Genomic DNA, 144179 nt, shown 5'->3' with positions numbered 1-144179 from the left:
GATGGATTTGACGCTGGAAGCACTCACTCCTCTATGCCAAGAAATTTAAAAGACAGCTACCTGGCCAATGGACTAGAAGAGGTCCATATAACCATGTGCCTATTCCAAAGAAAGATGACCTAACAGAATGTGGAAATTATTGAACAGTATCATTAGTATCACATGCAAGTAAAATGAGGCTGAAGATAATTCAAAAACAGTTGCAACAGTACATTGACAGGGAACTGCCAGAAATTCAAGCCAGAACAAAAAAGAGGATGTGGAACAAGGGATATTATTGCTGATGTCTGATGGGTCTTGGCTGAAAGCAGAAAATACTAGAAAGATGTTTACCTGTGTTTTATTGACTATGCAAAGGCATTTGACTGTGTGGATCATAAGAAATTACGGGTAAAACATTGCAAAGAATGGAAATTCCAGAACACTTAATTGTGCTCATGCAAAACCTGTACACAGATCAAGAGGCAGTTGTTTGAAAATGTAAGGGGATGCTACATGGTTTAAAATCAGGAAAGGTGTGGGTCAGGGTTGTATCCTTTCACCATACTTATTCAATCTGCATGCTGAGCAACTAAACCGAGAAGCTGGACTACATGAAGAAGAACAGGGCATCAGGATTGGAGGAAGATTCATCAACAACTTGTGATATGCAAATGGCACAACCTTGCTTGCTGAAAGTGAAGAGGACTTGAAGCACTTACTAATGAAGATCAAAGACCACAGCCTTCAGTATGCATTTCACCTCAACAAAAAGGAAACCAGAATTCTCATAACTGGGCCAATAAACAACATCATGATAAATGGAGAAAAGATTGAAGTTGTTAAGGATTTCATTTTACTTGAGTCCATGATCAATGCCCATGAAAGCAGCAGTCAAGAAATCAAACGATGCGTTGCATTGGGCAAATCTGCTGCAAAAGACCTCTTTAAAGTGTTAAAAAGGGAAGCTGTCACCTTGAGGACTAAGGTGTACCTGACCCAAGCCATGGTGTTTTCAATTGCCTCATATGCATGTGAAAGCTGGACAATGAATAAGGAAGATGGAAGAAGAATTAATTTGTTTGAATTATACTGTTGGAGAAGAATATTGAATATACCATGGACTTGCAAAAGAATGAACAAATCTGTCTTGGAAGAAGTACAGCCAGAATGCTCCTTAGAAGTGAGAATGGTAAGACTTCATCTCACGTGATTTAGACATGTTATCAGGAAGGACCAGTCCCTGGAGAAGGACATCATGCTTAGTCATGGTCACAAAGGGTCAGGAAAAAAGAGAGACCCTCAACAAGATAGATAAAGGGTCAGGAAAAAAGAGAAAGACCCTCAACAAGTAGGATTAACACAGTGGCTGCAAAAATGGACTCAAACATAGCAAGGATTGTGAGGATGGCACGGGACCAGGCAGTGTCTTGTTCTATTGTACATAGGGTTGCTATGAGTCGAAACCGACTTGACCGCAGCTAACAGTAACAACAACAACAGAACAGGCAAATGTATTATTAGTTGTTACCAGGGGTGGGTATGCAGGGAAAAAGGGAGTTATTGTTTAGAGGGCCCTAAGTTTCTGTTAGGGGTATTGAAAACATTTGGAAATGGATAGTGGTGATGGTGGGATAACATGGTGAACATAATTAATGCCATGAACTGGTACGTGTGAAAAGGTTGAAGTGGCAAATGTTTTGTTGTATATATATTTACCACAATAAGAAACGTTATCACTCTGAGAATAATTAAACATAATTTGTTCAGACGGAAATCATTTTGATAACCAAAAAAAGGCAAAAGGTACAAAGAATATTATAACAGACATTCATGCACTCACCATCCTGAATTGCCGTGTTAACATTTTCTTATTTGCTTCGAATATTTTTGACATAAATGAAGTTTAAAATTACAAATGAAGTAGAAGTCCTCTTTCCCCTTCTGTCTCAGTCTACTGCCTCTGCTCTTCCTCTCCCCGCTACACTCATCCCATCCTCCAGTGACACTGATACATCACACATTCACAGTGCATCCTTCCCATCTGTCTTTTACACTTGGCACTGCTGTTTTAAACACTAAACAAAAATATAAATGGTGAAAACAAAATAACTTTTTAAAATTGTACTTTAATGAAGTTGTACGGAACAAACTAGCTTCTTGTTAAACAGTACACATATTGTTTTATGACCTTGTTTAACAGCCTTACGACGTGTCAGCACTCTCCCTTTTCTACCTTGGGTTTCCTATTACCAGCTTTCCTGTGCCCTCTTGCCTTCTAATCCTTGCGCCTGGGCTGGTGTGCCTCTTTAATTTAAAGGGTGAACCTCAGGAGCTAAAAGGGTGTCCGGGGGGCCATACTCATGGGGTTTCTCCAGTCTCTGTCAGGCCAGTAAGTCTGGTCTTTTTCTGTGAGTTAGAATTTCGTTCTACATTTTTTTTCAGCTCTGTCCAGGACCCTCTATCGTGATCCCTGCCAGAGCAGTCAACGGGTGTAGCTGGGCACCATCCAGTTGTACTGGACTCAGTCTGGTGGCGGCTGTGGTAGTTGTGGTCCGTTAGTCCTCTGGACTAATCTTTCCCTTGTCTTTAATTTTCTTCATTCTCCCTTGCTCCCAAAGGGGTGAGACCAGTGGAGTATGTTAGATGGCTGCTCATAGGCCTTTAAGACCCCAGAGGCTGCTCACCAAAGTAGAATGTAGAATATTTTCTTTATGAACTATGTTGTGCCAGTTGCGCTAGATGTTCCCTGAGACCATAGTGGGAGCCCTCAGCCCAGTAATTTGGTCTGTCAGAGAGTTTGGATGTGTCTCTGGAGCTTCCATGACCTTGCCTTGGACAAGTTGTGCTGGCTTCCTGGAAAACAAAATAATTTTATACCCAATTTCTGTTCTGGTAGATGCCAGGATGAGAAGACTAGAAATCTCAGTTTTAGGGACTATTAGGCATTGGTAGGAAGAGGGAGTCTAGCTTGATTCCTAGTGTTTAAGTCCTGGGGGCAGAGGGAGATTTGCCTCAGGGCAAGGTCCTATGTCAGTGGGATTACTTGAGTTGAGTACAACCAGAGAATTGTCAATATATTCAAAGTCTACAACATGATGGGTATTTTAAATACATTGCTGTTGTTAGTTGCCATCAGGTCCATTCTGACTCATGCTGACCCCTTGTATGTGGAGTAGGACTGCTCTGTGGGGTTTTCAAGTCTGTAATCTTTCTGAAGCAGATTGCCAGGCCTGTCTTCCAAATTACATCTGGGTGGGTTTAAACCACCAACTTTTGGCTAGTAGTTGAGGGATTAATTATCTGCACTACCCGAATACTCTTTTTTAAAATGCATAATCCCATTTAATCTTTCAAACTGCCTGTGAGAGAGGTGTTTCATCCCCATTTTACAGATGAGGAAACTGAGGCTTAGAGAGGTGCAATGACATTCCAGCCCACTCAGCTAATAACAAACAGAGCTGGATTTGAACCCAGGTCTGCCTGACCCCAGTGTTCATGCAGATAGATGCAAGAACTCTGAGGGACAGAGGTTGTGGTCAGACCATGCCTGCGGACCAAAGCTCTTGTTCTCAGTCAATAGGGCTTCTATTTGGTGCTCTGTTTTCTTTCACTCTCTCATAATTTTTCTGAAATTTTTTCTCTTCAGGGTAACATTTTCCATCATAAGAGGTGATTTGTTTTGGAAAAGTTTGAGTAAAAACATCTCTATATTTCTTGCTTTCCAGAGAATGGAAAAACACATGCTATTCTGTTGTGTTTTTAAAAGCTACTTTAAGGAACAATAATACACAGACATGCATATAAATTATTTCATCTTTGTTAGTCACCCCAAATGCCATCCTTAGTGTTCCCAAAGAATGGCTAGGGATGTGAGTTAAGAAATGGACTAATTTCTTACCATGTTCAGTCTCATTGTGAAATCTGTATCCTTGGGTTTGAAAAAATGTCTTTGCTATTTCTCAACTTGGAATTATTCACCGTTTTCTAAGGACCAGCAGACTTCCTAGTGCCTTTAGGGGCATATAAGTTGACATGGCCCCTATCTGTAGAATTTTCAGGTTAAAAATCTCATAGATGGGCAAAGACATACAAAGATATATGAATTAATAATGGCTAGTATTTTTTTTTCTAGTATTTTTTAGTATTTGTACAGGGCTTTTCAGTTTAAAAAACCTTCCCAAATAGGAATTCATTGGCTAACATTGTAAGGGAGGGGTGGTGTTGCGGATTGAGCTGTTTTCCCCCCAAATCTGTATTGAAGTCTTGGCTTTACCTGTGAATATGCTCTTGTTTTGAATTAAGGGTTTTCTTTTATGTTACTGAGTCCTAATCAGGTAGTTGTTGTTGTTAGGTGTCATCGAATTGATTTTGACTCATAGTGACCCAAGTGACAGCATAGAGCTGTCCCATGGGTTTTCTAGGCTGTGATCTTTCTGGGAACAGATCACCAGGTCTTTCTGCCATAGAGCAGCTGGGTGGATTTGAACCAGGAAGACCAACATTTTGGTTAGCAGCCAAGCGCTTAATTATTGTGCCACCAGGGCTCCTTTACTGAGGTAGGGTGGATCCTAAACTTGACCATTTATTCTCATAGTTGCCAACCCTGTACTGTCAGCCCTCACTGAGAATTGCTTTCAGCCCAAGACAGTCTTTTCCAAGGTCATAACTTTTCTTGGGGGCAGCCAGCATCCAACAACTAGCTCTTTGTGTAAAGACCTGACCCTCTCATCTCAGTTGGATGGCCATCACAGCTTCAGAGCTCCCCAAGGGGTTGGCTGAAGCCTTGGTTGTGACCACATCACCTCCCAATGCCTCGCCCTGTCCCATCCTGCTTTTTACCTTTTACAACAGGTGTTGATACTGAGAACTCTTGTCAGTAAACTTCCTGCATGCTAATTTCCAACTCTGAGTCTGTTTCCTGGGGAGGCTGAACTGCAATATACCCTGTTATGGGTTGAATGTGTGTCCCCCAAAAGTGTGTATCGACTTGGCTAGGCCATGATTCCCAGTATTGTGTGATTGTCCACGGCTTTGTCATCTGATGTGATTTCCCTATGTGTTGTAAATCCTGCCTCTGTGATGTTAATGAGGCAGGACTCAATCTACAAAATTAGGTTGTATCTTGAGTCAATCTCTTTTGAAATATAAAAAAGAGAAGTGAGCAGAAAGACCGGGGGACCTTGTTACTACGAAGAAAGGAGAGCCAGGAGTGCGCTTCCTTTGGACCCGAGATAGCTGTGCTGAGAGGCTTTTAGACCAGGGGAAGGTTGAAGACAAGGACCTTCCCCCAGAACTGACAGAGAGAAAAAGCCTTCCCTTGGAGCTGGCACCCTGAATTCAGACTTGTAGCCTCCTAAACTGTGAGAGAATGAATTTCTCTTTGTTAAAGCCACCCACTTGTGGTATTTCTATCATAGCAGCATTAGAAAACTAAGACATACCCTAAAGAAGGTGGATCAGAAGCAGAGAAGAGTCCTGTGTTCCCAACACCATGGAGTTGCCATATCAGCCTGTTCTATGAGGTGAGGAAGAAATCAACTTCGTTTAAGCTATTGTGATTTTTGGCCTCTATCACTGTTTTTTTTTTTTTTTTTTTTTATCACTGTACCGGAACTGATATCCTAAGTACTTTCAAAGGCTTCAGAGTGGGGTTTCCATGGAGCGGGACGTTGTGCTTGGTGGGCTCTGATGGTCCGTCTAGCCTGGAGTTTCCAGGATTCCCAGATTCTATGACCACAGCAGAGTGGGCCATGCTCCCCAAATCTGTCTGTGCATCACCAGGGAAACTGAAAAAATACTGGTTTGGGGGTTTTATCCAAGACTTCTAAAATCTGTGTGGATAGGGTCCAGACGGTTCTGAGGCTGCCATTTGCAGATGGCGTTTGGGATCCACTGGTGTGGGGGAACACATTGAACTTTGATTACAGGGACTTAGGTCCAGCTCGGAATGCAGCTCTTCCCCTCTGCCATTTTTTCTGGACTTCAATTTCCTCATCTCTAAAACGGGACCAAGTTATTTGAAAGTCTCTTGCTCTGCCTGCTTATAACAGTTGCACGAGGCCAAAATGAGCCCAGATGAAGGGCTTTGAAAGGTCAATAGCGCTGTCTAAATACGCAAGTTGCTATTATCATTATTAGCATTGCCATTAAAAGGCTGTTTTGGTCACAGGTTGTGCCAACTGATGCTTAACAGATGGTGCTCCTGTAACAGTCCCAGGGGCATTGTTGCTGGGGGATTTTCCACTGAATGCAGTCCTCTTTCAAAGTTTTGTTTTGAAATCAGAGAGCCAGTAAGGAGTCTTGGCTAATCCTGGATGTAGGCTGAGCAACACAGCTATCTGAGCATGGGGCAGGCCTTTTATCTAGGCCTGAACTTTCTTTTGACCCTGGAAAAGAAGCTCTTTCAGTCCCTAAGACAGCCGGCCATGCTTGACCAAATGTGAGTGGCAAGCTTATCGCAGCTCCCAGAAGTCTCTGGATTCAAATGAGCCAAATTCTCTGCCTCTGTCTTAATATACTTTCTTTAGGGCAGGTGTGTGTGTGTGTGTGTGAGTATGCGTGAGAGAGGGAGAGAGCTATTACAACACACTGGAATGGAGAAGACCTTAGAGCCATCTAGTCCAAATTCCTCATATTGCCAGTTGTGACACAAGGTTTCAGAGAGGTTTAGTATCTTGCCTAAAGTCACACAGCAGATTAGGAGACAGCTAGGAACAGAATTTAGAACTTCTAACTTCCAGGCCTGGAGCTGTTTACCACTCCACAGAACTGTTGGCTGCAACCACCTCAGAGACTCAAGGGAGCTGGGGAGTGAGGTGAAAATGTCAGACTCTTTTTCTTGAGCCCAATTTCACATCCCAATAACTTGTTCCTCTCTCTGGTATTGCTAGATCCTTGTTAGATTAGCTTCTCCTCAGAAGCAGTCACGGGCAGTGACCTGACTGACCCTGGATGACCCTACTTTGAAATGGAGTAGCAAGTTGATTATGTGGTCTGAGGCAAAGGGCAGTGGGACACCCTTGGATTCTCAACAGACTGTCCCAGCCATTGCCTGAAATTCCCCCCTTAAGCCACTTTGGGACTGCCTCTTTAGGATTTCTCTACTTAACATGTAAATACCCCTGGGAGCAGCAACGCTGTTCCGTCTGACCAGTTATTGTTGCTGGGAGTGTCTCATGATCTCAGAGCAGGTTCTGAGAGAGACCCTAACTGAGTGCCTTTGGGGGTGGGGGTGGGGGTGGGGGTGGGAGCGGGGTGGTTGGGGAGAGTATAGAATGAAGATCTGGGTCGTGGGAAAAAAACCTTTCTCATTTACAACTCCGATGCAGGCTGGCTGCCTCTGTGGGCCTGGCCTCTGCCTGGGTAAGGAGGCATTTGCCCTTCTTACCTGATGATCATTTAGGCGGCCTGGGAAGTCCAGGGCCTCCTCAGATTGTGGCTCCCCTCTGACTCCTCTAGAGGATGAGGGGTGAGGGGAGAGTAGGCACCTGAAAGCAGAGGTTGTTGAGGAACCAGAGCTCAGGCAGAGGCCCAGCTGCCATCTCCTTCCACTCTGGGGAATGGAAGGGCTCTTGAGGGCACTTTCTATGCTGGAGGTCTCAAGGTGGCCCTGGTTGAGAACAGAAGCAGGGCTCAGAGAGGCCATGAAGGCCAAGGGAGGAATTTGGGAGCAGCCTTTGCAAAGGCAGGGGGATTATGTGATTTCAGGGTGAAGGAGAAGTACCTCCTGACCCTGAAGTATCTCCCTCTGGCCCCACTGGCTCTGCCTTTTTACTGATGGATCAGCATTTCTTCAAAAAAAAAAAAAGAAAATTATTAAAAATTTAAATTCATGAATATTTATCACCAAAAATGTGGAAAACACAAAAATGCATAAATGAAAAATGAAAATAATCACCTATAATCCTTTTGCTATGCTCTAGGGAAACCATTTTGGCTTGTGTTCTCCCAGTATTTGGTGTGCGTATCTGTATGTGTAACTATCTATCTCTCTATCTGTCTATGTGTTCATACATGTTATTGTTGTTGTTGGTGCCGTTCAGTCAATTTCAACTCATGTGAACCTATGTGATGGAGTAGAACTTCCCCCTAGGGTTTTCTAGGCTGTAAACTTTATGGGAGCACATCGCCAGGTCTTTTTCCTGCAGAGTTGCTGGGTGGGTTTGAACTGCCAACCTTTCAGTTAGCAGCTGAGCACTTAACCATTGCACTATCAGTCTCTTATATACATACATACTTGTGTATACACACACACACACAAAAATTGGTTGTCATCAAGTCGACTCCAATTGACAGCAACCCCATATGTGTCAGAGAAGACTGTGCTCCATAGGATTTTCAATGGCTGATGTTTTGGAAGTAGACCTCCAGGGTTTTTTTCTGAGGCACTTCTATGTGGACTTGAACCTCAAACCTTTTTGTTAGCAGTCGAGAGCATTAACTGTTGATGCCACCCAGAGACTCCATATATATGTACACAGACACACACACACACACACACCTTTCTTCCCAGTCTGATGTGCAGAGCTCTTGAGAGAGTCCAAAGAGTTGGCAGGTAAGAGCCAAATGAAGAGGAAAAGCATTACAGAGGTGTGGGCACAGTTAAGGAGTGAGCAAGGAGTGGGGAGGCACTCTGGAACTAGCAATAACAGGACATACTGTGTGAGTCTGAGTCATTGATTTCACCTCTCTGAGCCTCACTTCCTTCTAGGGCTTCAAACTGGTTCAACTCCCTGCTGAGAATTTGCATTTCCACTCGATATACTGAGTCAGAATCTATATTTTTACAAATCCCCAGGTGATTCTTATGTATAATAAATTTTGAGAACCACTGTTCTACTAGTGGTCCTCAGAATTGGTCCTTAACCAGCGTGGGGTTAGCCTCGCCTGGGAACTTGTTAGAAATGCAAATTCTTGGCAGGGGTTCCAAGCCCTGGTTTCTTCATCTCTCAGTAAGACCAGTGGTTGACAGGAGTAGATGAAGGAATACTTGTAAAATGCTTAGAATAGGACTTGCCCCATAGTAGGTGCACAATTTGTAGCTGCGTCAGCAGTCCATTATATTAATAAGAACTGGTGAATAGTTGGGTATCACTTCCTGTGCCAAAAAAAAGAGTCAGTCTTGGGGTCATGAAGGTGGGGCCTGTCTTAGTTATCTAGTACTCCTGTAACAGAAATACCACAAATGCATGGCTTTAACAAAGAAAAATTTATTCTCTCATAGTCTAGGAGGCTAGAAGTCTGAATTCAAGGTGCCAGCTCCAGGGGAAGGATTTTTCTCTCTGTTGGCTCTGGAGAAAGGTTCTTGTCATCAATCTTCTCCGTCAAAGAGCTTCTCATCGCAGAGACTCCAGGTCCAAAAGATGTGCTATTCTCCTGCCTCTTGTTTCTTGATGATACGAGGTTCCCATGTCTCTCTGCTCACTTCTCTGTTTTATATCTCAAAAGAGATCGATTTAAGACACAACCTAATCTTGTAGATTGAGTCCTTCCTCATTAACATAACTGCCTTTAATTCCACCTCATTAACATCCTAGAGGTAGGATTTATAACACATAAGAAAATCATATCAGATGACAAAATGGTGGACAATTACATGATACTGGGAATCAGGGACTAGCCAAGTTGACACATATTTTTGGGGGGACACAATTCAATCCATAACAGGGCCCCACCTCCATCTCAGGTCTGCTGGCTCCGGATTACCAGTTGCTGCTGGGTTAACTTTGACTCATGGTGACCCCATATGTCAGAACAGAACTGTGCTCCGTAGAGTTTTCAAGGCTGATTTTTCAGAAACAGACCACCAGGCCTTTTTTCTCATACACCTCTGGGTGGACTCCACCCTCCAACCTTTTGGTTAGCAACTAAGCCAGTTAACCATTTGTACCACCCAGGGACTTGAGGTATGACCCTCCAAACTCTTCTAGTTTACCGGCTTTGAAAATGAAAATTCTCCTGCTGAGGGAGTGATTCTCATGGAGGTGGTAAGGACTTATCAGATCTTGGCAAGAAGGGAGGAGGAAGTTACTAGCTCAGATCCTGAAAAGAGAGAAAGGGGAGGAGAAGGGAGAAAGAGAAGGAGGAGGAAAGTGCAGCAAAGGGCACCAAAGGGAATGTGTGAGTTACAAACACAAAGACCAGCTACCCTGGGCCAGGTCTACACCGGTCTTCAATCCTGGCTCCCTTTCTACCTTCCCAAGCCTCTGCTGTCTGAATTGCTTAATGGAATCAGCCAGGCCTGTCTCAAATCCCTGTCTGCCCCATCCTAGCTGTCTGACCTGGGCAGGTCACAAAATGAGCATCAGTTTCCTCACCTATAAAATGGGAATAATAGCTCCTCATTAGTTTGTAGTGAGCTTAAATGAAATAATGCATCTGTGGGGTTTGTCAGAGTGACTGACACAAAAAAGGAGTCTAGACATAGCTGTGAAAATAAAGCCAAAGAAGTTATAACGATTACTATTATCTTTTTGGAAGTAGATCCTGTGGGGCTCCCCCTTTTTTTTTTTTAACAGTCTTTCTTCCCCTAGCCCAGCACAGCGCCAAGTTTATAGTAGGCTCTCAATACACAAAAACGGAACAAAACAAAACAAAGAACACAACACAACAGCAATGAACCAGACAAAAAGCTTGGTAGGTGTCTTAGTTAGCTAGTGCTGCTGTAACAAAATAGACCACAAGTGGGTATCTTTAAAGAACAGAAGTTTATTTTCTCACAGTTCAGAAGGCTAGAAGTCTGAATTCAGGGCGTGGGTCTAAGGGGATGTCCTTCCTTATCTACTCCTTGGAGTTCCTGAGCTTGTAGATGCAGCTGCCACGAGGGTCTGTCTTCACACGGTGTCTTCCCCCTGGGTGTGAGACTGTGTCTAGTCCGCTTTTTTTTTTTTTTTATGAGAGATGACTCAGAAGTGATTAGGCTTAGAACCCACTCTACTCTGGTATGACCTCAGTAACATAACAAAAGAAAACCCTTATTTCCGAACAGGTACAGGTACAGGGATTAGAACGTCCACATTTCTTTTTAGGGGACAGAATCAATTAAATCCGTAGCAATGGGTGTAAGGATCTCTTCATTCTGCTCTGCTTCCTTCATCTTCTGGAAAGCAGGTCCTCTGTCTAGTTCACCATTGTATTTCCAGGGTCTAGCATGGTACCAACTTATTAAAAAACAAAACAAAACAAGACCACTGCCGTCAAGTCGATTTCAACTCGTAGCAACCCTGTGGGGCAGAGTAGAACTGCCCCGCAGTGTTTCCAAGGAGTGGATGGTAGATGTGAACTGTCAACCTTTTGGTTAGTAGCTGAGCGCTTAACCACTACATCACCAGGGCTTCAATTTACTAGAGATGTTTTAAATGAACAAATGACAATGGGCTATTCTTATGGAAGGCTTGCCTCTATTCCCCTACTTATACTCCAAGAAATGCATCTTGAGGCCAAAGCGCTCGGTCATAGAAATGGCAAAAAACAGAAGAAGCTAATAAAAAAAAGGCAGCTACTGTTTCCTGGAGGAATGAGGAGGTACTTTCCATTGACCAAGACAGAGCCCATCAGGTGAAAACCAAGAGCTTTGGGGCAAAGGAACCCAAGCTTGGTGAGGGAGCAGCAAGGTTCTCACCCCTTTCTAGAAACACTGTGTTTGTAATCACTTACCAAAAAAAGGGGTCCTCTCCAAGATCCATGTCACTTCCAAAGGGACTGGCTTCATTCTCCTTGAATTACATAAGAGGTTTTCCTGCCACTTTGTTTTATTCATTGAACATTCCTTTAAAAAAAAAAAAAAAACATTCCTTTACAGTGTTCTAAATCTGGGATACACAGTAGTTACTTCTTGGTAGAGCAAAATGTATCTCAGGGTATTGAGGGCTGGCGTGTTAAAACCCCTTGGAGACTGAGAGAGGCACCTGTTTGCCTGTTTGGCTCTTTTTTAGAGTGTTTAGAAACATCTGTGGTCCTTTCTCATCTTGGAGACTATGTGATGAATCTTTGGAGTGAGACAGAAAAGGAGGAAGGAAGCAGAGCTGGGATCTCTAGCCTGATTGACAAGGGCAGCCCACGGGCTGGTTAGCTGCCTTTTCCTCCTTAAGAGGGTCTGTGCAGGATCCCCACAACTCTCACCACCATTTTTGCATCAGCCAGGCTGCCAGTTGTATTAGTGAGCTTTTGCTGTATAACAAACAACCCTGTCTTAGTTTGGGTTGTCCAGAAGAAAAAAACCAAGAGACACGTGTATATATATGTAAATTTACTTCAGGGAAATGGCTCACACGATCGTAGGGGCTGGCAAATCCCAAATCTATGGGTCAGATGACAGGCTGAAGACCTCGGCTGGCTCACAAGTTTGCGGGAGCAGATGGACCCAAAATCTGAAGGTCAGGCAGCAGGCTAGAGACTTCTGCTGGCTTATGTCTCAAGAACTGGAGGCCAGCTGATGAAAAGGGTGCAGGGTAGAGAAAAGAGAGAGAGCTTTGCTAGAAAATCCATTTATATACTGGAAGCAGGCACACCCTTTCCCCCCAAGGAAAATCCCTTTCATCTGATTGGCTGCTCATGTCAGATCTGCAAAGTGGAAGGCGACTACATTGTGTCTGTCAAACCAAACCACTGAGGATTATAGCCTACTTAGGGTGATACTCAACATTAACTATCACAGAATCCAAAACTTAGAGGCTTAAAACAACAACGATTTATTTAGCTCATGAGACTGTATATTGGCTGGCTGGCTGTCTTATCTGGGCAGGCATGGCTTACCTCTGCTAGTCTCATGCATCTGTGTTTAGCTGCTGGGTAACCTGGGGGTTTGTTGGTCTAGGGTAGCCTCGGTTGGGGTGGTTCCTCTGCTTTACGTGGTCTCCCATCCTCCAGCAAGTTGGCCCTGGCTTGTTTCCATGGCAGTTGCGTAGAACCTCAAGAGAGTAAATGGAAATGAGAAAAGCCTCTTCAGATCCAGGCTTAGAACTGGCCAGACCTCACTTCTGCTGCATTCTATTGGCCAAAGCAAATCACAAAGCTAGCCCAGACTCAAGCAACCCCCTGCTGTCGAGTCGACTCTAACTCGTAGCAACCCTATAGGACACAGTAGAATTGCCCCATAGGGTTTCCAAGGAGCCTCTGGTGGATTTGAACTGCCAACTCAAGCAGGGGGGCATCTATCAAAGAGAGGGGTGATTGGAGGCCATTTTTGCAAATAATCTACTCCCCTAACTGGCATATCACACTGACTGGAGAAATGATGAAATAGCACTTAGCACAGTGCTTGCCATTTGTCTTAGTTACCTAGTGCTACTGTGTCAGTAATATAACAAGTAGGTGGCTCTAAAGAACAGAAATTTATCGTCTCAGAGTTTTGGAGGCTTAAAGTCCAAATCAGGGTCATTGGCCATGCCGGTTCCTTCCTTGTAGGGAGTCCCTGGATTTCCTTGGTTCCTTGGCTTGTAGATGATCCTCACATGGTATCTATCTCTCCCCCTGCCTCCATGTGTGCCCGTATCTGTGTCTAATCTCTTCTTTTTATAACCCAGAAGTGATTAGATTTAGAACCCGCCCTACTCCAGCATGATCTAATTAATCTAAGAAAGAAAACCCTACTTCCAAACAGGATTACATCTGCATGTATAGGGGTTAGGATTTTAATACATATTTTGGGGGACAAAATTTAATACATAGTTTTTTTTTAGTCCTGCTGAGGAAATGTCAAATAAATGAATAAAAGTATTTTCCAAGGCAGTGGAGATAAAAATAAGTTGCCGGTCTTGCTTTTGAGAATCTCAGAGCCGAGAGGTGAAGACAAACCCATCAACAGATAATTCTAGTGCCATGTGGTCAGTGTGGTGATAGCAGTCTGAGTGGGTATTGCAGAGGCCAATAACAGAAGGGTTCCCTGCATCCAGCCTGGAGTGGGGCAGGGGTAGGGGAGGATGTCTTGGAGGAGGTGATTCCTGAGCTAGAAACAGTAGAGTGTAGTGGTTAAGGGCATAGTTCCCAGCCACACAGGCCATGTTGAAATCCCAGCTCTGATGCTTACTAGCTGTGTGATCTTGGGCAAGTCATTTGTGCTCTTGTGCCTCAGCTCCTGCATCCTTCACATGTGGATGTTAAAACAGTTCTACCTCATAGTGTTTCCATGAGATTTAAATGAATTAGTATTTTGAAACTATTTATAATGGTGACTATCACATAATAATAAGCATCATGTAAGTGTTAGCTATTATTATTATGAGATCCTTGGATGGGGCCAAATGCCTTGCACTCAGCTACTTACTGAAAGGCAGAAGACAAGAATCCATCCAGCAGCTCCATGAAAGAAAGGCCTAGCGGTCTACTTCTGTAAGATCGCAGCCATTGAAAACCCTGTGGAGTGCAGTTCTACCCCGACACACATGGGGTTACTATGAGTCAGAACCAACCTGACGGCAATGGGGTTTTTTTTTTTATTATTCTTATCAATTATTATCATTACTACCATTAATGGATGAGTATTCGTCAGCCAGATGGGGGCCTGGGAGAGGTCTGGGCATTCTAGGTGTTGGGAGTTTGGTAAGACTTTGCCCAGCTCTCCTCCTTTCATATTGTGAGAAAAAAAAAAAAAAAAACCCCATATTGTGAGCCAGCTGAGAAATGGACAGAGGGATCAGATGGAGGAGAAAGTACCAGTTTTATACTGGTAAAGCTGGACTGGAGATCTCAGATTGGGTCTGAGGTCAGAATGGTTTTCCTGCTCCTTTGCCCCCTTAATAGATGACTTACCCTGTTGCAAGGGGTCTAAGACCTGCCCTGGTGAGCTAACCACAGGGCGGAGGGAGAGGAGAGAAATAACACGGGCAGTGGGTGGGCAGGCAGTTTCCCAGAGAGAGAGCACAGATGGGACAGTGCCCTTACCTCCATCTCCCCACTCGGACAACTAGGGACAGTAGAGAGAGGAAATGACCTCTAAATACTGTTTTCTCCTGAAGAAGGAGGAAGCCCCCTTTGCACATGGAAACGTGAGAAGTGGTGGTGGGGTAGATTGTATTGTCCTTCGCTAGGCATTCGCTGTCCTTCCCACTTCTTGGTGAGAGAAGTATACTCTCTGCCCATTGACATTGGCTCCCCATTGTGACTGTGGCCAGTGGAAGGGACTGCAGTTGACACATGCCACATCCAATCAGAGGCTTGAAATGGGCCCACTTGGTTGGTTGACCTCTTGAACTTCTGCCTCTATCATGAGATCAACATGCTCCCCTAGTGCCCACTCTTTCAGCTTGGGTTCTGGAATGAGAAGACACAGGATGAAGCTTGAACCTGGCCTGTGGCCTGGAGCCAGGTCCACTGTGCCCACCAGAGCCACAGTAGAATGCCAAACTCATACACAGTTGGCTCTAACCAAAAGGTTGGAGGTTCAAGTCCACCTACAAGTGCCTCAGAAGAAAGGCCTGATGATCTACTTCTGAAAGATCACAACCGTTGAAGACCCCATGGAACACAATTGCACTCTGACATACATACTTTAATATAATCCTCCCCAAACTATATGAATTAGGTATTGTTCCCATTTTGTAGATGCAGAAACTGAGGACCTGAGAAGTTAAGCTATTTGGCAAAGGACACATAGCTAGCAATGGAGGTGGCCGGGATTTGCCCCAGAGCTGGTTCCAGAGCTTTCATTCTCCATGTTATATGGCCTTTCCTTCACTGGGCCTTCTCTATGCTTTATTCCCTTCAGCTTTGGCTGGGTTTGTCTTATGCAGATGCAGTTGGGTGCTAAAGGCTGCACCATTAAATGGAGGTCGGGAGTAGTGGGTTGGCCAATGATATAAGTGTTTTGGTGACAGCTGTTGGGGTATTTTAGGTAAAGGTCCTGGGGGCCAGAATTCTCTGGATCATTGTTGAGCTGTGCTGTGGCTGATTTGTGGATGACATGGACTGGCCACTGTCCCCAACCTCTGCAGCAGAATCTTGCCTCTCTTCAGGAATAAACTGGATGACAGTCCGCTCCTCTGTCAGTGTAGGTGCCAAAGTCACTCATCACTAGTCCATCTGCCTGATTTGAGTGACTGGTGCTGTCTCTGAAGAGAAAGCGCTAGCAACCTGAGAAAGCCACGGGAGAGAAGCTAGCAGGAGGGGAGTACTGGGTGGAGATATCCCAAAGGCATGTTAACTTCCCTAAATGCCCTTCCAGCATAATGAAGGTGCCCAGAATCCAATCGGTTGCCTTTTAAAAGTACAATGAGCCAGCTGGTCCTTTTGAAAGAGGGGGAGGCCTAGCTGGAGCCAGGCTTGGTTTCTTTGTCCTATCCTTTTCTCTGGCTCTTCTTCTTGGCTCATGATATTCTACCCTAGAGGCTTAAAACTCATTGCACTCCATTTGATTATAAAAAGGAGAGCAAGGCCCTGAAACTAAACATATGCCAAGTGTTTTACAAAAGGCCTTCACAAGCCTGCTCATTTTTTGTTTTGACAATGTCATTACGATGGAGGTTATTATCTCCATTTTAAAGGTGGAGAAGCTGAAGCTCAGAAACGCTGCATGATGTGATGGGTTTTGTGTAGGGCTAGGAGTTGGGAGATTGGGTCCCTAACCTAACCCTAATCTAGCAAATAACAATGGGCACTGAGTGGCACTTTATAGCTAACAAAGAGAGTTTGCATCCAGTTTCGCAACCCTTCCAACCAACAAGCCGGTTGTTGCTGTTAGCTGTTGTCCAGTCGGCTCCGATTCAGGGGACACAATGTACATCAAAGTGAACTGCACCATCCTCATGTCATTGGTATGTTTGAGTTTATTTGTGGCCTTCCAACCTAAGGTGCTCATCTTCTAGCACTATAAAAACAAAAGTCCGTTGCCTTCGAGTCATTTCTGAGTCATAGTGACCCTATAGGACACAGTAGAACTGTCCCATAGGCTTTCCAAGGAGCAGCTGGTGGATTTAAACTGCTGACTTTTTGGTAAGCAGCCGATCTCTCAACCATTGCATTACCAGGGCTCCTTCGAGCGCTGTATTGGACAATATTCTTTGATTCGGAGGGATTTCATTGGCTAATTTTTTGAAGTAGGTCACCAGGTCTTTCTTCCTAGTCTGTCTTAGTCTGGAAGCTCCTCTGAAACCTGCCCACCATGGGTGACCCTACTGGTATTTGAAATATTAGTGGCATAGCTTCCAGCTTCATAGCAACATGTAAGTCACCGTAGTACAACAGACTGACGGGTGGTGGAGCAAACGGGTAGAGGGTTTATTGTTATTCCGTCTGATAGATTACGTGGTTAATGACAGATGTGTCCTCTAACTTCATATTCTCTTTCTCTTATATCACTTCCTCCTGGATTCCTCAAGTTCTTTGAGCCTCTGTCCCAGGGGTTGGCAAACTTGTTCTGTAAAGGGCTGGAAATACTTCAGGTTTTGCAAACCGTACTCTCTCTGTTGCAACTAATCAATTCTGTAGTGCCAATTCACACACAGACAATAATAAGTGAATGGGCGTAATTGTGTTCCAATAAAACTTTATTTGTGGCACTGAAATCTGAATGTTACATAATTTTCAGATGTCAAGAAATATTTTCATTTTTTTTTTCCCATTTAAAAATGTAAAAATCACTCTTAGCTCACAGGCAGCATAAAAATAGGCAGTAGGCCTAGTGTGCTGGACCCTGCCCTACCCTTATCTATAAAAATGAGGCTTGTTGTGGGAGTCTCTGAGTGGTGCAAATAGTTAGCATGCTCACCTGCTAACTGAAAGGTTAGAGGTTCCTTGGGAGAGTCCTGGTGATCCACCCCCCAAAAGTCAGTCATTGAACACCCTGTGGAACACAGTTCTGTTCTGACACATAGGAGGTCACCATGAATTGTGGTTAATTTGCCAGCAACTGGACTTTAGGTTTGTTGTATGGGTTAAAACAGATTGTACAGGTGATGCGCTTTGCACAGAGTACATCATCAGCCTTATATCACACTGTGAGAACGTGAACTTCCCTGGGTCCCAGTTTTCTCATCTGTAAAAGGGTTGGCCACTTCTAGTCCCAACAAACCAATCAGGTGCCATCTGCTTGATATCAACTCATGAAAAGCCCATGTGTGTCAGAGTAGAACTGTGCTCCATAGGATTTTTAAAGCTATGAACTTTTGGAAGCAGATTGCCGGGCCTTTCTTCTGAGGTGCCTCTGGGTGGGCTTAAACCGCTAACCTCTCAGTTAGGAGCTGAACTCTTAACCATTTCTGCCACCCAGGCAGCCTTCCAATAGCCTATGAATTTCTGCCAAATTGCTTTCTCATAAAATAGCTTTGACTGCTTGGCTTCTCTCTGCCTGAGCACATTCCTGCCTCCTGGAGCTCCCTGGATTTTCTCTACCTATCCCCATTTTTCCAGATTCTTCTTTTCAGTCCTGGTCTTTAGGTATCCTGTGCCTTGGTGGCACTGCAATGAGACAGATTTCTTGGAGCATTTTTAGTGGGCAGAGACTCAGCCACTTGGTGGTGCTGTGGGAAGATATTCTCCCTCATAAAGCCACTTGGATGTTTTTCCCCTGAGATTTCAGATTTAAAGATGGAGACGGGAGCCCTGGCGCTGCAATGGTTAAGTGCTAAGCTGCTGCTAATCAAAAGGTTGACTGTTGAACCCACCCAGCAGCTCCACTGGAGCAAGACCTGGCAATCTGCTCCCACAAAGATTGTTGTTGTTAGGTGCTATCAAGTTGGTTCCAATTTATAGTGACCCTAGGTGCAACAGAATGAAACACTCCTAGGCTGAAACCTCCTCACCATCGTTGCTATTTTTGAGCCCGTTGTGCAATGGATCGCTTTTATATGGCCTTTCTCACCAGGGTCTTATAACTCCCACTGACTGGGTGGGGCAGTGCAAATAAGCCCCTACATGTCTGTCAGTTTGTCGTACTGTGGGGGCTTGAGTGTTGCTGTGATGCTGGAAGCTATGCCACCAGTATTCAGACACCAGCAGGGTCACCCATGGAGGACAGGTTTCAGCTGAGCTTCCACACTAAGACAGGCTAGGAAGAAGGACCCAGCAGTCTACTTCTGAAAAGCATTAGCCAGTGAAAACCTTATGAATAGCAGTGGGACATTGTCTAATACAGTGCCAGAAGATGAGCCCCCACAGGTTGGAAGGCACTCAAAAATGACTGGGGAAGAGCTGTCCCCTTAAAGGAGAGTTGACCTTAATGACATGGATGGAGTAAAGCTTTTGGGACCTTCATTTGCTGATGTGGCACTACTCAAAATGAGAAGAAACAGCTGCAAAATATCCATTAATTATCAGAATGTGGAATGTATGAAGTATGAATCTAGGAAAATTTGAAATCATCAAAAATGAAATGGAGCCCACAAACATCGACATCCTAGGCATTATTGAGCTGAACTGGACTAGTATTGGCCATTTTGAATCAGACAATCATATAGTCTACGATGCCAGGAATGACAACTTGAACAGAAACGGTGTTGCATTCATCATCAAAAAAAACATTTCAAGGTCTATTCTGAAGTACAACACTGTCAGTGATAGGATAATATCCATACACCTATGAGGAAGACCAATTAATACGACTATTATTCAAATTTACACACTAACCACTAAGGCCAAAGGTGAAGAAATAGAAGATTTCTATCAGCTGCTGCAGTCTGAAATTGATCAAACATGCAATCAGGATGCATTCATAATCACTGGTGACTGGAATGTGAAAGCTGGAAACAAAGAAGGATTGGTAGCTGGAAAATATCGCTTTGATGACAGAAACAATGCCAGAGATTGAATGATAGAATTTTGCAAGACCAGTGATTTCTTCATTGCAAACACCTTTCATCACCATAAATGGTGACTATACACATGGACCTCGTCAGATGGAACATGCAGGAATCATATTGACTACATCTGTGGAAAAAGACAATGGAAAAGCTCAATATCATCAGTGAGAACAAGGCCGGGGCCAACTGTGGAACAGACCACCAATTGCTCATATGCAAGTTCAAGCTGAAACTGAAGAAAATCAGAGCAAGTCCACAAGAGCCAAAACATGACCTTCAGTAAATCCCACCTGAATTTAGAGACCATCTGAAGAATAGATTTGACGCGTTGAACACTAGTGACCGAAGACCAGACGAGTTGTAGAATGACAGCAAGGACATCATCCATGAAGAAAGCAAGAGGTCATTGAAAAGACAGGAAAGAAAGAAAAGACTAAGATGGATGTCAGAGGAGACTCTGAAACTTGCTCACGAATGTTGAGCAGCTAAAGCAAAAGGGAGAAATGATGAAGTAAATGAACTGAACAGAAGATTTCAAACGGCCTCTCGAGAAGACAAAGTATTATAATGACATGAGCAAAGAGCTGGAGACAGAAAACCAAAAGGGAAGAACATGCTAGGCTTTTCTCAAGCTGAAAGAACTGAAGAAAAAATTCAAGCCTTGAGTTGCAACAGTGAAGGATTCTATGGGGAAAATATTAAATGACGTGGGAAGGGTCAAAAGAAGATGGAAGGAATACCCAGAGGCATTATACCAAAAAGAATTAGTCAATGTTCAACCATTTCAAGAGGTAGCATACCATCAGGAACCGATGGTACTGAAGGAAGAAGTCCAAGCTGCTCTGAAGGCACTGGTGAAAAACAAGGCTTTAGGAATTGACAGATTATCAGTTGCGATGTTTCACCAAATGGATGCAGCGCTGGAGGTGCTCACTCGTCTATGCCAAGAAATATGGAAGACAGCTTCCTCTCCAACTGACTGGAAGAGATCCATATTTATGCCTATTCCCAAGAAAGTGATCCAACTGAATGTAATGTCACACACAAGTAAAAACAGCTGCAGCCGCATATCGACAGAGAACTGCCAGAAGTTCAGGCTCGTTTCAGAAGAGAACGTGGAACCAGGGATATCACTGCTGATGGCAGATGAATCCTGGCTGAAAACAGAGAATACCAGAAGGATGTTTTATTGACTGCAAAGGCATTTGACTGTGTGGATCATAACAAATTATGAATAACATTGGGAAGAATGGGAATTCCAGAAGACTTAATTGTGCTCATGAGGAACCTTTACATAGATCAAGAGGCAGTTGTTCAGACAGAACAAGGGGATACTGATTGGTTTAAAGTTAGGAAAAGTGTGCATCATGGTTGTATTCTCTCACCATACCTATTCAATCTGTACGCTGAGCGAATAATCCAAGAAGCTGGACTATATGAAGAAGAACTGGGCATCAGGATTGGAGGAAGACTCACTAACAACCTGCATTATGCAGATGATACAACCTTGCTTGAGGACTTGAAGCACTTACTAATGAAGATCAAAGACCACAGCCTTCAGTATGGCTTATACCTCAACAGAAAGAAAACAAAAATCCTCACAACTGGACCAATGAGCAACATCATGATAAACGGAGAAAAGATTGAAGTTGTCAAGGATTTCATTTTCCTTGGATCCACAATCAACAGCTATGGAAGCAGCAGTCAAGAAATCAAATGACACATTTCACTGGGTAAATCTGCTGCAAAGGACCTCTTTAAAGTGTTGAAAAGCAGGGATGTCATCTTGAAGACTAAGGTGTGCCTGACCCAAGCTATGGTATTTTCAATCACATCATATGCATGTGAAAGCTGGACAAGGAATAAAGAAGACTGAAGAAGAATTGATGCCTTTGAATTGTGGTGCTGGTGAAGAATATTGAATATACCATGGACTGCCAAAAGAACGAACAAATCTGTCTTGGAAGAAGTACAACCAGAATGCTCCTTAGAAGCAAGGATGTGTCTTACATAATTTGGACACGTTGTCAGGAGGGATTAGTCCCTGGAGAAGGACATCATGCTTGGCAAAGTACAGGGCCAGTGGAAAAGACGAAGACCCTCAACAAGGTGGATTGACACAGTGGCTGCAACAATGAGCTCAAGCATAACAACGATTGTAAGGATGGTGCAGGACCGGGCAGTGTTTTGTTCTGTTGTGTATAGGGTCGCTATGAGTCAGAACTGACTCAACGGCACCTAACAACAACAATAACATGCAAATAAGGTGCTTGCGGCCCACCAAGGTGATGGGACAGTTTGGTAATTATGCAAATGGACCTTGTGGCGATGGGACCACGCAAATAAGGTGTATGGATCCCTAACGAGGGGATTGATTCATTTTACCATCCTGCTAGGTTTAAAAGGAGTCATCTCAGAGGTGGAAAAGTGGGATCTCACTACCACCATGAAAAGAGATGGGAGTGGAGCACATCCTTTGGACCTGGCGTCCATGGACTGAGAACCTCCTACACCCAGGAGACAGGGTGAGAGAGCTGTAACACCAGAGGCAGCACAAGAGGGTGAGAAGTGGCAGCAGAGAAATGGCAGCAGGAGAACAAGGATACCAGTGCAAGATGACACAGTGGGCTTCCTGCCCCATGGAGCAAGACAGTTACAGTGGGTGTGCTGACCCACAGAACTGGTAAAAAGTTTGGGGGGTGGAGGTATGTCTGACCTCCACCTCATAGCAACCAATGTTGGGCTGTTCATGCTGATAATGATTCTCTTTCTCCCTTGTGAAGTTAGAGAAGGTCAAATGTCCCCACCACGTCATTGGTACACAGCCAGAATGTCAATCCATCAAGTTGAAGGTCTTTCTCTTTTGCACTGACCCTCTACTTTACCAAGCATGATGTCCTTTTCCCTCCTGATAACATGCCCAAAGTGATGGAGACAAAATCTTGCCATCCTTTCTTCTAAGGAGCATTCAGGCTGCACTATTTCCAAGACAGATTCATTCATTCTTCTGGCAGTCCATGGTATATTCAATATTTTTCACCAACACTGCAATTCAAATGTTTCAGTTCTTCTTTGATCTTCCTCATTCATTGTCCAGCTTTCACATGCCTCTGAGGCGATTAAAAATATCATGGGTTGGGTCAGGCACATGTTAGTCCTCAACGTGACATCTCTGCTTTTCAACACTTTAAAAAGGCCTTCTGCAGCACATTTGCCCAGTGCAATACATCGTTTGATTTCTTGACATTGCTTCCATGGGTGTTGATTGTGGATCCAAGTAAAATGAAATCCTCAACAACTTCAATCTTTTCTCATTTATCATGACGTTATTTATTGGTCCAGTTGTGAGGATTTTGTTTTCTTTATGTTAATGTGTAATCCATACTGAAGGTTGCAGTCTTTGATCTTTATCAGTATGTGCCTCAGGTCGGTTCCGCTCTGTCACGTAGGTCACCATGAATCGAGGTTGGCTTGAGTTCGTGCCTGTGTATGTGTGTTTCCAGCACACCTTGGCAGTTGGGGCTCTGTGTTCAGCTACATCAGGGTCCTGAATGAGGTGCTTGTGTTGTAGGGGCCAGGGAAAGGCAGTTGTGACAAGGCTCTCAGTTGATCAAATTCCTGGAAATTTGCCAGATCCCCCCTTCTGTAGTTCTGAGAAGGGAGTCAGTCACTCTCCCCACCATGTACAACATGTTATTTCTTTTAGATATTAGATATACACTCAAGTAGCCTTTACCTTTCAGCGACCTTATTTTCATGACTTTTATAGAATTACTGTTCATAAGATATAGTTCCTGGGTGGTACAAATGCCCTGGGCTGCTAACTGAAAGGCTGGAGGTTCGAGTCAACACAGAGGCACCTCAGAAGAAAGGCAGCTGGTTACTGGTGAGATGTGATATTCCTTAAATAGTCACTATGGTGTAGTCAAAATACCTGAGTTTGAGCCCTGGTTCCCCATTTGTAAACTGCAAGATCTCAGGGGATTGACTCAGTCTCTTAACACCTCATGTGGAAAATGGGGAAAATATCTAATCTCAAGTAAAATATCATTATGAGGATTTGGAGAGACCACTTGTGCACAAGTCTTTCGTAAACTGTAAAGCATGGTAGCAGCAGGAGGTGCTAAAGCTCCTTCAGGGTGGGGACCAACTTATATTACTTTTTATCCCCGGCCCAGGCATAGTAACTGCATCATCCTAGATGCTCAATATGCGATTGTTGAGTGAACGAATGAACAGGTGGCTATAAGCATCATAATGGGGATTACAAATGTGCCTGTTAAACGAAGGGTTTCACAGGATGAGGCTAGAAGAGGGAGCAGGAGATTAAGCCCTTGAGAGGAATTTGGGGCACGTGCCTCATCTGCCAGGAAGGCGGCTAAGCACCGTTCACCAGCTGGCCGCCTGGGCAGTCTGGCTCCATGTGGGCCCAGCTGCCGGGTGCCTGCCCATCTAAAGCCCATGGGACTGTCCCAGAGCAGGTGGGCCAAGCGCTTCTGCCATCATGGGCGGGCTGGAATGCACTCCCTCTCGTGCTGGCTTTTAGATTCCAAGTCCACTGGTGACCGCAAACACAACGGAAGCAGAGCTGATGCCGAACCGCCCTGTGTCTGGGCAGGGAGAGGCCGAGGGAACAGTGTCCCATGACTAAAAAAATACAAAATAAAAATACAAATAAAAAGAGGACAAGGGAATACTGCTGGCAATTATCTAGGAAATCCGGGTCCCAGGCCTATTTTTTCCTCACCTAGTTTTCTGCTTGGGACAGAATTACCTGGGAAATTGTAATGGTTTTCTTTGTTGTTGTTGTTAGTTGCCATCCAGTTGATTCTGACTAATAGCAACCCCAAGTACGCAGAATAGAACTGCTCCACAGGATTTCCAGGGCTGTGACTTTTCGGAAGATTGCCAGGCCTTTCTTCCAAGGTGCCTGTGGGTGGGTTTGAACTGCCAGCCTTTTGGCTAGTAGTCTAGCGCTTAACTGTTTGCACCACCTAGGGGCTCCTTTACATGGTTTGTTGTTGTTGTTAGGTGATGTCGAGCCAATTTCAACTCAGAGCGACCCCACGTGACAGAGTAATACTGCCCCATGGGGTTTTCTAGGCTGTGATTTTTATAGGAGCAGCTCACCTGGTCTTTCTTCCGTAGAGCAGCTGGGTGGGTTTGAACTGCCAATCTTTTAGTCAGTAGTGTAACACTTAACTGTTGTGCCACCAGGGCTCCTTACACACTTGCTGTAGACCTGATAAGGGTTTCTTGTGATGCCAATGCGTTGCTCTTGGCTATTAACCTAAAATGGTCCCTGGGTAGCACAACCTGTTGTGTTCGACTACTAGGTGAAAGGTTGGAGATTTGAACCTACCCAGAGGTGTCTCTGAAGACAGGCCTGGCAATGTGCTTCCAAAAGGTCGCAGCCTTAAAAACCCTATGGAGCAGCTCTATTCTGCACCCATGGGGTAGCCATGAGTTGGAATTGACTCAGTGGCAACGGGTCTTTTTTTTTTTTTCTTAATAGACCTGATAAGATAAATCTATTATCATCATCATTTGAGCAGTAATAACAGCAGCTACCATTTCGTCGGAAACCCTGTTGGCATAGTGGTTAAGTGCTACGGCTGCTAACCAAGAGGTCAGCAGTTCGAATCCGCCAGGCGCTCCTTGGAAACTCTATTGGGCAGTTCTACTCTGTTCTATGGGGTCAGTGTTTACCAGGCGCCTAGATAGGTACTATGCTAAGCACTGCATATACATTATATTAATTAATCCTAAAAGGAAAGTATTATGGCTAAGACAGGGGTCCCTGGACGGCTATTGAACCCTTGAAATGTGGCTGTGTGACTGGAAAACAAAATTTTTGGTTTTATGTAATAGTAGTGAATAAAAATTTGAATAAAAAAACTCTTAAACACAACTTTATTGTTTTGGTAGGGTTACATTTTACTTTAACTATTGAAAATTTAGTGTCTGCATTGAGATTCACTGTACGTGTAAAATACACAGCAGATTTTAAAGACTGAGTACAAAAAAGAGTAGGAAATAGCTCATGTTGAGATGATAGTATTTTGGACATATTGGGTTAAATAAAACACATTATTGAAATTGATTTTTTTAACATGGCTTTTATAAACTTTAAGATGGCATATGTGGTTCCCATTATATTTCTAGCACTGGTCTGAACCCTCCACTCACCACAGCTCCCGGCAGCTGGGAGAAGAAGCTGGGCACACAATTGGGTAATTGTAATGCCATGAGGTAAGCGCTAAAACAGTCCCAGGAACTGGGTGCTCTGGGGACAGGGAACTGAGGCTTCAGCTCTGCCCAGCGCAGGATCAGAGGAGAGGTGACGTTTTTAGCTAGGTCTCCAAGGTGATCATGAGCTTGTCATCTGGAGGACAGGAAAGGGGACATTGCAGGCAGTGGCACAGCATGTGCAAAGGCTCAGAGGCATGATGCAGTGAGAAGCACCCCTGGAACACAGGTTCCAGGAAAAGGGCAAGCATTACTAAGCAAAAGAAAGGAGCATTTGCGGGGCACTTTTTTTTGTGTGCCACCCATGATCTCAGATGCTTTCTCCTACATCAGCTCATTCATTTATTCTTCACCTATTTGTTTAGAAGTCACCAGCGGCTCCGCTGGAGAAAAGACTTGGTGATCTGCTCCCATAAAAAGATTAATCAAAAATCAAAACCCATTGCCGTTGAGTTGATTCCAATTTATAGCGGCCCCATAGGACAGAGTAGAACTGCCCCACTGGGTTTCTAAGGAGCAGCTGGTGGATTTGAACTGCCAACCTTTTGGTTAGTGGGCAAACACTTAGCCACTGCACCACCAGGGCTCCCCATAAAAATTATAGTCTAGGAAACCCTATGGGGGCAGTTTTACTCTGTTCTATGGGGCCGCTATGAGTTGGAATCAACTAGCAGCACACAACAACATGTGCCAGGCATGGCTCTAGTAGGCACTGAAGATATAGCCTTGAACAAAACAGATAAAGCCCCTGCTCTCCTAGAGCTGACATGTGGCTCACAATATCCAGGACAAGTAGGAAACAGAAAAAACCTGGGTCAGAGAGGTTGAGTGACTATTCTAACCAGGGTCTCTGGGATGCCAACTCCAGTGTTCTTTTCACTCTGCCAAGCTGCCCTGTGCACCATGCTAAGGAGTTTGGACTTTGTCCTGAAGGCCACAGAGGATCAGCCGACTTCTGAAGGAGGGGACATAGGGCCAGTTCTGTGTTTTAGGAATGAACAATTGTGGCCACATGAAGGAGGGATGGCATTGGAAAACCAAATCTGAGGGGGCCATGTAGGTAGAGTGCAGTGAGATAGGAGAAGATAGGAGAAGTTGAGGTCAGAGAGTTAACAGAGAACCAAATCCTGTAGGGCTTTGTGAATCATTGTAAGAACTTTGGATTTTATTCTGAGTCAGGCAAGAAGCCATTGGCCAATTCCGATTAGGCCAGTGACATAATCAGACTTAAGTTTTAAAGGTCTCCCTCCAGCCCTGTATTGAAAATAGACTTGAGAAGGGAGGCGGGTGGCCTGGGGGGCAGAGGGAGAGGGTGGCTATGGCAAATGCTGAGGAGAGGCACATATGAGAGCTACATACAATATTTCAGATTTGGTTTTCCTAAAACACAGAACTGGCCCTATGTCCCCTCCTTCAGGACTCAGCTGATCTTCTGTGGCCTTCAGAACTAGGAGGTAGAACATTGGTATATAAGTCTCTTTTTGAGTCTCTGCTGTCAAGTCTTTTGGGTATATATCTAGGAGTAGGATTGCTGGGTCATCCCATAGGGTTTTCCAGGCTATAGGGAACAAAATGCCAGGTCTTTCTCCCTCAGAGTTGCTGGGTGGGTTTGAACCGCCAACCTTTTTGGTTAGCAGTCATGTGCTTAAACATTGTGCCACCAGGGCTCTTTTAGGTATGAATGTTCCCATTTTAAAGACAGGAAGCAGAAACAAAGAGGAAGCTACGCGAGATCACACAGCAATAAAGTGGTGGAGCCAGGATTTGAACTCAGCGGATTTTGATTTTGAAGTCTATGCTCTTAACCACCGATCTTGCTAGCTCTCTCGCCACTTAGCAGGGGAAGAACCATAGCTTTCTGTTTTGATTTGTGAGCAAATTTTAGTTTCTATTTTAGTTATTAATTCCACATCCAAGTAGCCTGAGTTCCCAAAGACGTTTGGTGGCTGGAGGCCCACTGAATGCTGTAAATCACACTTAATATTCCCAGACTGGAAGCCTCACAAAGATGGGGTCATGCCTATCTTGTCCCATCTGCATCCTCAGCCCCAGAGGCCTAGCGTATAGTCGCTGAATGAGTATATTTGTTTCCTACTCTTTTATGACTGCTGAGTTCTCCTCTTATTTGATCTCTTATACCTGTAACAGAGGAGGGATTAAAGGAAAACTCCAAGAAACAAACAAGTTGATTCCAACTCAGGGCAACCCCATGTGTTATAGAGCAAAACTGCTCCATAGGATTTTCTTGGCTGTAATCTTTATGCAAGCAGACTGCCAGGCCTTTCTTCTGTGGTGCTCTTGGGTGGGTCTGAACCACCAACCTTTAGGTTATTAGTCATGTGCAAATTATTTGCACCACTCAGGCCCCATATAAAAAGCTTTCTCCTTGAACAAGCAAGTAGGTAGAGAATATAAAACTGGTATTTTGGTTCCAGCTACTCAGATGATTGTTATAATTGCCCATTTTGCTTTTTATAAGTAAATAGAGACTTAGTAAACTGTATGTATTAATCTGGACAACAGTAGTTGCAGTAACAAATAAATCTTCTAATTTCAGGGCCTTTACACAATGGAGGAGTCCCAAAACCAAAAAACTAAACCCGTTGCCATCAAGTTGATTCTGACTCACAGTGACCCTATAGCAACCTTACAGCGTCCCCAGGTGGGGTGTAAATGGCTAACATACCTGGCTGCTAACAGTTCAAGTTTACTCAGAGGCACTTCGGAAGAAAGGCTTGATGATCTAAAGCAGCCATTCAAAACTCCAAGCTTGTGAGCAGCCGTCTAAGATGCACCAATTGGTCCCATCCCACTTGGAGTAAAGGACAATGAAGAAAAGCAAAGATGCAAGGGAAATATTAGCCCAAGGACAAAAGGACCACGTAAACCAGAGACTCCACCAGCCTGAGACCAGAAGAACTAGATGGTGCCCAGCCACCACTGATGACCGCCCTGACAGGGAACATAACAGAGAGTCCCAGATGGAGCAGGAGTGTGAACCAGAACTCAAATTCACAGAAAAAGACCAGCCTTAATGATATGACAGAGACTGAAGGAACCCCTGAAACTATGGCCCCCTGATGCTCTGTTAACTTAGAACTGAAACCATTTCTGAAGCCACTCTTTATACAAAGATTAGACGGAACTATAAAACAAAAAATAATACATGTGAGGAGTGTGCTTCTTAGTTCAATCAGATATGAGTCCAAATGGGCGGTGCCTGTCCAGAGGCAGGATGGGAAGGCAGGAAGGGACAGGAACTGGTTGAATGGATACAGGGAACCCAGGGTGGAAAGGGGGAGTGTGCTGTCACATTGTGGGGATTGCAACTAATGTCACAAAAAAGTAAGTATAAATTTTTGTATGAGAAATTAACTTGAGCTGTAAGCTTTCTGCTGAAGCACAATAAAAAAAAAAAACCAAAAAAAACTATGGATTACAGTTCTACTCTGACACACATGGGGTTGCCATGAGTCAGAATTGACTTGATGGCAACTTTTTTTTTAAACACCACAGATGTTTTATTTCTCACTCATGACCAGAATTGTGGGTATACCTGTTCAGAGGATAGCTTTATTCCTCAAGGTGATGGAGGGAAGTAGGCTTTTTTTATCCCATGGCTCCACCATCCTTTGGGTCCTCAGATTCTACTTTCTTCTAGGCAAGGTAGTGGAGGCACACCCACTTTTTAAACACCCTGGTCTGGAACTAACACACATTCTTTTGCTCACACTTCATTAGTGAAAACTAGTCATATGGCCACATTTGGGTGCAATGGAGGCTGGGAAATATATCCCTGGCTGAGCAGCAGCCCGTCAGCTTCTCAATGGAAGGAGTGTGAATTTTTGGTGGGTAGCTAGCCATCTTCTGTCACAATGAAGAGTAAGTGTTTAATGAAGATGTTCTTAGGTTGTCGTTTATGCTCATGTCCACCAGATAACATAGTAGTTAGACAATTCACAATCTTAGGTAACTTCTCAGTACCTCATCTAGAAAAATGGAAGATAGGATCAACCAGGGCACGTGCTGTCTTAGTCTGGGTGCTCTAGAAAAGCAAAACCACTAAAACTTATATATAAGTACATGTAGAGAGATTTACTTCAAGGAAATGGCTCATGCAATTGTGGAGGCTGGTGAGGGAGAGCTTTGCCAGATTATCTGTTTATGTGCTGGAGGCAGGCCACACCCCCAAGGAAACTCCCCTTTCAACTGGTTGGCTGCTCACATCAGATCACATCATGGAAGATGATTGCATTATATTACATTATGGAACAGCAACCAGTCCAGGATCTGCCAAACCCCTGAGAATCATAGCCTAGCCAAGTTGACATATAACGTTAACCATCAAACATAAATTAATTGACGTGAACTGTGATGTCAGGAAGTGGTGTCAGAGCAAAGGCTTAGAGTCAGAGACTTGGGTTCGAATTCTGACACAGGCAGTTACTAGCTGCCTGATCACAAGCAATTTACTCAACCTCTTTGAAACTCAGTTTTTTCAACTGTGAAATGGGCATCATGACAGTTTTATGATGGTTAAAGATAATATGGGTAAATGTCCGGGCTGGCAGTAGACAGTAGATAAATAATAACCGGTATTACCATGCTTTCTGCACAAAGATTTCTTGAGAAGGTAAACATACCTTTTTTTAAAATTGCTTTGAAAATAGAAAGCATAATTGACTCGATGGCAACGGGTTTTTTGTTGTTGTTGTTTCAATGAGCCTTAGGAGGTCCCGGGTGAGCAAATGATTAAGGGCTTGGCTACTAACTGAAAGATTGGCAGTTGGAACCAAGAGGCACCTCAGAAGAAAGCCCTGACAATCTGCTTCTGAGAGGTCACAGCCATTGAAAATGCTATGGAGCACAGTTCTACTCTGACACACATGGGTTCACCATGAGTCAAAGTCGACTTGATGGCATCTAATTACTGGTTAATAAGCCTTATGTAAAGAAAAGTTATATGACAGTGTGAATGTCATATTTCCAAGTGCAGATGTAAAAACATCTGTCCTGTATCCAGCATGAAGCTGGAAATCATCGTCTAATCAAGCAGGATGATTAAACTGCTTGTAATTACTCAAAATTCTAGTAGGAATCGTTGTTAGCTGCTCTTGAGTTGATTCCAACTCATGGTGACCCCACGTGTGTGAGTAGAACTGTGCTCCATAGGGTTTTCAAGGCTGTGACCTTCCGGAAGCAGATCACCAGGCCTGCCTTTGGAGGTGCCTTTCGGTGGGTTTTAACTGCCAACCTCTTGGCTAGTAGTAGTTTGTGCCACTCAAATAGGCAATGAAAAGTAAGTCTAATATTAATAGCTATGACTTATTGAGAATATATATTATATCCCTTAATCCTCATACTAGCCCCCTGGGACATATGGTTACCATGCTGTTTTGCAGATGAGAGAACTGAGGAGTGGAGAGAGAAAAGAATTGTCCAAGGTGGTCACAGTAAGTGGTGGAACATGGATTTAGCCCAGGCAGTCTGATCCCAGAACTCGAGTTCTTAATCAAGAAGCCTAGGATCTTATCGGAGGAAATGCTTTATATATGTGAAAACATTCACACACAATGCATGGAAACATTAAGCTCAAGTGTGGTTCAAATTATAAATGCTATAGGAATTCCGTTTGAAGAGGAACTCCCAGTATTTGGGCGTGACCCTGCGCCAGGCATTGTACTGGGTGTTTCCATTCTTCCCATTTAAGGAGAGGTTGTCCAGCATATGGGAGAGGGGAAGAGCACGGGCTTTGGACTGGACAGGTTGGGTTTAAATCTTAGCTCTGCTATTTACAAGCTGTATAATCTCAGGTAAATCATTTAACCTTTCTGATATAGTTTCCTCAATTAAAATAGTAATTATAGCAACTAGCTTATAGAGTTGTTGTTGCTGTTAGTTGCCCTCAAGTTGATTCTGGTTCATGGCGACCCTATGTGTACAGAGCAGACCTACTCCATAGGGTTTTCAAGCCTGTGACCTTTTGGAAGCAGATTCCCAGGCCTGTCTTCCAAGGTACCTCTGGGTGGGTTTGAACTGCCAACCTTCCAGCTAGTAGTCAAGTACTTCATGTCTGCACCACCCAGGGACTTCTTCTTACAGAGTCCAAAAAAAAAAAACCCAACCAAACCCATTGCCATTGAGTCCATTACAACTCATAGTGACCCTATAGGGCAGAGTATAGCTGCCCTATAGTGTTTCCAAGGAATGGCTGGTGGATTCAAACTGTTGACCTTTTAGTTAGCGGCTGAGCTCTTAACCAATGTACCACCAGGGCTCCTCTTAAGGAGTGGGTGGGGGGGTGATTTTAGATAACATATGGAGAGTGCCTAACACAGCAAATTCATTGTCTATTCACTCAACTCACCACCTGTCTGTCAGTTTGTGGTACTGTGGTGGCTTGCATGTTGCCGTGATGATGGAAGCTATGCCACTGGTATTTCAGATAGCAGCAGGATCACCCATGGGTTGGCACGTTTCAGCAAACTTCCAGACTAAGACAGACTAGGAAGAAAGGCCTGCCAATCCACTTCTGAAAATCAGCCCATGAAAACCTTGTGGATCATGACAGAAAAGTGTCTGACTCGCTTGCTTTGGACATGTCATCAGGAAGGATCAAGCACTAGAGGACACCATGTGTGGTGAAGTAGAATGCCAGCAAGGGAAAGGGAGACCCTTAGTGAGGTGGGTAGGCACAACGGCCACAACGATGGAGTTGCCCTGACCGCAGCTATCTATCTATTCATTCAATGAATATCAATTCAACAAATATTAAGGCCTAGGCATTTGCAAACCACATTATCAGCCAAAATAAGCTAGGTTATGCTTCTGTAACAAACAATACCAAAATACCTGGTGGCACAGTGGTTAAGAGCTTGGCTGCTAACCAAAACGTCTGCAGTTCGACTCCACCAGTCATTCCTTGGAAACCCTACGGAGCAGTTCTGCTCTGCCCGCTAGGGTCGCTATTTGTCGGAATCGACTCGAAGGCAATGGGTCTGCTTTTTGTTTTTGGTAACACTACAAAAGTTTAATATTCATTCACACTCCTTTTGCAATTCAGGTTGGCTAGGGTTGTTCTGTCATCCTTACGTATGGACTCAGGCGTGGGAAGGCTCCATCTCTGTACCTCCAGGAAAGTCAAGACAGGAAAAAAAAAAAAGACGACATGGTGATATACTCACTGGCTCTTAAAAGCTTCCACCTGGTAGCAATACGTATCATTTCTGTTCTCATTCCATTGGCCTAAGCAAGTCATATGGTGAGCTCTAACTTCAGAAGGATGGGGTAGTGAAAATATTTGGTGCACAGCTTTCATTACCATGGTTTACCTGTAATATAGATCTTCTAATTCATATTTTAAGGAGCCCTTGTGGCACAATGTTTAAGTGCTCAGCTGCTAACTGAAACGCTGGAGGTTCCAGCTCACCCAGCAGCTCCTCAGGAAAAAGGACTGGGCTACCTGCTCCTGTAAAGATTGTTGTTGTTGTTGTTGTTAGGTGCCGTTGAGTCGGTTCCGACTCACAGCAACCCTATGCACAACAGAACGAAACACTGCCCGGTCCTGAGCCATTCTTACAATTGTTGTTATGCTTGAGCTCATTGTTGCAGCCACTGTGTCAATCCACCTCATTGTTGAGGGTCTTCCTCTTTTCCACTGACCCTGTACTCTGCCAAGCATGATGTCCTTCTCCAGGGACTGATCCCTTCGGACAACGTGTCCAAAGAATGCAAGACACAGTCTCACCATCCTTGCTTCTAAGGAGCATTCTGGTTGTACTTTCTACAGCCTAGGAAACCCTATGGGACAGTTCTACTCTGTCCTATAGAGTTGCTATGCGTCGAAGTCCATTTGATGGCACTTAACAACAATCCATATTTTAAGATGAGGAACTGAAGTTCTGAGAGGTTAATTCATTTGACCAAGGTCACACAGCTAATCCACTGGGACCCAGGACTCAACCTATATGCCACTCACTCTGACACTTCAATATATACGTATGATGTCTACACACTTTGTATAAATGCAGACTACGGTTTGAGAATCGGGCAGCAAGGCCCTGTAAGAGTGGTGGACAGAACAGGAATTGAATAAACATGGCCTTTTGATTGTGCTATGCAATAGCCAGTATGTGCCTGGGGAAGGTGGAAAGGGGCAGAGGGGTTGATGCCAGGCATCAGCTGAAGAACAACCTGGACAGACAGCTGGACGGAGGCCAGTGTGGAGAGGAAGTGATGAAGGCAGTGTTTCAGGGCCTTGCTCTGGCAGCTGGATGAGGGTGCAGGGCGAGGCCAGGCTGTTGCAGAAGTCCAGGGTAAGGTGATAAGGGGTAGACTGGAGTGAAGACAGCAGGAATGCAGAGGAAGGCCAGAACCTGAGAGGCTGCGCGGAGCAGGAAGCATGGCTGGTTCATTGGTTAAAAAGTAAAGGCAGTTTACAGACCACATTCTTCCTATCCCAGTCGGGTATATTGCATCATTTATTTAAAAAAAAAAAATCTCCAAAGGCCTCTTTTTCTCTTTCTTCGTTAATTTTCCTTGTCTTTTCTTAGGCAACAGGGCAGTCTTGCCATGGTTGGGGAGTTTCCTGACTGACTCTCACTCAGCTTGTGGGGTCCAGTTGCTGTGACCAGCTCAGGCCTGGAAGCCCAGGACCTGGCCCTTCCAGGGAGAAGAAAAGCTCGGAAGGGCCAAGAGGCCTTCAAGTTGCCTCTTGCTCCTCTGAGGGATTGCTCAGCAGGACTTGGGCCCGGATCCATGCAAGGTCCCTGGATGGCCCACCTTCAATGGCGGCCTTCGCGGGGAGGTTTGGGGGGTGGGGGGGTCTCTGCGAATCCAGTTCTGTTCCGGCGCCCCCGTCTTTTCCACGCCCCCAAATTTCCCCCTCTGCTAGGCGGCAGTCCCGCCTGAATCCAGGACGGTGTGCAAGGGCAGGCAGTCGGCGGCGGGCCGCTGGTCCAGCCCCAGGGCCTCCCCTGCTCCCCAACTCCGCCCTTCTGCGGGGAGGGCGCGGGGCCCAGGGCCCACGCGCTCTTCTTGGGGTTCTCGGGGGCGCAACGGCCCCCGGCGGGCGCAGCCCTCCCCCAGCCGGCGGTAGGGGCCTGCGAGGCGAGGGTGCCAGCTTTAGCGGGGCGGGCGGGGTGCACGCTGCGGCGGCTGCGGGGGCCGTGACTCACCGCCTGTAACCCAACACCGTTCTGTCTCCCCTCCCCCAACCCCCCCTCCCGCCTGGCGGCCGCGGCGACACCTCAGAAAAATGAAGGGCCGCCCGGGTCCGTGGCGCCCCCGGCGGCTTCGCAAGCGGGGCCTGGCGGCCCCCGGCTCCGTGCCTTCTCGCCTTTCCGGCCCCGGGACTCAGCGAGCCGCCGCCGCCGCCCCGGAGCGAGCAGGAATGGAGGCCGAGCGGCCGGAGCGGCAGGCAGCGGCGGCGGAGGGCCCGCGGTAGCCGCGGCAGGCGAGGCTGGGGAGGGGGCGCCCGGGCTGGGACCCCCCTGCCCCCCATCGCGGCCGAGCGAGGACAAAGCCCCCTGGCAGCCGCCGCCGCGGCCTAAGCCGCGTGCACAAAGGGCGAGTCCCGACACGCACCCATCCCCCTCCCAGCTCGGGGTGGCCCGGGCCCGGGGGAGCAGCGGGAGGTGGGGAAGCCCCGGCCACGCCGCCCGCGCTCCCCGCCCCGGGCCGACTGCGCGCCGCCCCCGCCCAGTCTGCCCGTCCTCTCGGGGAGGGGTTGGGGGGCGCGGCGCCCACATAACACTCCCCCTTCAGCGCTCGGAGCCACCCCTCTCCCCTCCCTCCTGCAAACACCACCGCCTCCCCAGCCACCGCCGCCACCTCGCCCGACGTTCCGCAGCTCGCCGCGGCCGGGGGGCGGTGCGCGGCCGGTGCGCGCCGGGGGCGCCAGATGTGCAGTCCCCGACACCACCAGTGACCAAGTCGCAGCCCGAGCGCGATCCGGGCCGCCTCCTCAATGCTGCGGGGGCGACCTTGAGCGCACCCGCATTGCCTCGGCTGGGACCCCGACACTTCGAGCGCTGTGCCCCGGTCCTGCCCTCTCCAACCCGGTCCGCCTGCGTTTGGACATGGAGGGGGCCGCCGCGCCCGCGGCAGGGGACGGCCCCGACTTGGGGTCGGGGGCGCCGGGCTCTCCCCTGGAGGCGGCGACGGGGGCGACCGCAGCCCCCGCGGCGGCTGCGGCGCTAGCCCCGGAGCCCAGGAAGCCACACGGGGTGAAGCGACATCACCACAAGCACAACTTGAAGCACCGCTATGAGCTGCAGGAGACCCTGGGCAAAGGCACCTACGGCAAAGTCAAGCGGGCCACGGAGAGGTTCTCTGGCCGAGTGGTGAGTGAGGAAGTCCCGGGAAGGGGGCGGGGGGGCGCCGGCTTAGACACGGCTAGGGACCGATGGCGCTTGGTGCAGGAGGTCTGTGCACGCTGGGGCGCTTTTGTGAGAGAGGGGGTCTAAGGGAACCCCCAGACAGACTCCTCACTCTCCCCCTCGGCACCCTGTGACTCAGGCGTGTCTCTCCTGAAACACTTGTTACATCCTGTCTGCACATATTTTGGGGGTTTTTTTATCACAGTAGCAAAGTAGTGTTTATGATTTGCAGACACTTTGCAACGTTGGGAGTGTCGGGGTCTCCCTCCCGGGCACGCATGCGGACTGTGCCCAGGAATGCCTCATTTCTCCACCTCCATCCAGACCCACATCCTCAGCTCAAAGCCTGTCCCCCAAGTCCCGTGTCCTGTAGGTGAATGTGGTCCCCTGCACCCACCCACCCGCCTACCCACAAACTCCCTGTCAGCATCTTCCCACTCGGGCTCGCTGATGCTGCTGAGACTGCAAGGGAGGGCGGACTCCCGCCTGTTTTTTTTTTTTTTTTTTTTTTAAGAGAGAGGGTTTAAGGAGCAAAAATAAAGGCTGTGGCCAGCCAGAGGGTTGTGACAGTTTGTGTAGTGGCTTCTGGGAGAACTGAATTGCCCGTGGACAAGTGCAACATAAAGATACACAGAGTTATGCTGGACTCTGCATTTCAAGTCCAGGCTGTACGGCTACTGAATTGTTTAAGGGTCTAGCCCAGCCAGCCCATCCCGTGTGACAGCTGAAACCCTGCCGGGGTCCCAGCACCATTTGCACAACCCCAACAAGGGCTTTGAGTGCCTTGGGGTCTCTGCACCGTCCGAGCCTAGGTTTGTTGTCATTTTCCTTTCTGCACAACAGGCCCTTGAAATCCACACTGGTTGTGGCAAGAGGGTTGGGTTCAAAGTGTCTGACTGTTGCAGAAAGATTTTGTGTGGTGGGTGTCAGAAAATGAACGTGGCTCTGATTTGAAGCAGATCAGATGTATTTTAATTGATTTAGGGCCAAAGTAAGGAACTGATTATGGGACTCCTTGTGTGTACTTTTTGGGGGATGTTTTGAGGCCCAGAGTTGTTTATAAACTGAACAGATGACCGCAAGGAGAAAGCGAAATGAATTGTCGAATGAAATTGTAGGCTGATGTTGACATTTTTCTTCTTCATTTGCACGGGGACAGTTATGTGGAAAAAATGAGGTATGATCAGCAAAGTTCGGCCCCCGAATTCTCAAATATCTGGATATATCAGGGTGCTTGAATAATCTGGATAACCCAATCATTTCTCAGCTTCACTGTTTGGGTTGACATCACTTTATCCTATAGTTAAAAAAAAAAATCTATTGCCAGTTAATTGGAAATCTGAGACATTTTGTACATATATTTTTAAGCTGCCCCAGTAATAAATTCTATAGTAAGCGAGTAGCTGAGAGTTCACTCTAAGCAGGTGCCATTTTTGTAGGTTGACAATATTAAAGAGATAGGCTGTGGAGATGCCCTCTGGTGAACACATTTGCAGGTTTGTGGAAGAAGAGGTTGAGAAAAATGCACTTCATTCATGCTTTTCCTCTGAGGTGACATTCCCCAGACTGAATAAGCAAAAACTAAGCTTATCTCTTTGCTAATGTTAATAGCTGTTGAAGAATCGGGCAAAGAAGTTGGAAAGAGGAATAATGAAAAGCAGATCTAGGCGTTTCAAGCTGCAGGTTGAGGTTGTGAGAATGTGAGGGGTTGAGTGGTAAGGGTGTGGCTGGTATCTGTGAGGGGACAAAAAAATGCCCAAATACTGGGAGCTGCTGCAAACCCTTTGAAAGAATGAAACCTTTTCTTATGGCAAACGCCTTTCCGAGCTTCACTGAGGCTTCCTGTCAGGCTTTTTTTCCTAGCCGTCTGAGCCACAGACTGGTTTAGAGTGAAAGGGACTTGCATCAGTAGGCAGGAGTCTGCCTTTCTCTTTTCCTAGGCATCTTTCTCTTTTATTTGCAGAAACCCCGAACCTTCCGTCAGGATTTAGCCAAATGGCCACGAGGGGGCGCCGTGAGAACAGAAGAGGCTCATTTCTTAGTGTCAAGACTTAAATGCTCTGTTATTGTCCAGCCCTAGTTCAGCTTCCCATTGTGCTATTCATTTCACTTAAGTCTCTTGTTTTACTCAAAAATTATGTAAAATTTTGAATCTGGCAGCAGATCCAGGCCCAGAAACTGGCAGTCTCCAAATGGCTTCATTTATTCATGCGACTGCTCCCAGTTGACAGATAAAGCTCAGAATGCTAGCAAGATCATGTAGGGGGAAGCTTGCAAGTGAAGGAAAAGTCTCCTTGGTCCTGAGTCCTCCCCCTGCTGAGAGCCCTGGTCACAGATGGTGTAAAAACCTAAGTGAGAAACAGGAATTGTCAGGTGGAAAATTCCCTTTGCCTCGCTGGACAGAAAATAAAACAACAACGATAAAAGATCGGTCAGCAAGTTGTTCTTGCCCATACGGTGCTGCTAGTGACTCAGAATCTGTCAAGAACAGCGTGAGATTTTCATATAAAGTATGAACTCGGGTTTTTTTTTTTTTGGCTCCAATGATGCACTAAGCAGCCACAGCTTGCTTTTGAGGTACGGTTAAGGAGAATCAAGAGAGCACAGTCTGCCTGCTTTATGGGCCTTTGAGTAGCATTCCGAAGCCGTATTTTCTTTTTATTTGTACCAATACTTCTGATAGCACCCCTCAGGAGGAACAGGGGCTTTAACTTGCTTTTGTGGATGCAAGTGGCTGTAGTCGCGTGCCGGGTAGCAGGCTGCTTGAGATGTCGTGAAACTGACATTCACGTCAAAAGCGGGTGCCCCTCTCAGAGACGACAGACGTTTTCAAATATGAGAATGTTGTGGCTTTTAATTACACATCTGGCAGGACCGTCTGCATAGAGCGGCAAAACACTACATCATCTCCTCAGTTCTGTGAAAGGCAATTCGGAAGAGAGTTGCTGAATCGGGAGCTTGGAGCCAGCGGTCCAGCCCTCTGCATGATCCAAGCATCCTCCCCTCTTCATTCCCAAATGTCTTGTAGCTGCTGCTTGAGCGTGTCCAAAAGACAAGGACTCAAAGTGGCTGGTTGCAGACATTAACAAGCCTAACAACGAGGCTCTCAAATACTTTAAATACTTGACCAGTCACTTACTAGCTTTGTGACCTTGGGCGAACTGTGTAACTTTTTGATACCTCGGCTTCCTCATCTGTAAAATGGGGCTATTAATAGTACCAATTTCATGGACTTGAGAGCATCAAAGAAATAATCTATATAAAGCCTCAAGAGGAGAAATGAGCCAATTTAGACCCCCCTTTATTTATTTTTTTTAGCAGATTTCTTTCTCATCCCATTTAGGCTTTCTCTTAGATTGTAAGACCATCAGAGAGGCATGATGCATTGGATAATTAGCCTGGAATCACACAGAGAGAGTAGGGGAAATGGTCAGCTTTTCAGGGTAATTAAATACGGGCTAGGTTAATTAGCGAGGTGCGCCCACAGGAAGCCAAGGCAATCAGCTAGATTCAGATAGGGTCTGAGTGCATTTCTCGAGTCTGGAAGTCAGGCCTTGTTTATTACACAACATTTGTTTTGATACAGTTCTGGGCAGGACTGTAGGGTGAGCCCCTGTGTCATAATACAGGCCAGTGTTTTGTTTGAACTAAACTCCCTGGACCTTCAGGCCATACCAAGCATCGCCAAAAAACAAAAACAACTTTTTGGGGGAGAAGTGCTGTGTGATCACCTCACTGCCAAGGGCCAAGTTCAACTCGGTCCCAGGTCATCGCTTGTAAGCAGCGTGTGGTGTGGTGTGAGCAGGAGGTGGGTGTCTGGGAGGGGCCTGGGATGGGAGTGCAGGACAGGTGGGCAGAGTGTAACCCCAGCCAGCGGTGTTCTCCCCCACAGCCCTCCTCTCTCGCCACCCCAGAGTGCTGGCTTGAGTGATGGGAAGTGATTTGACCAAAAATGGATGTTTTAAGCACTGCCCAAAGGTTATTCACAGCCTCGTGCTGAAAAACTGTGGATCAGGGAGGCAAATTAGTAAACTGGCCTGCTAAGCTAGGAGGTGCGTGGATGTCATATGTATAACAGCTGAAGTGCTTGCCAGATACAGCTATGGCCCAAACCCAGGTTTAGAGTATAAGGGACCTCAGCAAACATGTGGCCCAACCTTCTCCTAGAGGTGGGAAAAATAAGGCATAGAAGAGTTCAGTGACTTTTCTGGGGTTGCACAGCTGTTAAGTGACTGAGCTGGGTCTAGAAACCTGATTCCTGCTTTGGTATCTGTCCATGACTCATTTACTAAACCTTTACCTAAAGCAATAGTTAAGCACTAGACCGTTAGCTGACAGATTGGCCCTTCGAACCTAACCAGAGGTGCCTTGGAAGACAGGCCTGGTGATGTCCTTCTGAAAGGTCAGAGCCTTGAAAACCCTGTGGAGCTCAGTTCTGTTCTGCACGTATGGGGTCACCATGATTTGGAATTGACTCGATGGCAACTAACAACAACAATAGAACAAGACACCATTCTTACTCTGAAAAAAATACAAAACCAAACCCAGTGCCGTCGCATCAATTCCGACTCATAGCGACCCTGTAGGACAGAGTAGAACTGCCCCGTAGAGTTTCCAAGGAGTGCCTGGCGGATTCGAACTGCCGACCCTTTGGTTAGCAGCTGTAGCACTTAGCCACTATGCCACTAGCGTTTCCACTTATTCTGAAAAAAAAAAAAAAAAATTTTTTTTTTTTTTCCGCACGTATAATTTAGTGGCAAAGACCAAATGTACTGACAAATAGTGAGCTAATTCAGTTCAGTTCAATTCGACAAAGATTTATTATCATCTACCGTATGCTTTGCGGGAGAAAGACGTGGCAGTCACTCTGGTAAAGAACACAGCCTTGGAAACCATATGGGGGCAGTTCTGTTCTGTCCTGTAGGCTTGCTATGAGTCAGAATCGACTTGACAGCACCCAGCAACCACAACAAACTGTATGACCCTGGACAAGTTACTTAGCCTCCCTAAGTGTCAATTTCCCTACCTTTAAAATGGACCTAACTAGAGTGTGCATATCATAGGGTCGTGAGGATGAGATGAGAAAAAAATGTCTGTAAAGCACTTAGCATGGTGCGACAGGCCTCCAAGCTCTTAAAAATGTTAGCTGGCAGTAATAACAGTAGCAGTGGTAATGAGGAAAGGGGTGGCCCTGTCCAAGACCAAACTCAGCTTGATGAACTAAGCATCCGTGAGCTGCGTTCCAACTTGCAGACCACCTGAAATAATCCAGACCTCATCTAATAACAACAACAACAAAAGTAGAGGTGCCTCTGGTCTAGTCAGTGCTTACTCTGTCTCTTCCACCAGACTATAAACTCCCTGGATTTTATTCATCTCTATATCCCAGCATTTAACATGGCGAATAGCATATGGTCAAAAAAACCCATTGCCCTTGAGTCGATTCTGACTCATAGCAACCCCTTGTGACAGTAGAACTCCCCCATAGGATTTTCTTCCTGTCATCTTTATCAGATCTTCTTGCGGAGCCACTGAGTGGGTTAAAACTACCAACCCTTAGGTTAGCAGCTGAGTGCTGAATGGTTGCACCACCAGGGCTCCTACTCATCATACAGCTGGACAGTGTCAAACAAGACTACCTGTCTCTAAACAAGAGTTGCTAGAGAAATCGAGTGCCTTCCTGATGCTGCACAGCCAGTGACCTCTGGGTTTGAGCATGGTGCCTTAGCTAGTGGACCAAAAGACCAGCCATTGGGTGATTCTTTTCCTGGGTGGTTTCTTGCTACTCTTTAGGAAGAGCATGGAGGAAAACCCCCCCAAAACAAACCCGTTGTTGTTGAGTCAATTTTGACGCATAGCGGCCCTATAGGACAGAGTGGAACTGCCCTATAGGGTTTCTGAGGAGCAACTGGTGGATTTGAACTGCTGACCTTTTGATTAGCAGCCGAGCTCTTCACCACTGCACCACCTGGGCTCTGTAGAGGAAAAGGGCCAGGTAAATACTGCAGGATTAGGAGGGTGTGTCCTTCTCCAGTTATCGGGATGATAAGTGCTGTTGAAGATGACCCTTGATTTGGATTTCACAAGGCTGAAATGGGAGACATTTCAGGCAGAGTGCAGATTCCAGAGCAGTCATCATGGGTGTCTGGGGAAAGGTGAACAGGCCAGGGTTTGTGCTGGATGCAGTGGGAGACAAGATTGATAAGGCAGGAAGGCGGTAATAAGAATATATTTAATAATAATAATGGTCAGGGGGCTAATACTTAATCAGTTTTCGTTGTCGGCCCCAACTCATGGTGACCCCATGTGTGTCAAAGTAGAGCTGTGCTCCATATGGTTTTGGTGGCTGATTTTTTGCAAGTAGATCTCCAGGACTTTGTTCTGCGTGGACTCAAACCTCCAATCATCTTTTGGTTAGCAGCCAAGCATGTTAACCATTTGCACCACCCAGAGACTCCAGGTAATATTCATGCGTATAACATACCAGCCACATATTAACGGATTGAATCGTCATAAGCATTCTGCTATTATGCCATTCTTCAGATGAAAACACCGATTCACAGAGAGGTAAAGCAGCCTTCCCAAGGTCACGGACAGCAACAGAGCATTGGTTTGGACCCAGGCGGTGTGAATGCAGAGACTTTGACCTTCAGCCTTCCGCTTGGTGCCCCTGGGCACTTCTGAGCTGGGTTCCGAGCCCATTTGTCTGGCATGCTGGCTTGGAGCAGGGAGGCCAGCTTGAAGGTTTTCACAAGAATTGAGCTATGAGAAGATAAGAATCAGAACCCGAATTGGGGGAGAGAGACAAGTCTGCTTCTGGCGAACTGTCTGCTGATTGGACCCTGAGTGGGTTTTAATGAGTCAGGTCAGGAAGCTCTCTGCCTGGACACACACGGAGCCCTTTGTTGCCCTGAGCAGCCTCAGACTCTGGAATCCCTTTGGGGCCTCAGGAGGGGTCAGCTGGTTCACTCCCCTGCCTGCAGACAGAGTGCACCCACGCCACTCCAGGATGTCTTGATCTTGCTTCCTCCTGGGAAGCAGCAGGAGATAAGGTGTTGAGCCAGGGTATCCTGTCTGTTACTTGGCCCTGTCTAACCATCTTGAATCCATCCTGCGTTGCTGCCTCCTGTCAACGCCTAGCATAGTGCCAAGCACATAGTAGGACCTCAGCAAAGGCTTGTAGGCTGGAACTGAATGAATATATTGAGCCTGGAGGTTATCACCCCTGACCTCAAGGAACTTTCAGATTTGTTAGGAAGAGAAGGCAATGCCTGGAAATGAATTGGAGGAGGTATGCAATGAACTCTGCAAAGACAGGCAGACCCTTTCGTCCACAAATTCCCTTTCTGTTCCATTTGGTCCTCCGTTCGTCAGGGAGAGACATACATCCAGGGCTCGTCGGGTTCCTGGCCATGGCTTCCTGTCCTTAGTGGCTCTGAAGTCAGACAGCCCGAGTCTCATCTGTCTTACCCACATGAAAGTCCTGGAGCATCTGTAAGTTATGATTTGTGAAGTATCTGCTTTAAAGCCGAATGCATTTATCATGGTGTTGGCCCAGACAACACTGTGCAGTGCAGGAGTGAGAGGATCCCAGGCCCGGAATAGGAGGGGCTGGGCCAGATGATCCACTTGTGCGTGAAGTCTGGCTGTATTGATAACATTCCCTGGAAATGGCCCAAGAGCAGCCAGATGTTGAATTCTGAGTGAGACTCTTCGGTAAACTTTAAACTGCATGTAAAGACTGGGGCTGGGCACTTCCACACCCTGAGGTATATACTCTAGAGAAATGCAAATACATGTCCACTTAAAAACGTGTGCACGAATGTTTGTAGTAGCATTAGTCATTATTGCCAAAAAGTGGAATTTATCCCGAATGAATGGAGAATAAAATGTGCTGTATCCATTTTATTTATGGAAAATTATTTATGGAAAATTATTTATGGAATATTTTATCTCTTTCCTAATTTTATTTATGGAATATTTATGCGCTATTATTCCACAATAAAAAGGAATGAAGTACAGATACATGCCACAGCATGAATGAACCTGAAAACATTATGCTAAGGAAGGAAGCCAGTCACAAAGACCCCACATGACACGGTTCCGTTTACATGAGATTCCCAGTGTACGTAAATCCATAGAGACAGAAAGTAGATTAGTGGTTGCCAGGGGCTTTGGGGAGGGACATTTGAGGGAAGGGAAGATGGGGAATGACTGCTAACGAGTATGGGGTTTCTTTTGGGAGTGATGAACATGTTCTAGAATTGATTGTGGAGGTGACTGGATAAGTTTTTGAAGCCCTGGTGGCGTAATGGTACAGTGCTCCGCTGCTAACTGAAAGGTCATCAGTTTGAACTCACCTAGCAGGTCTGTGGAAGAAAGACCTGGTGATCTGCTTCCATGAAAATTAAAGCCTAGAAAACCCTATGGGGCAGTTCTACTCTGTCACATGGAGTCACTACGAATCAGAATCAAGTTAATGGCACCCAACAATGACAACAACAGATGGGTGAATTGTGTGGCATGTGAATTACATCCCAATAAAGCTTTTATAAAAAAAATTCTGGGGGTGGTGGCTGGGATTGGGATGGGAGCGCATACCTATCAGGCCTCCAGGACCCCAGCCTGTAGGATCACCTACCTCTACACATCCTGTAGAAGAAAAGGAAGCATTGTTATACACTCGTCAAGACAGAGAGCCCTGGAGCCAGTCCGCCAGAGTCCACATTCCATCCCATCCCTTGGCAGTTGTGTGACCTTGAGCTAATTACCAATCTCCTTTGAACCTTCATTTTCTCATCTGTAGAAAATGGGGCCCATAACAGTTCTTATTTAGGAGATTTGCTGAGAGGATTCAATGCAATGATCGTAGCTAAGCCTTTAGCCCGGTGCCTGGACATTGTGAAAAAACAAAAAACAAATCAGTTGCTGTCAAGTCGATTCTGACTAATGATGACCCCATGTGTGTCGCAGCAGAACTGTGCTTCATAGGGTTTTCAGTAGCTGATTTTTCAGAAGCAGCTCACCAGGCCTTCCTTCCGAGGCACCTCTGGGTAGTTTCGAACCACCAACCTTTGGTTAGTAGTTGAAAACTTAACTGTTTATACCACCCTGGGACTCCCTGGACATAGTAGGTGCTCAGTAAATGCACCCAGAGTCATTGCTAGTCTAAAAGGTGGCTTTATGTGAATTAGGAAAAGGCCTCTAGGTGGACACATTTGAAAAAGGCTCCCGTCCTGACCCGAAGCAGCACCCCGAGATGCAGCGAGGGTGGTGTGGGCTGAGTGGCAGGCACTTGTTCGCTCAGCTGGGTGCTGTGTGTGTGCGACCTGCATATTTGGCAGCCCTGGTGGCAGTGTCCATTATTCTTCTTATTAACTGCCACTCATCACTACTGTCTGGCCAGAGATTGACCATAACGAAGACACAGCATACATTGGTGGTTGGCATACCACTTCTCCCTTCTAATCTAACAATAAACCAAATGTATTTCATGAGTGCTTACTAATGTGTCCAGAACTGTGGGACATTTCAGAGGAGAATATGACAAGTTCTGCCATTGAGATACTTAGAATTCAGTTGGGCACTTGACTGATACATCCGGAATAACCTAAGAGAAATGTAAAGTATTGTATAAATAAGGGATAAAAACCAAAAAGCAAATTTGTTGCTGTCGAGTCGATTCCGACTCATAGTGCCCCTATAGGACAGAGTAGAACTACCCCATAGAGTTTCCCAGGAGCACCTGGTGGATTTGAACTGCTGACCTTTTGGCTGACAGCCGTAGCTCATAAGCAGTTCGCCACCAGGGTTTCCAAATAAGGGGCAGGGAAACAATTATGATGTTGAATCAGATGGACTTGCATTGGCACATCAGTTTTACAAATGAGATGTTTTAGCCAAGAATCTATACAAAGAATTTTCTAGACCATCTTGCTTTTAGTCATTTAATGTTGATGTTGTTCAAACAGGTCGGTATGCAGAAAAAAGTTTAGAATAAATGTGGAAATTTTGGATTTCACTAGAAGAATCTGACTTGTAGAACCAATGGATGATATTTCCTGGTCGGAATTGGCTAGCCATCCTCTTTCCTCCTAAATGTTGCCTGTGTTTCAAGATTTTTTTTTTTTTTTTAATTGGGCTTTAAGTGAAAGTTTGCAGTTCAATTTAGTTTCTCATACAAAAATTTATATACACATTGTTATATGACCCTAGTTGTTCTCCCTATAATGTGACGGCATATTCCTCCTTTCCACCCTGGATTTCCCGTGTCCATTCAACCAGCTCCTGTCCCCCTCTGCCTTCTCATCTCGCCTCCAGGCAGGAGCTGCCTATTTAGTCTCATGTATCTACTTGAGCTGAGAAGCACAGTCCTCACCAGCGTCATTTTATGTCTTATAGTCCAGCCTAATCTTTGTCTGAAGAGTTGGCTTCGGGAATGGGTTTAGTTTTGAGCTAACAGAGAGTTCAGAGGCCATGTCCTCTGGAGTCCCTCCAGTCTCAGTCAGACCGTTAACTCTGGTCTTTTTACTAGAATTTGAGGTCTGTGCCCCACTTTTCTCCTGCTTCATCAGGAACTCTCTGTTGTGTTCCCTTCCAGGATGGTCATTGGTGGTAGCCAGGCACCATCTAGCTCTTCTGGTCTCAATTAAAACTGGACACATAGCATAAGAAGAAAAAAATGCAGCTCAAATCCAGTCCTACTACGCAATAGCTAGATGCTCCCGGGCAAGCTGCAGGTTTCCTCTGACCTTTTGTTTTTCCCTCTAGACAGTGGGGTTACCAACATCCTACCAAGTGGGATTTGGAAGCTCCCAATGCAGAGCCTGGTGTATAGGACCCAATTGCTGTCAAGTCGGCTCTGACCCATGGTGACCCTGTGATGTCAGAGTAGAAGTGTGCTCCATGGGGTTTTCAGTGGCTTATTTTTCACAGGTAGATTGCCAGGCCTTTCTTCCATGGAACCTCTGGGTGGACTTGAACCTCCAACCTTTCAGTTAGTAGCCAAATGTGTTAACCATTGGAACCACCCAGGGACTTGTCCCTTAAAAATGAGAGCTGTTATTATTATTTTGGTGAGAAGCACAGATATGGTCACTAGTGGCCTTCTTGTCTTAGACTGTGTTTCTCCCTGCTTAAAACCCTCCATGGGCTGAGTGGAGACTAAACTCTGAATTTACTGTGCCCTTCAAGGCCTTCCTGGGTCTCCAAACTCCCACTTTCTTATTCCTCTCTGAGCCTCGTGTCCATTTCCTTTGTGAACAGTGTGGTTTTGTTTATTTGCCTGTACACTCCCTCCCCTTCCTCCCACATTACAAGGGAAACAAAACGAAAAAAACCCAACCCAGTTGCCGTTGAGTCAGCTCTGACTCAGGGTGACCCCATGTGGTTCAAAGTAAAACTGCACTCCATGTGGTTTTCAATGGCTATGCTTTTTTTTCTGGGGGTAGAGGGAGTGGAACCCTGGTGACATAGTGGTTAAGAGCTACGGCTGCTAACCAAAAGGTTGGCAGTTTGAATCCACCAGGTACTCCTTGGAAGCCCTATGGGGCAGTTCTACTTTGTCCTATAGGGTCGCTATGAGTAGGAATCGACTCGATGGCAACGGGTCTTTTTTTTGGTGCATTTTTGAAAGTTAAGGCTCCTTTGCGTGGGTTGGGGCCACCAACCTTGTAGTTGGTAGCCCAGCTGAGTGCTTAATTAACCATTGGGGCCGCCTACAGAAGGGAAGCAGGAGTGACGTATGTCTTACACTCCATCTTACTTTCCAGCGCATCCTGGGCTGGAGCCCAGTGCCAGGCATATAGTAGGTGCTCAGTAAGTATGTATGAATGACTGAATGAATGAACGAACAACTGCGTGAAGAGTGCACCAGGAATCCTGACAAGGTATAGTTCTGTGAAGGCTGAGGGCAGCAGGGAAGGTCTCTTGGGATTCTGTCATCCTCTTTCCTTGGTCACCCTCTCTCACCACTCTGTGGACAGCTGTTGTGAGCCCAGCATTGTCAGGCGCCTCTTAACTGCAGCGTTGCAGCAAGGCTGGGGAGAAGGAGGAGGCTCGTGTCCACCCCAAACATGTTTCCCACCCTTGGCGGCTGCTCCTGGCAGTTCTTTGTAGCTCCACAGCCTCCTTGGGCTGTGCCCACACTTTTCCGTCTTCCTCTGAAGATTCCAGCCCCGCCTCTGAGAGAAACCCTGGTGATCATCTCTGCTGAGTGTGGAAGCCTCAGATGCAAAATGCATTTGCAAAGGCTTCAGAACATTTCTCCCTGGGCTGTAAATCAAGTACTTTAAGAATTATAAACCTGCTGGAGTGTGGAGCTAATGTATGTCTGGAAAACCCACCATCATGCATTCGTTGCCTTTTAAACTCAAGAAAAGAATTCCACTTCATTTACTTGCATTAGAGATACTGCGAGCCAGGATGAGATTTCCAGGGGGAAGGTGCTAAGAGGAAGCTGTGGTAGGTTAGCTCCTTCCCTGTAAGGGGAGGGAAATGGTGGTGTTCAGGTGGCCCAGAGCTCAACTTTATAATCTATTTGGCTGAAGGGCAATTTCCCAGTAAAAAAGTAGCAGCTTCTTTCTCTTGTTGTTAATTGTTGTAAAGTTGGCTCTGACTCAAGGTGACCTTATAAACAAGAGAACAGAACCTTGCCCTGTCCTGTGCCATCTTCATGATCAGTGGTTATGTTTGAGCCCATCTTTACAGCTGTTGTGTCGGCCCATCTCATCGAGGTCTTCCTCATTTTCGCTGACCCTCTACTTGGCCAACCATGATGTCCTTTTCTAGCAATTGGTCTTTCCTGATGACCAAAGTAAGTGAGCTGAAGTCTTGCCATTTTCACTTCTAAGGAACATTCTGGTTGTATTTCCTCTAAGACTGATTTGTTCTTTTGGCAGTCAGTGCATATTCAATATTCTTTGCTAACGCCGTACTCTGAATGCATGGATTCTTCTCCCGTCTTCCTTTTTCGTTATCTAGCTTTTGCATGCATAGGCATCTTTCTGGCAGTATCTCCTAGTGTACCCGTCCCCTTCTGCTTGGGTCAAGCTCCTAATACTGAGGTGGCATAAAGGCAGCTGGTTGCACCGGGTTAGAATGAATCCTTGCTGACTCTTGTCATTTCACGGTGAATTGGGCTCAGCTCATGTGTGATTCATCCCCAGCTGCTGAAGGACACTCACATTCCAGCCTTTACAGAATGCTGGAAGGGAGTTGGATGGACCACTCTACTGGCCTAAGCAGCAGCACGTGTGGTGGTGAGGGCGTGGCCTCTGAAGCCAGACTGCCTGGGTTTGAGACCCCAACCTCCTATGTAACCTTGAGAAAGTCACCTGTGCCTCGGTCTCTTCGTCTGTGAAATGGGCTGGCTGGGAAGGTAAATGAGTTGTTTGTCAAGTTCTTAGAAAAGTGTGTGGTCCACAATGGGTGTTCTATATGTGCTGTTTTTAGAAGGAGCCCTTTTGGGAAAGGGAGGATGGGGCCTCAGTTGTCTTTGTGCCTCCGTGGTGGGTGCCCAGTATTGGACCCCCTTTCTTCACCTGTAAATTGGAGGGCTAATGCTAAATGAGGAAGAGAATCCTAGGATTTTCTGAATAGAATTGGTGAGATGCAGACTTCATTTCCTGTTGCCTGGCTTTTGGCAGAAGGGCTCCTTGTTTGGGGCAAGGGGAAGTATCTTTGATTCTCAGAACCCTTTTCAGATTGTTGGTGCAGGCTTTGTCACACACACTAGTGTGAGGAGAGTCATCCTGCATGGAGTGTCAGCCTGTGCTGGGGAGGCCTCCTCACTCTCCCTGCCCTCGGGTTCCACCCTTCAGCTTAGTGCAGGCCATGTTTTCTTAAGTACTTCTATGAGGCGGGTTCTGCTCTAGACTTTGTGCGAGACAGAAAATGCTCAGCCTCAAGGAACCTACCAATTTTCTCATCTGTGAAATGGGATGATACTAGGAGAACCTGCCTCCTAGGTTGTCAGAAGGACTAAATGAGTAATTCTTGAACAGTGCCTGGCATGTGGCCCACTCTCAGTACATGTTAACCAGTTGCCATCAACTGGGTTCCGACTCCTGGCACCCCCATGTGTGTCAGAGTAGAACTGTGCTCTGTAGGGTTTTTAATGGCTGAGTTTTTGGAAGTAGACCTTTATCCTGAGGTGCCTCTGGGTGAACTTGAACCTCTAACCTTTTGGTTAGCAGCCAAGCATGTTAACTATTTCCACCACCCAGGGACTCCCACTATACTTTAAAAAAACTAACAAATTCATTGCCGTTGAATTGATTCTGACTCATAGCAACCCTATAGGACAGAGTAGAACTGCTCCGTGGGGTTTCTAAGGAGTGGCTGGTGGATTCGAACAGCCGACCTTTTGGTTAGCAGCTGAATTCTTTACCACTGCTGCACGAGGGCTCTCTGATACACGTTAGCTGTTATGATTTGGGATTTAGAGGAGGGCAAGGCCATATTCCATTGGGTTGCTTGGAGGAACCGTCCCTCGTTCCTTAGGTACTTAGAGTCAAAGGAGCTTTACTTTTGGTCCCAATGAGGCCAAGCCCTGTGGCTGCCTCTCCCCTTGGCTGTGCAGTTGGGTCTCCCTCTAGATGCCATTGGTTCTTCCCATGCTTCAGCAATGGTTTGGGGCAGGTTTCAGGTCCTAGGTTTCAAGGGAACTCTATGCAAGGCTCCAGGGATGAGGAAAAGATGGAGGAGAGAACCTCTGCCCAGGGGCGGGGTGTTTTTGGCAGCCTTACTTAAAAGGAAGACTTGACTAATGTGTTTACTACTATTTTGTCTTTAAAGATGAAAAAAATTAAACCAATATTTACTGAGCACTTTATGTTTGCTGGAGTCCCTGAGTGGTACAAATGGTTAACATGCTTGGCTGCTAAACGAAAGGATGGCAGTTTGAGTCCACCCAGAGGCACCTTGGAAGAAAGGCCTGGCAATCTATTTCTAAAAAATCAGCCAATGAAAACCCTATGGAGTACAGTTCTACTCTGACACACATGGAGTCACCACGAGTCTGAGGCAACTCGACAGCAAATGCTTACTGGTGCTAATCGTGTTCCCTGCATTATCTTATTGAACCCTTAGAGCCATCTTGTGACATAGATGCTATCCTATCCCCACTTTACAGCACAGGGAACTGAGGCCCAGGCCACACTACTTGTAATCTAGGAAAGGCAGAAAGGGAGCCCATGTCTGCCTTAGCTCTTAACTACAGCCTAGACAGCATCCCAAGAAGGAGTAGATAGATCTCTGTCATTTTTTCTGATGGCATGTGTTCCTTTTACCTCTCCAAAGAAAAAAAAAAACAAGCTCGTTGCCACTGAGTTGATTCCAACTCATAGAGACCCTATAGGACAGAGTAGAACTGCCCCATAGGGTTTCCAAGGAGCGCCTGGTGGATTTGAGCTGTCAAACCTCTTGGTTAGTAGCCATGGCTCTTAACCACTACTCCACCAGGGTTTCCAGGTAGCAGACTTAAAAACTACTTGTTCCAATATGTGTTGAGCTCCTCCCCTGTGCCAGGCAGTGTGCTAGGCACCAAGGAGACAACAGAAAATAAACGTACCCATCTCTTGATTCTAGAACATGTCTGTTGTAGTTGTTTTGTGCCATCGGGTCGATACTGACTTCTAGCAGCCCTATTGGACAGAGTGGAACCCCCCCCGCCATAGAGTTTCCAAGGCTGTAATCTTTGCCAGGTCTTTTCTCCCTCGGAGTCACTGGTGGGTTCAACCTGCCGACCTTTCAGCTTAGCCACTGCTCCACCGGGCTCCTTAGAACCCTTGTCATTTCTGATCCTCAGTCCTGTGGTCCACACTAACCCCTCCCTGCTGGTCTATTTAAGGAGACTGATCTGTTGTATCTTTTTCATCTTTTTGCAGCAGACACATCCATTATTCAGCCTTGACATTCTCAGTATAAGTGAAAAGAGATCCTTGATGCAACATAATTGCTTTACGTGGTGCTTAGTAGATTTGAAAGTGAGCTCTTTCTTCAAATAGCAGAAGCAGTGGGAGGAAAGGGGCTGATACTCTAGAGGTATGACGCTGAGCTTCAGTGGAGCTTCCAGACAAAGACATTAGGATGAAAGGCCTGGCAGGGTGCTTCCAAAAATCAGCCATTGGAAACCCTTTGGTTCTCCACGGTTTGATCCTCAACCAATCACGGGGATGACATAGGACCAGGCAGCTTTTGTTCCCTTGTGCGTGGGGTCATCACGAATCGGGGTCTGACTTAATGGCAGCTAAGAACAACAACATCGTCATATCTGGTGAGCTCAGAGCCCAGCCACGAATGTGTCAGATGGAAAGACAAGGAAGTGAGAACTCCACCTCACATCTTCCTCGTGGTTAATTGATACCTGTTTCCCAGGCAAAATTGAGTGGAATGCTTGAGGAGGGAGCAAGTGTGTGAGTGGGTGTGCAAGCAGCTGGTAGCCGAAATTCTGGAGAGGAGAGGAATTAAGTGGAAATCTCCACTGAGCTATATCCACCTTTGTGAACATGTAGGAAGGCCCTGAGCAGAAGGAGGCCCCTTTCCCTAACAATTATAATAGCAGGAAACATTTATTGAGTGATGAGTGCGTGCCAGGCACTGTTCTCACCACTTTACATACTTTCTCTCCCTTGAGCCAGTATTATGATTGCATTCGTTTTACAGACAAGGAAACAGAGGCTTTGAGAGGTTAAATGACTTGCCCAAAGTCATGGAACCAGGATTTAGGGCTGGGCTGTCTGACTTCAGGGCTCATGGATGTAACCATGGGCCTCGTGGTCTCTCATGGGTACAGAACCTTGGAAGCTCTGTAACTCTCTGCTTTGGTTCTTCACCCACACAGCAGGATGGTAGGCATCCATTGAACCCAGACTTAATGCTCAGAACAGTTGTCTTCCAAAGTTGTGGAAATGGCAATTTAAGTAACTTAGTTCCATGCTTGCAGGGTTGGTGGTTCAGCGGTGGAATTCTCACGTCCCATGCAAGAGACCCGGGTTTGCTTCCCAGCCAATTATCTCATGTTTAGCCACCTCCCTTCTGTCAGTGGTGGCTTGAATGTTGCTCTGATGCTGAACAGGTTTCAGTAGAGCTTCCAGACTAAGACGAACTAGGAAGAAAGGCCTGGTGATCAGCTTCAGAAATCAGCCAATCGAAATCCTGTGGATTACAACGAACCTTGTCCAGTCTGTCATGCATGTGGTTGGCATGAGTCAGAGCTACTTTGAGAGCAGTTAACAACTGAGTTCCATAATCCCAATTTCTCTGTCTTACTCATTTATATACTTCCGGTGTCTGCTACAGTGTCTGGCACATAAAAAGGATCCGGTAAGTATTTATGGAATGGTTGTATGAGAACTTTGTCAGGAGACTTGGGTGCTAGTCCTAGCATCACCACAATTGAAGCTGCGTGACCTTGGACTAGATATATTCCTTGTATGGCTGCAGCTAACTTCTCTGGAAGATGAGAGTTCTGGGCAAGCCTTATTTATTTGTTTTTGATTCATCGTTCATTCAACAAATATTTCTTGAGTGCCTGTTGTGTGTCAGACCCTGCTCTGGGCGATAGGGGTAGAGTGGTCATCAGACAGATGAGAGACGAGGGCCCTGCCCTCTTGGGGCTTACATTCCAGCCACTTCTAGATTCTGTGTTTTGGGAGTCTTCCTGACACGTCCCCAGATGGCTGTGAAGTGGCAGTTGCTGAATCTCCTTTGTTTGGATCTTCCTCCATGCATTAGTGTCTCAGGGCTGCCGTAACACAGTACCATGAACTGGGTGGCTTAAAACAACAGAAATTTACTCTCCCGCAGTTCTGGAGGCTAGAAGTCTGAAATCAAGGTATCGGTGGGGCCAAGCTCTTTCTCAAGGCTCTGGGGAGGATCCTCCCTTGCTTCTTCTAGCTTCTGGCACTCCTTGGCGTACCTTGGTTTGTAGATGCATCACTGCAGTCTCTGCCTTTGTCTTCACATGGCCGTTGCACTGCTATTATAGAAACACCACAAATGGGTGGCTTTAACAAACGAATTTATTTTCTCATAGTTTAAGAGGCTAGAAGTCCAAATTCATGGTGCCACCTCTAGGGGAAGGCTTTCTCTTCTGTCAGCCCTGGAGGAAGTTCTTTCTTTGAGCTTCTGTTCCTGGGTGATCTGCATGTGGTTTGGCACCTCTCTTCCCCCATCTCTCTTCTGCTTGCTTGTTTAATCTCTTTTTATCTCAAAAAAGATTGACTCAAGATACACTGTACACTAATCCTGCCTCATGAACATAAAGACAACTCATTCCCAAATAGGATTATTAACCATAGGCATAGATGTTAGGATTTACAAGACGTATTTTGGGGACATAATTCAGTCCATAACAGCCATCTTCCTTCTGTGTCTTTGTCTCTCAGTGTCTCTTCTCCTCTTTATATAAGGACATCAGTCATATTTAATTACAGCCTGCCCTTCTCCTCTATGACTTGTTAACCGATAACATCTTCAAAGACTCTGTTTCCAAGCAAGGTCACATGGGGCTGTAGTGGTGCAGTGGTTAAGAGCCATGGCTGCTAACCAAAAGGTCAGCAGTTTGAATCCACCAGCTGCTTCTTGGAAATTCTATGGGGCTACCCTGTCCTATATGGTCACTGTGAGTCAGAATCGACTCTATGGGAATGGGTTTGGTTTTTGTTTTTTTGGTTTGGGAGTTAGGACATTAACATATCTTTCTGGGACACACAATTCAACCCAGAAGGAGTGTTCTAGAAGCTCCAACGGGACAGGGGTTTTCATTGGCTTTGTTTATTGATGTATTCTAAGTGCCTAGAACAGTGTCTGGCAAATGCATGCATAAATTAAACAGGAGCAATAGCTCTATTGCTAACAAAATCTCAGGATGTAAAAATTCTGGGGCTAAAGACTGAGAAGGAAATTAAAGAACAAAAATTCCATTTTCTGGGGAAGGGGAGGCAGGGAACAACAACAATACTGTCTTGTAAAGGCAAGGTACAGCCCAGATTGGAAAGGGTTATTATCTCTGCTCGCTGAGGGATTAGGGAGTCAGACGGGATTCCTTGCTTTTTAATCTAGTGATGCTTTTTGCAAACCACGAAGAAAACAAAGCAAAAACAAAAAAAAGCTCCCATTATTTTTCCTTTGCTTCAAGCAGAGAAAGCACTTGCTTCTTAAATCAGCTCACGAAGGAAAAACTTAGGACAAATATTTTGCATTTCTCTGGTGGCGGCGCAGTCTGAATTCCTTTCGGCCCCACAAGTTCTAATTTTACGAAATGTTTGGATTAGCCACCAATTTTCCGGTGGAATTTAGGAGGCTTGTATTCATACTTATGCTTGAAGCAAAGAGATCTCATCAAATCCGTTCATGGTCTCGGGCCCAGGGGGACGTTCTAATCAAGGACAAAATGACCATCAGTGGAATGACGGGGGAGAAAAAGATCCCTTTGGCAGCTGTGGGGAGGCTTAGCCCATGGTGGTGGCATGTTCTTGAACTGCAGTCTCTGGGGTTTCGCAGGGCAGCATACCACTTTCAACTCATCATGGGCTATAAAAATTCCAGCTCAAGCCCAGTGCCTTGTCCCTGACCTTGTTCTTTCAGTTCCCCAAGCCAGAGAACATTAGGGCATCTGGTAATTGGGTGAGAGGCACTTGATAGCACATGGAGCTCTAACAGTGGCCCCCCCTCCCCCCCGCATAGCACATACTGCCTTGTGTTATAATTTCCAGTTTACATAGCTTCTCTCCATCTAGATCGGCCCTGTCCAATACAGGCACACATGGCTACTTACATTAAAATAGAAATTAACTACAGTGAAATAAAATAAAATAAATTCAAGGGCAACTTATAATTTGAAGTGCCCCGTAGCCTTGTGTGGCTAGTGGCTATCATTGGATGTACAGAAAAGAAAGATCCTTTACATATTATAGAAAGTTCTAGTGGACAGCGCTGCACTGTACTCTGAGTTTAGTGAGGGCAGGACCTGCATGTCTTATACCTTGCTTTTTTAGCTCTGTAGCACTTACCACTCTCTGTAATTATTTCTAAGCAACCTCATCTGTCATGTTTAAGGATACAGCTCCACTGTCTAGAGAAAAACAAACAAACAAAAAACCCAAACTCGTTGCTGTCTAGTTGATTCTGACTTATAGCCACCCTATAGGACAGAGTAGAACTGCCCCAGAGTTTCCAGGGAGTGCCCGGTGGATTTGAACTGCTGGCCTTTTGGTTAGCAGCTGAGCTCTTCACCACTGTGCCTCATTCATCGTGTTTAATGATACATCTCCGGCGCTTAGAATAGTGCCTGGCATTATAGTCAGCACTCAATATGTGTTTTCTAAAGGAATGAATGAGGTTATCTGTCAGACTCAGCATTGCTTTGCGTGTGCCTGGCACATAATGGACCCTCAAAAAAAAAAAAAAATTAAATGAGTACTTACAGAGTTGTTACCGTTGAATGGGGGCATTGGTGGTTCGGTGGTGGAATTCCAACCGATGTACCTCCTGTGTGGCCATCATCCGTCTGTAAGAGGACGTTTGCATATTGCTGTGATGTAGAACAGGTTTCAGCGGAGCTTCCAGACGGACTAAGATGGACTAAGAAGGAAGGCCCTGAGATCTACTTCCGAAAACCAGCCAGTGAAAACCCTATGGAGCACAGTGGTTCGATCCATTGTGCATGGGGTCTCCGTGAGTCAGACGCAGCGTTCCCTTGGGCCTACTCTGCTTCAGCCCAGTTAGGGGAACTAAGGCTGAGAGACTTGCATGTGATCTAATGGGGAAAATAGAGGCATGGGCAGGTAACTGCAAAACTTCCTGAGAAATGTCAGGAAGAAGACAAGTTTTCTTTTAGCTAGGAAAAGCAAAGCAAATCTTAAAAGCTAGCTTTTCCCTTGTGCTGCCCTGGACTCTCAGTTTGTACATAGTTTGGCTGTAGAGCCTGTCTGTTTCAACCAATGTGTTTGTGTGGGGGGGCGGGGGGGTGGCGGGTGGGGTCCAATACCCTGTCCTGTCAGCAGTGCTGTTTATATCTGCTTTCAAGGTATGAACCACTTAGACAGCAAGCCCCTCAGAGTGGGAGGCTGCCCAGATCTCCTGAGGATCTTGAAAAATATAAATAAAATAGTTTATAGGATCCCCGGATGGTGCAAACGATTTATTCTTGGCTGCTAACTTGGTTGCACCCAGTGGTGCAGAAGAAAGACTTGGCAATCTGCTTCCATAAAGATTACAGCCAAGAAAACCATATGAGATGTTTCTACTCTGTAACACATGGGGTTGTTATTAGTCAGAATTAACTCGACAATACCCAATACAATAATGCACAAGTAGATCGCCAGGCCTTTCTTACATGGTGCTGCTGGGTGGATTCGAACCACCAACGTTTCAGTTAGTAGCTGAGCACAAACTGTTTGCAGTGCTATGTTGTTGTTATTGGTGCTGTTGAGTCAGTTCCGACTCATAGCGACCCTATATACAACACAATGAAATGGTGCTGAGTCTTGTGCCATCCTCACAGTTGTGCTTGAGTGAATTGTTGCAGCCACTGTATCAATCCATCTCGTTGAGGGTCTTCCTCTCTTTTGCTGACCTTCTGCTTTACCAAGCATGATGTCCTTCTCTAGGGACTGGTTCCCCCTGATAACATGTCCAAAGTGTATGAGACCAGGTCTCGTTATCCTCACTTCTAAGGAGCACTCTGGCAGTACTTCTTCCAAGACAGACTTGTTCTTTCTTCTGGCGGTCCACGGTGTATAACACCACTATAGATCATGTTAATTGACTATATAAATAATGTTTATCAACTACTGTGTGACTTATGAGGTAGTTTATATGCGTCATTTCATATAATCTTCACTACAACTCTGTAGCAGTTATTCTTCCCACGTTACAGTTAAAGAAGTTGATGCGGAAGTAATCAAGGTAGCTTAAGTAACTTGAGTTAAAAATTCCGGTCCATCTGACTCCACTGAGGGCTTTTCCTGTTGAACCAGTGGTTCCCAGCCCTGGCTGAGCATTACAGTAACCTGGAGAGCTTTTCAAAAACACTGATGGCTGGGCCCCATCCCAGGCTTGCTAAATGAGGCTCTCTGGGGATAGGACCCAGGCATCTGTATTTTTAAAAAAGATCCCTAGGTTATTCTAATGCACTGCTAAGGTTGAGAGCTGCTGGCTAGAGCGTGCTGACTGCAGACGTCCATGGGGGTCCCCTGAAGTTGCCCCACCAATGCCTGGTCAAACTGGGACCTTCTTCACAGGAAGGTGAGTCTTCCCCCGACCCAGTCCCCACCTCTGGTACCTCTTTTCCATCCCATGGGGATTGCATGCTTTCTCCCTGGTGGACTGTCTGAAGCCATCCCTGGGACCTTGGCCGGGACCTTTTGCTCTGTTGCATAATAAGCTGCCCGTAAATCGGCAGCCAGCTTGTTTTCCCTTCAGGTCCCAGTTGTAGTGACCTTTCTCTGTCTGTTTATTTCAGGGAAATAATTCCATCCTGCAAAATCAATTCCTTGGGGGCTAAAGAAGTACATGTGGAGGGGCTTTTTTTAATGGGGATGACCTGAAATGGCCTCTCGAAGAGACTCCAGATGCTCCGTTTACCTGACCCCCGACGTCATTCTCTCAAGCTTGTGTTTTGAAGCTCTTACACCCATCTCTCCATAAGCTTGTCTATTAATAATAATAATAGGGTAAGAGCAGCTAGCGTTTTTGGAGCATAAACCGTATGCTGGCCATACTGCTGTGCATTTTGTATGTGCTATCTCATTGCATTTTGCCTTTTGAGAGAAAATAGGAGTCTGAAACCTGGGGCTTTGTATCCTTAAAACGGGAGCATTTACAGTTGTGCCCCAATTTTCTGGCGTTGTTGGGAGATGAGGTGTTGTATCGACCAGAGAAACCACCATATTGGATGCAGTTGACCAGTTTTGGGGGAGGTTATGGTGAGAGTTGGCTAATTGAATAGCCCCTAGTGTTCAGCCTGCCATGGGTTTCAGTCAAGGGAATAGAAAATACTGCTTAATCTGATGAGTTGGTTCAGTGGAAATGCTAGTAAACTATGAAAAACCAGGCTCTCAACCTTAGCAGTGGATTAAAATAACCTAGGGATCTTGTCACTATTATGCTGATTCTGACTCAAGGCAACTCCATGAGTGTCAGACAAGAACTGTGCTCCATAAGGTTTTCAGTGGCTTATTTTTTGGAAGAAGATCCCCAGGCCTTCCTTCAGAGGCAGCTTTTGGTTAGCAGCCGAGTGTATTAAGTGTTTGCATCACCCAGGTCTTTCTCCCTCGGAGCCGCCGGGTGATTTCAAACCACCAGCCTTTTGGTTAGCAGCCAAGTACGCAATCATTGTGCCACCAGGGCTCCTTATAATAGAGAACTTTAAATATATTTCCCACGTAATTGAAGATAACCGATTTAACAGTCCTTTAAAAATTTTTAGCCATTTCTTACGGAAATCTTTCTCAAGCAAATTGTGCACTTTTCTGTCTTCTGAACCCAAAGTACTTTGAAGGTAGTTAAGCTTTTTCGTGATGTCTGTGGGGACCTCTCCTAAAGGCTACTTAGTACTGTTTTGGAGTTCTTATGCCTGCTCCTTATGGTTTGTCTGTCTTCTTCCTCATCAACTTTCTTTTCTTTTTTTTTTTTGTGTGTGTCCTTTTTAAAAGATAAAATTCTTCTTTCCCCTACAGCCAAAATAATACACGCCCCAAACTGAAAACTCACAAGACATAGAAAGATGAAAGATTCAAGGTAAAGTTAGTTGTCCTGTCTCAATTTTGTCACTGAGATTGTGGCTTTCCAGAAACGTTTGTCTAACTTTCCTGCGGATTTGCTGGGACCAAGCTTGTTAGAACTGTGTTTGTAGGAAAACTCTGGGTACCCAACCATGGCGGTTCAATGTATAGATTCAGGCATTTCTTTGGGTGACTTTTCTAAGGTCTTATTTCAATGTATCCTTCCTCATATGGTCTTCATAGCTGAATAGGCTCTGACAGTGAATCTAGCCAAGTTCTTTTTTCTCATGTAACAGAATGAGCCACCATGGGGAGAACTGGACTGACCAAGGTCTAGTCAGTATGTGGCAGGGCTGGGTCTCTTGACTCAAGGTCAAGTGCATTTCCCATTTCACCTGTGTTCTGGGTTGTGGGGTTAAGGGATAAGTGGCTTTGGAGAAAAGGAGACGTTGCTATATTTGGATAATTAAAGCCAGGAAAAACCCACCTTTACCTTAACCATCTAGGTTGTTCAAGTGACAGACTGTTTAAAAAAATTTTTTTTTGAGGGAGTAAGAAACAGAGTTTAGTGTTCTTTTTAGCATGCCCGACTCAATCTCTGAACATCGGTCTTCGATTAATACTGAGATGGACTCAGAAACACACTTGAAAGCAATTTGCGTTATTATCCCGTACATAGCTTACATTTTATGACCTGCTTAAAGATGCGGGGAGCATAAATCTTGGGGGAGGACTGTCTCATTTACTTGTTCATCTTTTCTGCAGATGGGATGGTTGCATCAGAGCGGTGCTGGCTTCAGATGTCTGCTCCAGGATATTTTAGCCGAACTGTAAGAGTCCATTAAACAAATGGAAGAGTTTTGGGGAAAGAATAGTTGTGTCTCAAACCAAATGTTTTACACGGAGAACATCTGGGGAATATTGGTATTTGTGTGTATGGTACATCAGAAAGCAGCGTGGCGGGGTTCAGCTGGGATGTTTCTGGCCCGTGGTTGCTGGATTTGACAGTTTTGTTGTAAGGGAATGGCTCTTATGAAGTAGTGCCATAAAGACAAATGCTTGATCCAAGACGAGTGTTCTTATTTAGCTGTGTGCTAAATTGTTCTGATTAGCAACCCGCGACATTTGGATAGTCTGATATCTGAGTTGACTTTCCCCAAGGCTGAACTCCAGAGAAAGCAAGCATCCCAATGCTAGTGCTCAGAGTGTTTCCTCTCTACCCTGTGGTTCCATAGATTTGAAGAAATGTGAAAATAGGTATGGCCCAGTGGAGGAAGCACTGGCCAGAGACTCCAAATACCTGCATTGAATTTGAGGGAATTATAACTTTTTTCAGTCTTTTTCTCCCTCCTGCAAAATAAGTAGTCCAGGTCATGGAGAGTGAAATAAAATGGGGGCAACGTTATAGAAATAGGAGGAGGGTCATCGATACAATATGACTGTGCGTGCATGGGTTTGTGGGCTCATCCACAAGTATTAAAAGCCATGTGAGACCAGAGCGGAATCTAGGATGTCATCTGGGTAGATTATCTGACTTCAGTACCTTGTGGATACTGGGCCAGGATGGTGGTAGTGACTGGATGGGTGGGAGAGGAATAATTTTTATAAACGTTAAGACTTACGATATTCATCATGTTTGATTCAATTCAACTTAATAAATATTTATTGAGTGCCTACTCTGGTGCCAGACTCTCTCTTGATATTGGGGACATAAGGGTGAACACGAAAATTATAGTTCCTGTCCTCAAAGATCTTGCAGCTTTGGCTTGTTACGTTTGATATCGATCATGAACAGCCTTCCCTTTTGTTGGATTGTATATTGACTACCATTGTGGTAGCATGGACAATGAGAGGTAAATATTTTGTATGTGTGAACACTGTTTGGCAGAGAATATGGCTAGACTTCCTGTACTTTTCTGTAAGGGAGGTCAAAATGATCCTTACTGAATCCCATTCAGCCAAAAAATAAACATAAAAATAAAAAAAGGGGGGTGGGCAAAATGCCACAGTTATTTAATATGGCATTGTTGTGGTGAGAGGAAGTTATTGTAAAAGTTTTGTCTGGATGGGTCTTGGAGATAGCATCTTAACTAGACTGGACAAGTGAAGTAGTCATAGACCCATTTTGCTGAGGAGATGACGGAGCTTAAGGCACCATCACCGTGAGTGAAGGGACAGTGGAGATATTTCCTTGGCTCTTTGGAGGATGGGTAAATGAGTAACTCTGAGCAAAGCGAGGCTCAATTCTGGATTGAATGGGTTCCTGTTTAGGAGTGTGAGTAAGACCTAGGGGAGGAAGTAGGGGAGTAATGCCTGGAAGGACTTCTCAGGAGACCTCCCCCCCCACCCGCCAGCGTATGCACATCAGTTTGCCAGTGATCTCACAAAGGAACGCTTTGAGGGAAGTATTTTGGAGTCGCCTGTGCCAAAGCCTGTGTGTCTTCCCATCCTGTCTTAAGTCCCACCTCCTTCTTGAAGCCCTCCCTGACTTCTCCATCCCACACCGCAGCTGAGTGCCTGCCTGCCTAGGAACTTCGTTCTGTCTTCCCACACCTCATCGTCGACATCTCCTGCTAGCAGTTAGGACTCTTGGTTCCAAGTGACAGAAAGGGACTCTGACTCATCTAAGCAGAAAGTGAATTTATTCTTAGGGTGTGGGGTATCTCACATGAAAAGTCTTGGAAAAGCAAAAGAACTAAATAGTGCTCTGAGGAACTAGGTATGAGGAATTACTAACAGTCTCCTCAGGATATTGCTGTTGGAATGAATGCCCCAGCCATTTTCAGACTAATCAAAATACTCAGTTCTGGGGAGGGAGCTTCTCTTGCTAAATTCTAGGGTCTTGTGTCTACCCACTGGCATGGGGAGGGTGAGGTACCTTGACAAATAGGCTCTTTAAAACTGCGTCCAGTGGAGTAGGATACTCCCAAGAGCAAAGGTAGGGCATTCCTTCCGGTGGAGGTTGCCTTCTTCTACTCTGTGGGTGCAGGGCAGGCAGGGGTCTCAGTATCCACTGCCCTTTCCAGTTGGGTTGTAAGCAACTCCAAGGTCAGGTCTGGGTCATGCTCTGGAGGACCTGCATTGATGCCTCACTTAGGGCTGATTTTCCAGAATTGCTTGCTGGGGGACTGACTTATCACTGCAGGGTTCTAGAGACATTATTTTCAGACCCTCATGTCCAATCTTTCTTTTGCTTAACTGCCTCGACTGTCCCCACAGGGAGCAGCAAGGAACGCTGATAGATGTGCTTTTGAAGATGAATGTGGTTTAGATATTAGTTTCTAAAAAGAGACATAAGAAAGTGCAATCTGGCCTTGGCGAGGTCTTCATATTCAGAGATTCTAATTCAGCTGACATTTACCAAACAGTCGCTGTGTGCCAGGCGCTGTGCTAACTGGTTTGTCAGTGTGGGATAGAGGCGAAGAGTATGGTCTTTGGGTGCAGTGAGAGCCAACTCTCCTATTTATAGTAGCGTGCCCCGGGCAAGTTACTTAACCTCTCTCAGACTCAGTTGGCATTCATTAAGAAAAGCAGAAATAGTAATGCTTTTGTGAGAATGTAATGAGTGAGTGGCTGAGAAGTTCAAACAGGATGGTGCCGGTGCCTGGCCCATAGTCAGAACTTGGTAACTGGTAAATATTATTACAGTCAGCTGTTATTGGGAATCATCCCCCAAGGCCTCTGCAGTAGGCCCTGTCGTTATCTCCATTTTGAAGATGAGGAAGTTCAGGCAGGCTCGGTGGTTTTGGTGCAAGGAAGGGAGGCAATGCTTGAGAGATAAGCAGGTAAAAAGAAAGCAGTGGCAGGTGGCTGGGGTTGTAGGTCAGGTGGGATGATAAGATGTCCCAGCTATGGTTTTATGTTTTTAAGGGACCCTTCTGGTGGCATAGTGGTTAAGAGCTACTGCTGCTAACCAAAAGGTCGGAAGTACGAATCCTTGGAAACCCTATGGGACAGTTCAACTTTTTCCTTTAGAGTTGCTGTGCGTTGGAATTGACTCGATGGCAGTGGGTTTGGTTTTTTGGTTTTCTTGATACTAGGTCCATTGCAGTAACAGCTTTTCATTTATTTATTTACTTTTTTGGTATATGCTATGCACCAGATAGAGTCCCTGGCTGGTGCAAATGGTTAACGTGCTTGGCTGCTAACTGAAAGTGGAGGGTCGAATCTACCCGGAGGTGCCTGATAAGAAAGGCCTGGCAATTCGCTTCCAAAAGATCAGCCACTGAAAACCCTGTGGAGCACAGTTCTACTCTGACACAGATGGGGTCACCATGAGTCGGAGTCCAGTTGATGGTGGCCGGTTCGGCTTGGTTTTATGTACCAGGCACCTACTGGATGCCAAAGATGCTGTAGTGAACAAAACAGAAATGGTCTCTGCCAATGAACCTTACAAGTAATGGCGATCAAGATAGTGAAGGGGGACCTGTATGTGCGTGGATGCTTATTGCAGGGGTTGGGGGGCATTTGTGGGATGGGTGAGGAGGACTTGGTCAGCTGAAGAAGCTAGTTGCGGATGATAGAGGGTGCAGAGGGATCCTGGCAGAGAAAATGCCATGAGTTCGCGCCTCCACCCAGGCCAACCCTGGGTCGCTGTCATGACCGCAGACCCCTGCCTCAGTCTCCCCATGGATGGGAACTGAGTGGTGGGAGCTGGATGAGGCTCACCATGGCAGCTTGCCTAGTAGGGTGGCAGCAAATGTCCGCCGGGGCCTGAGCACGTTCTTGGGGGTCAGGCCATCATCATTTGGGGCTGTGTGCTCGTAGCCGGAGGTGCTGCTGTCAAGGCGTTCCTGGCAGCTTTGCGGAGCGGTGATTAGCAGGCTGATGGAATTTGCAGTGGGGCTGTGGAGCAGGGACCAGCCCATTAACTCTCTGGATAATGGACAATGAGTACTTCCCTTGAAGAAAAGAAAGCTGCTGCTTGTGGGAAGATGATGAGGGAGGCTCGGAGGCTCGTGGGCGCTCTCCAGGAGCCTTGGGGGACAGGCTTGCAGCCTGTGCTATGCCTCACTCCCGTCCAACATGTCTTTGCACACCCTAGTTGCTGTCCATCAGCTTTCCCAAGTAAAGAGACTATGTTAGGATAAAAATATCTTTGGAAGACTCTTCCCTTTCGCTTATCTATAAATTCATCCATGGTTAAACTATAAAATGTAAAAATATGCCCTTTTTTAGTGATATTTTACCACCTTAAATTAAGAATTTTTGTTAATGTTTGAGTTCTGCCCACCTAGATGAGCCAAATTCAGGGGACTGATTTCCTTTCCCCTTGGAAAACGATTTCATCTTTCAGGTCTTTTGTGTTTTCTCACTCATTGTTCCCAAGGTCAGCGATTCGGTAGCAGTCTGAGGTTAATACTGAAAAGCCGTGTTTTTGATGAATTAAGAAATAATGGGATTAAAAACCTCCCCAGTATGCCTATTCATGTGCAATATGAAGTCAGGCTTTAGAAATCAGAACAAGGTTTGGTGGAAAGCAGTGCCCCCGGCATGGCTGTGTGAGGACAGCCCCCTGGCATTAGGTGGAGGTGGAACAATGCCCCATGCTGTGCAGTGACTTGTAATTTGCCAGCATGCTTGGAAATATCTGCCACTCTCTGTCTCGGCTTATTAATAATGCAGCCGTTCTGTGGATTTTGCTGCAAATGGGGCTTGCCTCTCCTGTGAATGTCAAGCCTTTTTGTGGTGGTTTTGGTCTTGCTTCTTGCTGGTTAGGACTTCTCACCCTGAGCATTAATCCCTCCTGAATAGGACTCTGTTGTAATTCTAGTTGCTGCCTTTAACTTTTTGAACTTGGGCCTGCACCTTAACCTTCCTGGGACTCAGTTTCCTCGTCTGTAGGATGAAGGGGCTGGCAGAGAACATTCTACGATCCTTCCAGTTCTAACATCTGATGATGATAATGGTGCTCATTTTGACTCCTTCCATAGTTGCCATTTTCCCTCTGCACCCTACGTCATATACACAATCTACATTGATTGGTCCTGGGGCATTGGTGTTTCAGTGGTAGAATTCTTGCCATCCGTGCAGGAGGCCCCTGGGTTTGATTCCTGGGCAGTGCACCTCAAGCACAGCCACCACCCGTTGGTCAGTGGAGGCTTGCATGTTACTATGATGCTGAGCAGGTTTCAGTGGAGTTTCTAGACTAAGACAGGCTAGGAAGAAAGGCCTGGAGATCTGCTTCCAAAAATCAGCACATGAGAACCTTGTGGATCACAATGGTCCTATTTACAACCTATGACGGGAATGGCATAGGGTCACCTTGAGTCAGGGGCTGGCTTGACCGCAGCTAACAATAACGACGACAATTTGATCCCCACATCAACCTTGTGAGGTTGGTACTTTTACCATCCCCACTTGCAGATGAAGAACCTGAGCCTATGAAATGATGACCTGAGCACTCCTCGTTGCAGGAGGCACCTGGACCAGATTGCTGTCACTGGTACCAAGGCCAAGATGCTGGTGCTGGGTTTCTCAGCAGTGCTGGCTGGGGCTCGGCTCGGCTCGGCTGGGACATTGATAAATAATTTACACAACCCTAAGCTTACCCAAACTACGTTATAAACAGAGTGATCATACACTCCAAGTTGAGGCCGTCCTGCTTAAAAGCAACCCTAGCCCACCCCACCCCAGGACAGTTGTAAACTGGAAGAAAAGCAGTGATACTCTAGAATTCTGATTTGGTGTTGCATTTGGCTTTGAGAAATATGTAAGTCCAAAAATAAGTAGTTGCTTGGCAACTCGAGTCTCATCTAAACAGCCTTGCACAGAGTCTTTCTGTGACTCTGATGTTGCCTGTGTTAACATCTTTTGTACTACCAGAGGCCATTTCATGCAGGGGTCCTGGAACCCAGGGGACTCTGGGGCTAGAGGGACTTCCAGAGGATGCTGGGTAAGGGAAGGCTACTCACATTCCCTGGCCAGACCCTTTCTCCGCAGAGCAGGCAGCACCCGAGGCTCAAGAGCTCACTTCCTGTCGCCTCCTTCAGACACATTCACTTTTACCAGGCTGGGAGGCCCAGGTTACATGCCAACCGTGAAGTCACCCATCAGCAGCCAGCTCCTGTGGGCTTTCATCATCCACAGGCCTGGCCTTGGGCTAGGGTGAATGAAGTATTTGCTGGGAGCAAAGCTTCCCCTTGCCAGGGGTGAATGAATTCCGTTCACCAAGTCCCCTCAAGGAAGCAGCTTGGTTTTAATTTCCCTCTATCTAGATGGCCAGCTCATTAGTTTTCTTTTCATTAATCAGCTGATGTGTGATGTGACTAGGTAATAGTTAAGGCGTGGAGGTACAGATGCCGTCCCAGCTGTATTTACTCTACATTTAGGTGGTAGCTGGAGTCCCTGGGTGGTGCAAATAGCTAACGCGCTCAGCTGCTGACTGCAAGATGCGAGGTTTGAGTCCACCCAGAGGTGGCTCAGTAGAAAGGCAGGGCAGTCAGCACCCATAAAATCAGCCACTGAAAAGCCCAGTTCTATTCTGACATTCCTGGTGTTGCCATGAGTGGGAATTGACTTGACGGCAACTGATATTTTGGTTTTAAGATGGTAGCTCTCGAACTTTGGAGTGCAGTGGGATCACCTGGGCAGCTTAGAAAAAGTGCTGACACTAGTACACACAATGGAATATATTAAAAAAAAAAAGAAGTACTCAACCATAAAGAGACATGAAGTCCTGATATATGCTACGACATGCATGAACCTTGAACACATTATGCTCAGTGAAATAAGTCGGTCACAAAAAGACAAATGTTATATGATTCCACTTATACGAAATATCTAGAATAGGCAAATATAGAGAGACCAGAGGAAACAGACGATGGAGTTGAACACCGTGATGAAAAAAGTCTCTGAATATAAAAAATGTTGACTTGGCAAATGTTTTGTTATATAAATTTTTTACCACAATTAAAAAGAAAATGCTGATACCAGGCCCCTCGCCCACCTGAATTCACTAGGTTTGGGGTGGGCCTGGGAAATCGCATCAAAAAAATTACTTTAGGATTCCTTTTCTTTTTTTTTAAGGTTTTATTTTTGTTCGGGAATATACACAGCAAAACATAACACCAGTTCAATAGCTGCTGCGTGCACCCTTCAGTGATATTGAGTATGTTCTTAAAGTTGTGCAGCCGTTCTCACCTTCCTTTCCTGAGTTGTTTTTCCCCCGTCAACATAAATTCACTGCCCCCTTAAGGCTCCTTTCTGATCTTTTGAGTTGCTGTTGTCTCTTTGATCCCATATAGTTTTTAAAAGAGCATGCTAGGCAGACATTTTTTTACTAAAGTTAAACTGTTGTTCGGTTTTAAGAATACTTCGGGGAATATTTTTGGTTTAAGGTTTAAAGACAGTCTCAGGGTAATAGTTTCAGGGGTTCATCCAGCCTGCGTGGCTCTAGAATGTTGAATTGGAGTCCATTAGAATGTGAAATTCTCTTCTGCATATTCCCCCCTTTTAATCAAAGATTCTTCTATGGAATCTTTGATCAAAATGTTCGGTGATGGTAGTTGGGTACCTTCCGGTGCTTCCGGTCTTGTGGGAAAGGAGACAGTTGTTCATGAGGTAATTAGCCACACATCCCGTATGCTCCTCCTATACTGGAAATCTGCATTTTAACAATCACCACCCCCACCCCCCAAAACACCTGATGGTTCTAGTGCAGGTAGCTTGCTCATCATCCTTTGACCCATATCGCTTTAGAGAATCTAATTGTGTTTTCTGGGCTAGTGTGTTGCCTGCTTTTGTCATTGCCATCTGAAGTTAACTTTCCTCTGGCCTTCTTTTCATTAGTCCTTCTGTTCTTGCCCAGTCAGCCATGGCCACTGTCTTGTGTTTTACAAACCCCAGCACTATGCAGGGAGTGTCAAGCTGCCTGTGCTTTCATGGTCACTAGTTCCACTTCCCTTGCAGCACCACCACTAGCAAGGATGACGTCCTTAGCTGGGTCCTTAAAGGGGAATATTGGAGAGTAAGGAATGGCTACGGTTAGCTGCTATCGAGTCAGCCCCCCCAGCTCATGGTGGTGTCACCATACACAACAGTATTGGCCTTTGGTGATTCATAGGGTTTTCACTGGCTGGTTTTTGAAAGTAGATCTCCAGGCCTCTCTTCCCAGCCTGTCTTAATCTGGAAGCTTTGCTGAGACCTGTTCATCATCACAGCAACATGCAAGCCTTCACTGACAGATGGGTGGTGGCTGTGCGTGAGGCGCATTGGCTGGGAATCGAACCCAGGTCTCCCACGTGGAAGACGAGAATTCTACCACTGAACCATCACTGCCCCCAAGGAATGGCTAGATGTGTAGATAAAATTGTCCCAGCCCTGAGTTCCTCTTAAGCAGGCCTTGGCCCAGTCATGTAAAAATCTGATTTGCTGCTTAAATTCCTGAAATAAAACACGTTTTATGGCAGCAGAAAAATCAATATCATTTGGGAATTCATACCCTCTTTTATGGGGAATTTTGGGAAATAGAGGATTGAGAACCAAGCTACAGGGGGTTATATTTTCAGGACCTCGTAAAAGATGAAGGGCTGCTAGTGGCAGATGGTGTGATGCCATTCTTTGAAGAACAAGTTCTTTCTTACACACGCAGCGCTCCTTGGCATCGGGGCGCCTCTTCTCAGAGCCTGTTGATACAACTCTTGGCTCCCAATCTGCTTCTGAGTGAAAAAACATCCATGTAGCGACATGAATCAATGGGTCGCCAAAGAGGAACGGGAGAAGAGGCCCTCAGGCCCCGCAGTGGAGCTGGCCTGGGTCCCTGTGGGGCTGGTTGCATCATGGCTTAAAGCAACTTGCTGAGGCTCTGTCCTGACTTTGCCAGGCTACTCCATGAAGAACTGGGGGTCATTTAATTAATTAGGGGCTTTGGCTGCAGGATGGCTCCTGGGTGGCATCACCGTGGTGATCATCAGTCATGGCTTTTCTGAGTGAAAGCCATTCAGTGACCCTGCGGAGCTTTGGACCATGGTGGTCCATGTGTGGCTATGGCTTGCCCCAGACTCAGTCCATCTCCCAGACAAGAACAGGCGCCCTTATACTGGCCTCTAACTTGACTTGGCTGCTGGCTTCCGCTGCTTCTGGGCTCCTGGTGCCTTGGTGAGAAAAGATCCCCCCGCCGTGTGCCTCTGACTCAGTGCCCTGCAGCCCCCCTGAACGTGGCCGGGTGTGAGATCACACCTTGTGAATGGCAGGGAAGCTGCCAGCTCCTGTTGCTGGGATTAGAAGGCAATCTTGTTCTCACTAAGTGATGCTAACGCCTTGTTTATGGCCGTGTTTTTCCTCCGCTGCTCAGTTGCAGCCCCACCTCCCAGAACTGTGCACTTGATCCTCATGTGCTCGGAGGGAATCCATGAGACTAGGCTTTAGAGATTCTCAGGGAGCCTGATTCTGTTATCACGACACATCCACAGCCTCAAGTTCAGCAGCCTCCAGGATCAGCCTGCCTGGGTCCAAGTCCTAGCTCCATCTTTTACAAGCTATGTGACTTTGGGCAATATTTGTCTTTTCTCTACCTCAGTTTCCACATCTGTAAAATGGGGTTGAAGTTAATATTAAATGAGATAATGTACACTGTTGTTAGGTGCTGTTGAGTCGAGTCAGTTCTGACTCATAGCGGCCCTATGTACGACAGAACGAAACACTGCCCAGTCCTTCACCATTGTCACAATCGTTGTTATGCCTGAGCCCATTGTTGCAGACGCTGTGTTAGTCTATCTTGTTGATGGACTCCTCTTTTTTGCTGACCTTCTACTTTACCAAGCATGATGTCCTTCTCTAGGGTTTGATCCCTCATGATAACACGTCCAAAGTATGTGAGACGCAGTCTGGCCATCCTTGCTTCTAAGGAGCGTTCTGGTAATACATACAAATTTCCAGATGCTTCACCCTCCCCAAAGCAGGCTGGAAGTGTGGGCGGCCCTGCTTTGCCCTCGGGTGCTCTTCACAGTCTCTGTGGGATGTCTGGGTGTCAATTTTAACCTGCTCTCGCCTCAGTACAAATATTGCGTGGGAGGGAGCAGAGAAGCCTATAATATGATTTGCTGTGGAGTGGTCACCCTTAAGCATGGCCAAGGGCCCTGTATCCCCAGGGAAGCCTCTGACAAGTCTCACTGATAAGTGCCTTCACTCAATGAAGAACTACTGGGCGCCAAACACTTTTTACGTACAATTTTCCACACTTCATGACAACCCCAAAGGTAGAAATTGTTAACCCCATTTTACAGATGAGGAAACTGAGGCCCCGTGAGGGCAGGTGCTTGCCAAGGTCACCCAGCCAGTAAAAGCCTAAGCTTCCCACTATCCTGTCCTGCATCTCCACGTGGTTGTGGTTTTTTGTTAATTCCTGTTGTGTGGATTCTGACTCATGGCGACCCCATGTATACAGAGTAGAACTGCTCCATAGGGTTTTCTAGGCTGTGACATTTCAGAAAGAGATCACTGGGCCTGTCTTCCGAGGCACCTCTGGGTGGGTTCGAACCACCAGTCTTTGGGCTGGTAGTTGAGCACTTAACCCTTTGTGCCCCCGAAGGACCTGCATCCGTGTAACTCTGCCTAGATCTCCGAGCTCTTAACATTACGGTAGCCACAGTGGAAAAAGACCCTGGCAGGCTACAGAACAGGTGGCTTCTGGTAATTATTCAAAAAGGAAGAAAAACAAACAAACAAACGAAACCCTGTCAGTGCAGAAGAGCAGACTGGGCCTGATACATTTAACAAGAGATGGGAATTGGCTCAGCGAACTTGGAGTCGTAACTAGGTAGGCACTGCAGAGCAGACTTGGCAGGTTCATGGCCAAACCTTCTGCTACATACGGTTTAAACATTAAACTATAGGGTGGCCTTCTTTAAAAAGCAGACCATTTTATAAGGCACTTGGTGCGTCTAGACTTGGGAACATGTATGAAAGGGGCCATACTGGGTGTCAGGCACTAACACCTGAGCCGCCGCTCCGGCATTTTGAAGGGGGCGTGAAGCTTCTCCGATGTGTGCAGTAACTCACTGGGTTTGGAGAATGTGTGGTTTCAGATGTTGGGTAATCTCTTCCTGCTGTGCCCTTTGCTTACCTCTGTCTTTCTTGGTAGATGTGAAGATTGAGGAAAAGTTGAGAGAAGGGGTTCCTCCGTGATGCTCCTTGGTAGCTCCTGGCCAGGAGGCTAGTTGTGTAATTACTTGTGTAAGCTTGGCTTATTGCCCATTCCCCCACCTGGAGGGCTGGGGCAGAATTGGGTTGGGTTCTTCTTGTGCAGCCTTAGTGCTCTTCCTGGGACAGGATGAACCAAACCCGTTCCAGCTCATAACAACCGTGTAGAACAGAATAGAACTGCCCCATAGGGTTTACAGGGAGCAGCTGGTGGATTTGAGCTGCCGACCTTTTTGGTTAGCAGCTGAGCTCTTAAGCACTGCGCCACCAGGGACAGGATAACCCAAAACCAAACCTATTGCTGTATAGTTGATTCTGATTCACAGCAACCCTATAGGACACAGTAGAACTGCCCCATAGGGCTTCCAAGGAGTGGCTGGTGCATTTGAACTGCTGACCTTTTGGTTACCAGCCAAGCTGTTAACCACTACGCCACCAGGGCTCCAGGGACAGGATGGGTGCTCAAAAAATTTTGTTGAATGAAAGAAAGTTAATGAACAGTCAAAATTCATAATGGCTGAAGCGATCATCTTGAGGTCGATTTTTTTTTACTAAAATTATATTTGTTGCTATTGTCGAGAATATACACAGCAAAACACACCAGTTCAACAGTTTCTACATATATAATTCAGTGATATTGATTATCTTCTTCAAGTTGTGCAACCATTCTCACCCTCCTTTTCTGAGTTGTTCCTCTCCCATTAAGATAAACTCACTGCCTCCAAAGACTCCTATCTAATGTTTTGAGTTGCTGTTGTCACTTTGATCCCATATAAATAGATCTTGAAAGAGCATAATGCTCAAGGCAGACATTTTTTACTAGTTAAACTAAACTATTGTTTGGTTTTAAGAAGACATCGGGGAATATTTTTGATGGAAAGTTTAAAGATGATCTCAGGGCAGTTTTTCAGGGGTTCATCCAGCCTCCATGGCTCCTTGAGGCAGACTTTTGATTCTGAGTAGGAATGTTTTATTCCCCAGGGCACTTATAAGAAGGAGCTGACGGGGACTTGGTCCTGGGGAGGAAGCTGCTCTTTGGGTTCAAGCTGTCCATTCCTCTGTCTGGTCTGGGACTCAGGTGCCATACTGATAACAGAGGGCCCCAGCTGTTCTGAGCTTCTGGCATTGCAGGTGAGGGTGCAGTTTAAAGACCTTAGCTCTCTGGATCCTACAAAAACCAGGCTGTGAGCTGGATTTGGCCTGCAGGCCATACATGCTGCAAAGAAAGAAGCAAGATAATTTCAGATGATGTGACTGTTCTGAAGAAGACAAACGGGGAAAGGTACAGAGAAAAGGAGGTGGCGGTAAAGGTGACTTTTGTCAGCCAGGGTGCTCAGAGAAGGTCTGAAGCCTGACTGATGAGAAAGATGTGAAGATCTGTGATGTGTAAAGCACTTGGCACAGTTCCTGTACCATATATTGAATGCTTGGTGAATGCCAGCTATTATTACTATTGTTGTTACTATTTTCTTGGTTTGCCAGAACTGGCTTTATGACCTTGGGTGGGTCATCTCATTGCTCTTGGGGAAAAAAAAAGACCATTGCCGTTGAGTCGATTTCCAAGTCATAGTGACCCTATAGGACAGAGTAGAATTGCCCTGCAGGGTTTCCAAGGAGCAGCTGTTGAAATTGAACTGCTGACCTTTTGGTTAGCACCTGAATGCGAACTTCTCTTGGGAGTGGAACTAAATGTTTTCCCTCCAGCCTTAGAGGTTGCACAGTTCTCAGTGATGTCTAGCGTTGGTCTTCTCCTGGCTACCCGTGATCTCTTTCAGATATGGTTGTTAGCTGCCCTCGGTCAGCCCTGACTCATGGTGACCCCATGTACAACAGAGCAAAATGTTGGCCAGTCCTGTGCCATCCCCATGATCTGTTGTGGCTAGGACCGTTTGATCCGTAGAGTTTTCACTGGCTGATTTTTGGAAGCAGATCGCCAGACCTTTCTTCCTAGCTGATCTTAGTCTGGAAGCGCCGCTGAAACCTGTTCAGCATCATAGCATCACACAGGCCTCCACTGACAGATGGGTGGTGGCTGCGCGTGAGGTGCCTTGGCCAGGAATGGAACCCGCATCTCCCACGTGGGAAGCGAGAAGGTAGGCAGGATGAGCCTTCTTTTATTATATTCTCAATAGAGGTTCATTGGAAGAAGTTTTTGTGGAGGAACAGCGACTGTGCAGTTAACATTTATTGAGCCCATTCTGTTTTTCCAGTGCAGATTGGGGTTTTCATAGAATGTAGGTGCTTCCCGTTCCATCCCAGACTGGAAGCACCCCCCCCCCCCACCCACAGATGCACTGTGAGGTTGTCGGCCCCTTAGCTGAGCATTGACGAGTGGGCTTATTTTCTTGTACCTCTGAATGCTACCCTCCCCAGGCCTGGCTGGTGAAAGAATGTATTTCTATTGTAATTTGACAATAGGGCCTTCTTGGGGCCTTCTCGAGGCCAAGGGCAGCCTGTTGCAGAATCAAAGAGGTGGTTACTACCCTTGGCCCATCTTTATTTCATGGAGGAATGTAGGAACTGGTCCAATAGCCACCCACATCCTTGTCTACCAGCCCGTGTGTGTTCACTGTCTGCTTCCCCCATGAACAAGCTCCCAGACTCACCAGTCCAACTCAGATAAAATAAAGCCTCCCAGTCATATCTTTATGTTTGACGTAATTAAAGGGAGGTTTTTTTTTTTTTCTTTTTTCCTTCCTGCTGCATATTGAATAGGGCTGTCATGATGGCCGGGGGTAGTTCTGAGCCTGGCATTGTGGTGAAAAGGGGCTTTTAAGTTGGAAGGTTAATTCATTTATGGTAAACCTGCTTTTTAGCCATCCACTGGCTACACCATGGTCCAAAGGAGGGTGCTGCCTGCCCCTAGGTTTACGGCAGGGCTTCCATGCTCCCTGTTTCCGTTCTCCATTCCTTGATCACCCATGTAGGTTGGATGTAGGTAGGATGCCAAAGAAATCTGAAATCATCTTACTCTGATGCCTATCTTGGCGGTAGTATTTGGGGTGATCCTTTCTTTTTTGCCTCACTTCCTCTGTTCCTTCTCTGTTCTGGGCTCTCTCAGCGCTTAAGAACATCAACTCTTGCCTCCTTTTCTCCTCCCTCCTTCTCTCCTTCCCTTTCTACCCACCCACTTGCCTTCCCATCCACCACTGTCTCAGTCATGTAGTGCTGCTGTAACAGAAACACCCCACAAGTGGATGGCCTTAACAAAGAGCAATTTATTCTGTCACAGTCTAGTAGGCTGGAAGTCCAAATTCAGGGCATCAGCTCCAGGGGAAGACTTTCTCTTACTGTTGGCTCTGGAGGAAGGTCCTTGTCATCAGTCTTTCTGGTCTAGGAGCTTCTCTGTGCAGGAACCCTGCATCCAAAGGACATGCTCTGCTCTTGGCACTGCTCTTGGTGTATGAGGTCCCCATGTCTCTGCTCACTTCTCTTATATCTCAGAAGAGATTGGCTTAAGACAGAATCTAATCTTGTAGATCTCATCGATATTACGGTCACCGATCCATCCGTTAACACCACAGTGACAGGATTTACAAAACATAGGAAAATCACATCAGATGACAAAATGGTGGACAGTCATACAATACTCGGAATCATGGCATAGAGAAGTTGACAGATGTTTTGGGAGGACACAATTTAATCTATGACAACCACTCCACCCACACATCCTCCTACCCCCTTCTACATCTACCTACTGACCGACAGACCTACCCTACTTACCTACCTACCTGAAGACAGTGGTGGTTCACTGGTAGAATTCTCACTTTTCGTTCAGGAGACCCAGGTTGGATTCCCAGCCAATGCACTTTATGTGCAGCCTCTATCCGTCTGTCTGTCAGTGAAGGTTTGCTGTTGCTATAATGCTGAACAGGTTCCAGTGGAGCTTCCAGACGAAGATGGAATAGGAAAAAAGGCCTGGTGGGTTACTTCTGAAAATCAGTCAGTGAAAACCCTGTGGATCATGACGGTCCATTGTGCGTGGGGTCATCATGAGTTGGGGGATGACTCCATGGTGGCTAACAGCAACTACCTGCCTCCTGCCTACAGTAAATGTTTTCTCAGGTCTGCCATGTGCCAGGGAGCCCTGGTGGCACAATGGTTAAGCGTTTGACTGCTAACCGAAAGGTTGGCAGGTTGAACACGCTAGCTGCTGTGTGGGAGAAAAGACCTGGTGAGCTGTTCCCATAAATACGACAGTCTAGGAAACACCATGGGGCGGTTCTGCTCTGTCCTATAGGGTCGCTATGAGTTGGAATTGACTCAACGGCACCCAACAGCAACAGCACCTGCCAGGCACTGTGCTAAGCGCTGGAGATAAAGCAGTGTGTAAGACCCTCACTACTGTAGAGACAAGTAATGACACAATACTTATTTAATTAGGACTAGGGAAACATTACAAAGGAGAAGCACAAGGAGCTGCCAGTCACTTAGCCTGTTTCCTGGGAGGTCAGCAACTAGCAAAAACAGTAAGAGCAGCTTCTCAATTCTTGTTGAGTCCTAGATGGACTGGTTATACTATAGTAATGTTTCCCTTCAGTGTACTTCCTGGTGCAGGTCAGAAGTTGCAAATGTTCACAAATGTGGCCACATTGCTAACGAGACTGGCTGTGGTTAACCCCATGATAGGCAAGGTGTAACCATGGGCTGCTGATGACAAGGGCCATTTTTCCTCCAGAGAATTTGTTGTTTGTGGTTGCTATCAAGTCGATTCCAGCTCATGGCGACCCCATGTGTTACAGGGTTTTCTTGGCTATGATCTTAATAGAAGGAGCACTGGTGGTGCGGTGGATAAGCGCTTGGCTGCTAACTGAAAGGTCGGTGATTTGAACCCACCAGCTGCTCTGAGGAAGAAAGATGTGGCAGTCTGCTTTTGTAAAGAGTTACAGCCTTGGAAACCCTATGGGGGAGTTCTGCTCTGTCCTGTAGGGTCACTATGAATTGGAATCAGTGCAACGGCAATGAGATTGGGGTTTGAATCTTCAATGGAAGCAGATTGCCAGGCCTTTTCTTCCATGGTACTGCTGGGTGGTTTAGAACTGCCAACCTTTAGGTTAGCAATTGCGTGCAAATCATTTGCACCACCTAGGGAATTTAACACCTTTATAATCCAGAGGGATGGTTTAGCTGCCCTTCATTTAGGAAAAGGTGGTACAAATGAGAGTTGAGGTCACAGGGGGACCAGTCTGGGAGGAAACTAAGCTGACTTTCTGAGGCTGGCAGCAAACTGGTTGCCAGACTTCCTTGTTACCTTGGATACACCTCCCCCCAGTAGCTTTTGCCCCCTGTTAGAGCCAAGGCAGATTAAATTACCAACCAACTTGTTTATGAGCAAAGATGAATTCATTGGCAAACGTATTTTTCCTTATTAAATTCGCCATTGTCATTTAATGCCTTTTTATTTGTGTGTTTCTTTTGAGTAATTGCTCTGTGTCTTGGCACCGGCAGTTCTCTATGGTTTGGATTTGCAGACAACATTGGCACGGAGTTTTTGGAATTGACTGAGGCTGGGCAGGAAGTCTAGCTGTCACTTCCTTTGTTTTATCCTGATGATTCTCTTGAAGAGTTTCTTTGTCACACTGTTTGCTACCAAAGGTGCCTCAGGCATGAGGAATATGGAGGAAGGATTTGGCTTCTGAGTGATTACATGACTCCACCATAGGCTGGAGTCTTAAACCCAAGGTGTGTGGTAGGATTGGCCTTGAGCTCATTAGTGCCGTGGAGTCAATTCATGGCGACCCCATGTGTGTCAGGGTAGAACTATGCTTCATAGAGTTTCCAATGGCTGATGTTTTGGAAGTGGCCTTTCCTCCGAGGCACCTCTGGGTGGACTCAAGCCTCCAACCTTTTGGTTAGCAGCCAAACACATCCACCATTTATGTCACTCAGGGCCTCGAGGTGAGCCATGCAATACTTCTCACCACTGCTGCGGCACTTGCGTGCTGGCATCGAGTGATACCGATTTTGCCAAACCATGTTTAATCGTCGATACCCTGTAAACTGAGCTTTCCTTTTTTCTTTTTTCAAGGGATCAGGATTCCTAGAGTAAATGAATCTGGCTACGTTAAGCAGCCTCCGCTTTAGAAAAAAAAAAAAAAATTCACCATCCCAAACCCCAGGCTGTTAAAACCTGATGTTTTCTGTTGCCGGGAGAAGAGTGTTTTTGCTATAAATGAAAGACATGACAGGGGGTATTTTGAAGCTTTGTTTTGGTTATTGTCGGTTCTGCCAACAAGTAACATCTGTATTTATTTTCCAAACTCCCCCAATGGCTGATTTGCATCTGTTTAGTTCTCTAAGTTAACATTTCATTTCCTGACTTTATAGGTTGCTATAAAATCCATTCGTAAGGACAAAATTAAGGATGAACAGGACATGGTTCACATCAGACGAGAGATTGAGATCATGTCATCCCTCAGCCATCCTCATATCATCAGTATTTATGAAGGTTAGTGATTTTTTTTTTTTCACCCCTGTATCAGTTACCATTTCTCATACCATAGAGCTTGCCAAGACTTTTAGGTAATTGCCCTTCTGGGCAGAAGCCAAGTATTTTTCCTCATGATGCAAAAATAGTCGGCTGTTATCTCTTATTTGGTTACCTTGAATGCAAGCAGACACATGTAATGCAGCTCACTTTGGTCATAAAATATCTCTGATGGGTGCCTTGTTCCATCTTACCAGGTCCTTGGCAGTTGCTAAGCAACCTGCTTTATTGAAAGCTGGCATACGAGACAGCCATGAGGTCTGAAGAGTGGCAGTTTACTGCAACTTCTACAACAAGTAACAGTGATTAGATTCCCCTAAGTGAATCGCTCAGGTAGTGGTGTCATGAGTTACTCAGAGTTAGGCTCTTTGAGTTAGGCATTAACTCTGAGCAGGTCCAGGAAGCACCAAGAAAGAGGGGCTTGTTGGTGGGGCAGCTGCTTGTTGGTGTGGCAGATGGATTCCAACTTGTAGTTGGTGTTTGTTGAAGAGTGGGGTAGGGAAAAGCTTATAAAATGCTTACACTTTGATACTCCAGGAAAGAAAGGGAGAGGAAAGGGGTAAGGGGAGGGGATCATAGACCTCTCACAGCCTTTTTTTTTTTCTTGTAATATCCTGTAAAAATTTTACACGAGCAATATATATTTCTTGCAGAAATGATTGAAATACGAACGTTAAAATGTAACTTCTGATCCGACTCCCAGAGGTAACTGATTGATAGCTCTCTCTATTTTTATCCATCTCTACATCTCTATGTGGTTTTTATCCAAAGTCGAGTCATACTGTTTATATGTTTTTTTTTAACTTAATTTTTTTTTTCCATTTGTTGTATCATGCATCTCTTCCCCTGTTAATAAATATCCCCCCATAAAGACATTTTAAAAGGCTTTATACTATTCCGTTTATGGACATACCATAATTTATGGAGTCTAATTCCCCTTGCCAAGCAGTTTAAGTTGTTTCATATTTCTGGTTATTATAAACAGGGATTTAGTGACCCTCCTTGTACATCATTTTTATATTTATTTCTGATTATTCTCTTTGCATAAATTCCTAGTCTTGGATTTGCTGAGTCCAAGTGTTTCTGTAGAATATTTTTTATTTATGTTTGGGTCAGAAAAATGAGCCTGTTTTTAATTTCTGGTCTGATCATAAGAAGTTATCAGGTAAGGCTAAGAGGAAACCAGATGGTGACCCTAAAATTTTTCTGATAATTTAAATTTTTCTTCATTTAGTTCCCTGTTCTTTTTTGCCATTTTTTTTTTTTTTCCTGCTGCTTCTATTTTTGGTTCTTATCTAGAAGTAAATGTTGGTAATATCTTTTATCTTGAGCTTTCTAAAGCTCATTTTTGGAGCTCCCGGGGATAGGATTTATTTTTTAATTTTTTTTTATTGAACTTTAGATGAGGCTTTACAGAACAAACTAGTTTCTTATCAAACAGTTAGTACACACATTGTTGTATGACATTGGTTGACAGCCCCACGGCATGTCAACACTCTCCCTTCTCAGCCCTGGGTTTCCTATTGCCAGCTTTTCTGTTCCCTCCTGCCTTCCAGCCCCTGCCCCAGGACTGGTGTACCCCTTTATTCTTGTTTTGTTCCATCTTTGGCTGAAGGGTAAACCTCAGGAGTGATGTCATTACTGAGCTAAAAGGGTATCCAGGGGCTGTATTCTCAGGGTTTCTCCAGTCTCTGTCAGGCCAGCAAGTCTGGTCTTTCTTTTTGAGTTAGAATTTTGTTCTACATTTTTCTCCAGCTCTGTCCAGAACTCTCTATCGTGATCCCTGTCAGAGCAGTCAGTGGTGGTAGCCGGGCACCATCTAGTTGTACTAGACTCAGTCTGATGGAGGCTGTGGTAGACGTGGTCCATTAGTCCTTTGGACTAATCTTCCCCTTAAGTCTTTAGTTTGCTCCTGAAGGGGTGAGACCAGTGGAGTGTCCTAGATGGCCGCTCACAGGCTTTTAAGACCCAGTTGCTACTCATCAAAGTAAAATGTAGAGTATTTTCTTTATAAACTATGTTATACCAATTGAGCTAGATGTTCCCTGAGACCATGGTCCCCACAGCCCTCAGTCCAGCAATTCGGTCCCTCAGGGAGTTTGGATGTGTCTATGGAGCTACCATGACCTTGCCGTGTACAGGTTGTGCTGGCTTTGGGGATAGGATTTTTAAGAGAAATTTATTGATTCCGCAGACATCTCTTGCAGTGATTCTCAAAGCGCATCCCCGGGCCAGCAGATCCAGCATCACTTGGGATGGTTAGAAATGTGAATTCAAGGCCTCTCCTTGGACCTGCTGGGTCAGAAACTCTGGGTGGGACCCAGCAGTGTGTGTTTCGACAACCTTGAGAACCACTGGTCTTTTGAGTGTCTACTTCCTGTAGAGCACTGTGTTAGATGTGGTTAGAGATATACAGATAATATGATGTGGATCCCATGTACAGAAGCAATATAAGGCAAGGTGGAAATAGTATGAAGTAGATACAGGAGCGTATTCTGGAGTCCTTGGATGGTGCAATTAACGTGTTTGACTGCTAACCAAAAGGTTGGAAGTTCAAGTCCACCCAGAGGCACCTCAGAAGAAAGACCTGGTGATCTACTTCCAAAAAACCAACCACTGAAAGCTCCAAAGTGCACAGTTCTACTCTGACGCACATGAGGTCGCTGTGAGTTGGAGGTGACACGACTGCAGCTGTTTATTTTTTTTAATTACATTATAAGTAGTTCTTAACCTGGGGTCCATAGATAAGGAGGTTCATGGGTGACCTGCAGGGATCTGTAAACCCCCAGCATAGTATATAATGACGTGCATAATACAGAAGCCACTAGCAGCTGGGGAATTCAAACCACTGACTTTTCAGTTAGCAACGATGCGCTTAAGCACCGTGCCACCAAGGTTTCATAAAGAACACATGGCAAAGCTAAATCTTGGCTTATCGTATCATCCCACAATCACACTCCTAGGTATTTACCCGAATGAATTAAAGAATTATGTCCACAAACACATGCACGCAAATGCTTATAGCAGCTTTATTCATAATTGCCAAAAATTGGAAGCAATCAAGACATCCTTAGATAGGTGAATGGATGAACAAACTGTGGTCCATCCATACACTGGAGCATTATTCAGCGATAAAAAGAAATAAGCACAGGGCATTTAAGGGCAGTGGAACTATTCTGCATCGTACTGGAATGGTGGAGACATGACATTATGCATTTGTCAAAACCCATAGGACTGTACAGCCCAAAGAATGAGCCCTAATGTAAACTAGCTCGTGTTACCGGTTGCTGCTGAGTTAATTCTGACTCGGGGTAGAACTGTGCTCCATAGGGTTTTCACTGGCTCATGTTTTGGAACTAGAGCTCCAGGCCTTTCTTCCAAGGCGCCTCTGGGCAGACTCGAACCTCCAGCCTGTCAGTTAGCAGCTGAATGCATTAACCATTTGCACCAGTCAGGGACTCCAGTGTAAACTGTGGACTTCAATTAATGATTATTGTTGGTTCATCAATTGTTAACGTGAATGCAGGAAGTTAATAATAGGATAAACTATTTTCGGGGGGGAGGGAGCATATGGGAACTCTGTACTTCCTGTGCAATTTTTCTGTAAACCTAAAACTTCTCTAAAAAGGTGTATTTAAACACACACACATAAACAGCAGCAGCAGCAAGGACAGTTACAGCAGCCACATGACAAAGCACTAATGTGCCTAACCCTGGATGTTAAGGAACTGTGGGCTGTTATGAAGGTAAGGTACCGTCTTGGACTGTAGTAACCAGTCATAGTTCCAGAGAAAAAGTAATTCATTCATTAAAAAAAAAAAAGAATATGAATTAAGTGCCTGTTTTAGCCACATGGCACACATTGGTGGACAAAGCATGATTCCTGTTGTCATGAAGCCGACAGTAAGGGCGAGGTGATGGACGGTAAACAAGTGAACATACGGGGAGGCCAGGAAAACCCTATCTATGTCTGTTTCTACTGAATTGAGAGGTGAATGAAGTGAGGAATTGTGGTTAGGTGCCGTCAAGTTGATTTTTGGCTCACAGTGACCCCATGTGCCAGAGTATAACTGCTGCATTACAGCCTAGGGGTCTCTAGGCTGTCATCTTTATGGGAGCAGTTTGCCAGGTCTTTCTCAGGCGGAGCCACTGGTGGGTTCAAACTGCCAACCTTTTGGGTAGCAGCTGAGCGCTTAACCGTTGAACCACCAGGGCTTCTTAAGCGAGGGGTGATCCCTACAAAGAGCTGGGCATTCCAGGCAAAGGGAACAGCATGTGCCAATGCTCAGAGGAGGGGAGGCGCTTGTGTTTGTGGAAGCAACAAGAGAAACTGTGAGGCTGGGGGCGTGAGTGGGGATGGTGGGAGGAGAGAAGAAACTGGAGAGAGGGCAGACCTTGACCACGGCAGCTAAAAGAAGAAGTGCGGACTTTACACCAGGAGTGATGAGAAGCCGCTGGAAGGTTCTGAGGAAGAAAGTTGCTAGAGCTGTGCATGTATCATGTCATTTAATCTTCATATCCATCACTATGAACGTCCCTATTTTTATGGTAAAGAAAGCCTCTCCTTAGAGGTTAAGTGTATTTTCCGAGGAAGCATTGGTGGGTCAGTGGTAGAATTCTCACCTTCTATCCCAGTTCCATTCCATTCCTGGCCAGTGCACCTCAATGCATAGCCACTACCTGTCCGTCAACCTAACGTGTTGCTATGATGCTGAACAGGTTTAGCAGAGCTTCCAGACTGAGGGAGACTGGGAAGAAAGCCCTGGCAGTTTACCTCTGAGAATCAGCCAATGAAAATTCTTTAGATCACAATGGTCCAGTTCCGTTTCTGTGCCCTGATTCGCAACTGATCATGGGGCTGGTGCAGGACCAGGCAGTGTTGCGTTTCGTTGTGTATGGGATATTGTGGGGACCAACTCGATGGCAGCTAAGAGCAACAACAAAATGTTTTCCAAGGTTACACCAGTAGGTGGTAGATCTGAGAGTCAAACCCAGGGAGTGACACTCTGAAGCTAGTTCTTCTAATACTAACCAGGTCATTTGGTGAACTGCAGTGACCCGTAATTAGAGGTACACGATACCCTCGGCTCAGTGATACAGAGAATTTCTAACCTTTCAGAGGTTGCTGCCTTATATATGTGAGAGCATTAAACTCTGGCTTTGTAGGTATTTTAGAACATATTTATGCCAGGATCTTAGGAAGAAGCTTCGAGCACAAGTCTGGTAAACTCATAGATTCAGTGTTTTCCAAACTGCAGAACACCACGGAAATGTAAGTTCTTTAATATTATCCACAACACCTGCAGCTCCATAAGATCCGTGACTTTACTGAATCAACTCCACTGTTCACCAGATCTCAAAAATAATCCCTCTCAAAGGTGTCTTTGACAAGCCAGACCCTGGAGCTGCTCTCCTGTTGACCCATGGGTGAAGGTGATCAGCCCTCAAATTTGTCGACCCTGTGTAAACACAAGCCGGAAATGGTTTGTACTGCTAAGTAAATAAAAAGATAGAAACACCTTCTGGTGTTTGATAAGGACCTTCGGTAGCACAATGGTTAAACACTTGGCTGCTAACCCACTCAGTCGCTCCACGGGAGAAAGACCAGGCGGTCTGCTTCTGTAAAGATTTAAAAAAAAAAAACCCTGATAAGGTAGAGCAGAACTGCCCTATACGGTTTCCAGGGAGCACCTGGTGGATTCAAATGGCCGACCTTTTGGTTAGCAGCCATAACCACTGTGCCACCAGAGTTTCCTAGAAAACCCTATGGGGCAGTTCTACTTTGACATGTGGGGTTGCTATGAGTCGAAATCTACTTGGCAGCACCTAACAACAGCAGCGTGTGATACTGGGGTAACCTAATCAAGAGAGAAAAGAAAGGAAGCAATCTCTGGCACCATCTCAGAGATGGACCCCTGTTTCCAGTCAAAGGAATTCCATTCTCTCAGCAGGGAGGTAATTGACAATATGGGAAGAACAGCTGAAAAGGAAGTGCCCGTCAGGGCTTTCAACTTGGTTGCCTAGGATGGAAGAGATAAAAACTGTTTTTGCCTCAGGTTCTGATTTCAGGGCCCGAGTTCAAACATCAAAGGCGAGTTGTCTCGCCCCCATTTCCCCTTTGAAAGCCTAGGAGACCCAATCTGCAAGGCCCCGAAAGTGAACATCTTGCTGCACACAACTTTAGGGAATCTTAGCGTCCCATGTGGTAACATTCCAGCATGTGAGAGTGGGAAGGTGGGGGCTTGGGGAAGATTCAGTCCACGCCTTCACTTTTATGCCCTTGGTTTTTGTTCCTGGAAATCTCACTTCTTGCCCATGCGAGATTACATCTCTTTATGGGCCCTTTGCACTGTGGTGTGCATGGAACTGGCAAATCCTTTCATCACTTCTCCCATCTTAGGAAAGTGTGACCCCGGTTTTCTGGGTGAAAAGAGCAGACCTAATGGGCATTTGTCAACTGTGATCTCTCACAAGCTGGAAGAGTTTCTCAAAGTGAAAACAAAATAGTCAGAGAAAAATGCCTCCTTTTTATAAACCAGTGAATCTCATGCCCCCTCCCTTTGAGCTTTCAACCCTTTTTACCTGCTGTCCATGGAAAGACTTAAAAGAATCTATGTTCTTGAAAATTCCCCTGGATTCCTACCATCAAGACACTTTGGTTGAGCTTACTGTCAGTTAAAAGCTCGTTCATCCTCCTCGAAATATACATGACAAAATGTTCTGCAAGCTACCTGTGCTTCCCGAGATTCTGATAGATTTTTCTGGAAGGGTATATCCCTCTAGCCTCCTGGTAAAAATTGCTGCTCTTGAAATCCTGCCTGTAAGTTCCTGGGTGATGCAAACAGTGAACATGCTTGGCTGCTAACCAAAAGGTTGGAGCTTTGAGTCTACCCATAAGTGCCTCGGAAGAAAGGCCTGGAGATTGCCTTCTGAAAAATCAACATTGAAAACCCTATGAAACACTGTTCTACTCGGACACACACATGGTTGCGATGAGTTGGCATCAACTCCATGATAACTGGTTTAGAAATCCAGCCAAAGGAGAAGCCAAGTGCCAGAGTCTGGAAAAGCCTGTATTGAGAACTGCAGGCGTGGATTACCTGGCATCCCCTCCATGCCCTCCATCCAACTAGTGGCAGTGGGCCATGGGGTATTTGTCAAGAAGTTTTCACAGAACCAGCAGAGATCCCGGAGTCAGAAGCTGTTGCTGCCCCATCCCCTGCCTCTGGAAAATGCATCCTTGCCTTGAAATAGAAGCCTCGAGAATAACTACCTAATAATGCATTTGAGCAGTGGATCTCAAAGGGTGATCCCGGACCAGAAGCCGTATCATCACCAGGACCCCACCCCAGACCTGCTGAATCAGAAACTTAGAGGAGGGACACACAGCCGGTGTAAAAACAAACCCTCTAGGTGACTGATGCATGCCCAAGTCTGAGAGCCACTGCGCTGGAGAAGCAGGTGACTCCACGTCTAGCATTAATTATTTGGAAGTACCTACAGTGGAAGTGCTGCACGTTTCTCTTCTCAGGTCCAGGGAGACTTAGTCCCGGGTTCTCAGGCAGGAAGACTTGCAAGCAGTCTTGATTTAAGCGCTTTCAAAGGCAGGGGGATGGCTGAATTGATCTAACAAGGGAGTCAGTCATTAATACCACCCACTGTTCTCATTCATTCGTTCAATCATTTGTTCATTCCTTTGAACATTTATTGAGCACTTATTATGTTCCAGACACTGTCCTAGTAGGGTGATTATGTAATTTGCAGTCCAAATGGGTTTAGGTTTGAATGCTGACTCTTGTCAGTTACTCCTGTGTGACCTCGGGCCAGTATCTTAACCTCTCTGAGGCTCAGTTCCTGTAATTATAAAATGGGAGCCATAGCTAAGCACAGTGCTGGGTAGTGTTTGATAAATGGCAGTGATTATCCTGCTGCAGGTGTTTAGGGATCAGTGAGAGGTTCTTTCTGGCTAGAGTTTCAACTCCTACTGGGAGGAGTAGAAGAGAAGGCTGAGGCCAGATTGCCTAGATCAGTGATTCTCAATGCAAGGTGTGGGTTAGACTCTCATGAGGAGTTTGTAAAAAATGCTGATTCCTGGGCCTCAGCCCTAGAAATTCTGATTTAATTGGTCAGGCTGAAAAATATGGACTGCATCCTACAACCAAGAGGAAATGAGCTTTGCTCTAGAAACTTGTTTTGGTCTGATCCTTTGTCAACACTGAATTCTAGAGAAGAGCGTGTGCCTGGCAGTGGACACCAATGAGGAATGAATGAAACCTTTGGGCTTGGGTTGACTTGCTAGCCATTTGGTTGCTGCCCTCATCAGGGACTCAGTGCCCCGTGAAACGGTTTGTTGAACTTGGCAGAGGGGTGTGTTATGCTTGTGTTTACGCTTTTGAACTCATGGTGAATTGCTGAGCATTTGAATACACTCCCTTGACTGCCAGACTCGCTAGTTCCACATGAAGTCCCTGCAGACTGGCTCCAAATGAAGGACTTGCCCCTGTTAATAACACAGCACCAGAGAGTTTTCTTCACTTTTAATCAGAGGAAAGAGCTCTTCAGCTGTGAATCTGCCCAGCCTCGTTTCTAATGAGTTTCCTATTAAGTTAGCTATTTGACCTTCAAGTGTATTATTTTCATTGTTTTCCTTTGATTACACCCAAGTCATTTTTCTAGTGGCTGGAGATTAGAAATAAAACAACTCAAAGCTAATGGGACTCCCTTGCTGTCCTGCCTCGCCCTCTTGGGTTTCCTGGAATTCACTATTTTAAAGTGCCTTAAATAATACCGCTTGCGCTTGAAGCTCATTTTTTAAAGGAAAAAAGAAAGAAAGAAACTGGAGTGCAATTTAATATAGTGTCTTTTGAAATCAACTGGGATGGCTCTCTTAATTTGCTTAGCAGGCAGTGGCATGCACTTGGGAAGTCTCACAGAACACAGGCCAGGGGCCTCTCCAGTAACCGTTTAGACATTGAAAGGGAGACGGGATTAGATGAACTGTAACTTCTAACATGCAGAGTCTGGGCTTCTTTGATTTGGGAAACGTGCGTCCCCCCTCCCACCTCATGCCTTCTGATGGTGGGTTCACCTGGTAGCTGTGGTTCTGAGATGCCCTCAGTGCTTTGGAACGCCACTGGGGACTGAAGAATGGACCATCGGGTGAGACTTTGAACAGCTAGTTGAGAGAGTGAGAGTTGCCTCCACCCCTCCGGCTTTATGTGGGTGACTTTGTCTAGTTGTTTGATGTCTTCTCTATCCTCTCCCCTGTAGTCACACACACATGCCTCCAGGGCACAAGTGTGATCTCAGGTGTGGGTTCAGCCAATAGCAGATACATTGCCACATCTGTAATCCTGGATTTGATCCAGGCATGCCTTCATTTGTTCTCCTTTCTTAAGCTGAGACCTCCTGCCTGATAGCAACAGCCAACACTTATTCATGTGCTCGCTGTGTGCCGGGTACTGTTCTGAAGATCCTGACGATGAAGATGTAGGTAGAAGCTTTATTTTTTAAATGAAGAGACAGAGGCACAGAAAGGTTAAATAACTTGCCAGGGCCACCCAGCTGGTGAGTAGCAGAGCCTAAATTTGAACCCAGGCAGCATGGCTCCAGAAGTCAGGTTCCTAACCACTGCACTGTATTGCCCAGTGAGGCAGACTGGGACTTAGAATTGACAAGATACTGCTCAGAATGACTGAACCCCCCTGAGATGGGTGGTAGGCCTGGCAGTGGCTAGAACCAGAGGTCTCATGACCATAAGCTTGGCTTTTCCACCTGGGTGACTAGGTAGTGAGTATGAGATAAAGCCCTGCAGCAAAACCCTCGTCAGTGTCCTTATGCGGCTGTAACAGAAGTGCCAGAGTGCGTGGCTTTAAAGGATGGAAGTTTGTTTTCTCACACTGGTGCAGCATAGAAGCCCACATGCAGGCTTTAGGGCGGTCCTTCTTGGCTTATTTCAGCTTCTAGTAGTTGGGAGTCCTTGGTCCCCTGACAATCTCCATGTGGCAGCTGTCTTCCCCATTTGTGCTTGCTTGCTTCTCTGTCTTTACTGTTCTTCATTCAGAAGGGATCAGATTTAGACACACCCTACACTGATATGGCTGCATTAACATAACAAAGAAAACCCTGTTTCCAAATAGGATTACATCCACCAGTATAGGGGTCAGGATTCCAACACGTATTTTTGGGGGACACAATTCAGTCCATAACAACCCTCTATGGGGTTTTTCAGGAGCGGAAGACTTAAGGTTGTTTTCACCGAGGGGTTCTCCTGCACTCAACTGCTTGAATTGGGTGGAGCATGCTTTTTTGAAAAGTTCACTGGGTCAGGTTCTGAGAGGTTCCAACCCATTGTGGGGTGCTCTCTCAGATCCAGATTGTGTGAGTGCATGTGCGCACGTGAGTGTGTATGTGTGTGAGGGACAAGAAGGTTGAGGCAGAACAACAGGGAGAGTGAACAGGGAGATGGTGGGGCATGAATGATGAGTGGGTGGTGATGGTCAGTAGAATCCTAAGTTCTACCTTGAACACTGCATGGTTTCTTTGGAAATGCCCCTCAGACATGGTTGTCTAAAGGGAATGTTCTTTCCTTCCTAGAATTTGATGCTGGACCCCAGATAGCACTAGTGATCTTAGCAGGGATGAATGGTTCTTGGCAAGCTTTCTACATCTCCTTTTCTGCAAGTAGCTTTTGTACTTTCTTACCATTTCTTTTACCTTCTTTGGATTCTGCTGCTGGCAGTGGGTGGCCTGGCAGGCTGTGGTTCTCCTTAGCCATGCCAACCAACATCCAAAAGAGTTTTAGTTTAAGAAAAGACAAATCAGTGAACTAAAAAGCTTTTCATTGTCCAAACCAGGAAACACATGAACTCAACTCTGACCAACTCATTGACAATGGAGGGGCTGCCAGTCCAATTTAATTTTCTCACCCTCACTGCCCTGGGCTTCTCCACCCAAGGGCTCTCAGGGCTGTTTTTGTGAAGCCCATGTGGTATTTGGAATTTTGTCTGGGGAGGAAACTTTTGAAGAACGAGGCTTGTATTGACAAAAGGATCTAACTAGGTTGCAGACAATTCTTTCAAAGGAAAGACCATTCATTTCTGAAATGAAAAAATAGGCTCATTTTCTGTGAGGATCCTCCTGACCTTTCATAAAAGAGCACTCGTTAGGAGTGGAGAGGTGCTTCTATCTGAGGCCGTTAAGGAAGTAATAAATGATTCCATGTGGAGAGACAGGCCCGGCAACATCCTGGAGATAATGTAGGAGGTGGACTTCATAGAAAGCAAAGGCATGAAGAGAATTCTAACTGGTTCACACCTGGGCTCCTGGCCTTTTTGCTTAAAATCAGCACACCGACCATCCCTTGAGGTCACATACTAGAGGACCTTACGCCACAGAAAGATATCTTCCATTTTTAATCACCTACTCTTCATATACCGGTTGCCGCTGAGTCAGTCCTGACTCATGGCGACCCCCTGTGTGTGTCAGAGTAGAACCAAGCTCCAGAGACTTCTCAGTGGCTGATTTTTTAGAAGGAGATCACCAAGCCTTTCTTCGATGTGATTCTGGGTAGATTCATTCGAACCTCCAGCCTTTTGGTTCATAGCTGAGTGTGTTAACTGTGCGTACCACCCAGGGACCCCACTGTTCATGTAGCATCCTATACATTGACCCCCTCTTCCTCCCCTCCCCAACCCATGTTTCTCCTAAATGGCCTAGTTTGTCAGCCTCCAGAATGGCCAGTGGATGGTTAAAATCCCAAGATCCCCTCACTCATCCGCGTTTCTCCCAGGCCAGAGCATTGTTTTTACAGTACGCATTTTCTCAAGCTATACAAGTTGTATTATTAACCTTGAGGGCAGCAGAAGGGAATCGTTAGGAGTTGGATAATTAGTGTGGTTGTGAAAGCCAGACAATCAGAAGGCAGAACTGGGCTGTCAAACCGAACGTCTGATGAAATTCAGAATTAATTTGGAGAAGTATCTGTTGCTACAGCAGCCGATCCCTACTCTCCCTTGAAATGGAAAATAAACAGAAAACAGGGAAAATAATTCAAGTTGGTGTCTGGGAAGAAGGCCCTTCTGGGGACAGTGGAAGAAAAGGCGGAGAGTTTGGCTATTTTAAGATATGCTGAAACAGTAATAAAACCATCTAATAAGAGCAAAACTCAGCTCATTTTTGATGGTTCAGTTCCACTCCTGGTTTCTCTAGGTTTCTTTTCAGCCCCATTCGAGCTTGCCTTGCTGATCTTTCTCTCTGATCATCTAAGTACTTAATGTCTGTGCCAAGGTTAGGGCTTAAATTATTTTTAAGTACTAGCCGTATCCAACTAGATAGTAACTTCTCGAGGGTAAAGACCATCTGATGCTGCTCTTGTATCCCTGTGTGTGTCAGCGTAGAACTGTGATCCATAGAGTTTTCAATAGCTGATATTTTTGCAAGTAGATCACCAGGCCTTTGTTCCATGACTCTGGGTGGACTCAAACCTCCCATACTTAGCAAAATGCTCAGATAAATGCTTCACATAGGTTGTTCATAAAAGCATTTACAGAAAAGGCAGTGATGTTGCTTCTGTTTACTGAAGGAGCACTGTGCAAGGAGAGGAAACGAATGATGGAGAAAAGTGGTCATGAGTTGTGGCAAGAACATGAGACTTAGTCACGCAGATTTGGGATCAAATCTACCCAACAGAAATGCATACAAATGCGTAACAAAAGACATGGATAAGAATGTTTTCAGCAGCATTATTTTTCATGGCTCCCAAACTGAAAACAATCCAAGTGTCCATCAGCAGTAGAATGGATAAGTAAACTGTGGTACATTCACACAGTGGAGTACGCTACAGCCATGAGAATGGACAGTCTTTACATGGAATGTCATGGATTATTCTCACAAATCTAATGTTGAGCTACTGAAGCCAGACATAAATGAATATATACTGTGTGATTCATTCTACAAAATTAAATATTGGAGAAACTGATCTGTGATATTAGCTTATATGAAGTTATCCTTGGGGAGGTATTTAGTGACAGAAAGAGGAATTAGGGGTGCTTATGGGGAGCTGGAAATGTATTTTCTTGACCTGGACCCTGACTTCCTATTTATAAAGTACTAATAATGTTAGTACCTGCCTCATGGGATTCTTCTGAGAATTAGCAGTAATTGCTCAATAAATGTTAACTAGTGTTATCATGGGCTCAAGCATAGCAACGATTGTGAGCATGGCGCAGGACTAGGCAGTGCTTCGTTCTCTCGTACACAGGGTCACTATGAGTCGGAATCGACTTGACGGCACCTAACAACAACGACTACAACATTGTTATTGTGCTTGGCTGCTAACTAAAAGGTCAGCGGTTCAAAAGGTCTCCGCTCTGCAGGAGAACGATGTGGCAGCCTGCTTCTGTAAACATTTACAGCCTGGGAAATCCTATGGGAGCAGTTCTCCTCCGACTTGTAGGGTTGCTGTGAATTGGAGTAGACTCAATGGCAACGGGTTTCTAGGCAGGGCCGTATCATTGTCTGGGAAGGTTCCCAGAAAGAAGTGAACCTGAAACCTGTTCTATAGGTTCAGGATTCGAGATGCTACCCTGTCCCTCGCTCTCATCCCTCTGATTGTTCCTGGCAGTGTTTAGTCAGATGACTTCCCCAGAGCTCCTTGTGTGCATTCGAAGCCTCACTCGTACCCTGCCTCTTCTTTGTCTTCTTCCTCCCTGGCATCAGCTAACTGCGTGTAGTTTTCCTGTTTCTGGCCCATGTCTCCTTTCCTGCTGCCCCTCTGCCTGTCTTTCCTCCCCCTGTTAACCTAGCCAAGGCTTCTTTTGGTGTCTCCAGTGCCATCCACGTACCACCACGACTACCAGTTGCCGTCGAGTTGACTCTGACTGTGTGTCAGAGGAGAACTGTGTTCCACAGGGTTTTCACTGGCTGATTTTTCAGAAATAGATTGTCAGGCCTTACTTCTGAGGTGGCTCTGGGTGGACTTGAACCTCCAACCTTTCAGTTAGCAGTCAAGTGCATTAGCCATTGGCACCACCCAGGGACTCTCCCATCCACATAGTAGGTCCTTCATAAAAAATTACTTTTATACCAGAAACCAGGATTGGCACCGAATGGATGCAGCCCCAGCGCTTTGGCCTGACTCAGGCTGAGCTCAGTTTCTATTCAGAGTTTTCATTTTCCTGGTAGGCCTGGCATGTCAAGGGCCATGGTTTTCCTTACCATTCTGGAGCCGTTGGGCTTCTGGGTAAAACTGTCTGGCCAAGAGACACAAGCTTTCATTTTTCAGAAAGGAAACCCTTCCCAACTGGTGGAAAATAAGCTTTTGCTTAGTGACTAATAACATAAACATAGACAAGATTTCTGGGCTTATAAATATCCAGTTGTAAAAGTGCCCAAGGGAAGCAGCCCTTTTTGCCAGAAGAATGGCCAAGAGTGTTCCTGTCACCTTGCTGATACTGGCCTCATGGTGGGCAAGGAGCTTTGGGCCAAGGGTGCGGAAGCTGGTTATTCGTCAGTACGAATTCCCAGGGCCTTACTGTTATACATTATAAATCCTGGACTATTCTGGAAAAATAATAGATGATCTTTAAGGTCCCTTCCTGCGTAAAAGTCGCCCAGCGGCCACAGTATGTTTTAACAAGAGATGCCAGGGGGAGAGGAAAGTTTTAGGTTTTTGTTTTGCCAGAGCTGCCTAAGAGGCACATGAAGTAATTATGTGAGCAGCTTCCATTTATTGAGCACTGGCCCAGCCAGTGTGTGGAGGGCGCTAGATCCAGCAACCACGTGAGGAAATTATACTACCCTCATTTGATGGATGAGGAAGCTGAGGTTCAGGGAGGTCAAGGTATATGAAGAATAGCACAGGGGCAAAGAGCACAGAGTATGGAGTCTGGCTGTGCTAAGGCTCTCTATGTAGCCGCTGGCTGTTATTAACCTCAGTGTACCCAGGATTTCTCAACTGTAAAACGGGGATACCCATAGGATCAAGGCCATCGGGTTGTTGTATGGATTAAACGAGATGAATCATACAAAAGGCTTATTGGGACAGTGCCTGGCACATAGTAGGTGTCTTGGTCATCTAGTGCTGCTATAACAGAAATATCACAAGTGGATGGCTTTAACAAAGAGAAGTTTATTCCCTCACAGCCCAGTAGGCTGGAAGCCCGAAGTCAGGGCATCAGCTCCAGGGGAAGGCTTTCTCTCTCTGTTGGCTCTGGAAGAAGGTCCTTGTGATGCCTCAGTCTTCCCTTGGTCTGGGAGCATCTCAGCACAGGAACCTCGGGTCCAAAGGATGCACTGTGCTCCCCAGCTGTTTTCTTGGTGGTATAAGGTCCCCAACTCTGCTTGCTTCCTTTTCATCTCTTGAGAGATAAAAGGTGGTGCAGGTCACACCCCAGGGAAACTCCCTTTACCTTGGATCAGGGATGTGGCCTGAGTAAGAGTGGGGTTACAATCCCACCCTAACGCTCTTAACATAAAAATTTCCATCACAAAATGGAGGACAACCACACAATACTGGGAATCATGGCCTAACCAAGTTGATACACACATTTTTGGGGGGACATAATCCAATCCATGACATTCTACCCTTTGGTCTCCAAAAAATCACATCCTTGCAATATACAAAAAAAAAAAAAAACCCATCATATCATAGCAAAAGTCTTAACTCCAAGTCCAAAATCCAAAAATTCCTCTTCATCTGTGAAATTAGAATACAAGTTATCTGCTTCCAAGGGTACAGTGGCAGAACAGGCAGAAGCTAGGTATTTCCATTACAAATGGGAGAAACTGAAGGAGAAGAAGGGGTAACAGGCACCAAGCAAGTCAGCAGAACATATTACATTAGCGCTCAAAGCTTTGAAAATAATCCTGTACTCTCTGAGACAATTTACACGATGTCGCTGCCCTCCAAACTCTAGGTATTGGCCACACTCTGGATTCTGAGTGGAGGCCCCCTTGGCCCTGGGCTTCAGCTCCACCTTCCAAGCCCACAGGGACAGCAGCTCTGCTCCCTCGGCTTTAGGTGCACCATTCTCCTAGTCTGTCTGAGTGGTGATTCCACCCTTAGAAACACCAGAGGCCATGGTTCCACCCTTTGAAACCCCTGAGGTCACGGCCATACCCTCTGAAACTGAGGCAGCCCAGCTTCTTGTGTTCCTTGTCTCTTCAGATTCTGCTTCCTGGTTTCTTGGCCTCTCGGCTCCTCGGGCCTCACACCTGCTTCTTCCCTGCTGGGGCAAGTGTTCCAAAGCTCTGTAGTTCTACCGGTAAGTGCCTAGAAGCATCCTGCTCCACACCAGGAACCCTCTTGTGCACAGGCACTCAGCTCTCTTGCTCCGTGGGTCAGTTCCTGCGCTGTCTGGCTCTGGTCTCCTGGTTTTGCTGCCGCTCCTCTGCTGCTGCAGGTTCTTTGCTGCTGCTGGCCCTCTGTCGCTGCTCCTGGCCCTCTGTCACTGCTGCTTTTCTATCCGTTCAGTTTCAAAACCGCCTCCACATTTTAGGTATCTGTTAGAGCAGCGCCCCGCCCTCTTGGTACCAAATTCCGTCTTGGTCATTTAGTGCTGCTATAACAGAAATACCACAAGTGGATGGCTTTAACAAAGAGAATTTTACTCTCTCACAGTCCAGTAGGCTTAAAGTCCAAATTCAGGGCACCGGCTCCAGAGGAAGGCTTTCTTTCTCTGTTGGCTCTGGAGGAAGGTCCTTGTCATCAGTCTTTCCTTGGTCTGGGAACATCTCAGCGCGGAAACCTCAGGTCCAAAGGACACGCTCTTCTTCTGGTGCTGCTTTCTTGGTGATATGAGGTCCCCAACTCTCTGCTTGCTTCCCTTTCCTTTTATCACTTGAGAGCTAAAAGGTGGTGCAGGCCACACCCCAGGGAAACTCCCTTTACCTTGGATCAGGGCGGTGACCTGAGTAACGGTGGTGTTACAATCCCATCCTAATCCTCTTCACATAAAATTACCATCACAAAATAGACAACCACACAATACTGGGAGTCATGGCCTAACCAAGTTGATGCACATATTTTTGGGGGGACATAATTCAATCCATGACAGTAGGCATTCAACAAATGCTGCTGTTATTAAGAAAGGCCTCAAGAAGGTTCATTACAAGGCTTCCTTGATGAGTCACAGATGCTCCAAGGCTAGAACTAAAACATAAACATGGTAGAACTGTGTTCCATGGAGTTTTCAATGGCTGACTTTTTTTTGGAAGTAGATCACTGGGGCTTTCTTCCAAGGTAACTTTGGGTGAACTTGAACCTCTAATACTTAGCAAAATGCTCAGATAAACGCTTCACATAAGTTGACCATAAAAGCATTTACAGAAAAGGCAGTGATATTGGTTCTGTTTACTGAAGGAGCATTATGCAAGGAGAGGAAACGAATGATGGAGGAAAGTGGTCGTGAGTTGTGGCAAGAACATAAGACTTAGTCACACAAATTTGGCATCACATCTACCCAACAGAGATACATGCAAATGTAGCAAATCTAGGGTTACGATCTTGGCTTTGACCACAAGACTTGGGCTGTTTCCTGTGGGATCCAGAGCTAGGCTTGGCCACTTGCGCGGTGCTCTGACCAGCTGCCACCAGCCCTGCCTGCAACACTGAGGGGCTGATTTCATCACTGGGATATCATCTCATTTATCCAGTGTTTCTCAGACTGATCCCTGGGAACATCAGTTCCTCTGGATGTCAGTCAAACTCATTGCTGTCAAGTCTATTCTGACTCATTGCGACCCTGTAGAACTGCCTTGTAGGGTTTCCAAAGCTGTAAACTTTACAGAAGCAGACTGCCACGTCTTTCCTGAAGAGCAGCTGGTGAGTTCGCAGTGCTGACATTTAGGTTAGCAGCCGAGCGCTTAACCACTGTGTCACCAGAGCTCCTTTGGATATCAGTAAATGGCCAAGCCAACCTATAAAAAATCTGAGTTAAAGAAACCGGCCTCTCCAAGAGGGGTGGTAGGGTATTAGCATTTTCTAAACCTTTTACCTCTGTTTGACGGAACCCTTTTTCCTGCAGAATACCTTGCATGCAGGACTAACGCTTCATGGAACATGCATTTGGCGTGGCTTCCCAGTCTCCTCCAAATATAGCCCATAGAGGGGCAGGTATGACAGCAGAGACCACTGAGGAGGGCACCATGGTCATTGGGGCACGAGAGGATAGGGACTCGAGCAAAGGGTGGTGGGGTCGGTGAGTCAGGTAGATGGATTTGGGATATAAGAAATAGGACCAGCAGGGCTTACTGATGTTATTGTTAGGTGATTCGAGTCGATTTTGACTCATTGCAGTCCCATGTGACAGAGTAGAACTGCCCCATAGGGTTTCCTAGGCTTAATCTTCACGGGAGCAGATAGCCAGGCCTTCCTCCTGCACAGGCTGATGGGTTTGAACCCCTGAACTTTTCAGTTAGCAGCTGAGCCCTTAACTGTTGCGCCACCAGGGCTCTGATGGCAGCCACTTAAGAAAACATTTGGTGTATTGAGCCATGTTGAAGTGAATTGTGTTTATGTCTCCTTGATACCAAATCAGCCGGTTGGAGAGGGAAGAATTCAATCCCTGAAACAATTCTTTTATCCACACGAGGCAAGTGACCCACGCCTTTTGAGTATCCCTGGAGTGGCCAGTGGCTTTGGCCTCCCGTCAGGATGCACCAGACTCTCTGTGGTGTGCGGCTCCATGTTTATTTACCTGTCAGAGTCCTTTTCCTCTTACTACCTTCCCCCCTTTTTTAAAATTAGAAAACCCGCTGCCCTCCAGGGCTTATCGGTCTATCATGTTTGGAGCCTGCATCCATCCAGAGCCAGCCCTTCTAGCTTCCAAAGTTTATTGTTAATGAAAACTGCATACAGGCTGAAATCCCTGGCAGGGGCCAAAGTGGCGGGGTACACTGAGGCCAGCAGACACGGGAGCAGCCAATTTTATCTGGCTGTTCTCTCCTTCCCCTCCTTCTTGCCCGCCTCCTTCCCCCTTAATTTTATCAGAGACGTTTGGCTGGACTTGAAGGAGCCAAAAAGGAACTGGAGGGGCCTGAGTTTCTAGCAGCCAATGACATGGTGTAGGAAGACAGGAGAACCAGGCCTGGGGCAGATTCCAGTTCAGCTCAGTTCCTCATTGAGTGTGTCTGCGTGTCTGGCTCAGTACAGAGCTCTGGGGTCCAATAATATTGATACTAACAATAATAGCCAACATTATTGAATGTATGCTGTAACTGCTGGCCTTGTTCTGTGTATTAAACATACCTGAAATCAACAACTCCTTCTAACAGTTCTAAGAAGTACTTAGGAATATCAGTCAAGTTTTGTTGTTGGCTAAACGGAGGCACAGAGAGGGCAAACAACTTCCCCAGGGTCACACAGCAAATAAGAGGCAGATCCAGGAAGCTTACTTAGGAGTATTTGATCCCCAAACTAAAGTTTTTAGCTTTCTCTCCATGAGCTCACAGTCCAACCAGGGGAAATGTATGTATAAACTAACAATTGCTGCACAGTTCAAATGATGGAAGTATTGATTTGTATAGTGGGAGGCAGAAGGGAGGCAGTGAAGAAGCCATATTTGAATACAACCTTAACTGATTAGATGGCGATTCCCCGGTAGGTAAGACAGACAGGGTAAAGACAGAAGGAAGAGCAGGGGTGAAGAGCAAGGAGGTGGGAACCAGCAGAGAGAGAGTGCGAATGCGTGTGTGTGTGTGTAGGATTGTGAGAAGCAGCAAACAGTTCTGCACTACAGTGCCTGGGGAGTCTTAGGAGAGTGGTAGAAGCTAATTAGATGGAGGAACATAGGCAGGCAGGGATCCTTCAGGGAGGTCTTGAGGACCCTACAAAGGTTCCTGTGCCCATATCCCTTGTTGTTGTTGGGTGCCATTGAGTGGATATCTGACTCATAGCAACCCTGAGTGACAGAATACAACTGGCCCATAGAGTTTTCTTGGTTGTAATCTTTATGGGAGCAGATGTCCAGGTTTTTTCTCTTGCAGGAGCCCTGGTAGCACAGTGGTTAAGAGCTACAGTTGCTAAACCAAAAGGTGAGCTGCTAACCAAAAGGTCAGCAGTTCAAACTCTAGGAGGCAGTTCTACTCTGTCCTGTGGGGTTGCTATGAGCCAGAATCGACTTGACGGCGATGGGCTTTTTTATTTGTTTTTCTCTTACAAGGCAGCTGGGTGGGTTCTAACTGCCAACTTTTCGGTTAGCAGCTGAGCGCTTAACCATTGCGCCACCACAGCTCTCTGGAGGGTGATGGATTTTGAAACAATTATTACTTACTTTGTCTTTGCTGAAAGGACATCTTATGTGAAAGTTCTAAGTATAAAACATAAATGGAGTGGCTTTAGTTGGAGCGGAACCTGGTGGTGTATTGGTTGAGAGCTCGCTGCTGACCAGAAGGTCAGCAGTTTGAATTCACCAGCTACTCCTTGGAAACCCTATGGGGCTGTTCTACTTTGTCCTATAGGGTCGCTATTAGTCAGAATCGACTTAATGGCAACAGGTTTGCTTTTTTTTTTTGGTTTTAGTTGGAGTGGTGCTGAGGGCCCAGAACCTATCCTACGAGGACTCCTTTCACCCAACCTCTGTTCATGGGCCCCTGGCCATCTCCTTGGAACCCCAGAGACTTAGTAGAATTTGAACACCACTGCTAGAGAGCATCAGGGTTGAGAAGAGAGAGGCGTTTAAAGATCGCAAGCATTTTAGGAAATGGCATCCATGTTGGTGTGGAGGTCAATGAGAAAGCTTTGAGGCTGGGAGGAGAGAACCAGCTCGAGGTGATTGCAGTGGTCCTGTGGTGTCCAGCTCTCGTCCACATTGGAAGCCAGAGACAGCTGATTTCAGCCAGCTCCTTGGAGGCTGTGTGGTCTCATGGCTCACTGCCTGATTTCCGGAGCCCAGCTGCCTGGGTTTGAATCTTGACCCTACTGATCGCAGGCTCTGCAACTTTCTTAACCTCTCTATGTCTCAGCTTCCTTCCTCATCTGCCAAACGTTAGAATTATGAATATTTCCCTCATTGTTTGTTGTAAGGTTTAAATGAGTTAATACATTTAAAGTACTTAAAACCTTACATGAGCCTGGTGAATAGTAAGTACTCTATAGTTTCTTACTATGATTGTCAGATATTTATATATATACATATAAATTATATATGGAGTCTTGGTAGCACAATGGCTAAGAGCTATTGCTGTTAACCAAAAGTTTGGCAGTTCAAATCCACCAGCTGCTCCTTGGAAACCCTAAGGGGCCGTTCTACTCTGTCTAGTAGGGTTGCTATGAGTCAGAATCAACCTGATGGTAACAGGTTTTTGTTTTCTTATATATACGCATTTAATATATTTTGAGTTCACTCATTTAATAAATATTAATTGTGCCCCTACTATATGCCGAGAACTGTTCTGGATGCTGGGGATACAGCAGTGAATGAAATAGACCAAGTCACTGCTGTCATTTACATTCTAGTGGGGGCATCCAAATTAATACATAGGACAAATATATAGTAGGGCTAAGAAGCATCCATAAGATCATGTAGGACTTTGCAGCCCACTTTAGCAATGTAGGGCTTTATTTCGAGTGAGAAACCCATTGCTGTCGAGTCAATTCTGACTCATAGCGACCCTATAGGACAGAGTGGAACTGCCCCATAGAGTTTCCAAGGAGCACCTGGTTGATTTGAACCGCTGACCTTTTGGTTAGCAGCTGTAGCTCTTAACTACTATGCCACCAGGGTTTCCTTGAGTGAGAAGGGAAGTCTCGAAGGTTCTGAGCAGAGACGTGACAAGATCAGCCACCCATTACGGGGTTAGAGTGGCTTTGTTAGATTTGGGTCCCTGGCCCATATCAAATGGTTCATAAATGGTAGGGGGTGTGTGTGTGTGTGTGTTTCTAAATCCTTGCAACTCAAAGTATGGCCCACAGACTAGAAGTATCTAGATCTATTGGAGCATGTTGTTGTTGTTGTTAGTTGCTGTTGAGTCAGTTCTGACTCATGGCGACCCCAGGTGTGCAGAGTGGAACTGCTCCATAGGGTTTTCAAGGCTGTGACCTTTCAGAAGCAGCTCACCAGACCTTTCTTCCAAAGTGCCTCGGGGTGTGTTTGAACTGCCAGCCTTTTGGCTACCATTCGAGCACTTAACCGTTTGGGCCACCCAAGGAGCATGGTAGTGTTTGTCATAATCCGTTATCCTAACCACAGGAGAGAGATTCTGGTGGGAGGGGTTGTGAGAAACAGCCCTAGTAAAGGGAATGAGTGGGGTCTCAGAAAAGAGAGCCACATGTCCCCTCCTGTAACAAAGCTGTGTCTGTAACAATAACACTGAGGTCATTGCCTTCCTGGCTGGGGAGCTTGCTCAACATGCCTCGTGATGTTGAATGGACTGATGTGTGTCGTGAGGGTAGCTATTTGCACCCTGCTCGGTGACATCTCCATTGTCCTCTCTCGCGCCCACTGTAGTCATAAGTGAGCTTGTTGGATAAACTGGATGTTTGTTTATTGCTGTCTCCCCCACAGTGTTTGAAAACAAAGATAAGATTGTGATCATCATGGAATATGCGAGCAAAGGGGAGCTGTATGATTACATCAGCGAGCGGAGACGCCTCAGCGAGAGGGAGACCAGACACTTCTTCCGACAGATTGTCTCTGCTGTACACTATTGTCACAAGGTATGGCTGAGCCTGACCAGCAGCTTTGGCTGCCAATGGTTTGGATGGCACGACATGGTTCTTTTTGTGTTATAAAGGTGCTATCTGTAGTATATATGGATAGCTTATAAAATAGAAAGAAGAAAATCACCATCGCCTGTAATTCTAGAATCCAGGGATAACCCACTATGGACATTGTTGTTTGTTTCCTTTTAATCTTCCTCCTCTTTCTCTTCCCTGCATTTATCTTCTGTTTAAATATTTTATTTTGAACAATTTTAGATTTACCCAAAAGCATCAAAGATAGTACAGAGAGTTCCCGTAACAGCCGTTACTGATTCTCCCCCAGTGTTAACCTCTTACGTTACAGTGGTACATTTGTCAAAACTAAGACACCAACATTGGTACATTACTATTAATGAAAATCTAGAATTCATTCAGATTTTACCAATGTGCCCACTAATGACCTTCTCTTCTGGGATCCCATCCAGAGAACCACATTGCATTTATTTTTTATGAACTTGTGTCTTGCTTTTTTTTTCTCTTAATATTTGCATCTAAATATTTTCTTATCTTATTAAAAATTGTCTGTAAAGATTATGTGAGTATGTGGTGATTGTTGGACACTTAGGCTGGTTCTAATGTCTGGTTATTAGAAAGAAGTGATCAACATCTTTATACATATATATCTTTTCCTTTTATTTACTTAAGAGAGATTCTGGAAGTGGAATTATTGGATCAAGGATCTGAACTGTGGTATACTCTTGGTAGCTTTTCTTCCTAGGTGTGTACACAGGGTACCTACATATACATACATTTTATTGCAACACCAACGCAAGGGATGTGCTCAGAATACAGCCATAGTGTAGCTACCCTTGGTCTCTGGAGAAGGAAGTACATGGATGATTCCAAACCATACTTCAGCCATTGTTGTTATTAATCATTTCAGCCTTATGTTTTCCTCCCATTCAGACCTTTCCCCAGAACTGTTTTAATTGGTTGGAACAGTCGTTCACTTTGAGATCAGTAGCGTCTTGAAACCAACATGGCGTCAAAATAGAGTCAACTTCTTTTTTCATATGACCACAGCATGGGACTTTCTGGTTAGTTAAATATTCTCGTTAACTCAGTGGGTCTGAAATGATGACCAGTAATTGGAAGACTATGCAGTATTCAAACCCTTACCCATGTGAACATTGTTTAACTTCTCTATGATGACTCAAAAGGCACCAATGAGTTAGATCATACAATATTTGTTTTATTGTCAGGTATCACTATAAAGCACTACAGACTGTATTCTCATTATTTGAGGTATGTGAACGTTTGGATTCTGTATGAAAAGGGCTTTATTAGACTCATTCCATCTTACCGTGAAAACCAGGAATGCAACCATGTAAGTCACACTGCTCCCAGTATTCAAAACTAAACAGAATCAGGTCCCTTTTGTTCCAGATCTTTCCTCTTGGAGGCTTGGTTTGTGCATTTCCGAATTCAAAGCACATCCTTGAAGGCTTGGCTTAGAAAAAGATGAGTAGAAATACATGTTTTCATCTCTCTCCAATCAGCGCTTTTGGAGATACTACGAACTGTCAAACCGTAAGGAAAATAAACAATAAAGAACCAACTATAAACATGCACGCTCTGAACTAAAGAAATCTTGAATGAAAGACAAAGAATTGCTAGCCAGTTGGTTTGCTCAAAAAAGCAGCTTCAATTGCAAATGTCTTGAAGCTGAATGATGTTCAGAACCTATTCCCTGCTATTTTTCTGCTCAGCCCCAAGCAGCTGGTTCTTTCAGTCCCACCCCTCTTCCCATGCCCACCCACCTTCAAAAAGATAATTGGGTTTCTAACAAATTGAGCTTGTCGTTGTTGCTGCCATGTAGACCAATAGCCTGTAGGTTGACAGCTCCTTTTACCTTTCAGTTGTCTGCCTGCCTGTCATTGCAGCTCAGCCTCCAGCTTTGCCTGAATGGGAAGGTCACACAGTGTGGCAGTGACCTGTTTGGTCAGGCCAGTGGCTACGGTCTCATCAGCCTGCTCCTATCCTCTGTTCTGCACCTGCTGAGCAGAAAGGGACTTTCAGAATCCTTCCTGGCTGCTCAGAAAATGCCTGTGGGCGCAGTGGTGGTTCAGTGGTAGGATTCCTACCTTCCACGGGGAGACCCATGTCTGATTTCCAGCCAATGCACCTTTTGCGCAGCCACCACCTGTCTATCACTGGAGGCTTGTATGTTGCTATGATGCTGAACAGGTTGCAGCAGAACTTCCAGACTAAGGCAGACTAGGAAGAAAGGCCTGGCAATCTACTGCTGAAAATCAACTGGTGAAAACCGTGTGGATCACAATGGTGTGATTCCATTATGCAGGGGGTCACCATGAATTGGGGCTGACAATGACAACAACAAAGAAAAATGCCCCTTGGGGTGCTCCAGTTATCCTTGGCACAGATCTGGGTTGGTTTCATGGGTCAGAATAGATGGGACCAGTCGCCTTTCTACTGCTGGGGAGGCAGACAGACAGACAGACAAGCAAGGCCTGTATGCCCCCCATTCTGAGTCCCCAGCAGAGGAATCTGCTTCTTCCTTGGGACTAATATCACAGACAGACATTGTTTGCTGCTGCTGCCTGGGACGATACTGCTTTCACACAGTGGAATTACATTCCGACTAAGAATCCCCCTGCTGTTTTACAGGCTCTGGGGGAGAATGGATTCCAGTCATTTTTCCCTTAACCACACAGCAAATGACTAATGCTCTCCTGTCGCTGGTCGCCGGCGGGAGCGTCGTGACAGGGAGAGCAGCCCTGAAGGATGGAGGCGAGGACCACCGGGCTGGTGCATTTCTTTAATCTGTCAGACATTTCCCTTTGCTCGCCCTTCTCCTTCCTCTTTCTCTCCCTCTCTCATCCCAACCGCTCCCATGTAATTCCCTCCCTGTCTTCTCATTTCAGAACGGTGTGGTCCACCGGGACTTGAAGCTGGAAAATATACTGCTCGATGACAACTGCAATATTAAGGTAAAGCTCTTGCCCGGTTGATTGATATGCAAGGCCTGGGTATTACAGCCGGGCGGGGGCTTAACCTGCTTCAAGCTGCAGCCTGGAAACAAGGCAGCCACTTCCTTCCCTGGCAGGCGGACAGGAAGAGCTGCTTGGCTTGAGTCCCTGAGTTCAGTTCGGTCAGTTACATTCAGCAAGCATTTATTGACCTCCGACTATATGCCAGACACTTTCCTTCTTGCGGGGAATGAACAAGAGACCTAAGACGCAGTCCCTGCCCTCAGGAAGCTCCCAGTCTAAAATCAGCACTGTAAAAATGTGTATAACAACTAACATGTATTTCAGGATTTTATACTTTGCCTGATACCATTTAAATTCAACCTTGACAACAAGAGCTGTTATTTTATTGCTTACTTTGGACACATCATCAGGGAAGACCAATCGCTAGAAAAGTATCCCATGTTTGGTAAAGAAGAGGGTCGTCGAAAACAAGGGCAATCCTCAATCAAATGAATTGGCGTAATAGCCACAGTGATGGGCTCAGACATACCAACGACCATGAAGATGGTGCAGAACTGGGCAGCGTTTTGTTTTGTTCTACATAAGGTCTCTCTGAGTCGGAGACAACTCCATGGCAACTAACAACGACAACATTTATATCGTTTTGAAGATAGGGAAACTGAGGCACAGAGAAGTCAAGTGACTTCCTGAGGTAACAGTGGTAAGTAGTGGAATTAGGATTTGAACCAGTGTCTTTGTGACTCATGAGGTCAAGTTCGAACCACTGTGCTCGATTTGCTAGCAGGACCCTTAATTATTTTAGAGTTGGAACTCTTTCTTTGGCTACTTCTTCTCCCCTCTGCATGTCTCTTGCTTCTCTCTTCCAACCCCTCACCCCGGAAACCAGGCTTGGAACTGGGAAGCTCACTGAAAAGATGATGGCGTTTGCTGTTGGGAAGCAGCAGAACATTTACTTTTACGGAGAGTATTATTGCTGGCTGCTGCTAGAGCTGGGGAAAGCTTTCCTGGCCGATGGGGTTCAAGTGCCTCCCACAGAGCACTCTGAATGTCCTTTTGATCACGTCTGCAAAATAAGCAAATACAGTTTCAAAATAAACGGAGCTCGCTGCATGGGTTTCATTATGAAATGGCCTTAGTACTCCCAATAGCAGGGGGAGCCCTGTAACTGGCCGCCAGTGACGTTAGTAGCTGGCTCATCCTCAGTTCCTGGGCAAAGCATGGGAGTGACCTTGCGTCTTCCTCTTTTGTTGACTGTTTCCTTGTTTGGAAGGATGGGGTTGCTTTAGGGTCTGGATTCTCTTTGCTGATCATGGCGGTGACTATTAGTAACTGTCGTCCTTTGGAGAGACCCCTGGAAGCAATGTCTCAGTGGCCTTTTCTTTTTGCAGGGTGGTCAATCCACAGCCTCTCCATTTTTGCCAGAGTAGCTGGATTATTCTAGAAGGAGCATGGACTGTACAGTTAGAAAGTTTTCGGGGTATGTGACTTGCTAGTTGCTTGACATTGGGAAAGCCGCTTAGCCCCATTTCCTCATCTGTTAAAGGAGGTAACAATAATACCCACTGGCTTATTTTGAGAATTGAATGAAATACTCTATGTTTAGCTTCATGCACTGCTAAAAAAAAAAAAAAAAACAGCTGCCAACAAGATGATTCCATCTCCTGGCGACCCCACGTGTGTTAGAGTAGAACTGTGCTCCATAGGGTTTTCAGTGGTTGAATTTTTGGAAGTAGATTGCCAGGCCTTTCTTCCAAAACACCTCTGGTGGACGTGAACCTCAACCTTTGGGTTAGCAGTTGAGCACGTTAACTGTTCGTACTCCCCAGGGACTCCTACACACTGCTACCAAAAAACCATGTTGCTGTCGAGTTGATTCCGACTGATAGGACCTTAAAGGACAGAGTAGAACTGTCCCATAGGGTTTCCAAGGAGCAGGTGGTGGATTCGAACTGCTGACCTTTTGGTTAGCAGCTGTAGGTCTTAACGCACTGCTAAGTTCTGTGCAAATGGTTCAGAGTTGAGAGCACTGGCTTTGGAGTTGGACAGCCAGTGTATGAGTTGCAGTGCTGATCCTTACTAACTGCAAGATTGTAGGCAGATTACTCACCCTATGTAAGCCTCAGTTTCCTCATCTATCAAGGAGGAATGGCAGTTCCTGTTGCTGGGGCTTGCTATGTATTTGTTCATGCTTTTGACGAGTATTTTCTGGCAATTGCTACGTGCCATGCCCTGTGCCTAGTCTCGGGGAGCCAGTGACCACCACGAGGCTTTTAGACAATACTGTAGATGGAGCCCTTAGCATTTAAGTACAGATACGTGGAGAACCTGTTTAAATGGCTGCCCACTGCACAAAGGGAATTGAAAGGAGCGTCAGCTGCTCTGGAGGTGCCTGAGCCCTGGGGAGTGGTGGACAGGCCGCGGTTAGAGAATTGGGTCCTGGTCTGAGGGCCACATTCTAAGGGTTTGTGTCATTGACCCTGTGGCTTTCTCTCCAGATTCTTCCTGCCACCTGCCCCCAGAGTTCTAAACAGTAAATGTAGTCTTTACAAGGCCTGGAATGTGAGCCTCTTGCCTGGGGATTGGGTTCTATGGTACAGTGTGACCTCCTGGTCCCATGATGTAGTCTCAGAAGTGATAAGGCACATAGCTTTCTGCAGAGTCATAGAATTCCCAGTGGAGGAAAAGAATAGTTAGAATTCTGAAAGCAATTGTGCAGGGAACAATGGGGCAGAGGCCCAGGAGAACAGCTCATTTGCATAAGCAGTAGTCCTTTAACCCCAGGGTCCCTACCCATTATGTAGGGAAATTGCTCACACATAGAACGTTATAAAAATTAAGGCTTTGGTCATGTATTTTTGTTTGGTTTTTCCTTTCGAATTTTTACTCCTGGCATTTCCTGAGGTAAAACATACATGTACATACATCCCAAACAGATACTAAAACCTTTCCGTTCTCAACCAGTTACTGTAGGGTCTGTCCCCACTCAGGGCGAGCCCCTGTGTGTCAGAGTGGAACGGTGTTTCAGAGTGTGTTCAATGGCTGATTTTTTGGAAGTAGATCTCCAGGCCTTTCTTCTGAGGCACCTGTGGGTAGACTTGAACCTCCAACCTTTCTGTTAGCAGCCGAGCGCCTTAACCATTTATACCACGCAGGGGCTCCTCCCCTTCTCAGAACCCTTAAATTCTTCCTTCTCTTTGTTTAAGGAATGCTGCTAGGATCTGAGAATGAACCCTAGAGCTTGAAAGAACCATGAGGGTTATTTTCCAGCCCCTCATTGTAGTGATTATGGCCCAGCAAGTCTAAGTGATATGCCCACGGTCACACAGTGAATCGGTAACAGACTGAATCATTGTGCCTTGGTTTCCCAAGCGTGTAGCGTAGTCCTTGGTGCACAGTAGGCACCTAAGAGGCATTTGTTTTTGGAGTGAAGGAATGAAGAGCCAGGATTAGAACTTACGTGTTTTTACTGCCAGGCAACTTCTCTTTTCATCATCTCACACCCACTTTCAAGGCTTTTTCAGATACGTTTCAGCTGGTGTCGATTTGTCTTCCGGCTGTATATGCTCAGCTCTTCCTGACTCAGCGTTTTGCTGGGACATATTTAGAAAGGGCACTTGCTGACAAAGGCAGGCAGACACATGGCCACAAGCTGGCCTCCATGTTCAAGAGAGCCTGTGTCATTGGTGTCTGGCTGAGGTGAGCCATTGACACTGATGGCCTGTTTCCAGCCAATGGGACATAAGCATTGAGGTTCTGCTCCGAAGTCCCCTCTGGTGTCTCTTTAAATGTGGGTCCCCCTTCCACTTTTAAAGATGGGTGGCTTTTGCCCAGGAAGCCTATACAAATGTTAGCAGTTTAAACTTGTCACATGTTGCCACAGTCTTGATGTGAGCATGTAGCTTGTTCTTCTCCCTTTTGCTGCCTGATGTTGCTTTGCAAAGAGCACATCTGGATTTGGAAGTTATTTATCTGGCCCCTGCGAGAGGGTGTGCCTTCTAAAAATATTCACACAGTCGTCGGCAGAAAGAATGAGAGCAATGTCCCTCTTTGGGCTGCATTCCGTACTTGCTGGAAGCATGTCTACTAAAATAGACACCCAGCATAGCATTAATTTGCAATTAATAAAAACGGGCCAGATTCACATCCCACTCTCTGGGAGAATGGAATGCCGGCAATTCCCATAGAAGGCTCCTGTAAAAATGCCTCGCAATCAGAAGAGGTCCAGGCACCAGGGTCAGCTGACCTCCTCAAACAGGGCTGGGAAATTGGTGAGTTCCCAGAGCTGGGAGGAGAGGGGTGCTGGGGAAATGGCCTGTTGCCCCCAATGACAATAGCAGTGAGGCTGTGGCGAATTAAGAGAAGCAGCTTTGAATGGCCAGGGCCAAGAAGAGATAGAAACCTCTGGGGCTTAACAAGACCACGTGGGGAAACTCCGCATCGTGGGTTTCTGGGCTTTGATCATATGAATGTGAGGACTCTGCATTCATGCACTAATTCATTCATTCATTCGTTTGTTTATATATATATATTCATACGTTGTTGTTGTTGTGTGCCACTGAGTCAATACCGACTCACAGTGACCCCACGTGAGAGAATAGAACTGTCCCGTACGGTTTTCTTGGCTATAATCTTTATGGAAGCAGACCGCCAGGTCTTTTTCCCTGCAGAGCTGCTGGTTGGGTTCAGACTGCCAACTTCTCAGTCAGCAGCCGAGCGCCTAACTGTTGCCATCAAAACCCATTGCTGTCAATTCCGACTCATAGCGACCCTATAGGACAGAGTAGAACTGCCCCATAGGGTTTCTAAGGAATGGCTGGTGGATTCCAACTGCTGACCTTTTGGTTGGCAGCCGAGCTCTTAACCACTAGGTCTCCTCATATAATTGTATATATAAATATATATATATGTGTGTGTGTATATTCATGCCTGCCTGCATTCATTCATTCATCCATTCTTGCATTGATTCACTCAGCAACTGAATATCTCTCCTACTGGCAGTATTTACTTGATTGCCAACATTACCAAGCCCCTACTGTGTGCCCCTGCTGTGCTGGATACTAGAGATTTAAAAGTGAACCAGATGATCAGTTCCCTGTTCTCTTGCAGCTCTGACTCTAGCAGTTGTTAAACAAGCAGTAACAGGTGAGCCACAAGAAGGGTACAGAGGTCACAAGGAAAACAAAACACCAGCCCTCATGGGCTTAGAATTCCAGTTGGGGTGATAAGCATTAAATCAAATCAAAACCAAACCAGTTGCTGATTCTGACTCACGGTGACCCCAGAGGTGTCAGAGTAGAACTGTGCTCCACAGGGTTTTCAGTGGCTGAATTTTGGAAGGTAGATTGCCAGGCCTCTTCCGAGACACCTCTGGGTGGACTCAAACCTGCAAACTTTCCATTCACAGCCAAGTGTGTTAACCATTTGCACAACCAGGGATTCCAAACAAATTCCATGATGTAATTTTCTGGTGGTAAAGAAAATCCATGCAGGATGAGGATGGAGAGAGGCAGGTGCCATTTCAGAGAGGTGGTCAGAGAAGGCCCCTTGCTTAGCACTTAAACTCCTCAAAACCACCAAACTCTCTGGCTTCTAGGTGTTTGCACACATGGTTCCCTCTGTCTAGAACGCTGTTCGCACTCTTCTTCCTCTGCCCCTCCTTTGGGTCTCAACTTGAATGTCTCACCTTCTAGGAAGGCTTCTCTGATCCCCGCCCCGCGACTGGGCAGGTGGCCTGCCATATGCATTGTAGCACCATGTGTAATCTGTTGTGGAAGTGCTGAGCAGGAAGTGGTGGGTCTGTCTGGACCAGAAGGCTTTCATGGAGGAGGTGCTGGTTGAGCTGGGCTATGAAGGGTGGGTAGGGTTTCAACAGAAAGGAATGTGATGGTGGCTCTTCAAATGAAGAAACAGCAAGCACAGGAGCAGACATGATGGCTGGAAAGAGAAAGTGGCATATATTGGGCCCCCTGCCAGACCTTCCACACACCTATTTCATTTCATCCTCACCATGTCTCTGCAGGGGTAGGTCTGTTACCCCATTTTACAGATAGGGAGGCTCTCGCCACTAGTAAGTGATGGGGATGGGTACAAACTCATGGCTATTTGGCCCTAAGGACCAGGTACTTAGTAAATTTTACCCTCCACTGATTCCAGTTGCCTCTGAGTCGACTCCCACTCATGGCGATCCAGATCGACTCTGACTCATAGAGACCCCAGTGTATCAGAGTAGGACTGTGTTTGTAGGGTTTTCCAGGGGCTGATTTTTCAGAAGTAGCTCGCCAGGCCTTTCTTCCAAGATGCCTCTGAGTGGACTTGAACTGCCAACTTTTTGGTCGGCAGCTGAGCACGTTAACCGTTTACACCACCCAGGGCCTCCTACCTTCTACTGCTGCCACCCAAACTTACCCTAAATCCTAGAGAGTGTCACTTGAGGGCACTTTTTGGGTCCTTGCTTCAGCTGGTCCCCGAGGACGAGTTCTGCAAACGGTGGAAGTGCCCATGGTCAGGCTGGCTGAGTCTCTGTGGCTGGAGCAGTGTGTAGGGACGCCTGAGTGTGTGTGTACTAAGCCGGGATGGTTGCTTGTTAGCATCCCTGGAGAAGCTGCTCTTGGCTGCTCCCTCGTTAAGCACTTTCCCAGGTTTCTCTGGTTGGTAACTTCAAGTCTCTCCAGAGAGGTGTTGGAGCTTAGATCTTCTGAAGATGAAAGCCGACCCCTCTCACTTCTGCTCATTGTTCCACTCCCTACCTTCATTTCCTGACAACCCAGAAGCGAGGCTGTCAGGGGAAAGCCGCAGCAATTAACTCCAAGGCCGGAAAGGAGCTATGGAGTGTGTCTTCCTTGACGGAATTGCTGTCTTCCTGAGGAGTTATGCAGAAAGCCCATTTCCTCATCAGCCGCAAGAGCAATAACTTACCTTCATGAAGGGCTTTACAAGGAAACTCTTCAGGACGTCCCAGGCAAGCTATTTCACCTCTCTGTGCCTCAGTTTCCTCATCTGCAGAATGGGGGTAGTAATAGTATCCACCTCAGGGTGGTTCCAAGGGTTTAATAAGTTATTTAATAAGGACGTAGCCCTGGTACCATGTTGTTGTTATTATTACCTCATTTAATCTGATTTTAGTTTTCACAGATGCGTGTGGTTAGCGCAATTCCATTTTCTAGTGGAGGAAACAGAGTCATAGAAGTTAAAGTAGTAAACCTGTGGCTGTCGAGTTGATTTCAACTCGTGGTGACCCCATGTGTGTCAGAGTAGAACTGTGCTCCAGAGGGTTTTAAACAGCTGATTTTTCAGATATAGATCACCAGGCCTTTCTTCTGAGGTGGCTGTGGGTAAACTCAAACCTCCAAACTTTTGGTTGGCAGTGAAGCGCATTAACCGCTTACACGGCCCAGGGACTCCTAAAGCAGGAATAGCTAACTTTTACTGAAGGCCTGCTGTGTGCTAGACATGGTTTTAAGCCCTTTCCATGTAGCAATTCTTTTAGTTTCATATCTCTCCCTCAAGGTAGGTTGCGTTATTATTCCCATTTTGCAGATGACGAAATGGAGGCATAAGGGGCTCATGTGCAAGAGAATTCCTCGGGGACCTGGTTAAAATACAGGTTCTGATTCAGTAGGTCTGGGTGGGCCTGAGATCCTGTTTCTAACAGGCTCCCAGGTGTTGCTGATGCCGGTGCTGCTGGTCCATGGACCACACCAGAGTAAACAAAAAGTAGGGAGGGATAAATAACATGCCTAAGGTTTGATGCCTTGGTAAGGGGTGAGGTCTGGACTTGAACACAAGTATTCGACCCTACACGCCTTACTTTTGCCACCACACGGTGCAGCCTCTCCTGCTGGAGAATCTTATTTTGGAAATGAATGGTTATTTCTCTTGGCTCAGTGGCTTATAGTGTTCTCAGCCCTAAGTTTGTCTTCCCTAGCAAACAGTTGTTAATTCAACCAAATCATCAGTGTTACGATTGTTGTCTTGTGCCATCGAGTCAGTTCTGACTCATGGCCACCCCATGTGTTACAGAGTAGAACTGCTCCATAGGATTTTCTTGGCTGTAATCTTTATGGAAGCAGATTGCCAGGCCTTTTGGCACCACTTAGGGAATTTCAGTGTTATCATTGTTCTTAGGTGCCATCAAGTTGGTTCCTACTCAAAGCAACTCAGTGTATAACAGAATGAAACACTGCTTGGTCCTGTACCATCCTCACAGATATTGTTTTGCTTGAGCAAGTTGTTGGAGCCACTGTCTCAGTCCATCTTATTGAGGGTCTTCCTCTTTTTTGCTGACTCTCTACTTTACCAAGCATGATGTCCTTCTCTAGGGACTGGTCCCTCCTGATGACCTGTCCGAAGTATGTGAGATGAAGTCTCGCCATCCACCCTTCTAAGCAGCATTCTGGCTTTACTTCTTCCAAGACAGATTTGTTTGTTCTTTTGGCAGTCCATGGTATATTCAATATTCTTTGCCAGCACCACAACTCAAAGGCATCAGTTCTTCTTCAGTCTTCCTTATTCATTGTCCAGCTTTCACCTGCATAAAAGGTGGTTGAAAATACCATGGTTTGGGTCAGGGGCACCTTAGTCTTCAAAGTGATATCATAACCAGTGTTATCTTAACAACTGTAATTTATAAAGAGTCTGCTGAGTACCAGGACTATTCCAGGGCTTTACATGCATATTCTCCAATCCCTACAACACCCTTCTGAAGTGGGTTCTACTACTTATTCCCATTTCTCAGATGAGGAAATGCAGCCATTTGTCAGGCCCCACCACTTACCTAGTTAGCACCAAGGCCAAGGTGAACCCCAGGTACCCCTGGTCCAAGGCCTCTGATCTGTCCCGCCTACCACCCACCTGTCAGACACTGCAGATGAGTGCCAGACAATCGCTTATTATCATCCTAGCATCCTTTTCTAGTGGTTAGTCAGTGGCAAGCTGACACTTCCTTTTTATGGGTTCAGCTTCTTATCAGTGATCTGAGGTTAACCCTTTAGACACGGGAATGATCACTTCCCAGTTTATCTAACTCCGGATTTCATCCAGCAGGGTACGCTTCTAGAAAGGCTTGCTTATAGCAAAAACTCTGAAAATAAGGACATGGGGGCTGACTTCCCAGATTCCTTTTCAGGGTTAAGGCTGAACTGAGAAGCTCAGTGCAGGGATAGTATGGGGGGGGGAGGGTCGGCAATTTCTCATCAGCAAACATGCCAATCACCTACCTCTCTCCAAAGGCTACCAACTGTCTCAGCAAAAGAGTACTTTAAAAGCAAAACCCACTTGTGAGAGAGTCCCCCTTAATACACAACTGTTGTTCGATCACAGAGAAATTATTTAAGTTGGAAAGGCCCTCACACTTGTGTGGTCCTTGCTTTTCTTTGTGACCCTCGGCAAAGCCTCCCAAGCTCTCTGACCTTCAGTTACTTTACCTACAGAGTGAGGGACCGGATGAGGTCATATCTTAGAACTCTTCAGGTTGAAACTGATTCTGGGATTCAGTTATTTTGGTTTTATTATGTTTATTGTTGTTAGGTGCTATTGAGTTGATTCTGACTCATAGCAACCCTGCGTACAACAGACTGAAACACTGCTCAATCCTGCACCATCCCCATGATCGTTGTTATGCTTGAGCCCATTGTTGTAGCCACTGTGTCAGCCCATCTCGTGGAGGGTCTTCCTCTTTTCCGCTGACCCCCTGCTTTACTGAGCGTGATGTCCTTAGATTCAACATTTCCCAAATTTCAGTTTTCTGCTCACTCTTTTCATGGTTTTTGCCTTTTCCTATTATCCTCTATGTGCTTTACTTTTTTTTTTTTAACTCAGTTCATTTTTTAAAGTCATACTGAGCTGAAAAAGAAGCCTTATGTAATTAATTATGTAAATGAAAAACCAATATCACTTGCTGTGAACAGAAGATAAGCTCAAAAGTAAATATCATGGGAACCAAAGAGCATTATTAAGTTCAAGCTTGGTGCTGCAGGTTCAGAACCCACATCCTGCTCTCTTTAATGCAGAGATGCTGAAGAAACACCAGTGCCCAACCGAGACTTTCCCCTTGACTTAATCCAAAAGATCAAAGGAGAATAGAGAAAGGAATCAGTTTTTCATTTGAGAGTCAAAATTAAAACCATCTCATATTCTGTGGAGAGTCCCTGACATTGGGGTATACCCTATTTCAAGTACCAGGAAGTTAACACAGTTAACTGTCTGGATGTAAAGGTGGGAAGAGAATATTTGTGCTCCAATGCTATGCCAGTTTCCCTTCTAAGCATTCTGCACACTTTTATGCCATTTAATCTTTACCTTGACACTGTGGGAGGTAAATACTGTTTGTTACCCCCATTTTACAGATGTGGAAACTGAGGCTTCTGAGAGGTTATGTAACCAGTGACCATTCCCCCTCATATTATCAATAGTCCACATAAGCTCCACATGGTATTAAATCTTAGAGCTGAAGCCCAATTTGAATGGTTCAAGGTTTGAGAACTGTGTGTGTTGATTAATACTGCCTTTCTGTTGAAGTGCCAGGAACATGGGCTAATCTAGATTTCTATTAATCTTGTGTCAGCGGCAATGACAGTTTTACTGGGCGAGGCTGATAAACATCAGTCTGTGAGGATGGGAGTGGGCCGTAACATAAACACACTTCTCTGGGACGGCTGCAAAGAAAACAAGAGTGCCCAGACTTGGAGCCCATGGGTGTGAGAACTCCTGGCATGAGGGCGTGTGTGCATGGGGATTCGCACACGTGTGTACTCGGAAGCTCTTTTGGTACCCCGGACACCACAGACATTGCTGGGTGGTAGGGGATGTATTTCCCTCAGGACGCACACTGTGCTGTGTCAGCCCTGCCTTCCCAGCAGCCTGAGGGAGAACGGAGCCCAGGGACTTGGCTGGATGCTCCGGGCTGAAGCTATTCCATTCGTCTTGTAATAGACGGGGCACACTTCATAAAACTTCCACCCAGCTTCCTGCAAGCCGGTCAGGGGCCTTGATAAGAAAGTGGAATTCAGGGCAATTAAGTGCAATGTGAGCCCCGAGAATGCGTTTTTCTAAGGGCAATTGTACAGCAGCTGCTTTCAATGACATTCCATGCATTCAGGGACGACTCTTACAAAATAGCCTTGTTCTTGGGGCAGCGCTCAAAATGGAGCCTCAGCGGTGTGGAGGCTGGGCTGCTCCTCGGGCATGTGAATTGCCCAACCTGTTTATAAGCCTGAAATGGAAATCAGCTTGGGGGATGGTGAAAACCTGCAATGGCTCAGCTTTAGAGGCTGGCGTAGACAAGTGAAGTATTCCCATCACCCCGGGGCAGTGTGCAGAGACACCAGCTTTACCTCGCCGCTTATTGGTTATGTCTCCTTGGAAGAGCAACCTGCTCTTCCTAGACCTCAGTTTCTTTATCTGTTAAATGGGGTTTGGGGGACGATTACAGATGTAAAGTACTTAGAAGAGTGCCTGATAATTAGAAAGTATGTGATAAGTGATAACTGAGTTTACTGATGTTATTACTATTGATATTATGCATTATCTGTTAATTGTCATGTGTTTTTAAAAGTATAATGCCTGTTCCAGCGACAGGTGTTTCTTGGGGATGGTTGCTGATCAGTGGATGACACAGAAGAGAAAGATATGGAACCTGCCTCAGGGGACACACTGTCTAGCAGGGAAGGAGAATATATATATATACACACATATATATACACACATGTACCCCTACCCACACACACATATGTACATACATAAACAAAAAACCAAACCCACTGCCATCGAGTTGATTCCAACTCATAGTGACCCTATAGGATAGAGTAGAACTGCCCCATAGGGTTTCCAAGGAGCGACTGGTGGATTCTAACTACAGACCTTTTGGTTTCCATGTACATACATAGATACGTGTGTGTGTGTATGTGTTTATATATATATATACAGGAAAAAAAAAAAAAAACCCAAACCAGTTGCCATCAATTAAATTCCGACTACCAACTCATGGCAGCCCAGGGTAGAGCTACACTCCACAGGACTTTCAGTGGCTGTGATTTTTCAGAAGGAGACTTCCAGGCCTTTCTACAAGGTACCTCTGGGTAGATTCAAACTGCCAACCTCTTGGTTAGTAGTGGAGCACTTAACCATTTGTACCATCTGGGGTTGCCTTATATGTACATAGACCAAACCCAAAACCAGACCTGTTGCTGTTAAGTCGATTCCAACTCATAGCAACCCTATAGGGCAGAGTAGAACTGCCCCATAGGGTTTCCAAGGAGCAGCTGGTGGATTCGAACTGCCGACCTTTTGGTTAGCAGCCAAACTCTTAACCACTGTACCACCAGGGTCATATATATATATATATATATATATATATATATATACACGCACACATGTTGTTGTTGTTAGGTGCCGTTGAATCAGCTCTTGCTCGTGGAGACCTTATGTGTAACAGAATGAAACATTGCCTGGTCCTGCACCATCTTCATGGTTATTGGTAGTCTGAGTCCATTGCTGTTTCTGTTGTGTCAATCCATCTCACTGAGGGTATATACTAAATATAAAATAAAGTAACAAACAGGGAAAAGTGCTGCCATAAAGCATAATAAGTAAAACACTTCAAGAGATCCAAAAGTGAATCATTCCAAGGGGTATGCAGTCCAGCAGAAAGAAGCAAGGTTAGGTATGACGGTTGCATAAAACTTGAAGGTTATGAAGCACTTTTGCACACATGGTCTCACCTTGTTTGAGGTGTATTTCTTATTATATTCTCACAATAATCTTGTGAGCTAGAACATGACGGGATCATGGATTCCAGGGAGGGATCATGGATGGGTAAATAGAGGCTCAGAGGAGCTAAGTGACTTGCTCAAAGTCACGCAAATGGCAAGTGGCAGAGTTTGGGTTCAAATATGATGACAGAAAACCTGGTGCTCTGAGTCTGTTTCATCTAGGGTCACAGCTACCAAAAACCACTGCCATCAAGTCAAGTAGATTCCGACTCAGGGCAACCTTATAGGACAGAGTAGAGCCACCCCATAGGGTTTCGAAGGAATGGCTGGTGGATTCGAACTGCCGACCTTTTGGTCAGCAGCTATAGCTCTTAACCACTGTGCCACCAGGGATCTCTAGGGTCACAAGGCAGGCAAAATACAGTTTTGATCAGAGTGTGGGTGGATAAAAAGGTGGTGCCAGAGCGACACACACAACTTCGAGGATACAAGGTCACACATACTATCAATTTTTAAATTAATAGCTATACACTTTTAATGTTTATCAGAAACCTCAGGACCATGATTTTGTGGATATTATTTCTCAGTTGAGTCTCAATTGTAGTTAAGATCGAGAGTCCATTAAAGGAGTAGAATTAAGTAACAGAGCGGGCGGCATGCAGCTAGGACACAGTGGGATGCCAAGGCCGGCAGTTGGGAAACACTGGCCCTGCTGTGCTGAATGGTCCTTAATGAGGGCTGAGGACCCAGGGCACCCAGGGCACAGACCCAGCAGGTGCATCTTATCTGCACTGTACACTGTATGGTGAGAGTTGATCTAGTACAGACACTGACTGTGGTACTAACAAGCTTCCGTGGGTCTTGCTTCTCTTTGCAGATTGCTGACTTTGGCCTTTCCAACCTGTACCAGAAGGACAAGTTCTTACAAACGTTTTGCGGGAGCCCGCTTTATGCATCGCCTGAAATTGTCAATGGGAGGCCTTACCGAGGGCCAGAGGTGAGCAGGTTGTCTGGTGTGTGTGTGTGTGTGTAGGGGGAATTGGGGAGACAGAGAGAGGAAGGACAGGATCCAGGAAATCCTTAAAAAACAAAAGCTAAGGCTCCCTAGGGTCACAAGGATCATCTTTAAACCGTAAACCTCAAGCCAAAACTTTTCCTGGAAGTCAGCTTTGAATCAAACAATGCTTTAGCCTAATTAGTAAAGTCTGTCTACCTTGAGCATTGTGCTCTCACAAAGATTTATCCATGTGGAATCAAACTGACAACAGCATCTCGAAAGGTTAGATGAGAATCTCAGGGGGCAGCAATTTGACGTTAATGGTGGTGGAACGATTTGGAAAAAAATAGTGAAAATGGTTATACAACTTGAAGGAGGTAAACTGAATTGTGCACGTAGAATTTGTTGAAATAGCGTATTCTTTGTTGTGTATATTTTCACAAAAAATAAAATAAAAAAACCTAAAAATGCGAACAAAATTTTTTTTTTAAGTTTTTATTGTGCTTTAAGTGAAAGTTCACAAATCAAGTCAGTGAAAATCTTTTCTTATATGATTATAAAAGCAATCCATGCACCTGAAAGAAAATTTGGAAAAACCAGAAAAGCCTGAAGGAGAAAATAAAAATTACCTGGGCTCTTCCATAAAAGATGGCTACTTTTAAAATTTTTGTGACTTTTCTTTTAGACTTTTTTCAGTGTAGATCTCTGCATTTAATAAGTGGGATCATTACACATGTGTGGTGCACAAACACACGAAACTATCCTGAATTCATTATTTAAAAAGCATGATTTTAAGTGACTACCCATCACCATTGCCATCAAGTCAATTCCATCGCATAGTGACCCTGTAGGACAGAGCAGAACTGCCCCAGGGTTTCCAAGGAGCGGCTGGTAGAATAGAACTGCTGACCTTTTGGGTTAACAGCCGTAACACTAACCACTGTGCAACCAGGGCTTTTAAATGACTACATGATACTTTATTGTATAAATGTACATAATTTATTTAATCATTCCTCAAATTTGGACATTCAAGTTATCTTTTAGTTTTCCCCTATTACATCAAAACAGACGAAACAAAACAAAACAAAAAATCAAACCCCTCACCCCCAAACTTCTTTGCATGTGTCTTTTGACAAGATGTATTTTTGACTAAGGAAATATATTTTAATTGCATCTTCTCATTCATGAGCAATGTATTTCTGTACATGCCTAATGCTCCCAGGGCCACTGCAAGATACGTATATGTGAAAATTTTATTTTGCAAATGGGTGAATTGTGGAGTGATGGTTTCAAAACAAAACAAAAAATGGTTCTCTTTACCGAGAGATTGATCCTTTAAATAGCAGCTGCTCAGTGTGTTGAAATGTTTCTTGCAAATATTTATCTGTTTGAGAGTGTGTGGGGGCAGGGCTGGAGGGTAAAGAAAAGAATGCCAAGAGTCTGTCGGCATTACAGTGAGAGAAGTCTTTCTAAAATAAGAATGTAAGGGAGGAGCACAGGAATTAATTTACAAAATTGCAGAAACTCAACCCAGTAAATTTATGGTAGATAATGAGGGCTCCTTTGATCTTTGACGATCTGTTTCTGAGGTTACAAACTGGCAGCTTGCGATTTGGCCAGCAAGCATGTTTTGTTTGGCCACATTTGTTTTTTAAATCAAGCAAATGTTTAATGACTGGGAGATTTCACATCAAAGTCTGATTTCTGACTTCTCTTGAAAAACCAAAGGATCCGAAAGAGCTGGGTCCGCATTGCTGGGTCCCCATTACCTGGCAGCAACCAGCCAAGAAGAGGCTGCCTGCCCAAGATGAGCGAACGGAGTCTACAGTTTGTCTCTGGCCCCAGCACTCCATGTTGTACCCTGAATTCTGTCTTGCTTTGTTGGTGTTTGTTATCTGCCTGGCCCTTGTTAGAATATGAGTTTGCTGAAAGATGCCCAGATTAGGAGTGGAGAGCCCTGAGTCCCAGTTTTGCTACCATTACTGGGGCAGGGTATCTGGGGAAACCATTTAGCTTCCTTGGGCCTCAGTATTCTCACCTGTCAAATGGGGTTCAAAATAACTGAAGTGCTATACCGGCTTCACAAAAGTATAGTGAGGTTCCAACTAGATAATCTTTTTAAAAACAGTCTTGTACAGATTGGGACTGTTGGTCTCAGTTCCAAACAGAAGGGTCAGGCTCAGCAGCAGCAGGCCCCAGCTGTACTGCGTATCAGTTGTCAGGTGTTGTGGGACCGTCTGCCAGGTGCTCGGTTCAGCTCCTGGGGTCATTGGGGGTGGCTGCTCATAGGCGATGCTAATGGTTTGGAAGACATCTGGGAATCTGCTTCCCAGGCTTCTACATGTCCTGTCTCTCTGCTCCAGGTGGACAGCTGGGCCCTGGGTGTATTGCTCTACACTCTCGTTTACGGAACAATGCCCTTCGATGGTTTCGATCACAAAAACCTCATTCGGCAGATCAGCAGTGGAGAGTACCGGGAGCCCACACAGCCCTCAGGTGTGTGCCCCTGGGGTCAGAGGTTGAGTGGGGAACGGTCAGCTTATCTGCCCTGGCTTATACTGTCTGCTTTTGTTTTAATACATCTGTATGGACTCTCTTGCTTCTCTTCTTTCTTCCCAGATCTTTGTCTTTTTGTCAAAGTTAGCTTGTTAGGCTGCTTTGCCCAAACCTTTCCAAGTGAGCTTTTCAGAGCAAATATTTTACACAGCAGGCTAGGAGACCTGTTTGCTTGCTGGGCAAGTCACTTAACCTTTTTGGATTTCAGTTTCTCCACTATAAATTAAAATCTTGGGAAAGATATTTTATAAATTCCTTTGTCTGCATGGAGTTCCTGGATGGTGCAAACAGTTAACGTGCTTGACTGCTTCATGTATGTATATACTAGATATGTCTGTTTGTCTGTCTATCTATCTACCTGTCCGTCTCTCTCTCTCTCTCTGCCTCTATACCTGCCTATCCATCTATCAGTTGTTTTTTCCAATAAGCCAACATATTTTGGGGGGAAGTTTAAAGGTGACCTCTATGGGGGCCTTATTTGTGTCACCAGCTGCTAGTGCCAACACAATTCCTGGCACCTTACAAAGGCTCATGAAATATTTCTTAAATCATCCTGCTTCTCAGGTACAGTCCACCCCAATCCCTATTGCCTGACCTTTGCCAGCTACTCATCAGCCAACATAAGCTGCTGAAGGGAGGTGGCGGCTGCCCCCTAGATATGATTCAGCCTCATTTGGGGGGAACACAGCTTGATGTTCAAAGTCAGTTTATAAGTTGTGTAAGTTGGTTGGTTTCTGTGGTCTCCCCAGCACCCTCCTTGGGACTTTCCCCCAGTTCTCTGAGAGCAGAAATTTGCAGGTGGGATTTTTCGGACAGGTTGTAAGCAGATAGCACATACGGATAGGCTCTGTGCTCTGATATGGCTTATGTCAGAGGGAAAAGACTGGGTGTGAGTCTGAGAGCCTGGTGAAGGCCTTGAGGCGAGGACAGCTTTAGGTGTGGCCGCTGTCACTGTCCAGGTGTCCCAGCTGAGTGCCCTCTGAGCCAGAGGCCTCTGAACTCCTTTTTATCTTTCTCATCTTCCTCTCTCCACTGGGGAGCCTTTTTCTCTCCATCTCTACCCCAAATTTCCTTTTTTGTGCCAACACGCGTTCCCAATGACTGTGAGCACTGTGTGTTTATACATGCACACCTTTGGAAGCATCAAGAAAGCCATGGTAATCTACACCTGCTTTCCCTTTTGGAAAAGTGGTATCCACCAAAGAAATGGTGGGGCCTGCTCGGGGTCAGATCTGGGACTCTTTCACTGTTACCCATCCTTCTCCATTTTATAAAGATCCGAGTTGATGGAAGGGCCAGTAGTTCCCTGACATTCTTTCGGGAATATGGAAAACATGCAAGGTTTGACAGCGCGCTGGCCTGTGCTTCTGAGGCTCTGAGTCTGAGTGATGCTTTTGGTGTTCAATCTGGAAGACATTGTTTTCCTGCTGAACAGTGTGGCTGGGCCAGGGCTCACCTGGGTTGTTCCTAAAGTGAGCATGTCTTTCAAGCTCACCCCATCACAAAGCCAAGCCAAGCCAAGAGCTTCCATTAATGCCTCACTTCTCTTGTTTTTTGCCCACTAGATGCTCGAGGGCTCATTCGGTGGATGCTGATGGTGAACCCTGATCGCCGGGCCACCATTGAGGACATCGCCAACCACTGGTGGGTGAACTGGGGCTACAAGAGCAGCGTCTGTGACTGTGACGCCCTTTGCGACTCCGAGTCCCCGCTCTTGGCTCGGATTATCGACTGGCACCACCGCTCCACTGGGCTGCAGGCTGAGGCTGAAGCCAAAATCAAGGGCCTGGCCAAACCTGGTGCCTCTGAAGTTATGCTGGAGCGACAGCGGTCACTGAAGAAGTCCAAGAAGGAGAATGACTTTGCCCAGTCCAGCCAGGACATGGTACCTGAAAGCCCGTCCAAGTTAAGTTCTAAGAGGCCCAAGGGGATCTTGAAGAAACGAGGCAACAGTGAGCACCGGTCCCACAGCACCGGCTTCATCGAAGGGGCCGTCAGTCCCACCTTCCCCTCTGCTTTTATGATGGAGCAGGACTTATGCCGGACAGGCGTGCCCCTCACTAGCTCCCCCGAGGCTGAGGTGCCTAGTAAACTCAGCCCGAAGCAGTCGGCCACCATGCCCAAGAAAGGGATCTTGAAAAAGACCCAGCAGAGAGAATCGGGTTATTACTCCTCCCCAGAACGGAGCGAGTCTTCAGAGCTGTTAGACAGTAACGATGTGATGAGCAGCAGCATCATCCCCTCTCCCAGCCCCCCGGACCCAGCCAGGGTGAGTGCCCACAGCCTCTCCTGCCGGAGGAAGGGCATCTTGAAACACAGCAGCAAATACTCAGCAGGCACCATGGACCCGGCCCTCATCAGCCCTGAAATGCCCACACTGGAATCCTTGGCGGAGCCCGGCGTCCCTGCCGAGGGCCTCTCACGGAGCTACAGCCGGCCTTCCAGCGTCATCAGCGACGACAGTGTCCTGTCCAGCGACTCCTTCGACTTGCTGGATTTGCAGGAGAATCGTCCCGCCCGCCAGCGCATCCGCAGCTGTGTCTCTGCCGAAAACTTTCTCCAGATCCAGGACTTTGAGGGGCTCCAGAACCGGCCCCGGCCCCAGTACCTGAAGCGGTACCGGAACCGGCTGGGAGACAGCAGCTTCTCCCTCCTCACGGACATGGATGATGTGACTCAGGTCTACAAGAAAGCGCTGGAGATCTGCAACAAGCTCAACTAGCTCACCGGACACAGGGGTTAGGGACAAAGGAGGAAGGAGAGTAATGACTTGTGCTTACAGGCTGGGTCCCTCTTTGATGGCCATGGCAATAGATTGAGAAACGGTTGGTGCCGTCTTGCTTAGCTAAGCTTGTAGCCTTCAGCCAGCGCCTAAAAGGGAGAAGTGGGCTTGCTGCCAATTCCGCCATGTTGTATTGGTTAAAGCAGCCAAGGCTATAAGCTCCATCTCTTGATTGGAGAGTCAGAATTTGGGTCCTCATTGACATTTACTTTATGGCACCTTCTGGAGAACCAGCTGTCCTGGGGAGCTGGTGCTGGCCAGCACATTTTGGGTTGTTAGGAAGCCTATGAGAGAGGAAGCATTTTCCTAGAAGTCGTCCAAATGCTTCTGGAGAAGGAGCAGGAGAGACTGGGACCATTTGCTTTGGTTGAGCCCAAAAAACTTGCTCCTTCTCACTTCACATTAACAAGCTTGTTCTGACTGTATGGGGCTGGCAAGTAGATTTCAACAACTGGAGCTTGAATCGATGAGTGCTGAGTGTGTTGGTTAGAGTAGTGTTCTGATGTTCTGCCCAGGCACATAGAAAAAGAGTGCTGTGGTTGAATAGTAATGTCTGCCATAGGAATGGAAAGGGAGGCAGTGGCACTCAAACCATCCTTGGCCTGGTGAAGCCCTGGGAGTTAGCTTAAGGCATCCTCTGGGATATTTATGCCAGTAGTGTGGCATTTGCTAATTAGACTCTACCCCGGGTAGAAGACAGGGCCTTGGTCAGAGAGAGAATGCTTTAAACTCTGCTGAGGACGTAGAATCAGCCCTTGGTGATTTTTCAGCTTCTTGCTGTCTGTGTCTTCTCCCGGGGATGGACAGGGAAAGAGATGGTGGTGTCAGGGGTCAAAACTTTGGTGTATAATTGAGCACGGGGACTCTTTGTGGTCTTTGCACGGATGATTGGAAGTTGATCCACACTTGCAAGGGGCCACTTGGTTTCTTTAATGTCTAAGTATTAACTGGAATGCTGCCTATTGGGCTCTCACCTGCATGAATGCCTTCAATGGGATGTAATACTCACTGTCCATAGTTTCCAAAGGATTAACTGGTGCAACCATTCGCCCTGTTTACTGATAGCAGACGGTTTCCCTGTCCACTGAGTGTAGACTGCACAGAGGTAGATGAGTTTGTTTCTAAGAAGTTAGCGTGTAGTTGGGGTATAAATTTGGATGAAGAAAGGAAAATTGGGCAGAAGTTGTTTTTCCCACATCTGAACGTGCTATTATCAGGGTCTCAAACTTGGATGTGGACTCCTGGGCTTTGGGGAAAAAGAAAGTTCTATCCATTTAAATGAATAAGGTGTTGAAATGGCAGAGTGGGTTGGGAGGAAGCATGTAGGAGAGGGAGTATTTCCTTAGAAGTCTTCCAAACGCTTCTGGAGGAGGGAGAAAAGAGGCGCCCCTTAAAAGTGAAGGACCGCCAACCTTAAAAAGTAACAAAACTAGGTGGTATACTCTTTAACACCTAGATTACAGGTGACAGGACTTCACGCCCACAATGGGACATCTTTAGGATACTGGATTTGGAATTAACTGTCTCTTTGGGATCACTTCTGATTCTACTGGCCTGGGAAGATTAAAACCTTTATTTCAAGATGGCTGACCTCTGATAGCCACCTAGATGTATAAGGAGGACTAGTTATGACATTATCTTTGGAAGAACCAACGAACAACATAGGGAAATGAGAACAAAGTCACCTACAGCACTAAGAACAGCAATTAGAAAGAATCTGCCTCTTCACTAAGGGGATGCTTCCGTCTCTCCCCTTTCCACCAGCTCTGGTGTTTTGGCTTGTGCATTTTTTCAGGTTTAGATGAGCATGTATTATGCGAAGCTGCTTAATTTCTCTTCGTTCAATTCCACCTTCTTCGTGAACTCCAGTAGAGGTTAAAAGGGAAAAATCTGTAGATAGCGTATTGGGTGCACGGAGGACATCCTGTAACCTCCAAGCTCCCGCCTCCTTACCTCCTTTATGCAACCTTTTCGGAAGGCCCAGCCGATACTGCCACACTACTGGCCCCTCACGCATGTTGGCTGGCCTGGTGGGTAGCTGTCAGTATAACTTACTATAACACCTATGTACTTGTCCATGTGGTTTTTCCTTTTGCCAAGTGATTGCATTTGTTTAGTATTTCCCATCCTTCTAATCTTTAGGTAAAAGTGGCTCTCTTAAAAAAAATCACTCTACCCCTTTTGCCCGCTCCCAAAACACAGGTGTGTTCTTTTTGTTAATAAACTCAGACAGTAGATTATGGCAAAGAAAGGACTCGACTCAAGAGGCAAAGTTCTCGGTTGAGTCCTGGTCTGCTGCTAACTAGCTGCTGGCCTTAGGCAACTGCAGTGTCTTTGGGGCTCAGTTTTCCCTTCAGTGAGGGCTGGAGGGGTACACTAGCCAGTCTCTCAGGTCCTGCTCAGCTCTAATGCTAACATCCTCTGGTTCTAGATGTAAAATTGACTCTTGTTTTTCAAGGAAAAACTTGGAAGAGATGGGAAATCCCTTTAAAGTAGCACCTTCGCTTCCTGACTAAACCCTACCATCCCTACCAGCCAAATCTCCGCCAAGGAAGTCATGCTTGTTTTATTTCCATGGAATTAAAAGTGCGAGACACCTTCCTAACCCAGTGGACAAAGCAAGATTCCATGTCCGCTCTCCTGCCCCCTTCCTCACCTCTGTAGGCCTTTCAGTGTCTTAGTTTACACATCTGCCAAAGGGGTAGAATTATACTTCTTTTTACAGGTAAATTTCAAGGCACGATCAGTTTTCAGAAAGTGCTTCGAGACCCCAGGTGAAATGAAAATGCTAAGTGCGGTCTGAATGCCCATCCCTGTTACCAGGTGCTGCTTGTGGTTGATGGGGCACATTTCAGGGTGGAATTCAGGTGTGTTTTGCCCCAGCCTGCTGTCTTGAGTACAAATGTGAATGATCAAACTGACTGCTTGTTGCCAAACTGGAAATGTTCTGTAGGGGTTTACTGGCATGTTATCATTCCTAGAAGAAAAAAAAAGAGAGAGAAACTTGACTGCACATTTGTTTTTTTTTTTTTTTAAATCCATGTTGTGACTTTTATTTAATTTCTTTTTTTTTTTTGGGTAATAAAAAGTTGACTTTTTTATTTGAATTTGTCTTTTTTTTATTTATTGGTCTGAAAGGCATTTCAAAGGTATTATAATAATATATTGGTATAATTTAATTGGTGCAGCATGCTTTATGGCTCTGGTCAAAATTGGTTTTCACTCGTTTGATTGGTTTGAGCCCAGAACAGCCTACAGGGAAAAAAAGCTGGATAACCACCCAAAGTGTTTGTATTTTCATTGGAAACTGATTTGTGTTTTTCTCTTTTTTTTTGGTTTTTATTTTTAAATTAAATAAATGGCAATGAACTTAACTGAACTCCTGGAACCTTGCTTCTTTATTTGGTGTTTTCCTTAGTCAAGTGACAGAATGGTCACGAGTAAAGAAACCCACCCAAGCTAGCTTTAGCACAAAAGGGGAAATTATCTGACATTCTTAGAAGAGGAAATACAGCTGGAACCAGAGAGGGGAAAGTGGGTTCCAAGAGAACTGCCTGCTCGCTTTTCTGCTTCTCTTTGCATACCAGCATCATTCTCTCTGCTTTTGTAGCCTGGCTTTCTCCTCCCTGTTTGTATGGTCCACCTTGTCTTACACCATGCCTTCCAATTTTTGCCTCCATTGGATGATTTTTCATAAGTAGGTGACCAGACCTTTCTTCCAAGGTGCTTCTGTTTAGACGCGAACCTCCGACCTTCGATTAGCAGCCGAGCGCATTAACTGCACCACCCGGGGACTCCTTCATGGCTTCCAAATTGCTATTTTCTCAGTTTTGGTTTCCGAAGGAGACTACTGACCAAGTTCCTTTCTCTGAACTAGAAACACCATCAAAGGTTAACACTCAGCCATGCTCTCTCCCCAGGCTTCTGCTTCCCCCGCCTGGCCCCTTCCTAGGCATTCCCCTCTCTCCCGTGGGAAGACAAATTCTTAATCTGATTTGTTGGAGCCCAAGATCAATGGGCCATACGTACTAATGGGCAAAGCCACCCCTGCCTATAATAAGATGGCACCTTGAGCCCCATTTTGCTCCTGTTCCTTATGTAAACGGACCCTCCAGGATACTCTTGGAAAGAGTGATGAATTATAGGATAAGACTGAGGAACACCTGGATCATAGCCAGAATATCATATAATGTCAAAACCCTACCCTGGTATCAAATATTTACAGACTCCTGTTCTGTACCAGATGGAAGTATTGGGGAATCCATCCAAAGGAAAAGTCTGACATTCTAAAATTACAAGTTTCGTCTCTTTTCTCGTCTGTTGGAAGAATACCTGATATAGCATTGTCAGATTTAACAAAAGAAACTACAGGACACCCAGTTAAATTTGAATTTCAGATGAACAATGAATGTATTTTTAGTATAAGTGTGTCTCATGCAATATTTGGATTATGCTTATATTAAACTTTTTTTCATGTTTTATCTAAAATTCCAATTTAACTGGGCATTCTGTGTTGTGTTTGACAGCCCTAATCTGATCAGCCTTAATTCGCTAAATTAACAAGTTGGCAGTTATGGTAGGGGTTTAGAGGATGGATTCTTATAATTGTGGCCTTCCAAATTAGGACATGTCAGTGCCGCCCAAGCTGGATCAAGGGGGAAGAATTTCAATTCCAGTCTGGACTTACTGATGGCTCTGATTCAGTTTTCTCATTTGTCTAATGGGTATGTTAATTGCTACCTTATCCAACCCTAATGGGGCTATGAAGATGGAATGAGAGAATTTCTATGAAGTTGCCTTGAGTGTAAAACTCAGTGCAAAAGGGAAACGATAGTCCTTTCTTTACAGGGTAAAGTCCTGGGGCAAAAGTTACTGATTTTTAAAATAGGGCATTTTAAGGCAATCTGCTTCGCCTTGTTGTCAGATGCTATTGAGTTAGTTCCAACTCATAGTGACCCTATGTACGATTGGATAAAACACTGCACTGTCCTCACAATTGTTGCTATGTTTGAGCCCATTGTTGTAGCCACTGTGTCAATGCATCTGATTGAGGGTCTGCCTCTCCTTCACTGACCCTCTACTTTACCGCGCATGATGTCTTCCAGGGACTGATCCCTCCTGATAACATGTCCAAAGTATGTGAGACGAAGTCTTGCTATCCTTGCTGTTAAGGAGCACTCTGGCTATATACCTCTTCCAAGACAGATTTGTTTGTTCTTCTGGCAGCCCGTGGTACATTCAATATTCTCTGCCAACACCATAATTCAAAGACACCAATTCTTCTTTGGTCTTCCTTATTTGTTGTCCCGCTTGTCATTGCTTAGCCTTTAGACTCTTAATTCTTTCTTTGGTCCTTGTCACCATTAGCAAATGGGCCTGTCCGTCATTTTCATGGTAACGGACTAAGGGGAAGTTTACCTAAAAGTTAGGCCCTTTTGAAAAATGTAACTTTTAAGAGGTGGCGAGGACACAAGGGTAGCTGAAGTGGTGAGGACTTGATGTGACATGATAGGTTCATTAGATTAATGGGGAGAGATCACTTCAAGGATGAAAACTGGGAGAATTAACTTTGAGCTTCTACATGGTGTCTACTTCATCTTTATTCATTTGCAAGTGTCAGAAAACCCAGCTCAGACCCTGTTAAGTAATAAGACAGATTAGCTGCCTCATAACTGGGAAGCCCAAGGGCTGTGTCCCAGGCACAGCTGGACCCAGGGGTTCAAGTGATGTCATTGGCCTCTTATACTGGATGTGGACCTCATTCATTAGGCAGGCTCTCTACACATAACAGCAAGATACCTGCTGGCAGTTCCGGGGTTACAAGGTCCTTATAGCATGTGATTCTGTGATCCTAGAGTCAGCAGGAGACTTACTGCCCGGAGATAGGATTGTGATTGGCTTTGCTTGGGTCATGTGTCTTTCTCTGGCCCAGCCACAGAGTCCAGGTGGGAGACGCTCCAATTGGCCAGCCTGGGTCATGTGCCCTCCCTCGTGGTATCCTCGAATGGAGGCTCCCTCAGAATCACACAGAACCAGGGAGCAGGATGCAGAGGTGACAGAACGCAATCCGTGTTGATTATGCCTTTGGGGCCTCAACTTCCTCAACTATAAAACAGCATTAATAATCCCTAACTTTCAGGGTTATTGTAAAGATTACATGAAATACTTAATACAGTGCCTGGCACATAGATTCTTAACTTCGACAGATAATATCTGTGAAGGTAATAAGAGTAATATGATAGAGAGGAGATATATTTGGTAGGAAGATTTCAGCTATAATAGCAGAATATCCGGCTGAAGTTGGCTTGAACACTACAAGGGCTTTATTTTAATGCTTGCTTAGGTCTAGTGGGAGAATTGAACAACAGTCAAGTAAATAAACAACCCTCCCACAATTACATATTGTAATAAGTGCTATGAAGGAAATTGATAGGCTGCAGGGATAGAGAATTAGAGGGAGGTACCTCCTGTGGTGGTCCCCAGGTGTCACAAGCTGTTTGTGTCTGACTACTAACCTAAAGGTTGGTGATATGAACCTACCCAACAGCACTGCAGAAGAAAGGACTGGCAATCTACTTTCATAAAGATTACAGCCAAGAAAACCCTATGGAGCAATTCTGCTCTGCAACATGTGAGCTGGAATTGACTCAAAGGCAACAGTTACCTTCTATGGAGACTGTGTTCAGGGAAGGCATCTCTAAAGAAGTGATCTTTGGGTAAAGATCTGAAGATGAAGAACTAGTGATGTGAAGAGTGAGCATTTTGGGCAGAGGAAACAGTGTATGCAAAGGCCCTGGGCTCTTTAAACCAGTTTTACAGGGTTAATTTCTGGCTCACTGGCATATGACAACTCAGATCTGGGGTATGGTGCTTTGTTAAACATAGAACGGCTGTGATCATTTATGACTTTGTGCACCCTTAATTACATATGGCTGCTTCCTTCGACAGGTGGTCCCCAGACGCAATACATGCCGTGATGGGCAATTTTAAATGTGAATATGTTTCCAATACCAAAATTCACTGCCAATTTATCGAGTCATGCAAAGTTTGGGGCATGGAAGTGGAGCAGCGGTGACACTCTTATGAAGACCAGAAAGGGCAGACCAAGGTTTTCATGTCACAAAACCTATCCCATGCTATCACAACTGTCTGGATCCAGCAGTGGGCTGTGTGGGAAAATTAGCAATCAATTTTGTTTTAAAATTGTGACAGTTAATTTCCTTCTGACAAGAAATTTACACTGCCTACCTCTACTTGAGTGGGAATATCCATGGTGTCCCGACCAACTAGTTCTCCTACCTACTCCTTATGTTAGATTTGGCTTGTGAATTAGTCTGGATAGACTATGCTATGCTGAAGTCACAAATAAACCCTGAAATGTCAGTGCCTGAATATAATCAACACGTATTTCTTACTCACATGAAGTCCAATACAGGCTGGGTAGATCTCTTTGTCATGTTGCCTCCAAGCAACATGGAGATCTGAGCTCATTCCATCCTGTGGTTCCACCATGTTGGGGCTCTTCATTTCTAGTGGTATAAATGAGGGAGAGAGAGTGCAGGCTAGGACCATTTGAGGATCAGAACCAGATGTGCTATTCATCCTTTCTGCCCAGGACCTGTGGGCAGAATTCAGTCCTGACCCCAACTTAACTGCATGGGAGACTGAGAAATCTAGTCTTCCTGTGTACTTAAACAGAAAATGAGATGGAATCCGATGTACACTTAGCAATCTCTCTGTCACAGCTTAGTTCTGTTTCCCATGGGAAGTCCCAGCATAAAGAAATATAATTATTGTTTATTAACCAAGTGCTTACTGAGCAGCAGGCAGTGTACCTATCCTTTATACACATCATCTCTTTCAGTGCTCCTAATGTCCCTAATCTCCATTTGTACCCATGAGGAAACAGTATTGGAAAAGTACACTAACTTGCTCAAGTTTCTCAACTGTTTTAAATGTGGAGCTAGGTTCAAACACGGGTCTGGCTGACTGGCTTCAGAGCCCAAGCTCTTAATTGCTCTGGTGTACAGCTGGAATGATCCATCTTCAACTCAGTCTCCTTGATCGTAAGCCCCATCCTGTATCCATCCCTGTTCATGTAAATAGCATTTTCCGGCAGGATCTAAACAGATACCATCAGGAAAGAAGACACTGGCCTAAGTCAATGCACTGTCCAAATAAACACGGAGAGGAGAGCAACTGTTCCCCAATACCCCAGTAGTGTCAGGTTCTAGAAGCCCGAGTCCTCAACAGATGGAATTAATAGAATTGATTCCAGTTTCTTAACTCCACTAGAGTGGAATGGGGTGAAAGAGTGAGCCTTTCTAATCCTGAGCACATGCTGCTTCTCAGAACTCAGTAGAGGGGACAGTAGGCCTTCAGTGGCCGGGTTTCTCCTATTCAAAGCTTTGTATCCATGTTCACCCCAACAGGGCTCCACATGCTCTTTCTCCTGCTGTTGTCATGCAGGGAACCCTGCCTCCAGAGGCTGAGAGTTCAAAGCAACCTTCTTGGTGCCATATGGCAATGTGGAATGCTAGCCTGGGCTGTATGGATCTGCCTGGGGTCAGGCACTGCAATGGCAACTTCAGTCACACAAAAAGAAGAGCATCACCAGGTCTTCAAAGCCCAGAGCAGGATGATGATGTAGGCATGGCTCCAACCTGGACTTCCAGAGGAAGACCTCACAGTCAGAAGAAACTGTCGGTGAGGGACGGCTCATTTTAGAACCAGCTGGAGAAAAGGGGCTCCAAAAACTAGCCTGAGAAAGGTCTGCAAATAGGAATTTGTGAATCATTGAAGCTGAAAAACACCTGATTCAGCAGTACCTAGGGTATTCTAGAAGCTTTGGCCACCAGGCCTTGGAGCCCAGATAGAAGGATGTGTGCAAAGCAGAAAGCCAGATGTGGACCTCTCAAACTGTCTTGCTGGCCATGGTTGTGGGCTCAAGCCCTGTGAAGTACAGATGGCCCCTGGCAGTGTTGTTAGTTGCAGCCAAGGCAATTTTGACTCATGGCAGTCCCATATGTTACAGAATAGAACTGCTCTATAGGATATTCAAGGCTGTAATCTTTACAGGAGCAGACTGACAGGCCTGTCTTCCTAGGCACCTCTGGGTGGGTTCAAACCACCAACCTTTTGATTAGTAGTTGAGCACTTAACTGCTTGTGCCATCCAGGCAATGGGTCCTGCTTAATTTGGCTTCTCATAAATACATGTAGGTGAGTACCATGATGATGAAGTAAACTGTGGGGGGATGGAATAAGACTATCTTCCCTCTTGGAGAAATGACTCATAATCACATGCCCAGATAGTTTTGGAATCTAGCATAGTGACATAATGTTGTCCATGAGGCTAGGTTAGAACTAATGATTTCCTTGTCTTAGTCCTGTCGGTTTCTATTTCACGTATTTTGAAGGACAGTAATTGTTATTAGGTGCCTTTGAGTTGGTGCTGACTGTAGCAACCCTATGTACAACAGAACAAAACACTGTCCGGTCCTGCGCCATCCTCACAATCCTTATGCTTGAGCCCATTGTTGAAACCACTGTGTCAATCCATTTCCTTCAGGGTCTTCCTCTTTTTCACTGACCCTCCACATTACCACGCATGATGTCCTTCTCCAGGGACTGACTGATCCCTCCTGATAACATGTCCAAAGTATATGCTTGCAAGGAACATTCTGATTGTATTTCTTCCAACACAGATTTGTTCGTTTCTTTGGCAGTCCATGCACGGTGTATTCAATATTCCTCACCAACACCACAACAGTAATTAGGAGCATACATTTATGATGGTTATGTCTCCTTGATGAAATTGACAAGTTTTCATTATGAAATGTCCTCCTTTTCCCTAGTATTATTCCTTTTCCTGAAGTCTGATAATAATAGAGCCATTCTAACATTTGTATGATTTGTGTTTGCATGGTTATAGCTTTTTCCATTCTTTTACTTACATCCAATCTGTGCCTTTATAGTTAGAGTGGGTTTTCTGTAGACAGAACATAGTTGGTATTGCTTTTGAATCCAATCTGATACTTTCTGCCTCTTACTGGAATATTAAGACCATTTATACTGAATGTTATTATTGATACAATTGAATTTAAATCTATCATCTTGCTATTTGTCCCATTTGTTTTTCTATTCCTCCTCCCCTATTTCTGCCTTCTTTTGCATTAATTCAGTATTTTTCAGAATTCTAATTTATCTCCACTATTTTGGGAATGTTCCACTGCTATTCATAAGGTTTTCACTGACTAATGCGTTTCAGAAGTAGACTGCCGGGTCCTTCTTCCTAGTCTGTCTTAGTCTGGAAGCTCAGCTGAAACCTGTCCTCCATGGGTGACCCTGCTGGTATCTGAATACCGGTGGCATAGCTTCCAGCATCACAGCAATATGCAAGCCCCCACAGTATAACAAACTGGGAATTCCAGAACGCTTAAGTGTGCCCACGAGGACACTTTACATAGATCAGGAGGCAGTTGTTGGGACAGAACAAGGGGATACTGATTGGTTTAAAAGTCAGGAAAGGTGTGTGTCAGGGTTGTATTCTTTCACCATACCTATTCAATCTGTATGCTGAGCAAAAGATATGAGAAGCAGGACTATATGAAGAAGAACGGGGCATCAGGATTGGAGGAAGACTCATTAACAACCTCTGTTATGCAGATGACACAACCTTGCTTGCTGAAAGTGAAGAGGACTTGAAGCACTTACTAATGAAGATCAAAGACTACAGCCTTCAGTACAGATTGCACCTCAACATAAAGAAAACAAAAATCCTCACAACTGGACCAATGAGCAACATCATGATAAATGGAGAAAAGATTGAAGTTGTCAAGGATTTCATTTTCCTTGGATCCACACTCAACAGCCATGGAAGCAGCAGTCAAGAAATCAAAAGACGCATTGCATTGGGCAAATCTGCTGCAAAGGGCCTCTTTAAAGTGTTGAAGAGCAAAGATGTCACCTTGAAGACTAAGGTGCACCTGACCCAAGCCATGGTATTTTCAATCACATCATATGCATGTGAAAACTGGACAATGAATAAGGAAGACGGAAGAAGAATTGACGCCTTTGAATTGTGGTGTTGGCGAAGAATATTGAATATCTGATGGACTGCCAAAAGAACGAACAAATCTGTCTTAGAAAAAGTACAACCAGAATGCTCCTTAGGGGCAAGGATGGCAAGACTGCGTCTTACATACTTTGGACATGTTGTCAGGAGGGATCAGTCCCTGGAGAAGGACATCATGCTTGGCAAAGTACAGGGTCAGTGGAAAAGGGGAAGACCCTCAATGAGGTGGATTGACACGGTGGCTGCAACAATGAGCTCAAGCATAAGAACAATTGTAAGGATGGCTCTGGACCGGGCAGTGTTTCGTTCTGTCGTACATAGGGTCGCTATGAGTCAGAACTGACTCAACAGCACCTAACTACGACAACAACAACAACAATTTGAGGTAATAGCTATTCCTCATTGTTTTAATTTTTTAATTGGTGACTTTAAAGTTTATAATATACATTTTTAACCAATTACAATATACCCTCAAATGATATTATGCCACTTCATGTACAATGTAAAAGCATCACAACAGTGTTATTTTCCCCTTCCATTCCCTGTGGTATCATTTTGATACCTTTTTTTTTTTTTTTTACATATGTTACAAACACTACAATGCATTATTATTTCTTTAGATTTAAATAGTGAATTATCTTTTAAAAAAGTTAAAATCAGAATGTGTCTTTTATATTTTACATATAATTACATTATTTTACATTTTCTATGTTTTCACTTCTTTGTGTTCCAAGTTTCTATCTGGTACCATTTTCCTTCTTCATGAGGAGCTTCCATTAACGTTTTTTTCGAGTAAAGTTTGGCTAGTGACAAATTCTCTCAGCTTTTGTCTCAAAAAATCTTTACTTCAACTTTATTTTTGAAAAATCTTTTTTTGTGTGTGGCATAAAATTTTGGGCTGGAAGCTTGTATCTTTTATCCTTTCAAAGATATGATTCCACTCTGTTCTGGTTTTCACAGTTTCTGATGAGAAGTCTATGATGATTTATATCTTTGTTTTCTATATGTGATATCTCTTCTTTTTCTGTGCAGTATTTAATATTTTCTGTATCACTTTCTACTTCATTTTTTTTTTTTTAGCAATTTGATTATGATTTCTCTTGGTATGGATTTCTTTATGCTTATCCTTCTTTGAGTTCATTGGCCTTCTTTTACTTTCCATGAAAATTTGGATTTTTTTTTATTTTTGCCCTTACATACTTAAATATTTTTTTCTGTTTCTTCCACTCTCTCCTCGACTTCTGGTGCTCTAATTACATATATGTTACACCAGTTGATATTGTCCCACAGTTCAATGACTCTGTGTTCATTTTTTTTTTTAATTTTTACTGTGCTTTAAGTGAAAGTTTATAAACCGAGTCAGTCTCTCAGACAAAAACTTATATACGCCTTGCTATATATATTCCTAGTTTTTCTCTCCCTACTGAGACAGCACACTCCTTCCCTCCACTCTCTATTTTCATGTCCTTTCTGCCAGCTTCTGACCCCCTCCACCCTCTCATCTCTTCTCCAGACAGAAGATGCCACATAGTCTCATGTGTCTACTTGATCCAAGAAGCTCGCTCTTCACCAGTATCACTTTCTATCCTATAGTCCAGTCCAATCCCTGTCTGAAGCGTTGGCTTTGGGAATGGTTCTTGTCTTGGGCTAACAGAAGGTCTGGGGACCATGACCTCTGGTCATTCTAGTCTCAGTCAGACCATTAAGTCTGGTCTTTTTAGGAGAATTTGAGGTTTGCATCCCACTGCTCTCCTGCTCCCTCAGGGGTTCTCTGTTGTGTTCCCTGTCAGGGCAGTCATCGGTTGTAGCCAGGCAGGCATCATCTAGTTCTTCTGGTCTCAGGATGATGTTGTCTCTGGTTTACGTGGGCCTTTCTATCTCCTGGGCTCATAATTACCTTGTGTCTTTGGTGTTCTTCATTCTCCTTTGGTCCAGGTGGGTTGAGACCAATTGATGCATCTTAGATAGCTGCTCACTAGTGTTTAAGACCCCAGATGCCACTCTCCAAAGTGGGATGCAGAATGTTTTCTTAATAGATTTTATTATGCCAATTGACTTAGATGTCCCTTGAAACCATGGTCCCCAAACCTCCACCCGTGCTACACTGGCATTGAAAGCATTCAGTTTATTCAGGAAACTTCTTTGCTTTTAGTTTAGTCCAGTTGTGCTGACTTCTCCTGTATTGTGTATTGTCTTTCCCTTCATCTAAAATAGTTCTTATCTACTATCTAATTAGTGAAAACCCCTCTCCCTCCCTCCCTCCCCACTCTCGTAACCATCAAAGAATTTTCTTCTCTGTTTAAACTATTTCTCGAATTCTTATAATAGTGACCTCATACAATATTTGTCCTTTTGCAAATGACTAATTTTACTCAGCATAATGCCTTCCAGATTCCTCCATGTTATGAAATGTTTCATGGATTCATCATTGTTCTTTATTGATGCGTAGTATTCCATTGTGTGAATATACCGTAATTTATTTTTCCATACATCTGTTGATGAGCACTTTGGTTGCTTCCATCTTTTTGCTATTGTAAACAGTGCTGCAATGAGCATGGGTGTGCATATATCTGTTCGTGTAAAGGCCCTTATTTCTCTAGGATATATTCCGAGGAGTAGGATTTCTGAATCGTGTGGTAGTTTTATTTTTAGCTTTTTGAGAAAGCACCAAATCAATTTCCAAAGTGGTTGTACCACTTTACATTCCTACCAGCAGTGTGTAAGTGTTCCAGCCTCTCCACAGCCTTTCCAGCATTTATTCTTTTGTGTTTTTTTTGATTAATGCCAGCCTTGTTGGAGTGAGATGGAATCTCATTGTAGTTTGGATTTGCATTTCTCTAATGGCTAATGATTGTGAGCATTTCCTCATGTATCTGTTAGCTACATGAATGTCTTCTTTAGTGAAGTGCCTGTTCATATATTTTGCCCATTTTTTCATAGGGTTATTTGTCTTTTTGTAGTTGAGTTTTTGCAGTATCACGTAGATTTTAGAAATCAGCCCCTGATTGGAAATGTCATAACTAAAAACTTTTTCCCACTCTGTAGGTAATGTTTTTACTCTTTTGGTGAAGTCTTTGGATGAGCATAGGTGTTTGATTTTTAGGAGCTCCCAGTTATCTAGTTTTTCTTCTGCATTGTTAATAATGTTTTGTATACCATTTATGCCATGTATTAGGGCTCCTAACGTTGTCCCTATTTTTTCTTTCATGTTCTTTATCATTTTAGATTTTATATTTAGGTCTTACACATTTTGAGTTAGATTTTGTGCATGGAGTGAGGTATGGGTCTTGTTTCATTTTTTTGCAGATGGATATCCAGTTATGCCAGCACTATTTGTTAAAAAGACTGTCTTTTCCCCCATTTAACTGACTTTGGGCCTTTGTCAAATATCAGCTGCTCATATGTGGATGGATTTATGTCTGGATTCTCAGTTCTGTTCCATTGGTCTATGTATCTGTTGTTGACCAATACTAGGCTATTTTGACCACTGTGGCAGTATAATAGGTTCTCAAATCAGGTAGAGTGAGGCCTCCCACTTTGTTCTTCCTTTTTAGTAATGCCTTATTTATCTGGGGCCTCTTTCCCTTCCATATGAAGTTGGTGATTTGTTTCTCCATGCCATTAAAAAATGTCGTTGGAATTTGAATGGGAATTCCATTGTATCTATAGATGACTTTTGGTAGAATAGACACTTTTACAATGTTTAGTCTTCCTATCCATGAGCAAGGTATGTTTTTCCACTTATGTAGGTCTCTTTTGGTTTTTGCGGTAGAGTCTTGTAGTTTTCTTTATATAGGTCTTTTACAACTCTAGTAAGAGTTATTCCTAGGTATTTTATCTTTTTGGGAGCTACTGTAAATGATATTGATTTGGTGATTTCCTCTTTGATGTTCTTTTTGTTGGTGTAGAGAAATCCAACTGATTTTTTTATGTTTGTCTTGAATCCTGATACTCTGCTGAATTCTATTAATTTCAGTAGTTTTCTTGAGGATTCCTTAGGGTTTTCTGTGTATAAGATCACGTCATCTGCAAACAGAGATACTTTTACTTCTTCCTTACCAATCTGGATGCCCTTTATTTCTTTATCTAGCCTAATTGCTCTGGCTAGGACCTCCAGCACAATGTTGAATAAAAACGGTGATAAGGGGCATCCTTGTTTGGTTCTCGATCTCAAGGGGAACGCTTTCAGACTCTCTCCATTTAGGATGACGTTCATGTTGGCTGTTGGCTGTTGTATAAATGCCCTTTGTTATGTTGGGGAATTTTCCTTCTATTCCTATTTTGCTGAGAGTTTTTTTTCATGAATGAGTGTTAAACTTTGTCAAATGCCTTTTCTGGATCAATTTATAAGATCACGTGGTTCTTGTCTTTTATTTATATGATGGATTACATTAATTTTTTTCCTAATGTTGAACCATTGCCGCGTACCTGGTATGAATCCCACTTGGTCATGGTGAATTATTTTTTTTTGCTATGTTGTTGAATTCTATTGGCTAGAATTTTGTTGAGGATTTTTGCATCTACGTTCATGAGGGATATAGGTCTGTAATTTTCTTTTTTTGTGTCGTCTTTACCTGGTTTTGGTATCAGGGATATGCTGGCTTCATCTAATGAGTCTGGAAATATTCTGTCCTTTAGTATGTTTTGAAATACCTTTAGTAGTGATTGCGTTAACTCTTCTCTGACAGTTTGGTAGAACTCCATGGTGAAGCCATCCAGGCCAAGGATTTTTTTTTTTTTTTTGGAGGGCGGGGAGAAGTTTTTTAATTACCTTTTCAAATTTTTCTTTTGCTTTGGGTTTATTTAGTTGTTCTACCTCTGTTTGTGTTAGTTGGTAGTATGTTTTTATAAATTCTTCCATTTCTTCTAGGTTTTCAAATTTGTTAGAGCACAATTTTTCATAGTAATCTGATATGATTCTTTTAATTTCAGTTGGGTCTGTTGTAATATCATCCATCTCATTTGTTATTCGGGTTATTTGCTTCCTATCCTGTTTTTCTTTTGTCAGTTTGGCTAATGATTTATCAATTTTGTTAATTTTTTCAAAGAACCAGCTTTTGGTCTTCTGAATTCTTTCAATTGTTTTTCTGTCTCATTTAATTCTGCTCCAATTTTTATTATTTGCTTTCTTCTGGTTCCTGACCATTTCTTTTGTTGCTCTTTTTCTATTTGTTCAAGTTGTAGGGATAAATCCTTGATTTTGGCCCTTTCTTCTTTTTGTATGCGTGCATTTATTGATATAAATTGGCCACTGAGCACTGCTTTCGCTGTTTCCCAAGGGTTCTTACAGGAAGTATTTTCATTCTCATTGGATTCTACTTATTTCTTTATTCCAGCATTGATTTCTTCTATAACCCAGTCGTTTTTGAGCAGGGTGTTATTTAGTTTCCAAGTGTTTGATTTCTTTTCCCTGCTTTTCCTGTTATTGATTTCTACTTTTATGGCCTTATGGTCAGAGAAGATGCTTTGTAATATTTCGATGTTTTGGATTCTGTTAAGGCTTGCTTTATTACCTAATATGTGGTCTATATTAGAGAATGTTCCATGTGCATTAGAAAAGTAAGTATACTTGGCTGCTGTTGGGTGGAGTGTTCTGTATATGTCTATGAGGTCAAGTTTGTTGACTGTGGCATTTAGATCTTCCATGTCTTTATTGAGCTTCTTTCTAATGTTCTGACCTTCACCAAAAGAGTTGTGTTGAAGTCTCCTGTTATAACTGTGGCGCTGCCTATATCACTTTTCAGTGCTGTTAGAGTTTGTTTTATGTATCTTGCAGCCCTGCCATTGGGTGCATAAATATTTAATATGGTTATATCCTCCTGGTATATTGTCCCTTTAGTTATTATATACTGTCCTTCCTTATCCTTTATGGCAGATTTAACTTTAAAGTCTATTTTGTCGGACATTAATGTTGCCACTCCTGCTCTTTTTTGATTGTTGTTTGCTCAATATATTTTTTTCCATCCTTTGAATTTTAGTTTCTTGTGTCTCTAAGTCTAAGGTGTGTCTCTTGCAGACAGCGTATAGACGGATCTTGTTTTTTTATCCATTCTGTCACTCTCTGCCTCTTTATTGGTGCATTTAGTCCATTTATGTTCAGCATAATTATGAATAGGTATGAATTTAGTGCTGTCATTTTGATGTCTTTTTTTGTGTGTTGCTGACAGTTTCTTTTTCCCACTTAATTTTTTGTGTGGATAGTTTATCTTTATATATTGTCTTTTCCTCTTATTTGTTATTGTTGATTTTGTTTCTGCTGAGTCCATTTTTTTCTTGTATTTTATTTTGATGAGTAGGATTGTTAGTTTCCTTTGTGGTTACCTTAATATTTACCCCTATTTTTCTCAGTTTAAACCTAACTTTTATTTCTTTATAACACCTTGTCTTCCTCTTCATATGAAAAATCTATGACTACATTTCTTAGTCCCTCTTTATTGTTTTCATGTTGTCTTCTTTTCTGTAATGACATCGCTGTTTCCCTATTTTGAGCTTTTTTTTAATCTTGATTTATTTTTGTGATTTCCCTATCTGGGTTCCCTGTCCAGTGTTCTAGTCTTGGGTTGATATCTGATATCGTTGACTTTCTAACCAGAGAACTCCGTTTACTATTTTTTGTAGTTTTTGTTTGGTTTTTATGAATTTGCTAAACTTTTGTTTATCTGGAAATGTCCTAATTTCGCCTTCATATTTGAGAGACAGTTTTGCTGGATATATGATTCTTGGCTGGCAATTTTTTTCCTTCAATGCTTTATATAAGTCATCTCATTGCCTACTTGCCTGTATGGTTTCTGCTGAGTAGTCCGAGCTTGTTCTTATTGATTCTCCTTTGTAGATGACTTTTTGTTTATCCCTAGCTGCTCTTAAAATTTTCTCTTTATCTTTGGTTTTGGCAAATTTGATTATGTCTTGGTGACTATCTTTTTGATCTACCTTATGTGGAGTTAGATGAGTATTTTGGATAGATACCTTCTCATTTTTCACAATATCAGGGAAGTTTTCTGCCAACAAATCTTCAACTATTGTCTCTGTAATTTTTCTTATCCCTCCCTGTTCTGGTAGATTATTTCTGTTCATAGAGTCCCACATGATTCTTAGGGTTTCTTCATTTTTATAAAATACTTTTATCTGATTTTTCTTCAAATATATTGGTGCCAAGTGTTTTGTCTTCAATCTCACCAGTTCTGCCTTCCATTTGCTCAATTCTGCTCATCTGACTTTCTGTCGAATTATCTAATTCTGTAATTTTGTTGTTAATCTTCTGAATTTCTGATTGCTGTCTCTCTATGGATTCTTGCAGCTTATTAAATTTTTCATTATGTTCTTGAATAAGTTTTTAATTCCTTCAACTGCTTTATCTGTGTGTTCCTTGGTTTGTTCTGGGTATTGCCTGATCTTCCTGATGTCTTGAAGAGTTCTGAATATTAATCTTTTGTATTCTGCATCCGGTAATTTCAGGAAAGCACCTTCATCCAAAAGATCCCTTGATTCTTTGCTTTGAGAGCTTGTTGAAGCATTCATGGTCTGCTTCTTTATGTGATTTCATATTGACTGTTGTCTCCAAGCCATCTAGATGTTATTGTATTAGTTTATTTTATGTTTGCTTACTGTATCCTAGCTTCCTGCTTTGTTTTGTTTTGATATGCCCAAATAGGTTGCTTGAGTGAGCTAGCTTGATTATTTTTTCCTTTGAAGCTCTAAAGTCCTGCCACCCAGTGGCTAGAGCTGTTATCATGTGTATCAGCCTAGGAGTCCATTCGCTTTTCTTATATGGGTTCAGCTCAGGTGTCCAGGTAGTTGGTCATCAAGTGTGTAGTACAGGCTCTGCCCTACCATCTTAGAGGGGTAGGGGTGATTGGTGTAGGTAGCAGTATCTGGTTGCAGCAGGGGGTCACGCTCTGAACAAGGCAGGGGGCTGACAACTGTCCCCCAAGTGTCTGTGAGGAAATCACATCCTTGTTCCTTAGATCACGCAGGTGGGTGGGTTCTGCAGATAGACCATGGGTACCCAACGCTTTTGGTTTAAGGACTGGGAGGTACTAGTTATCCTTGGACCCCTGTCTCGGGCGGCTGTGTGACCTGAGTGGAGCCATCAGTCCTTAGGCCCCTGATGTGAGTAGGTGAGGACCCTGTTTAATAGGCAAAGCAATGTCAAAAATCAAACACCCACCTTTTCACCGCACAGCTGAAACAGTTGCAGTCTGCCAACAAGGGCTATTCTCCTGAAATAGGCCAACACAGGTCCATCATGCAGGGGGGAAATGTATTCAAAGTCCACGGACCATTTATGTCTGGACAGGAGCTGCCTCTGTCCTGAGCTCTCCTGGTTAGTTGAGCTGGCAGATTATCTTTTCCCCAATTATGAATTTATTCCTTCTTCAAGGCTGGGAGAATGGCTCAGAGCATGCAGCAGGACCTATCTCAGGCCCAGGGAAACCAACAGCCACTGAAGGAGGCTTGGGGCTGAGGGCAAAGTAAAATATATGCAAGTACTTAGCTTTTGCCAAGGGCACCATTCTTCTCTGGCTCTGGAAATGTGAGTAGGCTGTGCAGCTGGCTGTTTCTGCCTGAGGAAACTGAGGCCAAATGCTACCACCAGCCCACCACAGTCTGAGGGTTCCCGGTGATTGAGGTCCGGCAACTCCTCTCCGCTTCTGAACCACCTCTCACTCCTGCTGCCACTCAGTCTGTTTTCTAACTTTGCCTTTGATGTTCAGGGCTCCTAGCTTGTCATAAGTATAATAGTTTCACTTGCTTTTTTGGGTCTTTTTTTGTAAGAGGGCTCACCGGAAACATCTGACTACTCTGTCATCTTGGCCCTGCCTCAATTTTTTTTTTTTTAATTTGTCTTCTATCCCTGTTTTGTTTTGGATTTTTTTTGGGGGGGGGCATGTCTTTAAGTTCACTATTGGTTTTTTAGCAGTATTTAGTCTGCTGTTAATTCCATCTGGTGAAATCTTATTTCAGATGTTTTTCATCCCTAAGAGTTATATTTGGTTCTTTTATATATATTTTACTTTTTCTTCATTACGTTCTTTTTTTTTTTTTTAATCTATGAGCATATATAATATGTATAATAGCTGTTTTAAAGTCCTTGGCTGATAATTCCTTAATCTATGGTTTTTAGGTCTATTTCTATTGACTGATTCTCCTCTTTTTATGAATCACATTTATATGCCACATCTACTAATTTTTTAAATTAAATGCTGGGCATTGTGAATTTTATATTCATCATTATATAATTTTTTTAATTTTTACAGATTTTGTGATATAACTTTCAAGAATGTTAGGCTTTGCCTAGGTAGGTAGTTCAGATACTTGGAGTTTAACTAGATTCTTTTGAGGCTCAATTTTAACATTTTTAAATGGTAACTTAGATCATTTGCTCAAGGGCTAATACAGTCCCACAGCTAAGGCACAAACCTTTTGAGTTGTTACTAAATTCCCTGTGCATTCAGTAATGTCTCTGCATTATGCCTGGTAGGGACTTGAATATTTCCAACACTGGTTGAATGCTTAGAATTATTTGGCTCAGAGCTCCTTAGTGATAGTTTTTTGTTGTTGTTGTTGTTGTTATCTTCCTTTGCCCAGGCTCATGGAGTTTCACCGTATACATGTGGAAATTTGTTTGTAAGGTGAAGAATCAAGAATGCCCCTATGAAGATTACTGGAGTTCCTTTTTTGTAGTTCCTTCCTGTCCAGTATTCTCTG

The 144179-nt window shown here is 45.1% G+C and overlaps 1 protein-coding gene across 1 annotated transcript; it reads left to right on the top strand.

Annotated features, from left to right (window-relative positions):
• The first annotated feature begins 35512 nt into the window (after positions 1 to 35512).
• NUAK1 (NUAK family kinase 1) lies at positions 35513 to 126768 on the top strand. Its single transcript, XM_049884251.1, has 7 exons — positions 35513 to 36304; positions 78538 to 78658; positions 101203 to 101354; positions 104285 to 104350; positions 117938 to 118057; positions 120421 to 120553; positions 122179 to 126768. Exons 1-7 carry the CDS (start codon positions 36041 to 36043, stop codon positions 123333 to 123335), a joined length of 2013 nt encoding a protein of 670 aa, XP_049740208.1. The 5' UTR covers positions 35513 to 36040; the 3' UTR covers positions 123336 to 126768.
• Positions 126769 to 144179: the final 17411 nt, after the last annotated feature.

The sequence above is a fragment of the Elephas maximus genome, chromosome 4 (assembly GCF_024166365.1).
Source record: "Elephas maximus indicus isolate mEleMax1 chromosome 4, mEleMax1 primary haplotype, whole genome shotgun sequence".
Classification (NCBI taxonomy): Eukaryota; Metazoa; Chordata; class Mammalia; order Proboscidea; family Elephantidae; genus Elephas; species Elephas maximus.
This window is presented reverse-complemented; position numbering and strand designations above follow the sequence as displayed.

Excerpts from the sequence above, each read along its gene's own strand:
- NUAK1 (XM_049884251.1), top strand. The coding sequence starts at position 36,041 with ATGGAGGGGGCCGCCGCGCCCGCGGCAGGGGACGGCCCCGACTTGGGG. Across the intron at positions 78,659-101,202 it reads TATCATCAGTATTTATGAAG|TGTTTGAAAACAAAGATAAG; the intron begins GTTAGTGATTTT and ends TCTCCCCCACAG. Across the intron at positions 120,554-122,178 it reads GGAGCCCACACAGCCCTCAG|ATGCTCGAGGGCTCATTCGG; the intron begins GTGTGTGCCCCT and ends TTTGCCCACTAG.